The 143,150-nt window shown below is 42.3% G+C and overlaps 2 protein-coding genes across 2 annotated transcripts; both read left to right on the top strand.

Annotated features, from left to right (window-relative positions):
- Window positions 1–53,073: 53,073 nt before the first annotated feature.
- LOC147617728 (pentatricopeptide repeat-containing protein At5g27110-like) lies at window positions 53,074–112,379 on the top strand. The gene is made up of 2 exons (XM_086775979.1): window positions 53,074–53,840; window positions 109,546–112,379. Exon 2 carries the CDS (start codon window positions 109,805–109,807, stop codon window positions 112,376–112,378), a length of 2,574 nt encoding a protein of 857 aa, XP_086632105.1. The 5' UTR covers window positions 53,074–53,840; window positions 109,546–109,804; the 3' UTR covers window position 112,379.
- Window positions 112,380–130,975: 18,596 nt separating this feature from the next.
- Window positions 130,976–137,149, top strand: LOC147617729 (glutathione S-transferase L1-like). The gene is made up of 11 exons (XM_086775498.1): window positions 130,976–131,005; window positions 131,744–131,797; window positions 132,081–132,149; window positions 132,491–132,551; window positions 132,953–133,036; window positions 133,143–133,241; window positions 133,984–134,104; window positions 135,195–135,274; window positions 136,522–136,629; window positions 136,972–137,049; window positions 137,141–137,149. The coding sequence occupies exons 2-11, from the start codon at window positions 131,763–131,765 to the stop codon at window positions 137,147–137,149; spliced, it is 744 nt and encodes a 247-aa protein (XP_086631624.1). The 5' UTR covers window positions 130,976–131,005; window positions 131,744–131,762.
- Window positions 137,150–143,150: the final 6,001 nt, after the last annotated feature.

Genomic DNA, 143,150 nt, shown 5'->3' on the forward strand with positions numbered 1-143,150 from the left:
TACCAAAGCATATTTTTGTGATTCACAAGGTAGACACATGGATTACTTTCTATCATACATTGATGGCATACATTGATAGTCTACATCCATAATACCCTAATAAAGTGATTGGATGCCCTTACAATCATGTATGTGAGACCATTTTCTCAATAGGGAATGGACTTTTTTGGACCCTTTAGCCCTACAGCAAAAAAAAGCACACAAGCATGATATATTATTGTGGCTATGGACTTGTAACCAAATGGGCCAAGGTTAAGGACATAGTCAAGGATGACGCTAAGAATGACTATCAATTTTCTCTATAAGAATGTCATCATAAGGTTTGAATGTCTCCTAGACCTCATAAGTGATCAAGGAACTCATTTTTTCTTAATTGATATAGTGGATTTTCTATTAGAAGGATGTATGGTTATCGACTATAAATCTTCCTCTTATTATCTGCAAACAATGGCTATCCACTATAAGTCTTCCTCTTATTATTTGCAAACAAATGGATAAACTAAGCAAAAATAAGGTCTTATGTATAGTGATATCAAAAATAGTTGAAACTTCTAGGATAGACTAGGAACAAAAACTTTCATTAATATTATGGGTATATCGAATTGTAATAAATGGACAAGCTGAGCAAGAAAATGGTCTTATCTGCAGTGCTTTCAAAAATAGTTAAAGACTAGGAACAAAAACTTTCATCAACAATATGGGCATATCAAACCGCCTATAAAACATCAACAAAAAGAAGGATGTATGGGCATATCGAACTAGATGCAACTCTCCCCATAGAATTCATGATCCCAAATTTGAGGGTAGCCAAAGAAATGGAATGAGCTGGCCATGAGTTGTTTGAATGAACTTAAAAAACTAGATAAGGCTAGGTACACTCATTGGTGGGCATGTATGCTAAAAAGAACAAAAGAAAAAGATGGTTTGATTTGAACATCAAGACTAATAGTTTAAAGCTAGGGGACTTGGTCCCACTTTATAACCTCAAGAAAAACAAACGAAAACTTAATATTAGAGGAATGGGTCCTTCTAGGATCTATGAACTGACTTGGGGAGTAGCTGCCCGCTTAGAAACATTGGATGGAGTCCAAATGGAAGGATTCCTCTTCAAGAGTAAACTTAGAAAATTCTATGGACCTCTCTTCTATGAGTAACCTGAAGCCATCCACCTGGATCAGGATACAAAAACCTAGGAAATAGAAATTTAAAAACAAACTCGACGAGAAGCCAAAGCTCACTCGAGGAGAAAGCTAAATAGCGAAGAGGTATTTCACCTGCCCACATGACTATATTATTGAAAATGATAATGGAGAAGAAGATGTGAAGAGCCCACAAGGCTTTTCTTGGACTTCCCCCACCACCATAAAGGGTATAGCCAAACTTTCTCTACTAGATATTAGAATAGGAAGAAAATGTCCTATGAGACATGGATCTCGTTATACAAAAACTACTCCTTGAGCCTACAAAGGCCTTAGTGCAAATTGTTTTAGGACTAGAAAATGAATGTGAAGGTGCTATAAAGCTTAAATTTCACATAAACTCTTCGCATTTACATGACTACAAAGGACTATGCCAGAAGAAATCATCCGTAGAAGAGGATGGATTGCCAAACATGACTATAGAATTGAGTGGAGGACTAGAATGGTAACCATAAAATTTGAGCAATGAATGTTCTTCTTGTAGAAGGAGAACTAAGATAAGTCTCCTTGAAAATCCAAAAATTTATCACTTGATATATGATCGAGTTGGTAAGCTTAATTACTCCAAGCCTCATTGAAATAACCCAAAGCCACAACCCTTCCCAAACTCTATCACAAATAGGGGCTTATAAGCCAAAGGTAGAGAAGCCCAAGCCAAAATCGAGGAGGAACCACACAAGAAAGAGAAAAACAACCAAGGACATAATAATCCATATTGTCTCCACTTCACCACCACTACTAATGCTAAGGTATGGGTACCAAAAGTCTCAATTATGCCAACTAATGTACCTCATGCTTCTTCAAATGCCAAGGTCAAGCAATTAAAGAGAGAAAGTGTGGATCCAAAATTCAATAAATCGAACCTGGAAATGAACATCATGTGAAAAGATCTGGTGGTATAAGTCTAAAAGAGATGGAGAAACACTAAACCAACAACATGCGGCAAGATTTGGTATAGATCCAAAGGAGAGGGAGAAACAATGATAACCATAGAATGCTCTTGCAATAGACAACTTGACTTGATAGTTATACTTGTCTCTCCAACATGATCATAATTGTCATGTTAAGTTTCCTATATGAGATGTGGCAGGCATAATGGCCAAGTTCGAGTCAAGGTTAATGGAGTGAAGAAGTAAGTTCCACTCATGCACTAATCACAGACTACACTTAATTAAAACCTCGGCTCCACTTAGAGCCTCTCAGGTACATTCCTAGGATGGGGAGGCACTAGCAAAAGGATGGAAGTGAAACCTTGCTCTGCTTGGCCTAGTGTACAACCCATCGCCTGATAATTCCATGATAAAATCCTCTCTTCCACTATGGTAAAATATCTAAGGTAAAACCGTCAACATCAATAGACCCCCAAAGGGGTTTTTATTGGGAAGAGTAAATGCACAATCGATGCCCACCTATGACAAATCATATGTTGCACATGATGATGATGATGAGATGCATGATGGAAACGATGCTTCAAACATTTGTGAAACCCATTATGCAAGAGCTTAGGGGCCTTCATGATGACATGAAGAGCATGGATGAAAATAAGTGTGCACCATCTCACAATGTTCGGCAAGCTCATGTTGAAGACAGAGAATCATCACCCAAGTTTTTATTCTATTTATGGTGTTATGCGTAACCCAATGTTTTCATACACACCCAATGAAGCCAAAGGCAAGGGTCATGCATCTCCAAATGAAGGCTCAAGATTCCCAAGGAGTGATGTTCATATTCCATTCAAGGGGAATACTCATCAAGATTCCCAAGGAGCGATGTTCATATTCCATTCATCAAGGTGGTGTTTCAAGAGCTCATGTTGAGGAAGATCTTGATGATGAGTTTGAGCATAACAATGGTCAAATGCCTTCTTCTTCACAATCCATGGATGGAGGAAAGCAATGTGTTAAGTCCTATGGTAGAGCCACTACTAGGAAAGGCAAGAAAAGGTCGATCAATGCATGTGAAGGCAAGAAAAGGTCGATCAATGTATGTGAATTCTTGGTACCATTTCTTGGTTTACCTCTTACTTTGAGGGGGAATGGAAGAGATATTATACATTCTATTTTAAAAGAGGTTGACTTTACTAAGGACAAACGAGGACTTCCACTCACAATCACATTTTGCCATCGCATAGAGTATGACTGTGGATCTTTATGCACACATTGTGGGTGTTGAAGTGGATGAGACGCTTGTTATAATTTTTGGACAACGAGTAAATGAGGAGATCTCGATGCCGGTTCTCTCTCGACAAGACATCACCAATGTGTTTGTGGTCAATGGGAATACACAAGTTCATAATGAAAATGCTTGGATTACTTCCATAAGTGCTTTGATTGATACATTTTCAGGATGCCATGAGATCATGAAGACGTGATCATTGATACATTTTCAGGATGCCATGAGATCGTGAAGACGTGATCATTGAGGATATTTGGATGTGCATGCAATTGTGGTTGACACAAGGGATGCTAACTCATGTGATGATTTACATGCCTATGAGGATGAATTTGACATAGGCCTTGCACATGAGGATGAGAATTACACACACGGTGGAGACACATGCATTGTTGGTCACGGTGACATGAGGCATCTTGATGATGATGCTTATGTAGGTGTCAATGACTCATCTACCATAATTACTAGTGTTGAGGAGAGCATCTATGTTTAATGATGGTAGTGAGCATACACATGCTATGTATGATGAGGATGAGTTCTATGATGCTAGTGAGCATGTGGATGACATCACTGATGTGGATGACATTGATGATATGGATGACATCGATGATGAGGCTACTCATGCATTTAGTAGTGAGCAGCTATTGGGTACCTCATGGAGAATTTATGGAAATCTAGTCTATGACCCTCTCTTGAGAGATGAGTGGAGAGTCTATGATTGTGACCTCTATGAGGGTTATGCGGACAGTGATGAGATGCTTTGGTACATATGGATCATGTGCTCAGGTAGTCACTTTTGATGTGGATCATGCCTATGGACATATGCATGGTGATGGATGAAGTGAGGATATGGATTCACATTTGATGGAGCATGTTATGGAGTATGAGGCATTCTCTTTTGATGCTCATGGATGCTTATGCAACATTGACACAAACATAGTCTATCACGCATTCACTTTTGGACATGATGTATTCACATATGATCTGAGTGGGTGGTTCTATATGGACTGTCATTTACCCAGAGAATTTTATGCATGGGTGCATTATCCTTTTAACCCAAGGGGACATTAGATGTAACTTATTGATGGATGTGGTGCATTACAACATCCATTTGATCTAGGAGGAGGCAGGATCAATACGGTCATGGGTCATGCATAGCTTGGATTTCCATTCGATCTAGGCATCATTATCATTAGCCTCACCATCGGCAGCGACACCCTCCTATCCTTTCCATTCGATCGGACTGGGCATTATGGACATGTTTTTTATCGCAAATATATCTAGGCCATGAGTGCATTTTTGGCTTTTGTATATAGCCTCTTTTATATGTTTTGTGCACAACCACCCTTCGATTTCAAGGATGAAATCATTGTAGGAGGGGATGGTTTGTAAATGAAGTAGATTTGGTGGCACATGCACATGGGGGATGGGGCCTAGGCACTTGGGCTAAGGGTCATTTACATGTGTACTGTGACGTGAAAAATTGATATCTTTCATTGTCAATTTTGTGCATATTTTGATGGTTTCTCAATGGTAATAAGGTGGAAGCTTGTCCAAGAAGATTGCGGCGCCCACAATGGAATAACGGCGTGATGATGCGGCGGCTTGGCGGCTACCCCGATAACAGCATTGTATCTTCAAATATAATGGTTTTACTTGATTTAGGGTGCACACATTGTAAATGCCACAAGTATTTACTTTGGTATGGTAGATAGGCTAGTGATGTGGAAAATAAAAGTGGGCCTTCATGCTCACATGGATTTTAATTGTATTATTAATATGGTATTCACCATAAGGCTACAAGTTGGGGAGTGTGGAAGGCATGTGGAGGAGTGTGTGTAGGTGCATAATTGGGAAAAGATTCTTCTAGAATGCCTACATGGAAGAGGAGAATTCTGCCATGTGTAAGTGGGATCTCCACCTACATGCCACTTAGACTTGGCTATTATCTCATAACACTCTCAAAGTCAAAAAGTCTTCAATTTAATAATCAATAGAAGACAACCTAAGAGGACAATTGATGGTGACATCTACCCTTATGTCACTGAAGGGTTGAAGATTTTTATGTTGTAATTTGTAACAATGGAAGAGAGGGTGATTCTCTACCTATAAAAGGAGCCCTCCTCTCCCTTTCAAATCAATGGAATGAGCCTCCTCAATTGAGCATTTTGTGTCATTGCCATTCTCTTATCTTTCAAACCCCTATTCAAACACTCTCTTTACATGTGAATGTCTCATTTAGCATTAGCTCCTCATGCTTAACCCAATTTTGGACCTCTTTGATGATTCATGATAAGTGGGATAAGGAGTTATTATCTTGGTGGGCCTGTGACTTCTCAAGGTAGCCCTTGCCTTATTGCCGCCCTCCTTTAGAGGTACCAATGGTTTTAGCGATAATGAGCATGCAGAAAGACTTTGGGGACCATAGGTAAATCTTTACGATTGTCCGCTGAGCAATGTTAACCCTTACCCTCTAGCTTGAATCATGAAGGAGATGAAAGGCAAGAGGCTATGTAAAAATTGAGGTTTCATGCAAAGAGAGGGAAGTGCAGTTTTTGTGGTCCAATACTACCCAATTTTCAACTGGTAATTACTCATCACTCGAGTGTTGGTTTCTTAAATTGATTATATGGCTAGGAAGCTCTTTCCACTCATGTAACTAATTTCTTAATCCCTCACTTCATTGATGATCAGAATTTCTCCCAAAGTTGCTAACTTTTAGGTGAATTTTGGCAGTTTTATAGTCTTGTAGTAAAATGCTCGCTCGGTTGCCCGTTTTTGAAAGTTTTTATATAGACGCGAAGCTCTCTTCAAGCTCTACGCATCTATCTAATCCTCTCTTGCACAGCCTTTATGGATTTAAAACTGCAATTCTCTGTGTATCTCTGTTTTTATAGAATTTTGGCAGTTTTATAGTCTTGTAGTAAAATGCTCATAACTTTTCGCTCGGTTGCCCGTTTTTGAAAGTTTTTATATAGACGCGAAGCTCTCTTCAAGCTCTACGCATCTATATAATCCTCTCTTGCATAGACTTTATGGATTTAAAACTGCAATTCCCTGTGTATCTCTGTTTTTATAGACTTTTGGCCATTCTTTCTTCTTAATCATGATTAATTCCTTCTAATCTCTTATCAAAAGGCAAACCCCATGTGTCTTATCCTCTTGTAAGTGATTGCTATATTCATTTTCTTTAATATGTTCCGTCCAAATCGCCCAATTCGAACGGATGAACCTTACCAATATTCCCTTGTATGTTTCCGTTCACATAATCCTGAGTCGGAAGATTTTCTTCCAACAAAGAATCGCCCTCTTGTTTGGAGCTGCAAGACTGGCAGAAATTCTTGCTTCTTCGAAGCCTTTCATCTTCCCTTCTATGAATTATGATCTCACCTTTGATGTGTATATCTTTATCTTAACCTAGGGAGAGAAAGGGAGGTGAGGAGGCTGTGAGGTTTCATACAAGTGTGTTTTGATTCTAAGAAGTGACCGAAGTCCAAACCCCAACTTCGTGTCACATCTTTTGGTGGAGTTGACGGGCAGGTTCTACTTAGAATTCTTCTATTTTAACCTCAAGGTCCCGCATGATTAAAGAAAAGTTATTTTGAAACAAGTAAATTTCCCTTGTTGCTACTCATCTTTTGGTGCAAGATGTTCAACATTCCGGTGTTCCAAGGATCGGAAGGAGAAGACCCGGGGAGTTATCTCTGAGAGTTTAACCTAGCATGCCACTTGACGGGTTGGTCTATGAAGGAGAGGGCAGAAATACTTCCAGATTTCTTGGAGGGTGTGGCCTTAACTTGGCATGAGGCTTTGCCAGAGGAGTCCAAGAATGATTGGGAAAGGTTGACTAAAGCAATGAAGGAGAGATTTGGGACAGTGGAGTCGCCAAATGCTTTACTATTGCAATTGGATCAAATTTTCCAAAAGGAAGGAGAGTCAGTTTCTGCCTTTTCAGTGAGGTATGAAGCCTTATTCATTAAATATCAACAAGCTGCTTTACATGTTGTTGCTTCTTCTTCTTCACCTTCTATGGAAGATTCAAAGAGTTCTTTAGCAATGGAGCACCTTAAGATGAGCAAGTTTATCAGGGCTTTGGATCCCCGCTTGCATGGAAAAGTTCTTAGCAAAGATCCCACTAGTTTTAAAGAGGCCCTTCGTATTGCTTTGAAGAAGAAGGCCACTCTTCATATTGAGTCCACATTCCAATCTTCTCCAAGTGTGGTAGAGGTTAAAGGGGATTCACAATTGGTCATCCGACAAATGAAAGGAGAATATAAGGCGAGGAGTCCTAATCTCCAAGAATTGTATAAAAGGGCAATGGAGTTGAAAGAAGCTTTTGAGTTTTGTAAATTGTGCATGTTAATAGGAAGGATAATCAAAAGGCTGATGAATTGGCTACTAAAACCTTGGCTTCTTTCAAAGTAGCTACTCTTGCATTAATGGATACAGGTTGGCCTGAGCTCCAAGATGTTCAACACTATTTAGATACAGGATACTTCCCTCCTGGATTGAATCCTCAACAGAAGCAAAGGCTTACCAGGAAATTATGGAATTATGTCATGAATGTTCAGGTCACTTTGCCTCAGCCAGCACAACTCGGAGGATCCTTAACACAGGGTATTATTGGCCTCGACTCAGCAAAGATGTCCATGAGTGGTGCAAAAGCTGCGAAGTATGCCAGGCATATGGGCATAAGCAATTGGTTCCTGGACCCTTAAACCCTATCCCAGCATATGGTCCATTTGAAAGGTGGGGATTAGATTTTGTAGGCCCACTTCCTCGTTCCTCACATGGAAAGTATTACATATTGGTGGCCACAGATTATGCAACAAGGTGGGCAGAAGCAAAGGCAATGGTCAATAATAAAGCAGTGGCTGTGGCATCCTTTCTCAGGGAATACATATGTGCCCGATTTGGGTGTCCATTCGAAATCCTTACGGATGGGGGGAGGTCTTTCAGGAATAACTTGATTGAAGCTTTGGTGCAGAAATTAAAAATAAAGCATGCTATGTCAACTCCCTATTATCCCCAATGTAATGGTTTAGTAGAAAAAAACTAATGGACTGCTTTGTGGATCTTTGTCTAAGCTAGTGGATACTATGAAGAGAAAGTGGGATGTGCATTTGCGAGAGGTCCTATGGGCCTATAGGACAACTCACAAACTCTCTCTTGGTTTCACACCTTTTCAGTTAGTTTATGGAATGGAGGCTATTTTGCCAATAGAATTGGAAATCACAAGCCTTCGCACATCTTTTGCACGCTTGAATAATGAAGAAGAAACACATGCCCAACGCCTAGCACAACTGGAGATCTTGGATGAGAGGCAACTTCAGGCACTTCAAAATTTGGAGGCTGCACAACAATGGCGCAAGGCAAGGCATGACACTCTCACAAAGAAGAAGAAGAAGCCAAAACTCAAGCAACGAAGCTTAGTCATGAGGTATGATGGCCGTGTGGAGAAACGGCTAGATAAGAAGCTTCTTCAACGATGGGAAGGACCCTTCAGGATAAAGCAAAAGTTCAAAAATAACACCTATCTTCTAGAGGATGCAAGTGGCCACCAGGAGGTTCCAGGACATGCCAATGAGTACCGGCTAAAGATATTCTACCCTCGAGCACCATGGCTAGCAGACCCCCTAGACAAGCATGGAGGATCTGCTGGGGGGGGAAAGATGTGACGTGAAAAATTGATATCTTTCATTGTCAATTTTGTGCATATTTTGATGGTTTCTCAATGGTAATAAGGTGGAAGCTTGTCCAAGAAGATTGCGGCGCCCACAATGGAATAACGGCGTGATGATGTGACGGCTTGGCGGCTACCTCGATAACAGCATTGTATCTTCAAATATAATGGTTTTACTTGATTTAGGGTGCACACATTGTAAATGCCACAAGTATGCTTGATAAATACTTTGGTATAGTAGATAGGCTAGTGATGTGGAAAATAAAAGTGGGCCTTCATGCTCACATGGATTTTAATTGTATTATTAATATGGTATTCACCATAAGGCTACAAGTTGGGGAGTGTGGAAGGCATGTGGAGGAGTGTGTGTAGGTGCATAATTGGGAAAGATTCTTCTAGAATGCCTACATGGAAGAGGAGAATTCTGCCATGTGTAAGTGGGATCTCCACCTACATGCCACTTAGACTTGGCTATTATCTCATAACACTCTCAAAGTCAAAAAGTCTTCAATTTAATAATCAATAGAAAACTTAGCCTAAGAGGACAATTGATGGTGACATCTACCCTTATGTCACTGAAGGGTTGAAGATTTTTATGTTGTAATTTGTAACAATGGAAGAGAGGGTGATTCTCTACCTATAAAAGGAGCCCTCCTCTCCCTTTCAAATCAATGGAATGAGCCTCCTCAATTGAGCATTTTGTGTCATTGCCATTCTCTTATCTTTCAAACCCCTATTCAAACACTCTCTTTACATGTGAATGTCTCATTTAGCATTAGCTCCTCATGCTTAACCCAATTTTGGACCTCTTTGATGATTCATGATAAGTGGGATAAGGAGTTATTATCTTGGTGGGCCTGTGACTTCTCAAGGTAGCCCTTGCCTTATTGCCGCCCTCCTTTGGAGGTACCAATGGTTTTAGCGGTCATGAGCATGCGGAAAGACTTTGGGGACCATAGGTAAATCTTTACGATTGTCCGCACTGAGCAATGTTAACTCTTACCCTCTAGCTTGAATCCTGAAGGAGATAAAAGGCAAGAGGCTATGTAAAAATTGAGGTTTCATGCAAAGAGAGGGAAGTGCAGTTTTTGTGGTCCAATACCCAATTTTCAACCGGTAATTACTCATCACTCGGGTGTTGGTTTCTTAAATTGATTATATGGCTAGGAAGCTCTTTATATGCTCTTTCCACTCATGTAATTAATTTCTTAATCCCTCACTTCATTGATGATCAGAATTTCTCCCAAAGTTGCTAACTTTTAGGCGAATTTTGACAGTTTTATAGTCTTGTAGTAAAATGCTCATAACTTTTCGCTCGGTTGCCCGTTTTTGAAAGTTTTTATATAGACACGAAGCTCTCTTCAAGCTCTACGCATCTATCTAATCCTCTCTTGCACAGCCTATATGAATTTAAAACTGCAATTCTCTGTGTATCTCTATTTTTATAGAATTTTGGCAGTTTTATAGTCTTGTAGTAAAATGCTCATAACTTTTCGCTCGATTGCCTGTTTTTGAAAGTTTTTATATAGACGCGAAGCTCTCTTCAAGCTCTACGTATCTATATAATCCTCTCTTGCACAGCCTTTATAGATTTAAAACTACAATTCCCTGTGTATCTCTGTTTTTATAGACTTTTGGCCATTCTTTCTTCTTAATCATGATTAATTCCTCCTAATCTCTTATCAAGAGGCAAACCCCATGTATCTTATCCTCTTGTAAGTGATTGCTATATTCATTTTCTTTAATATGTTCCGTCCAAATCACCCAATTCGAATGGATGAACCTTACCAATATTCCCCGTATGTTTCCGTTCACATAATCCTGAGTCGGAAGATTTTCTTCCAACAAAGAATCGCCCTCTTGTTTGGAGCTACAAGACTGACAGAAATTCTTGCTTCTCCGGAGCCTTTCATCTTCCCTTCCATGAATTATGATCTCACCTTTGATGTGTATATCTTTATCTTAACCTAGGGAGAGAAAGGGAGGTGAGGAGGCTGTGAGGTTTCATACAAGTGTGCTTTGATTCTAAGAAGTGACCGAAGTCCAAACCCCAACTTCGTGTCACAGTACCTTTGGGCCTTGGGCTATATGATACATAAAGCTCATGGGCATTGTACAACCTTTTGATGATTTTGACTATTACCTTTCTTGGAGCTCTTATGCCCAAGGTTCTATGGAATTCTTCTCCCTTAGAGATGAATTTGGTGACTACACCCATGTTATCTACTCCATATCTTGAGTGGGTCATTTGCTTTCTTGCAACATTCATGATCTTATCCTCTCTTTTGAGGTAAATGTTACATTTCTTTGAAAACTTTCAAAGCATTAAGTCAACATTTGGGGGTTTTTAAGATCATTAATCCTTTTCATCATCATCATAATCTTAGTTCAACAACACTAATGATCCATTAAGTCAAATTCATGAGCATTATTGATCATATCCATTATCTCTTGTAATTTGGGACATAATAAACCTTAATAGACATCAAGCAGCATTGGGAAGCATACAAGGCAAGTTCTTGAAGTTTTACCATTGGCAAATAACGATTTGGAGTTCACCTTGCAAGCTTCTTCACCAACATTAAAATCTTGACAATGTATTAAGATTGAGTGTATTGGCATACAACCATGAATGCCTATGTTATAAGTGAACTCTCTCAAATACTTTATTTCAAGCTCTTGGTTATGTTCAAATTCTAATTCCACAATGCTTGTAGAATCTAGTATGTTGAGAGGGTACCTTTAGCATTGATGTGAAGAGGCCAAAGGGAAGCATGGCTTGAACCTTTCGTGTTGTGATTATCTTGGTATAAAGGGGATTAGGCACATTGGATGTGAATACATGGCCCTAACTCTTGCCCTCGAATTCTAAACCTTGGTAAGGGGATGGGAAGACTTGGCTGGGAGATCGGTAAGTAGTGCTCCATCAACATATATTAACAATTGGTTTTGGCATTGGTATCATTTAGCAAATAATATGTAAGGTAATACAATTGGAATATCATGGTTGGTTTCATTGAAATTTTGTAATTGATGCCCAAAGTTCATTCTAAAATTTGTGCAAAATTTGCTTATAATCACTTGATGGGTAGTGATTGATGCATTCTTGATCAATGGATTGTTGCCACAGATAATGGGATGCTTCGGACGCATCATTTTAGGGTTTTGGTAGTTTTCAGAGTAGAAGAAAAAACCCTAATTCAGTAGAAGAGGTTTTGGATTGAGGAAAAAGTGGATATATGGTCATCCCTTAAGCTCTAATTCTAGCCCTTAACCTCTCCATTTGGGCACTCGAGTAACTGGCTAGGTCATACTTTGCACTAGTTGCCCTGTGTTTTATAGTTTTGATCCACCTTGATTGAACCAAAATTTACTTCATAGCTAGATAGTACATTATTAGACCATCTTATAGAGCCGAAGAACTCCCAAATTGGATACTGTCTCGGGGGTCAAAAGGATAAATTACTATCGGTTGAATTTTTACAAAAAAGTTAAAATAGAGAGTACTACAAGTTTGACCAGGTGACCACATACTTGGATAGTAGGCATTATAAGATTTCTATACAACTAAAGACATCCAAAATTGGACATCATTTTAGGATTCAACCATTTGGATTCGGTTTTCAGCCATGCTGAAGGAAGACCGAGAAAGTTTGTAGAGGTAGTGCAAGATGCCAATGAGGATCAAGTTAATGAAGAGTAGGGCAATGAAGATGCATTAGTTGAGAAAGATACCCAAGTGGATTTGGGTTAAGGAATTCAAAGACATAGAAGAAACGCATTCACGTTTTATACACATCCTTAAATACATACATAGAAGCAAAGCATTCACATTTGTATAGGTATCCCTTAATACAAGTTCATACCTAGAAGCATACACATTTATACAAGGAAGCGTGCACAATCAGATATGCTTATGTTGGAATGTTGTAATGGAGTGGAAAAAGTATATGGAATCAATTCTTATGAGGAGATGCTAGCATGAGTGCATGCCTAAGTGCAAGCGCTTTATCTCTTATGATGTAACTTTTATTGAAATTTACATTGTAATCAATTCTTATGAGGAGATGCTAGCATGAGTGCATGCCTAAGTGCAAGCGCTTTATCTCTTATGATGTAACTTTTATTGAAATTTACATTGTAATCAATTCTTATGAGGAGATGCTAGCATGAGTGCATGCCTAAGTGCAAGCGCTTTATCTCTTATGATGTAACTTTTATTGAAATTTACATTGTAATCAACTCTCTTTCTTTCTTAAAAATATAGAAAGGGAAGAGGGTACCTTTGGCATTTACAGTAGAGGCCAAGGGGGAGTGCATCTTGAATCCACCTTATCGTGAGTTCCATGGGAAAGTAATAAGGTGGAGGATTAGGTACCCAAAATTGAAGAAATCACCCTAACCTTTGCCTTAGATTTTCAAACTTGGTAAAGGGGTGGGAAGGGTTGGCTGGGAGATTGACAATAACAAATCTCTTCATACGAATTCTCTCAAATGATACCATGGCAATGTTTTCCATTGGATACTTGGTTGCACATGCAAATTTGGTAGTAGCCAATTGATACAAAAACACACACAACATATAATCTTGCACAAACATACATATACACATGCATTCATAGAAGCATATATATACATATAAGTACCCATAAATACACATGCATACATAGAAGAGTACACAATTATATTGGAATATACTAACACATGCATACACACATATGTATATACATATATAAGCATGCAAGCATACATAAACATACACATGCATAAAAGCCTACACATACACATATATAAGCATACATACAAATTCACATACACATAAAGCATACAAGCGAACCATATGCACACACACACACATATGGATACACATACATAAGCATGCTAGCATACACACACACACACATACACATACACATATAAGCAAACCAATACATACTCTAAAAAGCATACACAATCATCCACACATGCAACATACACATACATATACACACTCACACATGAAAGCATACATATGTATATAAGGATCCCTAAATATAGGTTCATACACATGTATAAGCCATACACATTTATACATAGAAGCATACACACTCTAATAGGAACATACTAACACACAAGTAGACACACACTAATATATAGTCAAATATACACTCATATTTTCATATATATATATAGATATATATGGTATGGAAGTATATATATATAAGTACATATAGGAAATTAAGATTATATATATGGTATTAAAGTTTATATATATATAAGTACATATACTAACACACAAACAGACACACACTTATATATTCATATATAATCTCATATTTTCTTATATAAATATGCAATATATATGGTATAGAAGTATATATGGTATGGAAATATATATGTACATTTGGAAGTATATATATAAGTACAAATAGGAACTGAAGATTTGGGAAGTTACATTTCAGTACGTGTGTGTGTGTGTGTGTGTGTGTGTGTGTGTGTGTGTGTGTGTGTGTGTGTGTGTGTGTGTGTGTGTTGTTGCATTGGATCAGGATGGCAAGGGGTAAGAAGACAATAAACGCATCTGAAAGAGGTGCTTCCTCTAACAGAGGAAGACTAGATATGGAAACAAGAGGGAGAGAAAAGGGAAAGAAAGTGGAAGCATCTTCAAATAGTGAGAACGAGGTAGCTAGCTTGGTTGGCAATGAAATTATTCCATTTCATGCTCAAGGGGAAACAAACTCAGATATTAAGAATGATCTCCACAAGAAGAGGAACAAAGAGTAGATCTTGACCAAGTGGAAAAAGAACTAGATCAAGTTATGCTAGCAGTAATTTCAGGTGGTCTTGCTGTCGAGCTCCTTGTGGGAGGCTCTCTATGTTTGGTGATCAGACAAACATACCACCACTAATTGATGTGCCCTTATGTAGATACATCAACACAAAGTTGGGACCTTTGAGACAAGATCTCAATGATCTCAAGGCAGCCTTTATAGGAGAGGGTTATTTGAAAGAAAAAAGAATCCTTATTCTATGAGTAATTTTATCTTCAATAGACATTACACAAGACATGAAAGCAACATGGGATCCAATATGGAATGAAATCAATGAGGAGTTTGAAAGACAACTTAAGAGTAAGTAAGCCTAAATTGCATGGTTTGAGGAATAATATGTTCTATGTATGGGAAGGGAACCATCGTACCAAGGCATGGTTGCAGGTGATTAATGAGGAGTTTAGGCATGGTTTGCAGGTGATTAATGAGGAGTTTAGGCATGACAGATCTCATCATCCCCCATGGTTTTTCTACCTTCAACCCAATATTGAAACAGAGATTTCATTGGTTCTTAGAGTAGTCATCTTGACTACAGGAGAGAAGATCTCTTCAAAGTCAATTCCATGTTCTTGCTTGTACCCCTTTGCAACCAATCATGCTTGTACCCCTTTGCAACCAATCGTGCTTTGTACTTTGGCGAGGAACCAGAAGTGACCTTCATCTTGCAAACCCACTTGCATGGAAGGATTTTTTACCCTTTAGGCAGCTGCACCAAGTCCCAAGTACCATTCTTTTCAAGTGGTTCCATTTCCTACAGCATGGCCTTAAACCACTTCTTACTATCCAGTCTAGTCATTGCTTCCTAGAAGCATGACGGCTCACCACAGTCAGTAACCCATGACATAATCAGCAGCACACTGCGAACAAACCTGTCAGGTGGCCTTGATGGTTAGGTGGTCGACCTACGGAGCAAATGCTCAGCATTTGTAGGCTGTGGAACTTGCAATCTTGCATTTTCAGCTTGCTCTCCTGAAATTTCAGCATGCTATCCAGCCCCTGTGCTGGCTGTCCTAACTGCATATTTTCTTGCTACTACAACTATGGAGCATCATGGGCAATACCTTGCTGGTCATTTCCAACACCATTCCCTGCATTTTCAGGACTTTGGTTCCAGTTTGCTGCGTTCTTCTTTTCGTATGTGCACAAAAGCCTCGCAGTAGCGAAAAACTCTCAAATGAGCATAAGAAGGTGGCTTGCCCGACCACTCTTCCTGAGGGACTCTCCCCCCAAAGACCTATCGGTGACCTATTGATCAAATGAATGGCTGTCATAAACAGCCTCTGCCCAAAAGCCATGGGGTAATGCAGCATGAGACAGTATCGTACGGACCTTATCCTATATGGTCCGATTCATGCGCTCTCTGCAACTCCGTTTTGGGGTGGATTATGAGGGGCAGTGAGCTCCCTCTTTATCCCCTTACTGTCACAAAATGCCTGAAAGGCTTTGGACACATACTCCCCACCATTGTCAGAGCGAAGACACGAATTCCTAGTGATATTCTTCGATGGTTTTGCTCCCCTAATTTAGCTCTAAGAATTCATTCATTTTGGTTTCTAAAAACTCGAGGGGATAAAATCTCTTCCTCAAATAGGTTTTAAGATCGTTCCAGGACTGAGTATTCATGTCCAGATGGTTGGTGTCACTCTTCCATAGCTTCGACCCATTTCTCCACAGCCTTGCCTAGGTTCTCCCCTTCACCTTTGAAGGGTCCTGGTTGAGTTCTGTGAAGAGCCTTGCGAACATCGGGATCAAGCTCTTCTTCTTCAAAGAGAGGGTCTGGCTGACGGCCACAGTTTCCTCGCCTCATCATGATTCTGCCAAAAATGATATACTATTAAATTTTTATTTTGATATCATCCGCGAGATCCTAAGACTTAAGAGGTTCAAAAATTAATTTCTTAAACAAGATAAATGATCTTATTGGAGATCTATGACATATGTCTGGTAACAAATTTTTCTTTATCAGTTCGTCCATAAACAATCACTTATACAACAGGGAATTTTTCCACAAAACATTTCTTTATTTATAGAAAGGTTGCAATATGTACATAGAGCAACTCTACTCTAGAAGTCAAAATCTCCTCAGGAGACCCATAAGACGACGGTACTAGGCTATAGACATGCCCTGATACAAATGTTCCCTTACTGCCAAGGGAGCTACTATCTTCTCCTTAGGAATAAAACGACTAAGGAGCCTGTAGATTTGGCATGAAAGTCTGAAATTCCAAGGCGTTGAGTGATATAAAATAACACCATGTATCAATTTCAGCTTCATCAGAATCATGGTCAATGAGAGATTCAGCCTCAGCATCGCACGCTGGTCGCAAGAGGCATGGACATACTACCCTATAAACCACTTGTGCTGCCATCTCTCCGCTGGGTCAGGAAAATATAGATCCTCGAAATGGCTTGCGAGTCTGGCTCGGCTCGTTCGAGTTGTAGCAGAAGAGATAAGATGCTCGATGGCAAACACAGTCATGCCTTGTGACTCGATGAGGTCGAGAACACCAGATAAGTGTGGAACTTCCATCTATAAAATCAAATTCTTTGATTAAAAATCTACATTATTGAGGCTTACGGAATGAAAATACAATATGTAAATGCTTTTTCTGAGTTTTCTTTCTTTCAATTTTTGATAAGAATTCATTTCTCCTTATTAGCTTTCAACAAAGCTCTGATACCAGCTGTGAGATCCCCCCTCCGGGGTTCCGATGGTGGCGGAAGCGACGTCAGCCTCCTCCGTAGGGCGAGGATCAACACTCGGGGCCTCGCCCGTGGATGTTCAGACGAGAGACTAGCCCGGGCGGTTCCTCCGAAACCGAGCCTAGAAAAACTCCCCTCGCCCGGAAGGCACGGGCGATTCCGCCATGGGAAAATCTTCTAATGGGGCAACTACTCTAACGAGTCAAAGTCTTAACTAGTTAAACTGATCTGACCGAACTTGAAGTCACATGGTCAGATCACGAAGAGACTTGCCTGGGTGGTTCCTCCGAAACCGAGCCTAGAAAAACTCCCCTCCCCCGAAAGGCACAGGTGATTCCGCCATGGGAAAATCTTCTAACGGGGTAACTACTCTAACGAGTCAAAGTTTTAACTAGTTAAACTGATCTGACCGAACTTGAAGTCACATGGTCAAATCACGAAGAGACTTGCACTTGATCCATGGAATCATCGCGTTTTTCCTCCTTTAACGAGGCACAGCCCTGATCTCTTCCCACAGAACAAGGTCTTCTCAGGACTTAATCTAACTAACGTAACTAATCGCATCTGAATTGTTTCGCACGAATCCTCCGATCTAGCGGCCCATAGGTTAGCCAACCACCCCATGGGTTAGCCAACCACCCGACCACTGTATTGGTGGGATTCCTTTATAAAGATTTGATTGTGTTTTGCCTAGGTACCGACGAGGAAAAGAGTTCCCAGGCCCCCTAGCCGGCAATTCATGCAAAAATTAAGGTAGGCATACCACGTACACACCCAATATGAAATTGCCATTTATAACAGATTCAGCTGGCTTTAAAACAATCCTTCAATAGAAATCGTAATATTATTGATCATCGTCCTCCAAAGTTCTGAGTCCATTGTATTACAAAATGTGTCCTCCTCTGGACTCTCCGTTGAAGACCAGCTGGCCAACCAACGAGATCCAGTATCAAAATTTGATTCACAAAAATCTTTCCCTTTAGTCCATCCGAATCTTCCTCAACGCACGCATGGGTGTCCTAGCAACCGCGAGCCCGTGCATCGCCTGGTCAGAACCCTCTAGGATCCTCCTTACGTGTCCTAGTACTTCACTCACGGACCGCTTCATCGGTCCTCGCCCATCGTACTCTGGAAGTGCACCATTTTAACCGTGTCGAGGCTGGTCAAGACCTCGGCAAGCTTTGCCGTGAGCAACGTCCCTCGACGACTCCCTGCCAGCTGTTGCAAACGAACCTCCTATTAGTAAAACACATGCCAAATGCTTCCTCCAGCATTGTAGCGTAAAACAGTCCTTTCAATGAAAAATAGAGGTTCCAATGCAAGTAAAATTCCTAGTTTGAGATTGGTTCCACAAAACCCCTTTTTCCATAATTCCCGATTTTATAATGAGAATCCTTGATCTCTCATCAGGGTAATCTACCCATCACTTGACTGATTGTCCAACTAGATTCTTGGTGATTTCGGTCAAAGGAAAACTAGTTTAGCTCAACGGTAGTCTATTCTTTGTATTTAGGAACTAGAATTGGTCACGAAGTTTTTGCTTGATTCAGATCGAGAGATGGACAAGTAGGTTTACTATCCGTCCCTCTCGACGTCTAACCAAATTCATTCGGTTTAGTTCTAACAAGGACTCCTTCAGATAAACATCTAGTTTTGGGTAAATACCAATTTAGTGATTTAACTAATTAAAATATCTAAAGATATTCTTTCTGCCACTTAATTTCTCGACCTTAATTCCCTAGGTAGAATTATGGTGGAAATTCATCTTTTGACACTAAAAATTAATTCAAATCCTTCTTTTCTTAAATATCATAAAAATTCTTCTTTTAACTAAATACCAATATCTATTTTTGAATAATCTTGAAATCCCTCTTTTTCTCATTTGATAAATGCAATCCAAATATCATGGGAATTTCTCTTTTACCATAAATGAAATCTATCTAAAAATCCTCTTTAAATTAAATAAATCTTCTTTAAATTAAATAAAATTATTCCATATTCCAGTTATACCAAGAATTCTCTTTTTCCATTTAAATGATTGAATTCCAAATATGTTGGGAATTCCTCTTTTATCATTTAAATTTTTTCTATGCATAAAAATAAATTTAACTAAAATTTCTCTTAAAATTGAATAAAAATATCCATTAATCCAAATATGATAAAAATTCTACTTTTCTCATTTAAATGATTGAGTTCCAAATATGGTGGAAATTTCTCTTTTATCATTTAAATTAATTTATGTATAAAAATAAATTTAACTAAAATTCTTCTTTAAATTTAAATAAAATATCCATTATTTTAGTATTCCAATTTTTTTCTCTTTCTCCATTGGAATACATGGATTTTCATTGTCATGGAAATTTCTCTTTAATCATCAAAATAAAATTACTAGAAATTTCTCTTTTTTCTTAATTAACTATTTATGCATAAACATTAAAAATTAAATTTTTCATGGTTATGATGAGAATTATTCAATTAACCTAAGATGACTAATCCTAGAATATGGTAGGAAGTTCTCTTTTCATATTATGCATGGAAATGATTTATGTGTAAATTTTTTAGAAATTTTACCATAGCTCCACTACTATTACTGATAATTTTTAATAAATTTGAAAAGCATAAGGTTTAGTTAATACAATATAATAGAATAACTATCATTTGGATCAATATCCAATTTATGGATTTAATCCCTAAGTTTATCATAAATTAAGTAACATAAAAGCATTAAAAGCCCACTTCTTTGGCCTCTAATTTGACTAGCATAGAGTTTACTTTTAGAATTAAGAATTGCTCCATGAGAAGCATCATTTGAATATAGAATTGGTCATAGGAATGACCATTCTTTGGGGGAGAGAGAGATATGCTTAAAAAATATTTTAATTTAAGCATAAATGTAAACTTTATGTGATTAATCACTAAATTTCATTAGAGAGCTTCATTTGCATTAAAGAACCATTCAATTGAATACTTCTCAAGCTTGAGAGGGGTTGAGAAGTGAAAAACATTTAGAAGAAGAAAAAAAAATCATAAAGTCACACTTTACCTCTTGTTTTTCTTGATTCTCTAGTCTTAGTAGAGGCCCCCCAACCAATCAATTGGTTAGTATGTTGAGGAAAGCTCCAAAGAAGGTTGAAGAGAGAGAGAGAAGCTCCAATCTCTCTAAATTGTAGAGAATTCTTAGAGGATAATAGAAAATATTCTTATTTTAGAGTAATACTGGCATGGTCTAGTTCACAGATGACAATACAAAATAATGAGGGTCTATTTATAGGTGAGGGAGGCCACTAACTGAGTCCAACTAAGTTCTAGAATTTTCTAGCTTCAGTTTGGCTGAATTTGGACAAGATTTGGACTAGTTTGGCTCCCTTTTTGATTTGGTTTGATCCAGGAGAGAGGAGAGATAAAAATATCTTAATATTTTTGAGTTTAAAACTCCTTCACATATGTGAAATGGGCGCCTCCTTGAAGGCTCCCCCTTTCCTTACCAAGGTGTCAAAATGGTACGATTACTCCAAAATATCTCATTTTTTAGTAATATTTCATAATTTTTAACTAATAAATCTTGTACTCAGACTTGGATTAATCTTATTGGTCCATATAGGAACCTTAATTAGACCATAATCCAAAATTTTTAGAAAATCTTGACCCTTACACTAAGGTCTTTTAAATCATTTTTTAATTAATTCCAATTGTACCTTGGAAAATTAATTTTAATTTTCTATTTCAAGGAAACATATTTTTTATATTTGTAGAATTTATATATCTAAAAATATCTCAATATTGAATTACCATCTCACTAGGCAAAAACAAGGAAAAATAATATTTTCTTGTATTCAAAAATAGGGAATGATTACAGGGGATTAAAGTAAAGGCTTATTCATTATTCATGTTGAGGAGGAATCTTACACTACATATTATAAAGCAAATGCCCCTAAGGGGGAGGTAATGAGCACAAGTGAGGATAAGATCTCGAATGGTGAACAACCTTTTTTATGGTTGATTATAGCTTTACAATGTAGTGTATCTCCTTCGGCAGATAACATGATGGAAGTTAATATGGTATCCCAGAAAAGTTATGCGAAACAAATAGGGTTAGGGAATACGAAGTAGGAAGGTTAGTGGCCCTTCAAAGTTTAGAAGCTATGCAAAAATAGCAGAAAGAATGGCATGATCATACTATCAAAGTAAGGGAGTTTAAGAAAGGAGATCTTATGCTAGTTTATGATAGTCCGGATAAGTTACATATTAGATGGTTGGGACCTCTTAAGGTTTTAGAAGTTTTTGATAACGGTTCTCTAAAATTATACAAGATTTGTAAGGAGAGAATGAACCATTTCAAGTTAATGGCTTGAGAGTCAAAATATTATCTAGCGTAAAATTAGAAAAGGTGAAGTTAGTTGGCTACTATAGGGTAGATTAAGCACTTAAATATTTTTAATGTTTTACCTCATAAATGTTCAAAATAAGTGGGTCAAAGTTGTTTGAAAGATTATGTTTTACCTCATAAATGTTCAGAATAAATGGGTCAAAGTTGTTAGTAAAATTATGTTGAAGAAAGTAAAAGTAGATAATTATGAAGATAAAATGTGCAAGAGTGATAAAATGAAGGTTGCAACATTGTGAGATCAGATATTTTTGATGGACTTTATGTGGAGCAATACGAGTGCACCATGATTGGATGGAGGAGTGTCATTAGGGAATTTTTGAGATTCCTCCTTTTCAGACCCATTCACGGTATTTATATGCATTTAGGGGTGTAGTAATGTGGTGAGTTGTTTGTGCATTTGTTTTTATTATTGCAATTTCATCTTGTTAGATTGTGTGATCTATGTGAGAGGAGAATGTTAATTGTTGTTTCATATTTGTGTTGGTAGTATTGAAGGACATAATGTAGATGTTATGGTGATAGTTTGATTAAATGTATGGTAGGAGCGACCCCTTAAAGGCATGATGTAGAGAGTATCTAGGTTTTGATATCTGAGGATTGAGGGACATGAGCGAGATATGAAGCAGTTGAGGATTGCATGAGCTTATGAAGCTTACATCGTCTTTTGATGAGATTCTTGTATCTCATGTATGTTTGTTTTGGGAGAGCGTGATAGGATTAGATAGTAAAGGTGATGCTAGAGTTTTCAGATTTGCCTATAATTATCCTACCTTTTCATAGTTTAGTCGCATCAATGGCTCTTACATTATGGGATAGAGTTTATGCTTTAGATGAAGAGGCATGGCAATTAGTGGAAGCCTCCATTTGGACAAACTTATTTCTAGTTTTTAATGATGATTCTGATTATGGTTTATTGAGGGGGAGCTGGTGAGGTGATGTTGGTAGAGCAGGTGAGAGTGTGTGAGTTGTTTTGTTGATATATAGATTTTCTTTGTTAAAGACCAATTGAAAAAGGGAAATTTAAAAAAATCAAAAAATCAAAAAAGTAGGACTACGCTATTTGGTGTAGTTGTGGTGTTATGAACAAGTTTGAATTTGAGAAGTATGAAGAATGTTGTGGATAAGGAGAGTTGTAGATGTGGACACGAGAAAGTGACAATCAAGAAACGAAGTTTTGCGAGACAATGTGAATTAACAGGTGTATTCGAACCTTAATTTTGATGATGTTAGCTATGGTGTTAATGTGTGTTTTTTTTTAATGAATTAATTGAAATGGTTAAAGAGTGTGTGAGTGAAAGTAAAAAAGTAAAAACATGTGAGTGGGAGTAAGTGAGGATAATTGTTGAGAAGGGCATAATTAGTTTACATTCCATGTTAGTTTGCTCGTTAGATGAATTCTAAAACTTGACCCTTCTTAGGAACTGGGTAGTTCTAGTTATAGTTAGATTCTATTTGAGACATGGAGCCTTGATGATTCGCCTCACCTTGAAGAGCATCGCGCCAAGATGGCTGCTGGACGGCGCTTTTATTGTGACTCCAAGTGATAACGCTTAATGAATGCATGCTTTAATTAGATGTTTTCAATTTTGGTTTTATTTTGCAATTTATTAGTGATAGTTTGGTAGGTTTGATGGAGCAGAGAAACATTGCAAAGCAATCGGTTCGAGGTGAAGATACTCACAAGGATGCTTCAAAATTAAGTGTAGGGGGAATGTTAACCCCTAATAATGGGGCTAATTTTAGCTTCTTTTAAGCAAATAAGGCCATAATTTACCAACTTTAGCTATTTTTAGCATTAAATTTTAGAAAAAAAAAATATTTTTAGCCACAAAAATCTAGGGTTTTACATGAAATTTTCCATTTTTGGATTTTAGGATATTTTTCCCTATTTTTAGGATATGTGGCTCATTTTTCACCTAAACTAATGTATTTAACATTTTTTCGTCAGAAAATAATAAAGCGACATGGAGTTGGATTGGTGTGGCTAAGCCTTGGGGAAGGTGGGAATCCATTAGAGTATGCCGTAAACAGCAAGAGATGGCTATTCAGGGGTTAAATTTGGTCGAAGAATATCATTTAAGGGTGGCCGAACATCCAAGATATGAAGGGTTGAACATATGTGTGTGGAGACGGGCATGAATGTGAACAAGGAGGCGATGGTTAAGCAAGAAGAGGGCACCAACTAGAAGTAGAGGGGGATGATTATGGGATTTAGCAGAGAATTGGAGGCAATTGGAGTGAGTCTTTTGGCATTGATACATGGGAAAATGGTTTGCAATGCTCACTTTTTGATTTCCCTCTCCTTTTCTTGCATTTCTAGGGTTTGGGATTAGTGCATGATTAAAGATTTGAAGCTTCAGGTTGTATGATTTGGGGGAGATTATGAGATTCTCAGAGTTGGAGTGTGCAAATGATCAAATTGCAAATAATTTCTCATCATTTCCCTCTATCAATTTTTCTTGATTCAATGCATGATTAGTGGTATAATTAGTGAGGGTATTAGAGAAGGAAAAGGGCTTAATTGAAGATTGATAATGAAAAGGGCTTAACTGAAGTATTAAATGGGGCAAAGAGGAGTGGATGTTGATAATGAATGAAGCTACATACTTCCTAAGGCTTGGCAATACCAATTGGACAACTCAAAATCAATTAAGTGATTGAAATCAAGGAGTTAGTGTACTTTGTTTCATAATACTGAAATGATAATTAGTAGGTATTAAAGAAATTTAAGAATATTTAATAAGTGGTTATAAAAAGCAGAGAAAGAACATGATTTTTGTATTAAATTATTGTATAACATATAACCGTTTCAAAATACAACAGGGCGTGAGGTGTAGTTTTGGTCCCTCCAAAAAAACACCTAAAATCGCCTAAAAATGTGAAAAAACCTAATAATTTATGTGGAAAAAAATTAGTAACCTTATTTTAGACAGTTTTAGTGACATTTTTGTTTCAAATGGCTCAGACACTTTTTTAAGTTCCAAACTCCATTCAAAATTGGTCACTTTCATGATAAATATTAATTTTCATCTTAAAAAAGCTTACAAATTTGGTCTAAAACAATCATTTGTTATTACCAATCAATGGAGAGTTCAATTTAAATCAAAATTTTAGGAATTAAAATGATTGTTATTTTTTAAAAATTAAAAAACAAAGATGTTCACATCTTCGTTAGATATAAATACTACAAAAACATTGTTATAACAAAAAAATATCTTTAGATAATGTAGGACAGGGGGTGAACGTCATCAATTATACTTTTCACCACGTGTTTTTTTATTTATGACCGCTTTTGACAAGATCTATGATAAATTTATATTAGAGAAGAGATTTTCATCACAAAAACAATCGTGCTTTCCAAAAAGTAAAAAGTGCTTTTCAAAAAGCAAATGTGCTTTCTTTGCTTTTCTCTAAGAGGACGAGATCCTAATGAAGAATCTATTTTCAGATAAGAAATTTGACTTTGTTAAGTGATTGCTTTCCACAATTAAAGATTTACATATTTTTTGGTTATTTATAGCATACCATGCCAAATTAAGCATGGTTGCTTTTCTACATGCTAAAAATAACTAAAAAGCATGCAAATCACTAATTATGGAAAGCAAGCACTAAACACAATGAGATTTCTTATTTTATCTCATCCTCTTCGAGAAAATCATGAAAAGCACATTTACTTTTTGGAAAGATCAGTTGCTTTTGTGATGAATATATCTTTTGTAATATAAATTTATGAACTCATTAAAAATCAAAGTCTTGCCTACTCCCCACCACACCAACCCTCCCCCCTGCGCTCCCTCCGCCCACCCCACATCACCCCCACCACCCTACCCCCTCCTCCACAATCCACACTGCACCTCCTCTCCCCCTGCGCCCCCCCAACTGCTCCTTGTACCCCCCTTTGCCCCCGGCCTGCTCCCCTCTCACACGGCTCCCTCCCAGCACTACACTGCCTCCCCTCCCCTCCCCCCCCACAAACTCCGCACCCCCGCATTCCCACCCTACCCCGCCCCGCCCGACCCTTCGCTCCCCCACTTGTCCCACCCTCTCCATTCCCCACCCCTCCCCCCCCAACTTAACCCACCTCCCTCCCTCCCCCACCACCTCCCACCGTGCCCTGCCATCCCCCCCCCAACTTGCTCCACCCCCTCCATTCCCTGCCCCTTCCGCCCACACCCCCCACCCCTCCCATTTATGGCCTGTACCTCCATTCCCCCTGCCCCCCCAACAAAAAAGCATCCCCACACCTCCTCCCCCCTCCCCCTCCCCTTTTCCCTCTCAAATGTGCCATTAACCACCCATTTCCTCTCAAATGTGCCACCAACCACCCATCTCCCCCCAAACGTGCCACCAACCACCCATCTCCTCCTTGCTCCTCCTCTAAATTTTAGGAGGTGCAGGGCAAAGTTGTATTCCAGAATACAGCCCTCCCCTAGAGCTCGAAAAAATGCAAGATTTGGAGTCACTAACTCATTTTGAGTTCCGGAAGCCGCCTCCTTCCTGTATTCTGAAATACGAGCTCTAAAGGGTTGTATTCTGGAATACAGGAAGGAGGCGGCTTCCGGAACTCAAAATGAGATAGTGACTCCAAATCTTGCATTTTTTCGAGCTCAAGGGGAGGGCTGTATTCTGGAATACAACTCTGCCCTGCACCTCCTAAAATTTAGAGGAGGAGCAAGGAGGAGATGGGTGGTTGGTGGCACGTTTGGGAGGAGATGGGTGGTTGGTGGCACATTTGGGAGGAAATGGGTGATTAATGGCACATTTTGGAGGGAAAAAGGGGGGGATGCAAGGCCCCGGGGGTTGGGCGAGGGGGGGGAGGGCCTCTATCCTAGAATACAACTCTTCCCTAGACCTTCTCAATTTAGAGGAGGAGATGGGTAGTTGGTGACACATGTGGCACTTTTGGGAGGAAAGAGATGGTTAGTAACATATTTGGGAGGGAAAAAAGGGGTGCAGGGGGGGGAGACTATGATCATTTAATGATTGCTTTTGATGAGACACGTGATGAACTTATATTATAAAAGACATCTTCATCACAAAAGGAATCACGCTTTTCAAAAAGCAAATGTGTTTTTTGTGCTTTTCTCAAAGAGGATGAGATCATAAAAGAAATCTCACTACTTACGTGCTTGTTTTTCACAATTAAAGATTTGTATTTTTTTTTTGTTATTTAAAGCATGTAAGAAAGCAACCATGCTTAATTTGGTCAAATTAAGCATTGTTGCTTTCCTTCATTCTTTAAATAACCAAAAAACATGCAAATCACCAAATTGTGAAAAGCAAAAAACCACATTTAGTTTTTGGAAAGCATGGTTATTTGTGTGATGGAAATGTCTTCATTACTATAAATTCATCATAAATCTCATCAAAAGCAATCAAGAATCATAAAAAGGACATGGTGAAAAGTATAATTAATGACATTTAGTCCCCCCGCATTATTTTAAGAGATTTTTTTGTTATAATATTTTTTTTAGTATTCAATTCAAATTTAGAGAAGTTATCTTAAGAATTTGATTTAAAGATGTGAAAATCTTTGTTTTTAAAAAATAATCATTTTTATTTATGAAATTTTGATGTAAATTGAAGTCTCCATTGATTTGGTAGTAACAAATGATGGTTTTACAACAAATTTTTAAGATTTTTTAAGGTGAAATTTATTTTGTCATGAAAGTGTAAAATTTTGAGTGGATTTTGGAACTTGAAAAATGTGTCAGAGCAATTTGAAATAAAAATATTAGCAGCATTTCTTTGGCATGTGCATCACTGAGCTATCGAAGAAGAGAGAATAATCTCTAGAATTAATTGAAGAGCTAGAGAGACTTATGTATGGAGAGACTCAAGAAGCTTATATTGGTGTAAGAAAAACAAGCAAATGACTCCAATAAGAGAACAAAATGTGGAAAGAAAATGTTAATCAGCTCACAATGGGGATTATAATTATTGTCTTAGCAGAAAATGATGAGAGTGGATATCCCTTTTGATTCACAAAGATCATCAAAATTCAAGAAGAGAATCAAAGGGTATAGTCAATTGATGTTCACTAGTTCAAAACAAGCGGAGATGATGCACTAACAAGAAAGTATACCTAGAGATAATTAAGGCAAGCCCAAAGAAGGGAAAGAAAAGAGAGGACAATCACCATGACACATAATATCAATCAAGATGATGTGAAAATTCTTATTTATGGCTTCACTCGAAAGAAATCTAGTTACCTTCGACAACAAACCATACAAATTTTATGGGAGAAAGTGAAGGATCTTTTGAACAAGGAATGCTAGATCTTTAGATGTCACTTTTTGATAATGTATTTTATTTTCAATAAAAATGATGGTTTTATACGTCCAAATTTGCATGACTTTTTGAAGTTCAAAAAGTTAATTTTGAGTATTTAAGTATGAAATTTTAGTTTTTTTTGTATTTTTTAAGAGGTTCATTCTAAATTTTACTTTTTTTGGGCAAAAAACTAGCATTTTTGGAGTTTTTTTGGTAGAATAAAAAATGAGGTGTAGTTTTGGCGGTTTAGGTGTACTTTCAAATGACCGACTGTTGTATGTGATTAGTAGTTAACTAAGAATTATTTAATTATGATGACTACAATGTGCTTAATGAAGAAAGTACTTAATTAAGAAATTTTGAGTAGAAAGTGAGTTGAAATAGAGTTCATACACAACAACAAAAACTTATTCTAAAATTTTAGGAATTATTGGATGATTATTGAATCAATTTCCAAAATAGGCTATAGAACACTAATTATTTACAATGAAGGGGTTAATGATGGAATCTATCTTAGTGTGGTTTATCAAAGGTGTAGTTTGTATTGATGAAACTATGAAAAAAAAAATTAATGAAAAATAATTAGGTTCATTAATGATAATTATGAAAACACTTAATATTTTAAGAGGCTAAAAATTAGATATTTGAATTTTAATAAATAGTAAATGAATTTTTTTAATGACCAAAATATTATATTATTTTTGGGGGTAAGGTAAGATGTTTGAGAGGTGAAGAATCAAGGAAATATTTTTTTGAATTAAAAAATATCTATTTTTTTATATTTCTAATCTATTTATTTAAAAAATAATATCTCGCACATTTAAAGGAATTTGGAGAAAAGTTTAAATAAGGCTTATGTTATTTTTGAAAAAGTTATATTGTGCAAAAGGGTTTTTACAAAAAATGAGTATAATTTATAGATGCTTTGTAGTAAAGAGACTCTGTTAGGGTAAATTTTAGAGGATTAATATTTCTAGATACATAAATACTTTGGGTATACTTAATAAAGAAACAATGATTCTTTCTATCTTTTCTAAGATCCTATTAAGTTTTATGGAATTTTTATTCATCTATATAGTACTTCCTTTGTAAATTAGCTTAATTGTTGATTTAAAGGAGGATAAGTATTAGAGAATCTGTAATGAATTTAGAGGGTAAGTAAAAAATAATATTTTCTAGTAAGTAATATGTCTATGAATTTTTCATATTTACATTTTTTTGGTTTGGAAGTAGTTCTTTTGTATGCCGATTTATTGGAGAGTGATGAATAAATGGGAATCTAGGAAGAATTTGGGGGTAGAGCAAAAAGATAAATTTGTTATTTTTTAAAGTAAAACCAACTTAGAGATTTTAAGGTTCAAAGTAGGTTATTTGAATATACTCTTTTTGTTAATGGATGCTTAGAATAAGGTTAAATGAGGGTTTCGAGAGTGTGTTAGAATGGAAATATTTAGAGTCTTACTTGGATATTTGTAAGACCAGAGTGTGATTAACTTTTAGAAGGATGAATAAGTAATTTGGAAGGAAACGGTACAGTTTAGGACTACATAAAAGAGAGAGTAATGGAAGGCAATGTTGAGTAGTAAAATATATGACAATTTAATATGTGCATGATTAATAATTAATACATAAAGTAATAGACTGATACTTGGCTAGCTAGGAATCCATTAAAAGAGGTATTAAAAAGAGGATTATTAGAGGGTCAATGATGGGTTGAGTTTTAGTGCCTGGGTTGGACTGTTAGAGGCACTAATAAGTGAGGGTGATGGATTACATTTTAGTGCCTGGGTTGGACTATTAAAGGCAGTAATAAGTGAGGGTGATGGGTTGAGTTTTAATGCCTAAGTGGACTATGGGTTGGATTGTTAGAGGCACTAATATAAGTTAGGTGTGTTTTCATTGCTTGTTTCTTCTTGAATCATTAGTTTCCCATTATCCAAGCCTATGCAACGAAAACAAACTTTATTTTGAACACTTGTAAAAGTGTTAATGTGGGTTTTATGATTTTATGGGAAGATTCTCATGTGGATACTTCAGAGTTTGTGTTTAGCCTTTACCTCTTTTGACGTTGGGTCTATTTTACATGCCTCTTTCCCATGAGGTGGCTTAAGCCTGTCAGTTTATGTATCTTTAGTTCTTTTCGGTTTAGGAGTATGTGAGCCATATTTAAGTTTCTATTTTAAGACATTATCCCCACCCCATTGCTGTGTAAAGTCATTTATTATAGGATTTTTTGCTTTTTCTCACACCTTGACACATTCAAAGGGACTATGGGTAGCTATCCATTCTACACACTTAAGATATTAAGTGTAGACAACTGTCATTCTACATACTTAAGATAATGAATGTTGAGTATTGTAAGGTAGCTTCTAATAAAACATCTCTCCTTAAGTAGTCTATTATAAGTTGTCAAGAACTACAAGTTTTGAAGTACTCCAAGTAGGCCAAGTCTATCACCTTATGTAGTCCAGGATAGTAGAAGCATTTTAATGTTTGTCTACCTACTTCCTTAGTAGTAGTTTTGTTCAAGTCAAGAGCTTACCTTAGTCTTGTCAAAGCATGTATTGTTGGGCTTTACCTTAGTCTTGTCAAAGCATGTATTGTTGGGCTTTACCTTAGAGTTCCAATTGTAACTTCTCAATGTGGGTGTGCTAGCTCGTCCCACCATCACATTCTCACTTTATTGTCACACTGGAATGCTCCTTGCCAATGGGGTAAAGGGAGAGCTCTCTTTGCCTGGATAGAGGTCAATAGAGATTTCCCTTTACAATTATTCTCTCTCACAAAAGGTGGTGGAAGAAGAAGAAGCTAATGTAAAAGGGAATCCTATAAGAAAACATATTCAAGAAAGCATCCATCTAGCTACAAGCAAAAGGGAATCCTATAACCAAACATATTCAAGAAAGCATCCATCTAGCATACAAGAAAAAGGGAATCCTATAAGCAAACATATTCAAGAAAGCATCCACCTAGAATGAATACATGAATCAAATAGCATACAAGTAAGAAAGAGTAGAGAAGAGATAAGGGCTCACAAGTATTGTAGGGGAATGATTGTGTATTGCTTAGTGTCAAAAATGACTTATATACAAGTGACTAGTTCTCACACTAGGCCGACCAAACTAAAAAATGGTCCAACCTCTATTACTAGTCTTAAGAAGCAAGTATGTATACGAAGCCCTTAGACTTTCACTATTTGATAGTAAGCTCAAGTTAAGGTTTCTTTCTATATTCTACCACTGCCTTACAAAAGATAAGTACCTATTCGAGTAGGTAAGATGGCAACGTACCTTATGATATGATAGTATTGAGAAATATGGTGCCGTGGAGCACAAGAAAGGTAGGGAGTGATTGCAAGGGCAAGTTTCCACATGGGCAACTTGGAATTATGCCATATGAGCTAACAAGGCCAAGATGTACCCACTTCATATAAAAGGGGTCACTTTCAAGTAATCAAATCAAACAAGCTCTTAAGTCTTTCTATGAGTATAAGCCTCAATCTTGTAACCTAACTAAGCTTGAGTCTAATCTTTATTAGTGTTAATCCTTCATCATTATGAATGTACTTAGGCTTCATCCACCTTAACTTAGTGTTTTTCACTATCACATTTGCTCACTACTCCATAGCCATCTTACTTGAGATACTCATGATTTTTAACTTTGTATATAGAGCCTGGCTAATAGCTCTTATTAGTTCTCTTAGCTTCCATCACACAAATCTCAAGTTTATCATCACTAATCACCTCATTAAGGGTACTTATTTGTTATATCCACTATAGCCACCATCATAGCACAAGAGAGCCTGGAGCTCACCACCCAACCATAGAGGGTAGTGTGGATAACACCACACTCCCAAGCACTTGTAGGGGCCTGCCCGCCCATAATCTGCTTGACCACCCAAGTGCTCCGATTTGGGTGTCCTCACCCCTAGATCCGGATGCACTCGCCATTTGCACTTCAACATTTGGGATCCATATTTGGTCAAGCTCCCATGTGCCATTACAAGCTACGTGACATTACCCCTCCCCTTAAGAATATTTTTCGTCCCCATAAAAACAAACTAGGAAAAGCTTTTTGGGGTAAGCGTATTTAATTCTTCTAACGTTTAGGCCTCCATCCTTCCAGTTAACCATTGCCTACAGTACACAGTGTGCCTTGTGCTCCTCTCTGGCTCAAATGGAAGTGATCGTAACTGTAAGGACATAACTAGAACTTCAAGGCAAACTACGTTGCTTGGGTGATACGCTATTTTCACATGCCGCTGACATGAAAAACTAAATGTACTCAAGAGATCTCCGGCAACTCAAGTTTGTAGACTATGCTACCAACGTGTTGAATGTTCTCCTTATATATCTCTATGACCATAGGAGATCTAGACTAGAATTCATGCATCAACCTGAATGGAGTGAATCTAGTCTGTGAATATTTATCTTTATTAGATTACTTTCTATTCATATATGCACAAGCATATGCTCTAGAACTTGGTTTCCTTTTCGATTTGACCAACCATCAAACTCCAGATGATTGGTCATACTCATATTTAAAATAATATCCAACTTGTTGAAGATTCATATATGCACAAGCATATGAGTACGACCAACCATCAAACTCCATATGGTTGGTCGTACTCATATTTAGAATAATATCCAACTTGTTGAAGATTTTCCTTAAAAGTAACTATCAAACTTCATATCTCCATCCAACACTATATATGTAGGTAGGCCATATAGTTTGTAGAGATGTTTGATAAAGAGCCTAGCAAGCTCAAATGTTTTCATATCTTTTAGTTGGAATAAATTTTGCCATATTGGTCAACCTCACCCCTTTTTTTAGAAGCATTTTGTCTACAAAGTAATCAAAAAACTATAAACAAGTCTCCTTGTGTGCAGATCGTATGGTCGTTTTTTCCTGTAACTTTCTTAAGTATAACGGCAAGGAAAATGGGACACATGTCATGTTAGAAAATATGATCCATTCTTATTGTGATATCTTTAGTGATATCCTTAGTGATACCTTAGAGTGTCTTGTTCTAAGGTTAGATGGCTCATTTACTAGAGTAACTGAGTGTAGGTCTAGTAGATACTTGTTGGAATTGTAGGAAGAGAGATATACTCCACGCTATGCTCACATGCCCGTTGGATGACCCTTCATGTGAGCGATATTTGAGTGCGCAAAAGTTTAGAATGTACTTGAGGAAAGAATGGTATTAGGGAAATCTTTTGAAACAATGCCTCAAAATGAAAGGAAAATTGGTGGCAGAGCTGCCATAGGGCTTTGAAACATGGTTCTCTAACCAAAGAAGAGACCAAGTTGACAATGCTTTTTCTAAGTTATGGGACCACATGAATACCAAAGAATTAGATGAGAAGATTTTGGAGCTTTCAGAGTCTTCCAAGAGAGTATTTTATAGGTATTCATACTACATTATCTCATTCTTTATCATTATGTGCCTTGAATTAGAGAACCTAAGTTACATGTGACATACTAATAATATGTTGAAAGTTAATGATTATTCCACTTTAATAGATGGATTGTTAAGCTTCATGATGAACATGCAATTGAGGAGATGCCAGCGTTTGTGGATGAGTGGATAGATCTCTTTGGGCATGGCTCCATGTTTCCTCTTTGGATGAAGGAGCGTGGTCTTAGTGAATGTGAGGTGCAACACTATCCATGGTGGCTTGACTACCCCATTGGAGAGTATCCAAGGCATGAGGGAGATCATTACAAGGGTATTCTTTTACTACCTTTCTTTGGCTAAACTATTTCTATTATTTTGCTATGTTATCTTCTACATGAAAATAAACATTCATTTATTATAGAGCATGCAAATGAGAGGCCAATTGGTGAAATGGAGGAGGTTTGTTCAGCTTCCAAGAAAGCCATCTCTCCCCCAAAGAAAGAAGCTAATACCCCAGAGCCCTCCGACTCAACTGTGTCTTTGATAAAGAAATGGTTAGAGTACATGCAAAGCAATCCTCCAAAGAAAGCAAGCAAGCAATCCTCCAAGAGGACTAAGGAAGACAAGGAACCTTCATAACCTATAGGTATAGGCTAAAATAAGATGTGTGTTTAAGTATATTTCTCAAAGTATACTATTTTTTACATTAATATTTTATGAATAGATGGTAAGCTCACAAATTGTGACATATTCATTGTGGCCACCTTGCTTAGTGTCTTGGCGGTTTCTCCTAAGGAGGAGGCAAGGTAGGGGATGAACTTTCATGAAATCTTCATGTACACGGCACATGTTGAAAATTAGTTCTTAAACATCATTATCAGCAGGATTGTGCACTTCTTGCGTAAGGTGGATCTCAAAGGAAAATTTCTAGATGGTGAGGAGAGCACAATAGTCATGTCTCTTTTCTTTGTAGACTTCCCGACAGGTTGTTTGGTTGAAAAAATTTCTATGCACGTGGTAGACATAATTAATTTCTTTTAGATTGATATAATCTTGGAATTTGCGTTTCTTTTGACAAGAAAGATATGTAATGTATAGGTAGGTGCCTACATGGAATGAGTTCTCTCAAAAAGTAAGCAAAAGGGTGGCTGCATTGGCCTCTTTGTTTGTGGCCAACGATGGATGGTATATTACCTTGTGCTCTACAGATCATTTTGGCATTGTTTGTGGTCATGCCACTATGGCGGGATTTAAGTTAAAGCAAACAATTCTCATTTTGATTCCACAAGGGTACGTGTGCAAAAGCACACATGAGCGGATATGTTCAAAACTCTATGCATTGGAACCGCCTTTTGCAACTATAATATGTTTGTGCACATTGTTTGTGCACATTGGAACCACCTTTTGCAACTATAATATGCAAGAAAAGGTTATGCTAAAAAGGGGTTGTAGGTGGAAGTCCTTCTCTTGGGCATGTTTTATCTCGAAAGGGAAATCGGCCCATGTATGATAGGCAAGAGGGGGACACCATAGACAAGAAAGCCTTCGATGCCAAATCGGGATTCTAGTGGATCGAGATGATGGCGAGCTAGTCGGTCAGGGTGCATTACGAGGTGTTGCGGAGAGGAGCGTAGACTTCTACAGGTGTGTTATAAGACGTAAAAGTACATGTGGATTATGATGGTGGAATGTCTCGTTGACTTTGCTGTCACATAATCAATTTCTGTGAAAAATAAATGATGGTCGAATGTCTCAGTGTTTGGGTGGTTGGTGTTGACTTTCACGCTAGAGCAAACTGCGGTGATTGATATTTTTGTAAGCTGCGGGGTGGACTTGGAGTCATATGTGCCGAGCTACATCGGCAATGCTTGTGTATTGACAGTGAGTGATACACAAGTTTATGAGTGCCATCTTAGGTGGTTTGGGGATATAGAGTTATCTCCTTTAGCAGGACGTGACATTGCGGCAAGGGATGACACAGATTGGGACCAATATGAGCCAGGGTCCCAATGTCCTTGATTTTGATAGTTTTTTTTTGGGCATTGAGTATTGGTGGACTTTTTTTGTACCCACATGCACTATGTCACTATGTGATTGGTGGACTTTTTTTTACCCACATGCACTATGTCATTGTTGTTTTGAGTGCATAATTTTTTCTAGGGATTTGATTTGGATTGTTGAAGGCATGTTATTGTATGGTTTGTACATGATTGTTTTGTTTGGTATATGGTATTTTCTTGCCTGTGTGTGCATGCATATCGAGTGCATAGACTACCAACTTGAATCTTTTAGCATAAAAGTGTTAACACTACTTTGACTTTATCTAATTTTGTGTAAAGTGTAAAGTGTAATTGCATATGTTACGATGTGTTGGCTTCTTTTTAATTCATTATGTTCATGGAAAAGTTTGCTTATGTTTAATTGAGGGTGCTTTACATTTAACCCATGCTGCTTTTTTTTAATAGTCCATGGCATCCCCTTCTCTTCAAGAGAACATTCTTAAAAACAATGGAGATGGCTCTAACAGAGCTATTTAAAAAGTTAACTGCTGTTCAAGATAGAAATGCAAGGCTACCTAGAAATGCTGATCAAGAAAGTGCAGAGGATTTAGATGAAGCAAAAAGGTACACCTTTCATGGAATGCAGCTCTTGTCCAACTTGGTGCAATCTGGGGAGTTCATGAGCTAGCAAACATTGACATGCTAGAGATGGTACTCCCTCAAGTCATTGGATATTGGAGAACCTTTAAGATCATATTTGAAGAAGATAAGCAGATGCTTCGTAATCTGGCAGATGAGATTATGGCCTTCTACAAGCCATAACAATGATTTCAATGGTTTTTTTATTATTGGTGGACTATTTGAAAGGATCCATTATGCTTTGCTACATTATGACAATGCTATGTTATTGACTGAACTGTGTTTATCTTGTTGTGTTCTTGACTCCTTCTGTTCAAATCAAGGGTTTTTTTTTCTTATTAACTCCATTATGGTGTAAATGCTCGTGTATGGTTATACACGAGCATTTACACCATTATGGTGTAAATGCTCGTGTATGGTTATACACCTTGGTAGGACTCTCTCTCTAGCCCCCTATCTAAATTTCTCTCTCTTCTCTCACTCGCTTTCTCTCTCACTCTCTTTCTCTCTCTTTCACTCACTCACTCTCTCTCTCTCTCCAAACATATCTCTCTCCCCTATCTTGCTTCATGACTTGTTTTCTAGCTCTATGGCAAAGCTTGTTTTTCAAGTAAACATATAAGCTCCATTGCATGGTTACTTATAGATAAATTACTTAGTGTGTATATGTGAAGCTTCCTAACTTGCTAGCCTTATGTCTAAACATGCTCTAGGTCTAAAATGAGAAGCTTCATAGCTATTCTTACTTCATGGCATGCTTACTTTATGTGTATTCCTTAGAAAAAATTGCTTGTGCTTAAACTTTAGGGATTGACAAGGTTATGGACTAGGTGAGAGGATGCTTAACCTAAGAATAATGAGTGATAAAAGAAAGTTGAAACTAATTGAATGCCTTTTTTTTCTTTGTCTTTCTCTCTTAAACTATTTTTCTTGCTCTCTGACTCTCTCCCTACAAACATATCTCTCTCTTCCTCTCTCTACTGATGAAAGGAGGGACAATTGATTACATCATGGCCATGTGTTGAAAAAGCTCTATATTTTTATTGATTTGTTGACAAAGCTCTAAATGAAAAGCTCCCTAAATAATTACACTCCTATATGTATAGGCTCGTTTGTTATCCTTAGTTCATCATTGAGTTCATTGTGTTCAAGTAGTCTTGTGTACAAGACATCCTCTGTCCAAAATCTGTCTAGATTATCATCAAAGCTCCTTACCCAACACAGTTTGTGATCAAGTTTTTTGCAAGCAGTAATAGTGTTTACTCTCTGTTTCTTTCTATAATTCAATTTTTTTACAAGCAGTAATATTGTTTACTCTTCGCTTCTTTCTACAATTTAATGTTTTATATTGTTTTGATCCAGCTTTCACTTTTATGTATTCTTACATGGTATCAGATCATAGGTCCAAGCAAAGCTTATTTTTGGCAGTTTGATATTTGAAGGTAGATTTGGAGAGATGGCCCAACCTGTAAATAATGCAGTCGCTCATGCTTGCCATCCAAATTTTGGTGATAGGAAGTTGGATGGGACAAATTACACTCTTTTAGAAGTTCAAGATTAGGTCCATTCTTGATTCGTATGAGTTGTGGGAGATTGCAATAAGGGCTAATACCAAGCCGGATCCTACTTTGAATCCAACAGATCCAATATAGACCATACCGCCATATCTTGTTCTCATTTTGTTGTGGAGGTGAAGGAATGTAGATACACTATGTTCCATCGTCCACCAATGTCACTGATTTAGCACCCCCATCCTTGAAGCATGGCAAGTATGAGACAAGGAATCAGATAACGATTTGAAGCCTTGAGAATCAGCTTACAGCAGCAAAAAGGAATTCTAATGGAGAAGCATCAGAGAAATTAATATCACAAATAAATAATCTGCAAGAGTAGATGGTGGTGATGAGGATAACTAAGACCAGTGAGAGGAGGATTTGGCACATAGGTGCATCAGAGTGTTGCTCCCATTGAGTGACCTCATTGAACACGTACCATACATTGTGATTTGGCCGTATGCTGTGACTGCAGAATCACGTCGCTCATACACTATGATTCAACCATATGTCATGTGACTGCAGAATCGCGTTGATTTTTCACTGTGATTTAGTTGTACGCCCGTGACTGCAGAATCACGTCACTCATGCACTGTGATTTAGTTGTATGCCATGACTCAAAATCACGTCCATGACTCAGAATCACGTCGCTCCTCGTACACTATCTCTACATTTAGTTGTACGTTGTCGTGACGTGGGCGGTGTTGCTGGGAAAGCGCGGGACTTTTGGCTGTGAGAGTAGCTTCCAAAATCCCAGCAAGGAAACAAAATAGATAGCTCCTCAAGGAGCATAAGACATCACCATTTTTGTTGACATGTACATGTGCTTTCACTTCAATTCTCGAAGCTTTGAAATTAGTATCATTCTCCCTTTCTCTTCCTTGGTTACAAGTTCATCATCACACATGCACTCCCAAAATCACACACACAATTACCATCATAATCATAACACACATACTAGCAGAGAACAACCGAGCTCCGGATCAAGAGGTAGAAATCAGCTCAACAACAAATGCACAGCCTATTGGAGCATACCCCAAAGAAACACCAACATACTAGATACTGGTAGCTCGAGGCTGGTCATGAGCACCATAGCACCATTGGGAAGGCCACGACTCCTGGATCTTAAAGCTTCAATCACAATTAATATTTCGAGGATGCTTGAGCTCTTTGTACACTCTATGGGCTCACACCATAGCTTCCGAGGCTTAGCCAATAGCAGCGCCCTCCAAAATATTGCCAACGGATGCTACACAAATTACCACAGCAGCAAATTCACTTGAGCTCGTTTTCAGTCCATGGGCAATGAGGGCCTTATCACCAGAGTGTCCAACGAGTCGCCCTTCGCATGAATTCAACAGCAGTCACCTTCATTTTTTAGAAGTTTCAGGAGGCGTATCACTAGATGCAGCTTGATTTCCTCTGTAATTCGAAACCCTACATGGCATGAACAGAAGATATCCTCCACTTTTTTGAATCTCTGGTTCATCTGCTCTCTGGTCCTGAATTTTTTTTTAACACTCCTCTCCGTTTCTGCATAATCCCCCCCCTCTGCGCGGCGGTTTCTGGTTTTTTCTTTCATTTCCCATTTCTTTCCCACCAGAAAATCGGGCTTGCTTCGCTTTTGCAGCCCAAAAATCGCATTTTCCCTATTTAAAAAATACGCTTGCGCCTCCTTATTATTTGGATATTCCCCTAAAAAAAATCCATCGTTTTTTTTCTTCCACGCAAGCCGCCACCTTTATCACCCTTCTTTACATTTCCCATCTTAGGAGCCCGAATACTTGACAGATTCACCCTACGCTCCGCAGATGGACTTCCAAAAGGCACAGCATCATCAGCCACCATGATACAGTCTCCATTGATAACCTCTATAACTCTGCCTTTGAAGTTGTCATTACGAATAGCAGTTGAGTTTGATGGGGGAGGAACATAATTCATCCACAAACGCAGCCTCTCCTTGTTTGCCAATAATTTTGCATTCTTTAAAGCCTGTCTTGAATCTTCATCCAACAGCTTTGCACTCCATTCAACTACTTTAGCTAGGCCATTCTTTGAAAGCTCAAGGGCCAAATCCACTGCAACATCACCATTCGGGTAATGCAGTGAGCCTGTTAGATTACTGAACTTATCTGCCCCTTCCAAAACAATGCGCACATCTCTATGCAATGCTCGCACTTCAGTAAAATGCTTCGCCTCCCTTGCATAAGGGTCTGGAGGAACCTCCACACCAGCTGCTGATGTAGCCAACCTTTGTGCAGTAGTCAAGGTAGCTCCTGGGCGATGAGCTGCTCAAACTACTACCATCTATAGGCTCAGCCTCACCCTGACGAGTATCGGTGAGGCGAACATCTCCTGCAACCTCTTGTGCTATGATGCCAGCAGCCAGCAGCCACTAGAGAGTCTGTTAATGTAGATTTACCGTGATCCACATGAGCAATCACAGACATATTTCTAATATTATGCTTCTTGTCCTCCATAATGCGCCTCAGCTCATCGATGGTAAACTTCACCATTTTCGCTAGCTTGATACGAACTCAAAAGGCTGATTAACAGAGCTTCACTTCCCCTGGATAGACACTGGAGAGGGGCACCGCACCAGCAATGCAGCTTTAGAAAGAGGTACTAAGTTTGAACTCCCCCTGACTTGAAATCTTCTGGCATCAACCTTCCAGTAGCATCAGTTTAAAAAAAAATCCAAAGCATTCTGATTATATCGATTTTGAGCAAGCACAGAAATCATGGCATTCCAAGACACGATATCTCAAAAAGGGCATTCTTTCAAAGCCAATCCTTACATCATACATACTCTCACATTTCCATACATGTTGAGAAGGGCGTTCCCTACTACAAGGTCTACCATAAGCATAAAACTCCATAATTCACACCACACTCATGTACAGAGGCTTCGAGACCTGGCTCAGCCTCAGCTCGTCTTATTGAACCTCATTTACAATATGAACATATGTACTCAGGCATCATATAATGACTCAAGTCATGGCACTTAATCCCATGCATCTGGATTTGCATTTGATGGCCTCATATGGGTGGTTTCACACCATAGACGTGCCATGGCATGACATCCACCCCCTCTAAACCTGCACATCCTCTGGTATGTGCCAAATCATCATCAAGATCCACATATATCTGGATGTCGTCTTCATCTTCTACATTATCAGGGAAATCATCCTCTTCCTCTTCAGCCATATCCATGCTATCACTATCAAGCCTCTCATCCTGAGTCTCCTGTGAATCAAAAGGATCACTGTCAAGCCTTCTTTTAAACATCTTGATCCTTTTGCCTGCTACAAGATTTTTTATCTCTATTCCATCAAGCTCACACAGGGTATACGTGGCATTTCCATGCACATGCTTGACAATGTAAGGGCCAAACCATCTTTTTGCAAATTTTCTTTGAACAGTGAATTGGTTGTCAAGGCTACTATCATACATTAGGACCCAATCACCTTCTTCAATAGGTTTTGGCCGGAGTCTGTGTCTTCTATCAAATCTTTCTTTATTTTTCAACCTTGCATCTTTCAAACGAGCTTTAGCAAGCTCTACATCTTCAGGCCTCCTCTCCAGCTGCCTTATTCGCAATGCAAGGAGGTCTTCCCTGTTCAATTCTTCCACCCAGGGTAACACATTCCAAGTTGGAACTACTTCTTCAACTGGCATTACTGGCTTCTGACCATACATTAATTCTGCAGGCATATATCTGTCACACTGAGCTATGGTTGTACGGTCAGCCCACAAGGCATATGGTAGCAACCTTGGCCACTCTCGTACTCTTCCTTTGCATGCCTTAGCCAAAGCTTTAATGATTGGAGGATGTCCTCGCTCACTTTTACCATTGCCCTCAGGGTTGTAAGCACATGTTAGGGCCAATTTGATGCCAATTCTAGAGAAGAATTCTCTTGCCTCTTCAACATCTAGCTCACCCCTATCAGCTGTTATTTTCCCAACACAACCATAGTGGCAAATCACATCTTCCAAGAGAAATTTGCATACTGTTTCCGTACTCTTTGTTCTAAGAGCACGCCCTTCCACCTGATTTGTCAAATCTTCTCTTGCAAGTGCTATGTATCGCATCTGCCAAATTCCCAAAGGCATTGTAACTAGATCCACTACCCATTTGTAGTGTATGGCAGGTGGGTAAGTTGGTTGCAAGCCATCACGATGTCGCACATTTGAGTACATTTGACATACCATGCATGTTTCTACATATTGGGAAATATCCTTGTACATTCCTTTCCACCAATATCTTTCCTTTATTTTGGTAAAGGTGGCCCACACACTTCGATGTCCAACCCAGAGACTCTCATGGAATTCTTTCATGAGCTTCCCTTGAGTCTCTTTATCACATATGACTCTCTGTGGCATAGCATTCCTCTGCTTAGGATGCTTCCAGAGGTACCCATCCTTTAGAAAATAGCCATATGCTTTTCTGCGGATCCTCTTAAATTCTGAGTCAGATCAATTTTCCTGTCTTGTCAAAGTACTCAAGTATTGACCAATAAGCAACCAATCTCCTTCATACATTTCCTCAGTAAAAGACTCAAGTGCATTTGATAGGCAAGTATGGTCCCTTTTTGCATATGCAGTAGTGTAGAACTTTGTACCTACATCATCAATGTCACTAATCATCCCTTCTTCATCTTCATACCTGGCTCTTGATAACATATGTGCAATTGGGTTATCTTTTCCTGCAATATGCTCAAACTCAGGATTTAGTGACTTGATATAGGCAATCCACCTAAGCATAGCAATATCTGGAGTGGTGCAGCTTGCAATCATCCCAAGGAGTGGCAAGCAATCAGTTTCTACAAGTACAGATGCCCCAATAAGATATTCTTTTTTACATTTTAGAGCAGTGACTATTCCCCATAACTCCCTCTTGATCTGCGGATATTTTCGCTGACAAATGCTTAATACCTTTGCTCCAAATCTGATTACATACCTGTGATCATCCTCATCATCTTGTCCTACTGCCCAACCTATCCCAGTAGGACTATTATCAACTGTAACAATCACAGGCCTGCCACACTCATAATCTGCCTTTCTTAGAGTAGGTGATGATTGGAGCAAACATTTTAGCTTCCACATAGCTTTAATATGTACTGCACTCCACAAAAATTTTTGATTTTTCCTCAAAAGTTGATAAAGAGGATCTGCTACATGTGCATAATGTGGGATCCAAATAACATAAAAGACACATGCACCAAGAAATCTCCTCAGCTCTGTAACATTAATGCATATCTCTTTCATTCTTTGTATTGCATCTATCTTGGCTGGACAAGGTCGGCATCCATTAGTACTACAAAGATGCCCCACTATTAGCACCTCACCAACCCCAAACACTGATTTCGATCCAGACAAAGTAAGATTCACCTCTTCAAGCCTGGATAGAATCATATCACAATCTTTTATATGATTTGCCACAAACTTGCGGCACCCCCTCGAATCCAAATCCTCATCTTTATTTTTCTCATCACAGCCCTTTATTGGCACATCATCCAGAAAAGGCATAGTTATTTGTGGTATGAAGTCTCGCAAGACTTTATTCATTCCATTCATCATATGTGCCACTGAGTTGGTGGCTCCCTGTGGTAAGTCACACATTCTTACCAATCCCAAAAGAGTTTGCATTGTGGTCAAGTCCCTGCTTTGTATATCCAGCTGGAACTGATCATATCCCGAATACAGATCACCCATAGAGTATATAGCTTTCCCTGCAAATGCTTCTGCAAACTCATCCACAATCGGACCTGCTCCCATATTCCTGATTGTGACTTTGTTTACAGGTTGCATGTCTTGAATGAAGCGCAATGTTCCATTTTTCTTTGGCACGGTAAACCATCTGTTGGAATATGGAGCGCATGATGGCTCCAAAATTCCCATCCTGATCTTTTCTTTTAGTAATTCCATCAGCTTTGGCAAGAGAGCCTTTGGTACTGGAATCGGCCGTAGGTTCCAGGGCACATGTGGAACAGTGAAGATCACCATTGGTGCTATTATGCTTGGATCAACACAGCCTATCTCATGCGGCTGAAAAGCAAAGGCCTTCCCATGTTTTACAAGCATATCCTCAAAGCATTCCCTTTCAACTAGCAAAGAAAATCCTTTTCACCAATCTTCAGCTCTTTTAGGGTTTCCTGTGTAAACTTATGCCCAATTTTCTTCGGATCTCTGAGATTCGGTTGCATAGAGGCTTCATCTAATTTCTCCTTGCTTCCTGGTGGCAAGGGCAAGGCAACTGGTTTCACCTTCTTTGCAATCGTTTTATACTTTGTATCAACATGAGCATCCATCTCACAATTCATGTTTTTACATTCCATCCCCTTAAATTCCCGGATTATATCATATATCCCCATAGATGACACCTCTATCATCTCATTTCCACCCTGTAAGCATGCTCTTCCCATAGCAAAAAGCACATCCATAGTATCCACAAATGACACCCCATCAAGCACTCCTGAAATAAACTCATTCTTCTCCAAAAGACCACACTGCTCAAGACTTTTTTGTTCATTTTGTACATGTCGACGCATACCACGCTTCAAGTCCTTGCTTTTTACAAAGACCAGTGACCCATAGCTAGAAAATCCTTGAAAATTTGCTGAAAAGTTATTTACATTGATTGAGTCCTGCGAGAACTCATTTTCCCTTGTACCATTGGAATCCCGCTTTACAATGGCACCTGGCCAAAATCCCTCATCTCCCTGTAGTTCACGAATTCTCTGTTTATCTTTGGGAGTGACTGTGCTCGAAGAGACTCAGGGTTCCTTTCATGGTTAATGCAAACTGTCAAGAACTGAACAGCTTTCTTACCATCTTTACTCCTTATTCTTGCATATGCCGAGCCATCATCCAAAACCTTTGTTTCCATCCTCACAACTATAATGTAGGGTTACCCAAGGATGAGGGGATACGATGACATCTCCTGAACAAAAAAGTTCTGATCATCTTTCACATCCCCTATAGTTACCCTTACATTTGGACAAGCTGCATAGAGCTCTCCAGATGAGTTGTTAGCTACTTTAATCATCCACCCATGATCTACATCCATTGGCCACTTACATTTGTTGTAGAGATTTTTAGCCATAAGATTTATCTCAGACCCATGGTCGATTAGAGCGACATACGGCTCTTCCAAGTCACCTATCTTGACAAGGGTTTCAGTGGTTGCTCTTGCCCAATGGCTCCTGGAGTAATGACTCTTTGTAAGAACTTCTTTTTCATCATCCTCATCCACAAAGCGCACTTGTCGTGCCCCTTCAGCAGAGTGATTACATTCTACCACATTTTCTCTCTCTTCCCTTTGCTGTACCTGTACTCCATGAGTCTTGGAAGTGCTTGCCTCCCCTTGTGATGGAATAGATTCAATTATGGACTGCCTTTTCCTTCGTATAATATCAATTATCTCATCATGGAATTCTTTCTTTGCAATCCCCAAGACTTCCCCTAGTGTAAATTCCACCCTGCTGTTTAAAATTCTCTCTTCAAGCACCTTTTTGAGATCTGTTGCGGCTTCAATATCAGATTGAAGCTTGTAGAGTGGACTTTTCCCTTTACCCTTCTCCTTCTCATGCTTCATTTTTGCTGGCACTTCTTCCATTGATACTTCCTGTGGAGGTCTGCTATGCGGTGGAGGCATATGTGATGGCCTAGGATCCTTCTTTTCACTACCACGAGTGACCCTTTTTGATGGCCCTCCTTCCTCATTTTCCCTCTTACGCTTTTCCTCTACCTGTGCCTCATTATTCTGGCATTTTGCAATGTAGGCATGTACAGATAAAGAATCCACAGGCTCCTCCCAGCCAGTCTCAAGACGTATACAATCACTTGTCTCATGCAAAGCTTGCTTAGACACCTTCTTTGACGCAATTAATTCCATTGTAATCTTCATTCTCATAATCTTCATCATTCTCAGATCCCTGCCTTGATTGACCAGCCTTTAACCCATAGGTTGCTGCCTCAACCATAGAGATGGCATGACTAGAAGCCATATACTCAACCAGCTTTTTCATCCCTCCTTTCCCAAAGTTTGTGCTTAATGGAAGACCAGTCTCTGTAAGGTGGATTTTCCCATCTTTGAAAAACACAAGTTGATTTCTGAGGGCTTCTTTATAGCTAGCACAGTCTTTCTTTGCATGTTCTGGGTCATCACACCATATACATCTGAATGTAAACCCTTCTTTGCTTTGAGGCCTTTGCATAGAAGCCTGCCCTAATGGTAGCCCTTTTTCTTCAATCCTGGACATCTTCAATTTTAGGTCTCGCATACCCTTAATAAGCTCATCCATCGGCCCTTCTACCTTTGGGATTGCAGCAGCTGGTTTTGGTAGATACTCAGGGATAACAGCAGTTATAGGAGTTGCCGAGCTCATCACCATTTTATCCCTCCTTCGATGCCGCTTTGCTAGCATGGTGACCGCATCCTCGACATCATTCCAATCATTCTTTAGCCCCTGCTCTGTATCCTTATCCTCAAGGAGAATTTCCACTTTTTCTTGGAGATCTTTCCCAGCTGCTTGTAAGAAGAGCTCTGTTTTTTCCCTGTCCAAGGTTGTGCGCTCAATCCTTGACAGCTGGGCATAGCGCTTCTCAAACTCTCTTAGCAACTCTGTGGCAGAAATTCCCATTTTGGGTTTTGTGACCCATTCCAAGAAAGTTCGTTTGGTCACCCGCTCGGAATCCTCCATGAAATATTCATCCTTTAAAGCAAGCTTGAACTCCTCCCAATTTCAGCCACCATGTGCTGTCTGTAATCCTCTTATGCGCTCTCTTATTTCAGGAACACATACCAGCTCAAAGCTTTGAACCATATCCTCCTCAGTCACCCTGTTTAGCTCCATTTCCTTTGTGTAATTGCGCAGGTACTTTGTGATGTCCTTTTACCATCAAATTGATCCACCTTTTTCACAATTGACTGCAGTGCTTTGGTCGTGGAAATTTGTCCCCTCTCAGCAGCTTGCTGCTGTTGCATATACATAGTAAACATCTGAAACATTTGCATAACTCCGGGGTCAAAATGAACCCCCTGACCCTCAGGATTCTCAGCCATAGCTTCCCTGTGTATTTCACCACACTCTCACCCCAGCAGTTTCACGTCGGGTTCACCAAAAAGCTGTCGTGACGTGGGCGGTGTTGCTGGGAAAGCGCCGGACTTCTGGCTGTGAGAGTAGCTTCCAAAATCCCAGCAAGGAAACAAAATAGATAGCTCCTCAAGGAGCATAAGACATCACCATTTTTGTTGACATGTACATGTGCCAATTCACTTCAATTCTCGAAGCTTTGAAATTAGTATCATTCTCCCTTTCTCTTCCTTGGTTACAAGTTCATCATCACACATGCACTCCCAAAATCACACACACAATTACCATCATAATCATAACACACATACTAGCAGAGAACAACCGAGCTTCCGGATCAAGAGGTAGAAATCAGCTCAACAACAAATGCACAGCCTATTGGAGCATACCCCAAAGAAACACCAACATACTAGATACTGGTAGCTCGAGGCTGGTCATGAGCACCATAGCACGATTGGGAAGGCCACGACTCCTGGATCTTAAAGCTTCAATCACAATTAATATTTCGAGGATGCTTGAGCTCTTTGTACACTCTATGGGCTCACACCATAGCTTCCGAGGCTCAGCCAACAGCAGCGCCCTCCAAAATATTGCCAACGGATGCTACACAAATTACCACAGCAGCAAATTCACTTGAGCTCGTTTTCAGTCCATGGGCAATGAGGGCCTTATCACCAGAGTGTCCAACGAGTCGCCCTTCGCATGAATTCAACAGCAGTCACCTTCATTTTTCGGAAGTTTCAGGAGGCGTATCACTAGATGCAGCTTGATTTCCTCTGTAATTCGAAACCCTACATGGCATGAACAGAAGATATCCTCCACTTTTTTGAATCTCTGGTTCATCTGCTCTCTGGTCCTGAATTTTTTTTAACACTCCTCCCCGTTTCTGCATAATCCCCCCCTCTGCGCGGCGGTTTCTGGTTTTTTCTTTCATTTCCCATTTCTTTCCCACCAAAAAATCGGGCTTGCTTCGCTTTTGCAGCCCAAAAATTGCATTTTCCCTATTTAAAAAATATGCTTGCGCCTCCTTATTATTTGGATATTCCCCTTAAAAAAATCCATCGTTTTTTTTCTTCCACGCAAGCCGCCACCTTTATCACCCTTCTTTACATTTCCCATCTTAGGAGCCCGAATACTTGACAGATTCACCCTACGCTCCGCAGATGGACTTCCAAAAGGCACAGCATCATCAGCCACCATGATACAGTCTCCACTGATAACCTCTATAACTGTGCCTTTGAAGTTGTCATTACGAATAGCAGTTGAGTTTGATGGGGGAGGAACATAATTTATCCACAAACGCAGCCTCTCCTTGTTTGCCAATAATTCTGCATTCTTTAAAGCCTGTCTTGAATCTTCATCCAACAGCTTTGCACTCCATTCAACTACTTTAGCTAGGCCATTCTTTGAAAGCTCAAGGGCCAAATCCAATGCAACATCACCATTCGGGTAATGCAGTGAGCCTGTTAGATTACTGAACTTATCTGCCCCTTCCAAAACAATGCGCACATCTCTATGCAATGCTCGCACTTCAGTAAAATGCTTCGCCTCCCTTGCATAAGGGTCTGGAGGAACCTCCACACCAGCTGCTGATGCAGCCAACCTTTGTGCAGTAGTCAAGGTAGCTCTTGGGTGATGAGCTGCTCAAACTACTACCATCTATAGGCTCAGCCTCACCCTGACGGGTATCGGTGAGGCGAACATCTCCTGCAACCTCTTGTGCTATGATGCCAGCAGCCAGCAGCCACCAGAGAGTCTGTTAATGTAGATTTACCGTGATCCACATGAGGAATCACAGACATATTTCTAATATTATGCTTCTTGTCCATAATGCGTCTCAGCTCATCGATGGTAAACTTCACCATTTTCGCTAGCTTGATACGAACTCAAAAGGCTGATTAACAGAGCTTCACTTCCCCTGGATAGACACTGGAGAGGGGCGCCGCACCAGCAATGCAGCTTTAGAAAGAGGTAATAAGTTTGAACTCCCCTTGACTTGAAATCTTCTGGCATCAACCTTCCAGTAGCATCAGTAAAAAAATAAAATCCAAAGCATTCTGATTATATCGATTTTGAGCAAGCACAGAAATCATGGCATTCCAAGACACGATATCTCAAAAAGGGCATTCTTTCAAAGCCAATCCTTACATCATACATACTCTCACATTTCCATACATGTTGAGAAGGGCGTTCCCTACTACAAGGTCTACCATAAGCATAAAACTCCATAATTCACACCACACTCATGTACAGAGGCTTCGAGACCTGGCTCAGCCTCAGCTCGTCTTATTGAACCTCATTTACAATATGAACATATGTACTCAGGCATCATATAATGACTCAAGTCATGGCACTTAATCCCATGCATCTGGATTTGCATTTGATGGCCTCATATGGGTGGTTTCACACCATAGACGTGCCATGGCACGACAACGTTGTGACTATGTAACATTATATGGTAGTGATGTGTGTGAACACACTTAGGACCGCCGTCGCACTTTTTCCCTCACTAGGAGGTTTTTTCCCCTGTGCGTATGTACACCCTCTTATCTACTCATTTTGGGGTGTGTACTTATCTTTTGCATTTGTTCATTCTGATCCAGTGAGTTTGTGTGCTCTCGAGCTTCTCTATCTTGTGTTGCATTGTTGTAACCCTAAACCTAATTCCAACAATTGGTATCAGAGCTAGCTTCCTTGACACTTGATCTAGTAGTCTGCCTCCCTCCTCACACGACCTTATTTTTTTTGTCTCCGATTGAGATACCCTCTTAGGAGAAGAAGGTGTATACTGTAGTGTTTTGTATACAAAGTATACTTACTTTTCGAGGTTCGCGATACGATTCGGGCACGTTTTGAGCACCGCAAGGTTTTTGCAGGCGTTATGGAGAGGCGTCATTTTGGATTGATTCTGCTTGATTTTGGCTGTTTGGGCTGTGTAGCGGCAAAGATTTGGTGTGCAGCAGCATCTACAGTGTCTTCAACAACATCGAGCATCATACTTTCGCCAGTAACACTCTATTCTCTACTCTGTGTTAATTTTTCATACAGTTTATAGGTAATTCAGTCAGTTGGCAGCCATCCAAGGTTGCATTCAGTGAATACTGAGTACTTGCAGTGTGTTGAAAGATTTTGCATTTGGTAGAAAGTCATGGCTAGCAGTAGTGATGTATTCAACATGTTGTCTGCTGAGGACAAACTTGATAGGACTAACTACCCATTGTGGTCCTATATGATGAGGCATGTATTGGTTGCTAAAGGCCTTTGGAATGTGGTCAGTGGTAGTGAAACTCGTCTTGTTTCACAACTACCAGTGCAACCAAGTGCAATAGGTACATTTAAAGTAGAATCTAATACAGATGTGGCTCCTCCACGTGCACCACCAGTACCTCCAACTGCTCCTTAAATGAGATGGGATGGAAGAGATTCATAGGCACATGCATTGCGTGCACTTTCTGTGAAGCGAAGCATTATTCCTCATATTTGGTCATGTAAGACTTCAAAACAGGCATGGGATGCACTTGCTGCATTATACCAGGTGCGCAATGAAGCACATGTTGCATATTTGTGCAAACAGTTGGAGTCTGAGCACATGAATGAGGGAGACTCAATGGACAGCTTCTTGACCAAGATCATAGATTTTAAGGAGCAGCTTGCTAGTGTGGATGAGATATATCTTGATAGTACATTGGTGCCCACAATTCTCAATGCATTGCCGAATTCTTATGAGAGTTTTGCCTCTACCCTTAGACTCATGATGAAGGGAAATCCAAATGCCTTTACATTTGATGAGCTGGTTTCAGTACTCTTGCAAGAAGAGCAGTCTAGGTAAAGCAGATCTAATATGCGAGTTGGTGACCAAGCTTTTGTTTTACCAATCAGAAAGGCAAAGGTAAAGCTTCTTCGCATGGTGGCTATAAGCCAAAAATAGAATCCTCAGGTAAGGATGCAGAGAAGAAGTAGGTTTTACCCAAAAACATGATTTTGAAAGAAATTTGAAATTAGTTTTTTTCCATGGGTCTAGCGTTCCGCCCCCACCACTGGACCTTTAGAGCGCAACTTGCCTCTTACTTTGGAGTTCGGTGCAATACTGGTGGAGGAGGAGATGCGCCAGAGACGACATTAGATTGTTCAAGTGGCCACTATGCAATTAGGGTTGGGAAACTCATTTTTGGGTCTTCTCTGGCCAAATCAACCAAATCAGACTATCCTACCAAAAACCACTATACAATTAGGTTAGGAAACTCATTTTTGGGCCTTATCCTCCTAGGCATCCTCCTCATTTAAGTGTCTATTTTTTTAAAAAAAAAATAGTCCAACGGGTTTGAACAATACAAGTATCCCATAGATGACCCCATAGTTAGTATCCTACATGCCATTATGTCAGAAGTCACTTTGGCAAGCATATTTGATTATTTTGGCACTAAGTTGATTTTTTTCCAGTGCCTCACCCACAAATAGATGGCTAGATGAGATTTACAATTAATTGGAATTCAATGTGCTAAAGTCTTATGTCCACAACCATCAAGGTAAGTGGGAGTTATTTCTACCTTTGGTTTAGGTTATACTAAATGATTTGTTTTCGTCATATATTAGTAGGATCGCATGCGAAGTTTCTTTTGGGAGATCCTTTAAGTCTCTTTTTATTAGGACCATGTCTCAGATACCAACTACACCAAGAGAGTTTGTAATTTGTCAAATATCACTTGGCTAAAAAGCGCATTAGGTCTACACAACGTAGGCCAATAAAAGACCAAAGAGTTGTGTAGTTTTGAGACTTGGTGATTAAGTCTTTCTATGAATCAAGTGGGCAAGCGATGCCCAAAGTTATCTTTTAGTTTTTTTGGACCGTTTCTCAATCATCCAAAAAATCTGTTAAGCTTTTAGCTTAATTAAACATGATTAAAATATCTCAATACTTAAATACTTGAGTAAACATGAGGCAAAGAGCGGAAAGCTGTGTTGTTTGCATTGAGACAGAAGGCCTTGTTAAATAGGGCCTGAAGAGGTATAAATGAAGAGGCACATCCCTGCTGATGAAAGGGTGTAACTGAAATGAATAGTTATTTCCTTTAGACGTAGAGATGTGTCCTTTGATCAATAGATGTGTCCCTTTGAAGAGATGTTTCCTTTGGTGATGACAGGTTGTGACCCTTCACACTGGTGTCCTTTTAAGGATTAAGAGTAATTAGGATAATTAAGGATTATTAAGAGAGATTAAGTCACAATCGTGACATTCCCTCCCACTTAAAATAAGACTCCATCTAAATAAGATACTTCTGTTGAAGATCTTTGTCATTAGGCCATTTATGGTTGTAGTGAAGCTTGCACTGAGAAATATTGAAAAAGTTTCCTCTATTGTCTTGCTTTTGCACTTTATATGCTAAATTCCAAGTTATAGCATCATTCCTTAATATCTTCTTCTTTTTTAACGTCCAAATGTTGGGCTTTCTTGAACATTAAAGTGCCACATTGTCCTGGCTATTGTTTGTGCTGTATTTGACATTTTTGTTTAAATGATGAAAACAGCAAGGTATATGGGCTGATCACACTTGACTATCTTGGTGTACTGAAGCATAAGAACCACTTGCATGGTTAAATACAACACATATTGGAGATATGCACAGAGCACCTAGAGAACCTAGGAGAAAAGCAACATCATGAGACGGAGGAGAGAGGAGGGCTGATGCGACCGTTTTTTTTCAAAGGTGACAAACTGTTTTAGTTTTTTTAAAAAAAACTTTTGCATTGGGCTGGCTACGTTTGCATTACTGGAGTTTTTTCTTTCTTTCTTCTCTCTGGGCTAGCCGGGGTCGTTTTGCTACAAAGGCCCCCCCCCCCCCCCCCCCCCCCCCCCCCCCCCTCTTTTTTTTAAGGTCGGTGCCTAGCTTGGGCACTCGTTTGCTCTTCTTTTTGTTGGGATTGGGCGCCTGTTTTTTTTCGTTTTTTTGTTTTTTGTTTTTTGCTGGTCGGTGGGTGCTGGCTGGGAAGGCTTTTTAAAGCCTTAAACTATAAGGCTTTAAAGTGTTTAAAGTTTTTTTTTTTTTTTTTTTTGTGTAAAAACTTTTAATATTTTGCCATATGGTTACAGAGAAGGGGGGTGGCCGTTTCAGCCCTAGAGGGCCCGAAGGCTAACGCGTGGGAGTACAAAAAGGGTCCAGCACTAGTTAGGCAAAGCCAAAGTACCCGGTGAGGCTTACAGCTAGCCATCGTTTTATTTAAAAGAAGAGGCTTACTGCATATTTAGGGGAAATCACAAATTAGGCAAAACTGAGCATTTTGGGAAAAATTAAAAGGGGCATTCTCTCTTGCTCTTCTATACAACTCTTGCTATACCTAATTCTAAGGTTAATTTGTTGGTTTAAGGTTAATTCTAAGGGGCCTTTTATGCTGGCTGCACACAATTGTTTGTTGGTTGTGGACATCCTACAGGTTGGAGTTTGTTTGCTCTGATACCAGCAAACAAACAAACAATTGTGTGCAGCCAGCATAAAAGGCCACTCCAAGGGAAGCCATCTTTTCTTGCACACTGAAGGCCATTTTCATTTTCTGTGTTCCAAGGATTTGGGCAAGCTTACATCTCTGCTAGTATTGAAAAAGAAGAAGATGAAGAAAAAAACAAGGTTTGTCACATGGTTTTGTCCTTGGGAACGCAGCTATTGGTGAAGGAGGAGATACAGTTTGGGCCTACAGGCCAGAAAACACAAAGTGCAAGGTGGGAAAAGCTAGGCGATCTGCTGTGTGTGAAAAACGCAGACTGTTGGTGTCTATATAAATCAATGCAAGCATTAGAAGTGCTGTCCAGACCAAAGAGTGTGTGCACGAACTGTTCCATTTAGTTTCAGGGCACAATTCAACCTCACAGGTCAAGAAAAAGAAAGCAAATATACCTTCAGGGTGGGGGTCCTTTAGAGGGATCCAATCCAGTGTACTCCTCTCTCTCTCATTCTTTCTCTCTTGTAAATTCTGGTTTATGGACTGCTCTAATCAAGTACACGAATCCTACTCCAAGCTTTCGCATGTGTCAGTCAAACCTTGCCACCTTTGAAAACTTTGTGAAGATGTTTAAAGACTTTTGTTTCTACCCTAGTGTGGTGTTGTGTTATCTAATTTTCATTTGGTGTCTTTGTGGTGTTTAACTCGAAGTCCCAGAAGCTTGTATTTGTGGGATATAACTCTCTTTCCAAAAGCTACAGGTTGTATGACCCAAAGCGGAACGAGGTTGTTGTCAGCAAGGATGTTGTCTTTGATGAGCATGTTCCAGCTTCCATTGTTGATGAGCCACCACTTCTTGGAGAATGATTCCTAGGCTATTGTTCCAGTTAGCCAGCCTCGGTCAGTTGTAGAGGTTGAGTTCAAGATTGGAGATGAGTCCCAGTAGTAGCAGGCGGCTCCACGTTCTGTTTGAGTACCAAAGTGGTTGTTGGACACCATTCGGGAGTCAAGTGTTACAGAGTATCCATCTGAGTGGACCATAGAGGATGAACCTCGAAGATCACAAGAGTTCGTGATAAAAGTCAATCAGAGGAGTTATTACAGGTGAACTAGGCTTTGAAAGCCATGCAAGTGGAACTTGAAGCCATTGAGAAGAATAACACTTGGGAGTTGGTGCCGCGGCCGTCAAAACGGTTAGTCATTGGTGTCAAGTGGGTCTATATAAGACTAAGTATACGTCTGATGGGTTGGTGGACAAGCACAAGGACCAGACTTGTGGATTATCCTTTATGTGGATGATCTGATTCTCACTGGAGGTCATGTGGAGCACATGGCTGTGACGAAGGCTGCCTTATCAAAGGAGTTTGAGATAACGGATTTAGGCTTACTTCATTTCTTTTTGGGATTGGAGATTTGGCAGACCCAGAGGGGGTTCTTTGTTTCTCAGCAGCGGTATGTTTATGAGTTGCTTGAGGCCTTTGGGATGGAGAACTGCAAGTCTATTTCTTCACCGATGGACCCGAATACCAAACTTACAGTTAATGATTCTTGTGAGCAGGTTGATGCCTCCTTGTATCGGAAGCTTGTTGGTTCATTGATTTGGTTGCTGAACACCAGATTGGACTTGAGTTTTCTAGTGGGGCTGTTGAGCTCTTTCATGCAAACACCTTTGAAGATTCATTGGGACACAGGATTGTGGATCTTGCAGTATCTGTAGGGTACAAGGGATCTTGGACTCTTCTATGTTACTGGAGGGGAAACGAAGAATCGAGTTAGACTCCGGGGTTGGAGTGACTCAGATTGGGGAGGAGATCCAGACATGAGATTTACATCAGGCTACGGATTTACCCCTTGGCTCAAGAGCTATTTCTTGGAGCAGCAAGATGCAACCAACTATTGCCTTGTCTTCTGCAGAGGCAGAGTATCGGGTTGGTTGTGGTGCTGCTTGCGAGGTTGTGTGGCTGCGGAGGTTACTTGGCAAGATTGGGTTTCCATAGAAGGAACCCACGGTCATCTTGTGCGATAACCAGAGCTGTATAGCTATTGCTCGGAACCCGGTCTTCCATGCCCGGACCAAGCACATAGAGATACAATATCACTTTGTTCGTGAGAAGATTTTGGTTGGTGACATCTTGCTTATCTATTGTTCGACGGAGGACAATGTAGCGGGTCTCTTCAAGAAGTCTTTACCTCAAGCGATGCTCTGTCAGCACTCCAGCTCACTAGGGTTGGTTTGACATCCAGGAGCTGAGAGGGGGTGTTAGTAGTCATCTCCTATCTGTACCATATTACTCAGTAGGGAGTGAGGGACTATGTTGTGGGTGTGCCCGCCCAATTACGAGTAGTCTCCATTTTTTCTCATTTTCCATGTTGTTTTCCCAGTTTTGCTATTCGTGGGGGGGACTATTTCAGCTGGTCGACTGGTTCTGTGTTGGCCGACTTTGCTTGCTTCTGGCCGATTGGACTGTTTGCTGGCCGATTGATGATTATTCAGTCGTGGGCATTTTTTGCTGCTGTCAGCCTGTTTTAGGCTGGCCGACCAGCAGCACAGAATGGTGTATATACCACCCTTGCCCCCGCTATCAACCACGGTTATGAACAACACATTAGAAGAGGAATATTGCAGGAAAGTGCATGCCTTACATGTACGAGTGATTGGACTCAAGGAGACAGAGAGCCCAGAGAATGATGCTAAGGAGTAACAAGTTATGTAAAACAATGGGCATTGAGGCAACCAAGCATAATGCAGCTTGGCGAGTTGGCAAGAAAGTCATGCCAAACAGTGTAGCACAAGAGGAGGGACAAGACGGGATAAACAGGAAAGTATGGGATCGAGCACTCATTATGCGATTCCCTAACATAGAAGCAAGGAAAGAATTCTTGGCTAAAAGGCCTACACTCAAAGGGAAGGGGGTTTTCCTTGGCGATGACCTCACCCTCAACCAACTAGCACACATGAAGGAATGCATGCTCAAGATCCAAGAAGCAAGAAAGGAAGGGAAGCTTGCATACTGTAGAGAGGGGCGTGTATTTATTACAGAAAGACGCGCTAAATGACAGTGTGAGAGCCATGGGACCAGCCTTAGTGTTGCAGTATGGAATTGTAATGGAGCTCTGAGGCTTGATGCAGGTTTGTTTGAGGAGACATTCAAAGGGAGGGATGTTATTTTCTACACAGAGACACATCAATGTTAAAACGGGTACCTTACCTATGGTTACATGATATAGATGGGAGTCTGCTTATCGTCCATGCCAATGGTCAGCGGGTAGCACTAGAGGAACGGGAGGGGTTGCAGTTCTGTTCAGGAGTGAACTAGGACATATTATCCAGATAGTATGCCACGATGATGAGGCTCGTTTCATGTGGATTAGAGTCAGGGCAGAGGAAGCGAGAGATGTATACATTGCCATATGTTATTTTGCTCCATCCACCTCTAGGTTTGCCACCAGGGACAGCCCCCCTACTATGCATTGTATGAGGACGTTATGGAGTTCTCAGGGTTGGGGGAGGTTTTGCTAGTTGGAGACTTTAATGCTAGGACAGCCAATCGACAGACACTCTTTTTTGATAGCACATATGACATGTTCAGAGAGATGGAGGTGGAGCATCTTAACATCGAGAGAGTCTCACAGGACAGCCGCATGTACGGAATACGGAGAGTATTGTTTGGCTTTAGGAGGAGCGCATGGCTTGGCTGTATTTAATGGTCTTTCCAGATGGCCTCTTTCAGGAGATTTCATGTGCTATCCTATGCAACATGGTGCCAACATAGTAGCCTATGTACTAGCTCCTCTATCTCTGATACCTCATGTACAGAATCTTACAGTCTCGGCTTGCCCTATTGGAGTAGCTGCAGATCATGCATACCTCTCTTTCTCCCTGGACTGTCACTACTCCACGCAGCCTGTCAGACATAAGAGATCGAGGCATCCTAGATACCACTTCACTAGGGAGACTGCCCACATCTATACTTCCCAGGTATTTCTTGCTACAGCTGATTTAGACCCGCATGTGCCCATGGAGGATCTCACTATGCAGATTGCAGTTGCCTTGCACTCATCCGCCACTACATCCTTTCCTCATTCTAGTACCAGATCCAGGCTACATTGGGGGCCAGTCCTCAGAATAGATGGTATGACGAGGAGTGCCGCGAGGTGAGAGCCCGCTTACAGAGGGAAGTGCCTTTGGGAGTCACTACTCATAGGCAGTCGCGCATTGTCTTTCGTCGACTCATACGGCGAAAGAAGAGAGCATTCTTAGCTCAGCTTGAGCAGGACTTGTATCAGCTATTCCTGGGGCACGATTCTAGAGATGCATGGAGACTTTTTCGAGAACAACGCCCACCTATCCCCATTACCTCGCCAACCATTTGGGGTCAGTTTGCCACTGCTCTTTACCAGGTGCCTGACCAGCCTAACCTCCCAGATCCACCGGAGCCTCGGCCACAGGCCTCCTTTTTCTTTCAGTTGAGCATGGTATATGATGCTATTGACAGGATGAAATCAGGGAAAGGTCAGGACCATGATGGCCTGCCTAGTTGCGGAGCATTTTATATATGCGAGAGATTTGTTGGCACCCTTGTTGACTCATATGTTCAACAGGGTTTTGTGTGAGGGCTTTCCGGCTAGTTGGAGAGATAACACCATTGTGCCCATATTGAAGTCTGGAGATCCCACAGATCCCAGCAACTACCGTACCATTATGGTCGGCCACACCTTGCCAAACTATATGCATCTATTATCGAGCATGAGTTGAGTATTTGGGCAGGGACTCAGGGATTGCGAGCTCCAGGCCAGGTAGGTTTTAGCATTGTTTGACAATTGTGGGACTAAAGTTGCAGCGGTCCAGGGCATTTTATCCACAAACACATGGCCAAATAGAAATATACAATCAATTGGCATTTCACGTTCTCAAATCATACTGCCATGACCTGCAATCGAATGGGAACAATACCTTCCGGTAATCCTAAACGATACTCACTCATCGGGTATTGGCTGGATGCCGTATGAGGCAGCATTTGGTCATCGGTTCTCATCTCTTTTGATGAGACAGGTGTCACCATCCCTTGAGACCAATAAAACCACTGAGACATTCTCGAAAATCAGGAGTCTAACTGTGAAGTCCATCCCATAAAGGAAGTGCTTCCAATGCTTAAGAGTGGTCATCACCCCCAAAAGCTCTTTGTCATACATTGAATAGTTCTTTTCGGTGTTATTTAACTTGCGGCTGTAATAAGCCACTGACCTACCATCTTGTTGTAAAATAGCTCCAATGGCAAGGTTACTGGCATCGGTAATCACCTCGAAAGGATCATCCCATGATGCCAACTTCAAAACTGGTGACTCAACTTTCTTCATTGCATGGAATGCCTCCTCTAGAGCCTTGCCCGCCGTGACGGACACTTTCTGATGAGGAGTCTTCACGCTCTTGAGCAAGTCAGTGAGAGGTGCTGCAAGGTTAGAAAACTTGTCCATGTGTGTGCTGTAGTACTGACAAAGACCCACAAATGAGCGGATTTCCTAGTCTGTAGTGGGAACATCCCAATTGAGAATGGCATGTACCTTTTCAGGATTGAGGCTAATACCTGATGAACTGATGATGTATCCCAAGTAATGGATTTCCAGTACTCCAAACTCACTCTTCTTGGCATTGATAAACAACTCATTGTCCTGCAAGAGTTGCAAAACCTGTGCCACATCTCACTCATGCTGCTCTGCAGTCCCTGAGAAGATAAGGATGTTATCTAAGAAGATGAAGACGCATTTGCCAATGAGATCCCGAAAAACCCGAGACAACATTTTGTTGAACGTCGCTGGTGTGTTGGTGAGTCCAAAAGGCATCACCACAAATTCGTAGTGGCCGCGCTTGGTCCTAAAGGCAGTTTTTGGAATGTTGGCCTCGAAGATCCGAACCTGATGGTGGTTACTCTTAAGATCTATCTTAGAGAAAATTTTTGCACCATTGAGTCGTTCTAGGATGTACTCTATTCTGGGCATGGGAAATCTATTCTTAATTGTTAGCTTATTGAACGCCCTATAATCCACACATAAGCATGCGGACTTATCCTTCTTTTGGACAAACAGAATGGGAGTGGCAAAAGGGGAGGATGACGGTCGGATAAATCTAGACCGGAGTAGCTGGGCTAATTGCTACTCTAGCTCGCTCTCCAATGCCTTAAAAAGGCGGTAGGGGAACTTACTTGGAGGTTCTAAACTAGGAACCAACTCTATGCGATGGTCCTCAGGTCTATTGGGTGGGAGGTCGTCTCACAGCATGGTGTTGTATTCAGACAAAAGACCAGCCATCCGGCTGCTCCATTGCGGGTGCTATTTGAATTGCATTAGACTGAGAGCGGAGTAACGCACGCTCTACTCATTTTCTAATGGCCCGTTGGGCCTGAATGTGGGAAATGAGTGGAATTCCAGGAATGCTCCGATCCCTGCGAATCATGATGAGCTTAGGTAGCCTCGAATCAGGAATGGGTGCATACTGTCTAAATCATTGGATCGCGAGGATCATGTCACACCCTAAAAGAGGGGAGACAATGAAATCCCGCTGGAATGTTGCCCACTGAACTTGAAACTCAAACTCTTGAGCTTTATGAGAAATATGTGTACGTAGACCAAGGGTAAACCCGTCCACATCTAGATGATAAGGAACCAAGATATAGCTCATCTTGTTTGCCAACTGTGGAGAGATTGCATCCTCAAAACTACCCTTGTCAAATAGGACAATGAATTGCTGTCCTCTTGCAGTGCCATAGGCACGAATGAGAGCCTTTGTCTGTCCCTCGGCCTCACCCTCCTGCTTATCATCAAATACCACTGGTGGCATTGAATTCAAAGCGGGCAAAAGCTGAATAATGGCATTAGAGGCCAATGGGGGAGGTGTGGATGGGGTTGCTACGGTTGCTATTGTGGAAGTGGATGCCTTAGCAGACTTTTCAGCCGGAAACTTAGTGTAATCTCTCTTCCCGTGTCCCATAGCTTGACAGAAGAAACAACGGTTCTCTGTCCTGTACCGTCAGTGATGCCCTCCTTAGCTTTTTCCTCGAGAGTCTTCTTGGGCATAGAATCCTTCTTATTGTCAGATTGACCATGAGAGTTTTTTCTTTTGGTCCTTTTAGTCTTTGCTGTTTTGAGCCACCTTACCCTAGGTAGATGACTGTTGGGTAGATGACTACTGTTGGGGCTTAGGGGTAGATTGTACCTGCTATGGCTTACCTCCGTTCAGCATCAGTTCTTGATTTTGAGCGAGTGTCAGTGCCCGTGCATAAGTCTGAGGCTCAAAATTCCTAATTGGGTACCTAATGTTAGTGTCTAAACCTCGAATGAACTGCTTGAGCTTATCTCCTTCCAATATGCCCAACTGCTGGGCCATTGTAATAACCTTGTTGAAATAAGTTAAGACAGGGGAACCACCCTGAGTGATTTTGTAAAACTCATCCTCAAGATTGGTCATGTAGTGTGGTGGAAGAAAACGGGCTTTGAGTTCAGCCACAAAGGTAGTCCATTGAAATTGGAATTGGCCTCTGATGGGGTTTGTCTGAAGTTGTGACCAATGCTACCACCAAGTAACCGCCTCCCCAGTGAGTTGGGGTGCTGCCACATGGACTTTGTCTTGTGGATCTGTAATTTTAGCTAAAGGAAAATGTGCTTCGAATTGATGAATAAATTGAGTAACAGCCGCATGATCACACTTACTATCATATTTACTAAAATTTGGAGAGGTTCGTATGACAGTGGTGGTAGGGGCGGTGGAGGACGAGGAATTCGGAGCCGGTTGGGGGAGGGATGCTAGAATCCGTGCCATTGTCTACTAATGCTGAATTTGCATAGCCTCTCGGTCAGCAATTTCTCGACGGCGGTAGTCTTCCTCATATTTGCGTATGGCTTCCTTATCTCGTTGTTCCTCCACACGTCTTAGTTCTTTTTGTTCTTCATCCTTTCTTTTTGCTTCTCCATGTCTTTCGTCGTCTTTTCTTTTTGCTTCTTCACGTCTATCTTTGTTTTTTCTTCTTTGTTCCTCCTTAGTGAAGAGGATATGTGCTAGATCTGAGATGCCTTCTTTGGGCTTCTCTTTTTTTGCTGCTGCAAGCTGCATCTTTAGATAATTTATTTGCTCCATCATTATTCTTAGGAGCTCTTGTGTGCTTGGCAGAAGCGTACTTTCTGTTGGTGTGTTGTGTTGGAAGCTTTGTGCCTCCAATACTTCTTGCTGGCTTTCTTCTTGATGTGATTTCTCTCCCGACATGGTGGAGGCCTGGGTGTTTTTTGCGGACTGCAGTATTACCATCCACCGGATGCTCTCACTTCGCTAGGTAGCCGAGTTGGGTCACCAACCTGATGCTCTAATACCAGTGTTACATGCACTGGGGTTGATCGTGATAACGCACAATAGGGCCGCCTTTATACCTTTATATGGTGAGAATCTTTAGCATCCAATTCAGAGATTAGAGAGAGAAGAGAATGAGAGAGTGAAGTAGATGACACCTTATTGGGTCCCAAACGCCCAGTGAAGGGCCCACCCTGCAAGCAGGAGTATTTGCATATATTATTCTTTGGAGAATGCTGTACAATGCTTGAGTAAGCAAGCGATCTGAATGCCCAACGCAAGGACGAGGAAGACTGTACGTCGGTGGAGTATCCACCAATCCAAGGCTCTGCCGAAGACTCTTCGGGCCACTGATGCAAGTCCAGATAGCTGGAGGACTGTACATGCTGGCTGAATGTTGAAGAGGATCTTCCTTGATAGCCTGGAGATGATTGGATGATTTGCTGCTGCTTGATCTGATGTTGAACTTTGCTGAATGATGAATGATGGAATGGGACTGATGCGCTTGCTTTTATATGCCTTCAGGCTGCAAGTCGGTTGCATCATCTATTGTCGGCCTGTTTATGGGACAAGAAAATGCCTTTTTTCAAGGCGCATAATCTCAATATTACCCTTTGCTGCTGGCCGACTAGTAGTGCTACCTGACTGCATGCTGAGTAACATTTTATACTGGCCGACCAATGCTTGTAAGCATTGATGATGTTAGCCGACTGTATATTTGCAAGATCTTTATGCTTGGCCGCCTGTTATACAAGCTGCCGACCTGTGTTCTTGCTCTCCATGAAGCCTAGAAGCTGGCCGACATTGGCTGAATAGGCTAGCTGGGCTAGCTATGTTGGCCGACATGCCTAGGAGAGATGGCATAGGGTCCTTAGATCCATATGCAAGGCAGCCCCCATGATGGGGTGCCTTATGGCCTAAAATGCCTGCTAATGCAATGCCCAATGCTAGGGTTGACTCTACATGCACTATCTGATGAATTCTTTAAGTGGGTTGAGAGGACTAACTGACCTCCAAGGCTTAGAGGCTGACATATGTAGCTTGTGTCTGGCTGTCCCTGGTCTAAGGGCTCACATACAAAATGTTGCACTGATGTTCATGCCAATGCGTCACTGCGTACCCCAGTGCAGGGTGCACGTGACACTGAGGTGCCACTATGATCTGGTGATAGCCACTTTTAAGATCGATTTGTCTAAAATAAGCAGCTCCTCCCAGTTTATCCAAAATATCATCGATGTGTGGAATAGGAAACCTGTTCTTGATGGTGATCTTATTTAAGGCACAATAATCCACACGCATGTGATATGTGTAAGCCCAGCGGGGCGTGCAGTGACAGACTCAACCATGTGTCCAAGAGATAAAGATATAGAGAGGGGAGATAAAGATATATAGAGAGAGAGAGGGGAGAGAGAGAAGAGAATAGGGATCTTGCACAATACACCACACTGAGCGGGGAATAGGACCCACCCCCTTTTAGGAATTTATTAAGGAACAATGCACGAGCACGCTGGCCAGGATCAATACAAACAATGAATACAAAACAAACAGATATGCCGATGTAGGATATCCAAGTCGATGTCGAGGCACAAGATCTCTGATGCCGAGCACAACACGGGGATGACCCACAAGTATCTCTCACCGGGCTTGTACCAGATCCAAATCCAATGAATCCAAGTCCAAGTCCCAATCCAATCTCCAAGTCCAAGTTCATATCTAAGTCAAGTCTAAGTTCTAGATCCAAATCCAAGTCCAAGTCCAAGTTCATATCTTGGGGCGATAACCTCCAAAACTTTTTGGCCCGGCTCAGTCTCTTCTTTCCAATGGTGCCCTTGGCTCATGGTCAACCCTGTTTGACTTTTTGCTTTTTCTTGCTTTTTGACCAAGAATGGTTCTTTTTCTTGCTTTTTGACCAAGAATGGTGCTTTTTCTTGTGCCAACTTCATGAACCCTGGTTCCATGCTTTCATCAATCTGTCCATGTGTCCGGGCATGTGTTCCATCATGTGAAAAGGAGCTAGGAGGGACAAATAGTTACAATACAAACCTTCCTTCTTCTGTACCAATAAAACTGGCGAACAATAGGGAGAAGAGTTAGGGCGTATGAGCCCTTTCTCAAGCAAGTTGTTAACTTGTGTCATAATCTCCTCTTGTTGACTGGCACTTACCCTATAAGGTGGCCTATTAGGAGGAGAGCTATCCTCAGCAGCATCTTCCAAAATCTCGCCACATAAGTCTGCACAGACTCACCCTCTTCCTGCTTAAGCCAATCCCATTTCTTCTTCACATTCTTAGCAAAGTTTGGCGGCAAAAACTGTGCATAAAACTTCCTCTTAAAATCAGAAAATGAAAGAGCTGCAGTGCCATTCAAGAATTTAGCCATCCACCAATCCTTGGGCGTGTCCTTCAAGTGCATGCCCACATGTCTCAACTTAGACCTCTCTGTGAAATCTCCATCACAAAAGGCTATGTCAAATTGCCTGACAAATGCAAGAGCCTTTGGAGTATCCATTTTTCCATGGAAATTTTGAAACTTAACATCCTTATCTCTCGATTTGAATTCTCGGGTCTTCTTCCTACTGCGTGACCTGTCAGGAGAATCAAATTTGTCTCTCTTATTCCTAGAATGAGAAGAGCCTTCATGCTTGGAATATCCTCTTTTGCGAGAAGCATAATGAGAATGAGAGGTGGCTGTCACGTGCACACCCATCAGGTGTACAAGTGACATGGCATCATCAAGCATCCATAAACATCAAGCAAGACATGTAAGCATTATTCAGGCATTTTTTAGCATATGCAAACATGTGTTTGGGTCTGTTTAGCACCAACATCAGCACATTAGGCATCATCAGCATTTAGAGTAGTTATAACATCAGGTCGGGGCTGTTAGCACCAGCCGACAGCAATTTAACAGTAGCCGACAGCCTTTAAATGCATTTATTGCAAGTCGTGAGGTTGTTGAAGGCAGCCGACTGCAGTTAGCTACCTGACCAGCAGTAGTCACCCATATATAAGCAATCACATCACTTCAGCAGGCATCATCTAAATCTCTTCAGCGTTTTCCTTCCTAGGAGACAAGGGGTACAGTATAGCATACAGGCAGATCTCATTTCTCCTCAGCTTTTTCCATCCATGGAGCTAGAGAGAAGCAGATCAGCAGTATAGACAGCATAATCAGCATTCAGTCCGTCTCCTACCTCCTGCATAGAGGGAAGCCAGCATTCAAGTGGTGAACCTCAACATTGGAGCAAGGAACATTCAGTCCTCATCATCAGCATTTAGCCTATCCCTCTCATCCCGAGAAGGATCTTCATCTAGGACAGCATCATAGATCTATTTAGATCTCATTGTAACCCATTCATCTAATATAGCTGCATTGCATTGCATTGACACTAATTGTCTATCTCTTAAGCATCATTAAGTGAAGTTCAGCTTAGCCTAACGTTGATTATTATGATCTATCCTCGCATGTCATAGCAGCATCCTTAGACTCCCCAGAGTTTGCATAAGTGGCATGATGAGAAACATTCTTCTTCACCTCTCCTTTGTCCTGCAAATAAGACATAGCCAATTCCTTGGGGTCCTAGTATCCCAATTGGGTAGCTATGGTCTCAAAAGCCTCACCATCTGCAGTTCTCTTGTTCTTAGATTGCAAGAGCCTCTGTACATCAAGATCTTCCTGTATGGCCCACAGTGCTGTAGTCTTATCACGATAACGCCCAACCTGGCGTTCCAGAGTCTCCAACTCAGACAATACATCGGGGTGTGTTATGTACTTTCCTATGCACCTCATCTTGCATCTGCATCTGCTTGTCGAGTGTATTTATCACATGCTCATCATTACTCTCATGCTTAGTCATGATTGTAGACCACAAATATCTGCCAACACAATAGTTGCGCCCAGAACGCTCTATTTGCTACCCTCGATGATAGTGTCTAGACTGCAGGGTACAACAGTGCCCCTAGTGTCAGGAAGGATCTTAAAGTCTTTCCACATGCTCACACCTGCCAAAACCGAAGGTACCTCCTTTTGGAGTGCGACAATAAGACGAGGGCTACCTCAGACCTTCGTGGATAATGACTCTTGTACAGCCATATCCAGTATCATAAAAGGATTTATCCCACAGACCAGAGAACCGAAGTTCTGATACCACTGTCACAATACAGAAACGTGTGCACAGAAAAACTTAACCCACACATATCATCATGGAAAAATACATAGGCATCTGGCAACACATGAACATGCTTTAAAACCATTGAAAAGAGAGATAAAAGTTTGAACAAGACACAACACTCCCTCACACCCTTTCTCCACCCCCCCTTAACCCCCCCCCCCCCCCCCCCCCCCCCCGCCCCCGCCCCCGCCCCCGCCCCGAGGTATCTTTATTATTCCTGTACAAGAAAACGGGTGCTCGAGAGTAAGCACTTTGCTAGGGCTGGCACCAGATACATCCAGAATATCATGAAAACAAGTAAAGCATATGCTTGAGACTTCAGTCTCAAGCCTTCCAAGAGTCCTCCGGGCACATCCATACTCTAGTACGTCATCGCACCCGCTAGCAGTAGAGCTGTCATGAATAACCAGCCATGAAAACCTTAGCTCTGGCCACCAGCACTCCAGAAATTGCGAGAAATTGCCCAGATTAGCAACTCGTGGAAGCTAATCTTGGATGTAGAATGCCCATGCTTGAGTAATGGCCAAGTTTCATTAAAATTTTGGTCCAACTGATGTGAACACTCAAAAAGCTGTCTGCCCAAATTTAAATGTATGTGAACGCCTGCACTCATAAACCTTAGTATAATAAAATATAAGCTGTAAATTGAGTTTGGGGTCACTTACCACCTGCAAAACACTTAAGGTCACTGCCTCGGTCCCAAACAGGTGTGCACACATGTGTCCACAGGGTTTCCAGGTGTCCCCGGAGTCCATGGACAATCACATGCAGAAATACCAGACATTGTCCAGGCAACTAAAACAAGTCATTCATGCATGTCACAAATGCTTTATGAACAATATTCTGGATTCCATCTCCCAACTTATTCATCTTGTATCGAACCTGTCTCGGGCACCGCCCATACAGGTACGAGAAATGGTCAGCAGGGTGTCCACCCTTCCATGAGACTTCATCACCATGCCAGGAACTCTCACCAGGGTAGCTACCCTTCCATGAAGCCCTTCCACATGTACCAAGCCATGCCAGGAACTCACACTAGGATATCAATCCTTCCATGGAGTCCTTCCACATGTAATAAACCATGCCAGGACTCACACCAAGGTATCAACCCTTCCACGGAGTCCTTCCACATGTACTAAACCATGCCTGGAACACACACCAAGGTCTATGCCTACCCTTCCATGGTGTTCCTCCACATGTGTATAGTCAAGAATATGACAGCACACGTCCAAGTAGAGTAACAGAGCTAGGGTATAAATCCCATGGGGCTGGTCAGTGTCAGCAAAACCCAAGGGAATGGCAGCCGCGTGAGGGTTAGATGCCATTGGCGCATACCAAGGAAGGCGCTTGGGAAAACGGTTTTCAGGGGGTAGAGCAAGGATGCCATGATCAACTTTGGGAAGGAGACCATTGTAGTGTTAAGAAACAGAGCATGAAGGCAAGGAGACAAAGCGGAACAGATGCACAAGTCTCACCACTAGATCTGGAGTGGAGTCAGAGACATGGCAAGGTTTTCAATACAAAGGTTGCTAGGAAGGAAGAATGACAAATTTGGGAGTCCAAGAGGAGACAAAGGGATGATGAGAGTGATGCAAGGTCAAAGGTTGGAATCCCATCATCAAGTTTAATAGGAGGTCATATGCACACATGGACATGGTTGTTTTTCAGGCTTAATCCTGATAAACAAAGGTTTAGCATAGTAACCAGGCCTTGATATGCATCGGAAGGTATTCTTTGGGACAGGGACCATGTCGGCCAAGCTTATGAGGTGTTGACATCATTGATAGATTTATTTTTCCCATGGACTGCCGACTAGCACAATCGGCCAGTTGGGAAAGGCTTCCAAGAGCTTAAAAAAGATTTGACATTACTCATTTGTAAACCATTTGACCCCCTTTTGGAGCAAGTTAAGAATTAGGCTTTCTAGGTCTTTATATTTCATCTTTTGCAAGGCCAGAGGCCCTAGGGTTTGTGCAGCCCTATGGAGAGTTTTGTGTACTCTATAATATACTAAAAATACAACCATCTTCTCTCTCTTCTCTTTGTCTTTGTTGGTGATTTGCATCGAGATTCCTATTCAGTTGCTTAGGGCTAAAAGAAGACACAGAGCTTCCGCGCACTTGTCAAGATGGTTGGCTTTTCTACAAAAGTCGATGTTGTCTCGAAGCAATTTAGGGCAACTATTCCCCATGATGCCCATGATGCCATCAGTGGTGGACATAGAAACATGAACTCACCGTTGGAGAAAATCAAGAGGCAAATCTACTGGCACAGAATGAGGCGGGATGTGTTCACATATGTGCAACATTGTTCAATTTGTCTAAAGGTGAAAGCATCGCATGGGAAGAAAGTGGGTTTGTTACAACCATAGTTGTTTCTCGTACCGGTACGAACCCATTCGTACTGCACGGTTCGTACGGTACAAGTTTTTTTTTTTCACCCCCGCAACCCCAACCCCCCCCCCCCCCCCCCACCTTGAGAAAAAAAATCCAAATGCTAAAAAAATATAGAAATCTTGCTTAACAAAGATCCCAAATGTCCGCAATACTTCGCAACTTTCGTGTCCACTTAGTATTCCATATGGGGTTGCTGAGAGACCTAAAAAATCTGGCAAGGTAGACTGGTAGTGTACACATGATTGGTAGGATGAGAGAATCTTGCTACATCACTTGGAGATCCTTGGTATAAGTAGGCTAGACAGTCAGATCCTCAAGTTATGTACGAGGGAGAAGATTTGGACATGGCCATTTTGATCTAGAGAGGAGTCCCTAAACCTATCACCCTAGATGCACTGCTCGTATTTGTGCAAGGACAGTCCCTTAGTCATAAATGCTACACTGGGAGACCTTTGGTATTGCATTACCCATGCAGGTTCTTTTTTGGAGACAATTGGGAGATCCAATTGGGAGAGACACATCTCCATGTTCTGGTTCCTAAAGCACTGTAGACTCCTCCCCCCCCCCCCCCCCCCCCCCCCAAACCTTCCCTCACATTCAAGCTTGAAGCTCCATAGTTTGTAAGTGTAAAAAAAAAAACCGTATTTTATCATACGGTATCCGAAAATTTCATATCGTACCAAAAATTCCCGTACGGTATTGTATTTTCGTACCATGACAACTATGGTTACAATCATTGACCATTCTCCTGATGACCCTTTCTAGGATATCTCTATGGATTGTGACAAATTTACCTCCCAATCCAGGTAAGTGTAACACATAGTGTTGAAGGTTGTTGATTGTTTCAGCAAGTTTGTTATGCTTATTCCCTACAGGGCTAGTGTGGTTTGGAGGGCGTTGTTTGATAATTTTGGTACTAAGCTTAATTTTTCCAGTGTGTTCTACCCATAGACGAACGACCAGACAAAAATTTACAATCAATTGGCATTTGATGGCTGAAGTGCTATGTCCATGATCAACAGAGTAAGTGGGTATAATTTTTGCCTTTGGTTCAAGGTGTCTTGAATAATTCTTTTTCTTCAGCTATTGGTAGGACTCAATATGAGGCAGTGTTTGGAAGACTATTCGAGTCTTTATTAACCGGTACATCATTTGCCTGACGCTAACCGCACAAGGGAGACGTACTAGGAGATTTTGGAGTGTGTGAAAGACAGGTTGGCCAAAGCTCATGAGGCCTATTTTCTGCAGGCCAACAAGGATAGAAGAATGTGAAATTGTTGGAAGGGGATGGGGTTTATCTTAGGATCATGAAACAAAGGTTGAAATAGGTGGGTAAACGATGCCCAAAGTTACCGTTTTGGAGTTTCGGACCTTTTTCCATTTTGAAGAAGATCAACGAGGTATTCATGAAGTTCTTCCAGTTGGACCATGCATGATGTGTTTCATGTTGCTTGGTTTGTCGGACCTCTTCCCAGAGATGTCTGGGTCGTCGACGAAGCCGAAGTGATGGTTCCAGAACAGATCCCTTTGCACCACTTTAGGCATTGCTCTAGCTACTGTAAAGAGCATCAATTCCTAATGATGGGATGCATGAAGGAGTTTGGCTTGACAAGAACTTCTTTGAAGAATATTGTCACATGTGGAAGCTCTAGGAGTCTTCTTTCATCCCTAAACACCTTTCCAGGAACACCATGATGCAAAACGCACACATAAGATGGAGAGAAGAGACAGAGATAGCTGAGTTTTCAGTATATTCAATATAGTACAAAAAGGTACAATCCTTCCTAGCAAGCCCTAGGCTGCCCTTGAAAAAGGTTCTTGACTCCAAAAAGTCCTATCTTATTGATCCAATCCCTAGAGGAATGAATAGTTAAAAGAACTTGTGGCTGAGCCTTTTATATGCTGGCAGACTGCTATTAGCCAGCTTTAATGTACACCAAAATCCACTAAAAGCTGCCGACCAGCCTAGAGGGTTCCCACTCGTAGCCGACCAAGTTCAATCCCTGGGGATCTCTTCTATTGTCCTCTTGTGATGTGCTCCAGCCCTAGATGATCTGTTTTATTTGCTGCCTTTCCAAGATTAGCTCTGGGATGAGCATGTCCATGTACATGCACATGACAACCATCTAGCATTATTGATAGAGTATTTGGAGGCTATGTAGCTTCCGTCAAGTTAAGCAAAGAAGAATGTCACGTGCATCCCGCACTTGGATGCCAAGTGGCCATATCTATACAACAGGTGCAAGTCTTAGAGTGGTAACTGGCCTCTGTGAGCCCCTGTCTGGGACAAGTTAGTAGGGATCCACTCTAAAGGGTCACGGTCAGGTGTGCATGTTATGCACATGACGTCAGTGCATGTTTCACCAGGGTTAGGTTAGGAGATGGGCTCTGTGGGAGTCTGTCTCTAGGACAGCCATGGAAGGGCTGTCCTAGAGCTACCTAGGCCTTAGGCCAGCCCATTAAACACTTGGGATAGGTTGTGTCAGGTCCAGAAGCCCAGTCAGCAAGCAGCAAAAGCTCACACATGTGAAAGGTGTCTCATTAAATGCAGAATTCACTAGCTGTGAGCAAGGCGACAGCTGTTAGGCAGACCGACTAGCATGTTTGGGCACTATATGAGCAAGGGGCAGCCTAGAGCATAAAACATCTCATATCTCTGCAAGTGATGAAGTTCAAAGCTCAAGAAGGGGCCAAGCAAGGTGGAAAGTGTGGATCAAGGGATTAATCTTCAAGTTATAAGCTATCTCAGCCAAGGGAAGACATCCAAGTCAATTCAGTCCTGGCTATTTACAGCCATAAATCTGTCATTCTACTCATTCAATAAAGCAAATACACCATACGTGGTGGGGGCCCTTCAGAGGGTATTTGGGACCCAATGCTGTGTATTTGTCTCTCCTCTCTCTTTGCACTTTTATCTTCTCTACATTGTGCTACTTACTGTCAAGAACCAAGGGCTGAAAGTATTTATCAAAGTATAATCCTCGCCTATAAGCTTCCACATGTTACAGGAAGTTGCTTCACAATCTCAAATTGATCAAGGTTTCCTTACATTGTCAGATTTGGTCAAGAGCATCGTAGCATGCAATAGGTTGATCGTCATAATGCGCACCAAAGCCTTCTTTATACCCGTGAGTCTGTGGAATTCCATTTTGAGAGAGGAGAGAAGAGAGAAGAGCGAAAGAAGATAGTAGTAGTCGACACTGTATTGGGTCCCAATTTACCCACTCCCTTTGCAAAGCAGGAGTTATTGCTTATATTTCTTTGGAGAACTTTTACAACGAATATGAATGATGACCGAGGACTGCCAAACTCAAGTATGAAGTAGACCGAACGCAGGCTGATCCAAATGTGTTCCAAGTTCCTTTGAATTGATCTTCAATGACCACTAAGCAATCCCAAAACTGAGGGATGCACATATGCTGGCTGAATGCTGAAGATACTCTCCGTGGAAGCCTTGGGAATGCTGCTGAAAGTATGCACCAGGGAGCCGGTGGCTGTAGGCACTCTTGGACTGCTTGTATCTGCTGTAGGACTAAATTGATTGATGGATGATTAATGCTGAATGTAGAGCGCTGCTTATATATGGTGTATGTATGCTGGTTGGTCCAATCACTAAGCCGATGCTCCAGGCATATGGGCCATTTCTTGCCCATATTTGGCACATGCAGCGAGGGTCTTTTAGACCCTTGTGCCAGGCAACCCCCATGTTGGGGTGCCTTATGGGCTGGCTCATAAGCTGGCTCGTGTGCAATTGTCCTTTATGTTTGCTAATGCATGACCTATGCTATGTATCTGACTTTTACGTTCCCTATCTGATGAATTCTCCAAGTGGGTAAGAGGACTGACACATGCAGACTCACTATGGCTGTGGAGACTGATACGTAGCTCCTGCCTGACATGTCCTGGACTGGGGCTCACAACATATGAGAACTATTCCTAAAAGGTAAAATCCTACTGTTGAATGTGTCAGAATATGCAGCGGAAATGATATCCAAACTTGGGTAGACAAGAGCAAGTAGACTGCAGAAAATAATCAGCACAAGAAACACAGAGAGATGTGTGTAAACTCTTCTCTATACACAAGATCCCGGAGATAACTGAATGAGAAAGTGGAGGAGGATGGGGGGCAATATATACAAGCCCATGAGGGCAGTCGGCCTGCTCTAAAAGAGGCCCACGACTGACTAAATGTCCATGACTGCTGAAAAACAGCAGTCGGCCAGCATCTGGTGCCCCACGTCTGCACAGAACAAGTCGGCCAGCACTCAGATAGCCCACGACTGCTACAGATGCAGTCGGCCAGCCTCAGAGTGGTCCTGGCATCACCTGGCAGCCCTCCAGCCACTAGGAAAAAATGGGAAAAATAGGGAAAAAATACGGGGAGTGTGGAAAAATGATATACGGGTGGGCACACCCACAACAGAGGCCCTGGTGTATACAAATAGACAGGAGATGACTTCTAACACCCCCTCTCAGCTCCTGGCTGTGTAACCAACCCCAGGGAGCTGGAGTGCCGCCTGAGCGTAGCCTGAGGTAGAGACTTCGTGAAGAGGTCCGCCGCATTGTCCTCCGTCGAACAATAAAGTAGCAAGATGTCACCCGCCAAGATCTTCTCACGAACAAAGTGATACTGTATCTCTATATGCTTGGTCCGGGCATGGAAAACCGGGTTCCGAGCAATAGCTATACAACTCTGGTTATCACACTGGATGACTGTGGGCTCCCTCTGTGGAAACCCCATCTCGCCAAGCAGCCTCCGCAGCCATACAACCTCACAAGCAGCACCACAAGCAGCCCGATACTCTGCCTCTGTCGAAGAAAGGGCAATAGTCGGCTGCTTCTTGCTGCTCCAAGAAACCGCTCCTGAGCCGAGGGTAAAAGTGTATCCTGAAGTAGATCTCCTCGTGTCTGGATCTCCTCCCCAATCTGAGTCACTCCAACCTTGGAGCTTGACTCCATTCCCTCCTGTGTAAAAGAGTCCCAGATCCTTCGTACTTTGTAGATACCGCAAGATCCGCAATCCTGCGTCCCAATGAGTCTTCAATGGCGTCTGCATAAAAGAGCTCAACAGCCCCACGGAGAAGCTCAAGTCCAATCTGGTGTTCAGCAACCAGATCAATGAACCAACCAGCTTCCGGTACTGCGAGGCATCAACTGGCTCACAAGGATCTGTAACGGTTAACTTTGTGTTCGGGTCCATCGGCGAAGTAATAGGCTTGCAGTTCTCCATCCCAAAGGCCTCAAGCAACTCATGAACATACCGCTGTTGAGAGAGGAAAAACCCCCTCTGGGTCTGCCAGATCTCCAATCCCAAGAAGAAGTGGAGTAAGCCTAAGTCGGTCATCTCAAAACTCCTTTGACAAGGCAGCCTTCGTCACTCCAATGTGCTCCACATGACCGCCGGTGAGAATGAGATCATCCACATAAAGGATGATGAGTGTGACCATGCCGCGTTCCCGAAAGAGATACAAGTTCGGATCTGCAACCGATCTCTGGAATCCAGTCCGAATAAAGAAGGAATCAATCTTCTGATTCCAAGCCCGCGGAGCCTGCTTAAGACCATACAAGGCCTTACGTAACCTGTAAACCATCCCTTCCGATCTTGGACCAATGAAGCCTGGAGGCTGCTCTACGTACACCTCCTCCTGCAGGTCACCATTAACGAACGCCGATTTTACATCCATCTGGTACACGGGCCACCTCTGAGAAGAAGCAAGGGCTAGAACGGTCCGAATCGTGGTCATCCGCGCTGTCGGTGCAAAGGTATCCTCGTAGTCGATGCCTGGCCGCTGAGCATAACCCTTAGCCACGAGCCTGGCTTTGTGTTTGTCCACCGACCCATCAGCCGCGTACTTGGTCTTAAAGACCCATTTGACACCAATGACTGACCGCTTCGACGGCCTTGGTACCAACTCCCAAGTGTTGTTCTTCTCGATGGCGTCAAGTTCCACCTGCATGGCTTCCCTCCAAGTATCCTGTGAAAGGGCTTCCTTTACGGAAGTGGGCTCTTTATCCCGCATGATACGAGACATAAGAGCATAGTTCACCTGAAGAAGCTCCGCCGTGTTGCTTTTATCTCGAACTCGATGTGATCTTCGAGGGCCGTCCTCTGTGGTCCATTCGGAGGGTAGCTCCGTGACACCTGACTCCCGAAGGGTGTCCATCAACCACCTAGGTACTCGAACAGATCGTGGAGCCTCCTGTGGTCGCGGGGGCTCAACTCCAGCTGCGGGCTCAACCTCCTGTGATGACTGAGGTGGATCAACTGGAGTGGTAGACTGGGAATCATCATCAGACTCTGGATCTCCAAGAAGTGGCGGCTCCTCGACAGTGGATGCTGGAACATGCTCGTCAAAGACCACATCCCGGCTGACAACAATCTCGTTCCTCTCTGGATCATACAACCTGCATCCCTTGGAAAGAGAGTTATACCCCACAAATACCAGCTTGCGGGACTTGGAGTCAAGCTTCCCCCTCTGCTTCTTCGGAATATGTACATACGCGTCACTCCCAAAGACACGGAAGTGCGAGACATCGGGTTTCCTGCCAAAATATGCCTCAAATGGAGTCATATGGGGTACAGAAGTCTTCGGAGAGCGGTTAATGGTATGGACAGCTGTCGCCACAGCCTCACCCCAAAGTGGACGAGGAAGATCTCGATGCTCCAGCATGGTCCTCGCCATCTCCACCACAGTCCTGTTCTTACGTTCAACAACTCCATTCTCCGAAGGCGATCCGGTATTGGCCAATTCCCTCTTGATGCCATGATCTGCACAAAACCGAAAGAATACAGTCGAGGAGAATTCCCCTCCTTTGTCAGCCCTGAGAGTCTTGACCTGAAATCCAGACTCTTTCTCCACCATCACGTGCCAATCCTTGAACCGAGCAAAAGCCTGGTCCTTCTGTGAAAGAAAGTAGACCCACGTGAATCTGGTACAATCATCAACAAGCAGCATGAAGTAGAGAGATCCTCCCAAGGATGGTATCTGTTGTGGTCCACACAAGTCAGTGTGAATCAACTCCAAAGGTTTCGAAGCCCGCCTGGAAGCCTGCTTCGGAAAGGATTCCCTGTGCTGCTTACCACGTATGCAAGAACTGCAGCGTCCTTGCCTACTACCAACATCTGGCAAGCCAACCACCATCTGGTCCCGGAAGGCGCGCCGCAAAGCATCCACATTTAAGTGGCCAAAACGAAAGTGCCACAAATCTCCGACCTGAGAGCCTGTCAGTGAGGAGAGTGCAGAGAGTTTGTAGATACCGTTCTCCACACCGCCTTCCCAAACAACTTTGCCTGTCTCACGGTCCCTTAGAGCAACTGAATGCTCCTCAAATTCCACCCGAAAGCCAGTCTTGCATACCTCATGCACTGACAAAAGATGAAAGCCCAGAGCAGGGACATAAAGAACACGGGAAGCATGCTTGCCCCCCTTGCCGTCGGGAATGATCTCCATCCGGCCCTCACTATGAATCGGAATAGTGGAGTTATCACCAATAAAGATACGACCTGACTGCCGCTTCAGATCCAGGAAGAAGTCACGGGATGGAGTCATGTGCCTGGAAGCACCACTGTCGAGAATCCATTCCCGAGTATCCTTTGCGGTGAAGCCAACTGCCTCCTCGCTCGAAGACGATGAATCATCGGAGTCCACCATCTCCAAGTGCACAAATGCCGGAGTCTTCGCAGCTGAGGCTGAGGACTCAGCACTCTTCCCTGTCCGCTTAGGGCACTTCCTCCAGTAGTGGCCTTTCTCGCCACAATCATTACAAGATCTTTCGGCCTTCAGCTTCTCTCGTTCTGGATCAGGCTTCTTCTCGGAAGACTTATCTGGTGAAGCCTTCCCTTTGCCCTTGTTGGTATTACGGCCTTTCGACCGTTGGCCAGTTAAGGCCTCCGAACCTCCGCCGTGAGGAGGGTTCGTGAAACGTTCCTCCTGGTCCAAGACCATTGGCACAAGCTCCTCCCAAGTAATGGTGCTGAGCCTGCCACTAGTGATCAACGAGGAATAGAAGGCGGAATACTGACCAGGCAAGTGGGAAAGTAACGTGATGGCCATATCTTCGGACGATATCTCTTTCCCAGCTTGAAGGACTTCCTGCTGAAGGGCATGCAGCTTGTTAATGTGTTCCCGCATCGTCGAAGACTTTGCAGGGTTCATAACCCGCATCTGCACTTCCAAGGATATCCGCTTCATGGGTGACACCCTGTTGTACAAAGAAGCCAAGTGCTCCCATATGCCTCTCGCCAGCGTCATGTGCTTCACATGGTTGATCACCTGTGGTGTGCAATTGAGGAATATAAATGACCGGACCCTGGCGTTGACACGGTCCCACATTTGTGCCTGTGCCTCTCGGTCCTTCCTCATCGATAAAACCTCCCCTTCCTCAGCTTCCGGCCTTGGCACCCCTTTGATAATAAAATCAGCAAGATCATATGACTCCAGAACTGACTCCATCATGACCTTCCAGATGCCATAATTGGACCCGTCCAACTGCCGATCCACTGGGAACGTGGGGAGAGTCGGAATCTTCACGTGCTTCTCAGCCATCTCGAGTAAATCCGCCATCTCGGAGAGTAACCTGAAAGGGTGGGTGGGTGGGAAAAATCTGAAAATCAGAATATATGCAAGTGGCTGTCCAGCCCCTCTGCCCGCCTTCCTCTTGCACCTTCACTTCCCGCTCAGCCCGAAACAGTCCACCGATCAGCAACCTGTTGCTCCCCCTCTTGCTCAGAAAAACGCCCAAGATCTCCTAGAGCCTAGGGCTCTGATACCATGTCAGAATATGCAGCGGAAATGATATCCAAACTTGGGTAGACAAGAGCAAGTAGACTGCAGAAAATAATCAGCACAAGAAACACAGAGAGATGTGTGTAAACTCTTCTCTATACACAAGATCCCGGAGATAACTGAATGAGAAAGTGGAGGAGGATGGGGGGCAATATATACAAGCCCATGAGGGCAGTCGGCCTGCTCTAAAAGAGGCCCACGACTGACTAAATGTCCACGACTGCTGAAAAACAGCAGTCGGCCAGCATCTGGTGCCCCACGTCTGCACAGAACAAGTCGGCCAGCACTCAGATAGCCCACGACTGCTACAGATGCAGTCGGCCAGCCTCAGAGTGGTCCTGGCATCACCTGGCAGCCCTCCAGCCACTAGGAAAAAATGGGAAAAATAGGGAAAAAATACGGGGAGTGTGGAAAAATGATATACGGGCGGGCACACCCACAACAGAGGCCCTGGTGTATACAAATAGACAGGAGATGACTTCTAACAGAATGTTGCAATGATGTAGAGCTAGTGTGTCACATAGCACTCCAGTGCAGGTGCATGTGACAAGCATGAATCCCAAGCCTCTGAACTTGCCTTGGCCTATCTTATCAAAAGAGGTGATGTAGAGACAGGGGATCTTACCCTTGTGAAGCCTCCCAAGTTGAATCCAATGGGGGCTGCCAGCCAGACAGTCCATGCAACTAGACAATCCATGCAACTGCAAGAATCCACGCTAATGCTGTGTTAGTGGCATTCACCTTCTTCCTGCCCACCTGCTGCGTCAAAACCCCTCTTTGTAACCCATAATGGTTCTATGGAAACTGCTGATGAAGAATCTCAGCCATATGTGCATGCAAATAGCCCAATGCTGGCCGCTATTTCGAGGATGCCCGTGTAGCATAAAGGGCAAGTTGCCCATGGATGCTTTGGACAGCAGTAAGAGGAAGGCTACAGAAGCATATATTGGGCCAATGATTGGCAACAAAGGGAAGAGAAAGATGCCCATGCTTGATGAAAAATTCAGCTTGAGGAGCTTCACCATTCTCCCAAGAAACTCATGGAGTTTAAAACGGGGGACAAGCAAGTGAAGTTTGATGATTACCATGGGGATTCGCATATGAACAAAGCATTGTTCTTCATCTCTCAGTTTGAGGCAGTCTTCTTGGAAGAAGACTACACAAGAAGTCAAAGTTTAGATAGGCGGGCCATCATCTTCAAGGCACCACTAGCTCTCGGTGGTTGGCTGAGATGCTTACTCGCTGAGCTCTTAAGACGGGAAGAATTCAAGGTAGCGTCCATAAGCACTTTCTTCCGCGATTCTCGAAGAGTGGGAAGTGTTTGCCAAAAGGAACATGAGAAAGTGGAGGCAAAACATGCATGGTTTTGGAAAAGCTACTTGAAGGTTTCTGGGGCTCTCGGTTGGCTAGCCCAGACCTGCGTGTTGATGAGAGCATGCTTGCACGAGGTGGCCCATCTGGCGACACACAAAACATTGCCTGGGTAGTCTTGAAAACTCTTCCCGCTTTAGGAAAATGGAGCCATCGACATGGGAGTTTGTGACATGGCGAGGAAGTCTCTATGGGGGGGCTATGAGTACTTGAATTGATTGGAGTCCAGCCGCCCTTGCCATGGTGGTTGCCGTGGGGGAAGGGGTTTTTTTCGGGGGGGGGGGGGGGGGGGGGGGATGGTTACGCGCTTGAGGACATGAGCGCACAATCATTGGAAGGAGAGCATGATACTCTTAGGGAGGCCAGGGAAGCAGACAGAGACCGGGAAGCCCGTGACACCGACAGGGTCCAAGTTTGATGAGAAGCCATGTCTCCACTAGGTGAGGTAAACATGTTGGGAGCTCCACACTATTAGCGAGCTTGACACCCAAGGCCATGGGCCACCTCGTGCAAGCATGCCCTCATCAGCAGGCAAGTTTGGGCTAGTCTCAAAAACTCTTCCCGATTTAGGAAAATGGAGCCGTTGACATGGGAGATTGTGATGTGGCGAGGAAGTCTCTATGGGGAGGCTATGAGTACTCGAATTTACTGGAGCCCAGCTGCCCTCACCATGGCGGTTGCCGCAGGGCCGGGGGTGCGGGGGGTTTTGGGGGGGCGGGTGGAGGGTTGTGCGCTTCAGGACATGAGCGCACAATCAGTGGAAGGAGAGCATGTACTCCTTAGGGGGGCCCGGAAAGCAGACAGACCGGGAAACCCGTGATGCCAACGACAGGGTCCAAGTTGGGGGAGAAGCCATGTCTCCACTAGGTGAGGTAAACCTGTTGGGAGCTCCGCACGGCCCAAGGCCTTCGCAGCCAAGGTGGGAAAGTCGAACGTGAGCCGAATGTAGCCATTGCACTGAGGAAGAGGACGTTTACGATATGCCCTTGCTCACTGATGAGCGCAACTTGTAAGAGATCACAGATCTGTCCACGGGCAACCGACAAATTTGTAGAACAGAGGAGTAGCCTCAGGTTTATATAGTTTGCGGACAATGGCTTTATAAGATAGAGGGGATGTCACCATTTGGTCCCTTCACAAGTCTTGATCAATGTTTCGCACACTGAGCGGAACCAAGGTGTGAACGGAGATTTTTCACAGAAGAAAGCTGCAGCATTTGTTGGCAAAGTTTGACCTGAAAGATGGCTATAGCCTATGCAATATGAGCACCATGGGATTTTTATCATTAAAGCGACTTATAATGTTTATAAGTCAGTGTTTTCACATATCATTAATGTAACTCGCGGCGGTGCCTAGGGACTAGGGCCTTTGACACACTTGTTGATACCATCAATGCATATTAAAACACTTAAACATGGCCACAGCCTTAACACATATCCATCATCACTTTGCATAAAACATAAAAGCTGGACAAAACATCCACAAATGCTGAAAATGGAGCTTGCACGTGTGACACTGCATAGAGGCCGGAATGGGCCGACCCCCCCCTTGGAGTATTTTATTACCCAAGGAGAATAATATCATGTACAAGCTTTGAGGGCCTTACTCTCCCCACGGGAGATGCCGGATTATCCATATACAAATACCTTAACATAGCCCAACACGAGGCAACTGAGCCGGAACATAGGCTGTAGAAATGCCGAGCCAACAACATAATCCATATACCTCCGTGTGTGTATTGATTTTTCCCCAAAAACCACGGGTCTTCATGCAATAGAGCTGGTACAACAAGTAAAACTCTCCATTCAGCCGGTACAGCTGGTACGGTACAATGGTTGGTACAACCGGTACAGTGGTTGGTATAGCAAGTACAAATGCTGGTACAGCATGTACAATGACTAGTACAGCAGGTACAGTGGCTGGTATAGCAAGTACAGAAGCTGGTACAGTCGATACAATGGGTGGTACAGCAAATACAACAAGTACAAGGACTGGTACAACCAGTACAATCATAGTAGCAGGGGAACCCCGTTTCCCTCCATTGGAAACGGTGGAACGCGTTCCCCCATGGCCAGCATGAAGGGAACGATGGAAACGGGGGTCAGGAACGACGAGGTGGTGGAATGTCCGTGGAACGCCGGTGGAACGCGGGATGGAACGTTGGGTTGCCGTTCCCCCACGTGGGAACGATGACGTGGATTTTTTTTTAAAAAAAAAATAGAAGCGTGACGCCCGTACTGTTGTCGCCTTTCGCTCGTCGCTTTTCGAAAGTTCACTGCCCAATGTCCGTACTGTAGTCGCCGACCTGCAGCCTGCCCGTCACCTGTGGGCCGTGGCCTTGTAGGCTGTATTGCTGTCGCTTGCAGGCCTGCCTGCGTGCCTGCCCGTACTGTTCTGTACCAGGCAGTACAGTCGCCCCAGCCTCCAGGCCCCAGCCCTTGCCGTGTACATACTACAGTGTACACTAGTGACTACATTCTACTACAGTGTACATAGTACAAGTCCACAACAGTAGTACACTCAAACACTGTGCGTGGTACCAACCTGCAAGCAGCAACAGTGCAACTTGCCTGGGCCCTGTGCACAATAGAGTGATCAAGACTCAAGTTCAACAGTTTACATCTTTAGAAGGCAAGGCAACAAGCTTTTCTCTTTCTTCTCTCTCTCTTTCTTTGTTTGAACTTTTGGTGTTTTAAAAATTACCTATGTCAATCTGGACTGCACAGTCTCTCCCCATTAAACAATAGACAAAAAAGGACTCATTTCTCTGTAATGGTTAACTTTGAAAGTCTATTCAACTTTTTGCCCGAATTTGCAGAAATCATGGCTTACTCGGGTTTAAAGCGATCGGCTTCGAATGCTACTTGGTGTGACAAGGTTGAAAGGCTAGAAAGGTATTCATCTAAGGGAGGTGCAACATGATGGAAATGCAAGCAATGTAACAAAGAGAAGTCAGGAGGAGCAAACCGTGTGAGAGCACATCTATGCCATGTAAACAATGAAAAAGCACAAGTGAACAAATGCCCAGGGACAACACCTGAAATGCGTAGAGAGCTTTTGGCAAAGTACCCAAGTGAAGAGGAGAAAGCATGTGCACGAAAGAAACCGGCAATTGATGCATCTTACTTCGAGAGACATGGGGAAGATGTACACTTGGGAGATGGACAATAGTATGGAGGACTTGGGAGCTTTGCATTTTCCCAAGATTCGCAGTCTATGGGTGCAAGTTCTGGCAATCAGCAAACCTTGGGAGCAGCTTGGTATCCCTGCAAGAAAGAGAGGGTAGATGCAGCTGTTGCAAGGTTCTTTTATCATGATCATGTAGCATTCAATGTTGCCAGGTCTCCATATTTCATTGAAATGGTCTAGGAGATTGCACGGTATGGCCCAACATACAAGCCTCCTTCGTATGAGACACTACGCACCACCTTGTTGCAAAAGGAGAAAGCTGCAATTGAATGTGCTTTAGAGTCTGTGCATGAAAGTTGGGCAAAGAATGGTGTGTCACTTATTGCAGATGGTTGGAGTGACACTCGAAAAAGGTCCATTCATGGCATGGTTGCTTATTCTCGAGGAAGAATGCAATTCATTTCCTCACATGATGCTTCTGGGACTGGAAAAACTGCAGATCAGCTTGTGGAAGAGTGGGCCGAAGGTATTGAGAAAGTTGGACCAGAGAATGTTATTCAGTTCTTAGCTGATGGTGAGGCAACAAATAGAGCAGCTGGTCTTAAGCTTGAAGACAGGTATCCGCATATCACATTTAGTCCATGCTTTGCTCATTGTTTGAGCAACTTATTGAAGGATGTTGGCAGCTTGCCATGGGTTGATCCACACATTCAAAAAGGCAAGGAGATAATAAGCTTCATTCAAAACGATCAGTTTATTTTGAATGAATTCGGCAAGAGATCGCCCAAAAAGGATCTCTTGAAGTACTCAGAGACACGCTTTGGTTATAACTTTCTCATGATGAAGAGGTTATCCAAAGTGCAATTGCCTTTGAAGCAGTTGGTTGTATGCAATGAGTGGATGGGATGGGCTCTTTCTCGGTCAAGAGCCGGCATAGAGGTTGCAAGAACCATACAAGACTTCACATTTTGGGATGAAGTCAACACTATCAATGCTATGATGAAGCCGATCATGCGCTTGATGCGGATTGCAGATGGACGGGAGCCATGCATTGGCAAGGTTTATGAGGGGACTGACCGAATGATCGAGAAAATAGGGAAAATGGGCTTGTCTAATGAGAAATATGCAGAGGTTCAAGAATTATGTGAAGCATGATGGAATGGTTATCATTCTCCTATGCATGCTGTTGCGTATGTCTTGGATCCTGAGTTCCAAGGATGTGGACAAGAGGCCGATGATGAGGTGATGGATGGTTGGAAGACAGTGCTTTCTAGGCAGGTTCGTGATGCAGATAAACAAAGGTTGGTGAAAGACCAACTTGGATTTTATCGCAGCAAGTTGAGAAGGTTTGGATCGGCTGATGCACAGAGAGATAGGTTTAAGATAGGGGCTGCTTTTTGACAGTCCCCAACAGTCGGTATTCTTCATGGGCAGCCTTCAAGAGAGAGAGAAAGAGAGTAGCTATCATTAGGGAAGCCTGTAACGGTGGTAGAGGCTAGTGTGTAGCAAGAGAGCCTCCATTAATGAAGAGAGAGGACTCCAATTTATAGATTTGGGCCTCCCATGAGCTAAAATGCAAGAGAGGCTACAATGACAAGTGGAGAGCCACACAATAGCTGAAGTGACAAGTGTGAGGCCACTTGTCTCACTTTGATCCACTTTCTAACAAGTGTCAGGCCACTTGTCTCACTTTGGTCCACTTTCTTGCCACATGTCCCAATCTAAGAGATGGGTCCTTCCATAAACTTTATCTCTTAAAATATCCCAACAGGTAGACATTCTGTCATAGGCACTTTGCCAACTCTTGGTATCTGCTCAATTCCAGATGTAATGACGCGAACAGAATTTCCATCGGAGTCGGGCCAAAAATAGCAACTCTCCTAAATTTTAGGAGTGTGGTCCCTTTGTATTCTAGGATAATCCCCCATTCCCAAAGCTTGTACTTTCCAAATATTTAGACATCTTGGAGTCCACCAGACCCCTTTCATACTGGGAAATGTCCAGGCTGGTGACAATTAATGAAGGACTGAACATATTATTATTTTGGGCATGTGTGGGGACAGAAGGAGGCGCCTAGAGCAAACTTAGGCCACAAGCCTGGGAAAAGCACAAAAGTTGATATTTTGGGCTGAAAATTGGGCATCAAGCCAAGAAAAGCATAAAGTTGATATTTTTAGACAAGTTTAGCTATTTTGTGCTAAAAGGAAAAGCACAGCTATTATTGAGCTAGTCGATCTATTTAAGCAAGGCCTGGGGGCTGTTTTTGATATGTGCATCCATCCTCAGCCTATTGGATTTTTCTCTCTTCTCTGCTGGCTGACTGCAGCCTTCTCCCTCACTGGCTGTACAGCAGATTCTGGTGTTGTTCTCTCTTGATGCGCTGGCCGTACAGCAGCAGAGATCCATCTCTTCTCTTCTGGCCTTGTTAGAGGCAGATTTGGGCCTGTTTCTGGGGCTGTTTTGGAGGAATTCGGGACAGTTTTGAGAGCTCTTCTGGGGCTGATTTGAGGCTCTGTTTTGGGACTGTTTTGGCGTGGAGTTGGGGGCTGTTTTTGGCTCTGTACCGGGCTGATTCATGGACTGTTTGTGAACTGATTCATGGGACCATTTCGAGACAGTTTTGGATGGCTTTTGGTGCTGTGTTTGTGTCTTGGCATTGGATGGATATTTGGGCAAGAGATTTGATGATGCTTTATGGAAAATCCGGTGCTATATGCACTCGCACCTTGATTTATTGTAAAAGCTTCTCTCAATAAAGAAGTTCCTATGGGGGGCCGGCCATTCTGGCTCAGTGTGGTGATTTTGTATTGTTTATGTTTCTTCCGTTGTGTCCTCATGCTCTGTTTGGTATTTAAAGTGTTGGTCTATTTCTGTTCCGGGTCCCCGATTTCGGGGATAGGCATCATGGGATGACCCTTTTGAGTTTATCACTGACACTGGTAACCTTGCCTGTTGGGTATTTCGGAGCCTCTTGTGTCCACCTCGTATACGTGTATGTATCCATCTACATGTGTTTGTATAGGTGTGAACACCCCATGTATGCGTAAGTGTGCCTATATGTGTGTGAACACTCTCTTATTTGGATAAGATAAGTGTGTGACATGTGTCATGTGCCCATATGTGTGTGATTGTGTTGAGTCAAAAGATAAGGTTTGCAACCTATAAAAGCATGCACTTGGTGTACTTCAAATCACATCAATCAAATCAATCCTCATTGAGTGGTGCAAACATTAGAGCTTTGTCCTTTTCTTCTTTTCCTCTCTCTCTCCAAACCCTTAAGTGGTATTAGAGCCGCTGGCTTGCCGCTTTGTGGACCTCGTGCACCACGCCTCCTCTGGATTTTATTTGGGCAAGAGATTTGATGATGCTTTATGGAAAATCCGGTGCTATATGCACTCGCACCTTGATTTATTGTAAAAGCTTCTCTCAATAAAGAAGTTCCTATGGGGGGCCGGCCATTCTGGCTCAGTGTGGTGATTTTGTATTGTTTATGTTTCTTCCGTTGTGTCCTCATGCTCTGTTTGGTATTTAAAGTGTTGGTCTATTTCTGTTCCGGGTCCCCGATTTCGGGGATAGGCATCATGGGATGACCCTTTTGAGTTTATCACTGACACTGGTAACCTTGCCTGTTGGGTATTTCGGAGCCTCTTGTGTCCACCTCGTATACGTGTATGTATCCATCTACATGTGTTTGTATAGGTGTGAACACCCCATGTATGCGTAAGTGTGCCTATATGTGTGTGAACACTCTCTTATTTGGATAAGATAAGTGTGTGACATGTGTCATGTGCCCATATGTGTGTGATTGTGTTGAGTCAAAAGATAAGGTTTGCAACCTATAAAAGCATGCACTTGGTGTACTTCAAATCACATCAATCAAATCAATCCTCATTGAGTGGTGCAAACATTAGAGCTTTGTCCTTTTCTTCTTTTCCTCTCTCTCTCCAAACCCTTAGTGGTATTAGAGCCGCTGGCTTGCCGCTTTGTGGACCTCGTGCACCACGCCTCCTCTGGATTTTGTTGTCTTCGCCTGCGCTGTCCATTCCGCCAGTGGCTCTTTCCGTTTGCGCCGCCCGCCTGGCGGACCCCATGATAGGGTGCTGGTCGGGATGATAGGGTGCCGGTTGGGCTGAGCTAAGCGCCACCACCTAGCCGGCTGGGCGGACCGGGGGGGAGGGGGGGGCAAAGACCCTAGCTGAGCCACCCGTTCCAACAGGCGGAGCTGGGCATCGTGACGCCTGACCGGGCTTGGGCCGTTATCGCCTCATCCGCGTGTTATTTCCCTTTCACTGTTCCGCCGACCCACCTGTTTCGCCTTGCCATCGCCGTCTCCAACCACATAGTTTCACATCACCGACGCTTCTCTCTCGCCCGGTCTTGCACGCCTGCCCGTGCTTTCACACCCGCTGTGCCCTCTTCATCAACGCCTTCACACCCGCTGCGCCGTCTTCGTGCTTGATGGCCAGATTTGTAACTACTGCTCGGAACCATCGACTGTAGCATTAGTCTCTATCATCATCATCACTATAAACCCTAATTGCTGAAAACCCTAATTTTTGAAATAAGGGATTTTCAAAATTAGGTACTAAATTGCTTAATTTAAGTCTAAAACATTCACTAAAAATTTGGGGTTTTTAATTTGAAGGCCAAATTCATCAAATTGGAGCTCCTCAAGCACATTGTTTTGGGGGTTTTCCCTAAATCAGCCAAAATCAGCAAAGTAGGAGCCATCTTCATTCCATTGAAGCCGTCATACACAAGATCTTTTGGTTGACTCATCATGGATTTGCCTAGGTCAGTCATCACCTTCCAAAATTTTTCTGGGAAAAATTTTCCACTCGTGCTGTTGCACAAGACGACGCATGGAACACAAAAGATATCTTGCGGCTTTAGATGCAAGAATGATACCAACGGCTTCCTCAAGTTATTTTCCACCCAGACGGTGGCTAGTGCCTCAGAGAAGTACGAGGCTCTCCATGAAAAATTCCAGAAGATTTTTCTTCGGAATAATCTCCCTCCCCAACTTTTCCTATCTAGACCGGAGAACCACAAGATAGACCTCCTCCCAGGCGCGGATACCCTGAGCAAGTTTCCATACTGCTTGCCCAAGGAAATGGAATTGGAGTTGGACCGTCAACTCCAAGAACTATTGCAATTCATACGTTCCATTGTGCAGTGTCACCATTTGCAGCACCGATCTGATTCGTCAGGAAGAAAGATGGTTCTTCTCGATTGTGTGTAGACTATCGTGCACTCAATAAGCTGACTATCAAGAGTAAGTTCTTGATGCCTCAAATAGATTATATTCTCGAGAGGCTGAATGGGACCAAGGTGTTCTCGAAACTAGACTTAAAGAGTGGGTACCACCAGGTGAGGATTGTTGAGGAGGACATCTCCAAGACAGCCTTCCGTACGAAGCGGGCTCACTATGAATTTGTGGTCATGCCTTTTGGCTTGATGAACGCCCCAACCACATTCAACCGCATGATGATGTGTGTTTTCAGGAACTTGATTGGACAGTGTGTGTTCATATTTTTGGATGACATACTGGTATTTTCAGCTACGGTTGAGTAACATGACATTGATGTGGAGAAAGTGTCGAAGTTGCTCGAAAGCAACGAGCTCTACATCAATGAGAAGAAGTCATAATTTTTTTTGTTCGAGGTTCACTACCTTGGATACATAATCAATGCTGAGGGCATCCGACTTGATCCGGCCAAGGTGGCCGAGATTGTCAATTGGGAAATACCATCATAGACCACATATGACATTAGATTCTTTGTGGGTATATGCCAGGCATACGCCACCCACATAGACAGATTCTCTGACCTCTCGGCGGATCTTACCGATTTGCTAAAGGGTGTTAAAACTAGACGGCAGGGGATTCGAATGACTCCATCAACGTTGGAGGCATTCAAGAACCTGAAGGTGGCTTTGTCATAAGTGCCTTGCCTAGCGCTTGCCTCGTGGAACGAGCCTTTCCAAGTAACCACTAATGCGAGTAACATCGCGATTGGAGGTGTTACAACAGAATGGCCATCTAGTAGCTTACATGTCTTGTAAGTTATTGCTTGTAGAAAAGAATTACTCGGTCTACGATCGGGAACTCCTGGCTGTTATTCAGGCCTTGAAACATTGGAAGCATTTTCTTTATGGCCGTGAATTTGAGGTTCACATTGACCATCAGACATTACGCTGGATTCAGATGATGCCGAGTGCACAGTGGAGTGACCATCAGCACCGTTGGAGCCAGATCTTCTAGCAATTTGGTGGTATGATCGAGTACCTTCTAGGAAAGGCCAACCCACTGGGCTGATGCTTTGAGCAGGAAGAGAAGAGTGACATTGATTCAGACCACTAGACTCGACCTTGTTGGTACGGGACTAGATGACATGAAGCACACGTACGCAGATTCCGAGGAATTCGGTACACATTGGGAGCAAGCATTGGATGCCATAGGACCATGCTACTTTTTGATACAAGATGGTTTGCTTTTACAAAGGCCGACTTTGTGTCATGAAGTCGTTTAGGGCAGCTCTTCTCCATGATGCCCATGACGCCATCACTGGTGGTCACCGGGACATGAATTCGACTTTGGATAAGCTAGAGTAATGCTAGTTCGTATTGTGAGCCTTTTCGCCCCTGCCCGCCTATTCGCTCTGCGCCCCCCATCTCTCTCTCGCTGTTCCTCTGCCCGCCTTTTCCCACCCACCCTTCCTCAGGCCCCCAAGGCAGCAACATAACTCTCTCTGTTGAATCTCTTCTCTCTTCTCTCTTCTCTCTTTCCCCTACATGGCTTGAACCCCCCCCCCCCTCTCTCTCCCTGCTGCTGCTGTTTCGCGCTTGTGTCATGGATTAATTTCCAATCCATTGGCATTGGCATTGGCTATGGGAAATTTTGCAAAAAGTCATGGCCAAGACCGGGTTTAAAGAGGAGCTCATGAAAGTGGAGGACAAGCTCGGCACAATTATCAAAGAAAACAAGAAGATGGTCGACTCTTCCATTACCGTCATAAACCGCCTCTCCAAACTCGAGAAGGGATTTGACAAAATCCAAGAGCTCGAGTTGAGAACATCCAAGCAAGAGGCTGAGATTTCAGCCTTAAAGGAGGAACTAGTGGAGGCCACACTGCATGCTAAAAGTCAAGCGGCTGAAATCTCAGCCCTCAAAAAGGAGTTGGAAGCCACTTCAAAAAGCAAGCTTGAGGATGGAGAATTTCAGCCCTCCTTTATTGAAGAGCTGAATACCATCAAGGAACAAATGAGGATCATTCGAGAGGAGGAGGAGCAACATAAAGAGAAGACATCTTCATGGGTGGAGGTGATCACAAAGACACAAAAGAAGATGGACGAGGCCGAGAAATGGATCGAGGTTGCCAAGAAAGGGAAAGGTAAAGAATCGCCACCCATCCCCACTCCCACCATCATCAACATGACCCTTGAAGAGGAGCAAAGGAGGAAGACCCGAGCCTTACATGTACGAGTGTCCGGTCTAAAAGACTGTGATGATGCGGAAGGGGAAACCAAGGAGCTCTTCTCTATGATGGGCATTGAAGCCACGCACACAACGGCATGGAGAGTGGGAAAGAAGAGAGAAGGTAGTGGCGAATCTTCTAAGGAGAGAGCACTTATCATTCGTTTCCCCTCCATGGAAGCGAAGGACTTCTTGAAGAGACGTCCTACACTCAAGAAGACGGGAATATTTCTTGGAGATGACCTCACACTCTCGCAACTTGCCCACATGAAAGAAGTTATGCCCGAGATAAGGGCAGCCCGAGAGAAAGGGAAAGTGGCCTTCTATAGAGATGGTAGAGTGGTGATTATGGAGAGGCGCTCTTCATGACGGCGCGAGACCTATGGTACTACACTCAAAGTTGCTACTTGGAATTGTAATGGATCTCTACGCCTTGATGTAGGGGCTTTTGAGGATAGTTTCATTGGGAGGGACATCATCTTCTACTGTGAGATGCATCAGGCTCCTGGACAGTCCATGCCACATGTTAGTGGATACCGATGGGAGACAGCTTGTAGACAGGAGACTCATTCAGAGCATAGATGACGGTGCTCAGGAGGAGTGGCAGTATTGTTTAGAGAGGAGCTACAGCCACTGATACATATAGTCCGCAGAGATGAGCAGGCTAGGTACATGTGGGTTAGACTGAGGGCAGAGACGGGCAGATATCTCTACATTGCTATATGCTATTTTGCTCCTAGTACATCAGTGTATGCATCACCTAGCGGGCAGTCTCCCTTTTCTATTTTGGATGATGACATTTGGGAGTTCTCCAGGGATGGTGACATCATTCTCTTGGGGGACTTCAATGCCAGGACCGCCCATAACCAGACAGTATTTTATGATACCTCAGAGGAGATGTTGAGGGAGCTTGATGTTAGGGATATGGGCCTATCTAGACTCTCACAGGATGAGGAACATACAGTGTATGGGCGGTATTTGATAGACATGGGGACTGCACATGGATTGGCCATCCTGAATGGCCTACAGAGATTCCCGACATCGGGCGGTTTCACTAGCTTTCCACATCGGCATGGTGCTATTACAGTGGACTATGTTATGGCTCAGCCCAGTCTCATTCCCTCTTTTCAGGATTTTATGGTAGGCACTAGGCCGGTTGGAATAGCAGTGGATCATGCTATCTTGTCCTTCACTCTCGCATTTCAGTTCAGCACCGCTCCATTGGGACAGGTCTCCACACACACTCGTTATACCTTTACGAGGGAGACTGACACCGTGTACACGGATGAGATATACAGACGCTTATGTGCCGAGGAGCCGGGACGGCCATTAGATGAGCTCACTCAGATATTGATAGAGACGCTTCATGCTGCAGCATCAGAGGCATATCCCCATAGTCAGCCTACACGGAGACGATTTGGGAACATGCTCCAGAATAGTTGGTGTGATGAGGAGTGCAGAGAGAGATGAGGATCAGATTACAGAGAGAGGTGCTCATAGGTGTTACCACTCACAGACAGTCACGGATTACCTTTCGGCACCTAGTGCGACGGAAGAGGAGGGCTTATCTTGCTCAGTTAGAGAGGGATTTGTACCAGTTATTTATGAGTCAGGACTCAGGCGAGGCATGGAGACTATTCCATGAGCATTCACCATCACCAGCCATTACCTCCACAGAGATTTGGGGTGAGTATGCAGCATCCCTGTACACAGCAGCAGGACAGCCGCCCCTGCCAGACCCATCGGAGCCATGCCCAGAGACATGTGCTTTCTTTACTGCTGAGATGGTAAGGAAAGCTATTGACAGGATGAGGACTGGGAGAGCATATGATCATGATGGTTTGGTAGCAGAGCACTTTATTCATGCCAGAGATATGCTTGCAGAGCTTATTGCTATGATGTTGAACCGAGCCATGTGTGAGGGTTTTCCTGAGACTTGGAATATGTCCACGATTGTGCCTATCTTCAAGTCAGGGGATCCCATGCTTCCTGGGAATTATCGTACCATCATGATTGGTCACACATTGGCTAGATTATATGCATCTATTCTTGAGCAGGAGTTGAGTAGATGGGCAGAGAGAGAGGGCATACGTGCATCAGGGCAGGCAGGGTTCACGAGAGGTTTCTCCACTCTTGACCATATCTTGACACTCAGAGCTATTATTGAGGACTTATATGGCAAGAGGATTTATTGTTGCTTTGTGGATTTCCGCAAAGCTTTTGACACAGTACCGAGAGCCAAACTGATGCGCAGACTACAGGAGATGGGAGTGCCCACAGAGCTGATTTGGGGAATCATGGCTTTATACAGGACAGTTGTGGGGCAGGTACGTACTACTCAGGGTATATCTGAGATGGTTCACTCCACTATTGGGGTGAAACAGGGCTGCCCCCTTTCTCCCACCTTATTTGGGATGTATGTGGATGAGGTTTCGGACTATGTAGAGCGGGAGGGTGACAGAGGAGCACAGCTAGCATGGACATGGATTCCGCTGTTATTGTATGCTGATGATATTGTGCTGATCTCAGATTCTCCAGAGGGGATGCAGCGTCATTTGGATGCATTGCACACGTTTGCAGAGGACAATGGATTGTTAACCTTGGTAAAACCAAGGTGATGGTATTTAACACCACAGCACAGTGGGTTAGGAGGTCAATACCCACCTTTACATATGGTCAGGAGACAATGGAGTATACAGATGCATATACTTACCTTGGTGTGGTTTTTAGTGGCCCACTATTTTCCTTGAGGAGAGCAGCGGAGACCAGATTGACCAGAGCTTATGCAGCATTGGGGAGACTAGAGAGGATGTGTTCGCAGGTTCAGTTTCAGGAACCTCGAACAAAGCTCTGGCTCTTTGACACTTTGGTTACTTCAGCCATGCTATATGGAGTGGAGATATGGGGACCCTCAGTGGACCACCACAGCCGAGCTGGTAGCACTGATGGATGGAGACGTATGGAGAGGTCCTTGGTTTCTATGATTTCCCGGATGATTAGGGCCAAGGCGTCCGTACCACATGATATTATCCGTGCAGAGATGGCTGCCCCCCCATTGGTAGTAGAGGCACTCACTCGATTAGTCTCCTTTATACATAACACTTGGGCTCTCCCTAGAGACAGATATGCTCGCTTAGCCCTGGAGTCTTCACGACAGTTGGCATCACAGGGAGACGGATCATGTTGGTATGCACAGATGACAGCTTGGTTCCAACTGCATGGCTTTAGTATGGACAAGCTACCTCCATTTCAGTACTCCCTGGATGCACCCTCCCTCTCTCTCACACGGGCAGAGATTACCAGAATTATCAGGCAAGACTTGACTCAGCTGGACACTAGGAGGACATGGATACAGCCGACACACGAGCTTGGTACGAAGATGGCTTTCTATAGAGATCATCTTCTCTAGCTCATGGAGGATGGGTTTGTGATTAGACCCAGCTACATAAATACTCATCTTTCTCATGGGGTACGGTGTGCTATTGGTCAGATGCGCACATCCTCACACCAACTAGAGATTGAGACTGGCAGATTCAGAGGAGTACCAGCTGAGGCCAGGATTTGTCAGCTGTGCCAGATGGAGCCAGAGACAGAGTTACATTACATATGTCACTGTCCAGTATATTATGAGATACGAGGCCGTTTTCACTGCCTGTTCAGAGAGGGCTTCGAAGCACTTTCTAGAGTCATGAGATACCAGGATCAGAGATGCCTCGGATTGTACTTGCTGGAGCTGCGTAGACATAGAGAGGGTCTCCTGAGAGGGAGTGGATCAGAGAGGGAGAGACACCTACAGAGGCAGATTACAGACTTCTTTCGACCAGAGATTGAGCAGTCAGGCCAGCAGGCATTGCAGCTAGCCCCAGAGTACAGCCGCACCAGAGGTACATTGATTGATCGGGCTATAGAGCTGGGGCGGTCTAGGCGCCCCAAGATGAGAGGCCCATCTCGACACCGCGGAGACTACAACAGAGGATCAGGACCATACTAGCACGGCATGGGAGACGTCTAGTCAGAGTACTCACCATGGAGGACATTGAGGATATCCGCCATCGACCAATGAGAGACATCTTTGGATAGTGATGTGTATGATGTTTACCTTTGTTGTTGGAGTTTTCCTCCCAGATGTTATCCATTAGGAGCTCCTAGTACCGTACTTTTCCTCATAGTTGTTTCAGTTTCAGTTAGTTGTTTAGTTGTTTTTAGCTTTCCTTACACAGACATTGTATCAGATCCACCAATTGTTGTAACCTTTTTGGTCTCATAGGTCATTTTGGCCTTCTGAAGACGTTAATATATCATTTCATTTCATTTCATTTCATTTCTCTCTCTCTCTCTCTCTCTCTCTCTCTCTCTCTCTCTCTCGCTTCTTCCATGGCTTCCCCCTTGCGCAACCCGATGAAGGCGACCTTTATGGTCACAAACAAGAGGATAACAAATGTGGAAAAGGAGATGAAGGAATGGAAGGCGGAGATGGAGGGATGGTGGAAGGAGAAAGCCAACTTTCTCCAAATGGTATTCAATGAGGGTACGCGGTGGAAAGAGGAGAAGAAGGACCTCATAGTAGAAGTCAAAGACCTTCACGGGGAAGTCAACACGCTCAAAGGAGTAATTTCAGCTCTTCAGAGGGAGCTTGGAGAGGCTAAGGCAAATGGTGGACTTGAAGAAGGTAAAATTCAGCCATCCATGATAGAAAGCTCAAGGTTATCAAGGAACAAGTACGGGCAATTAAGGAAGAAGAGAAGCAACACGAAGCAAAGACTTCCTCATGGGTGGAAGTCATCACCAAGACTCAAAGGAAGATGGATGAAGCGGAGAAGTGGATAGAGGTCGCCAAGAAGGGTAAAAGTAAGGAGATAACAACCCCTACACCTACAATCATTAACATGACTTTGGAAGAGGAACAACGAAGACGTACACGTGCTTTGCATGTGAGGATTACCGGTCTTAAAGACGGGGATAAAGTTGAAGAGGAGGTGAAAGAGCTTATGGTGTTGATGGGGATTGACAGTCCGGCACACGCAAAAGCCTGGAGAGTGGGCAAAAAAAGCGGAGGCAACGGGGAAACATCAAAGGAAAGAGCTCTCATACTTTGCTTTCCCTCTGTTGAGGCGAAGGAGTAGTTCTTGAAGAGGCGACCCACTCTAAAGAATACATTTTTCTTGGTGACGATCTTACTCTTTCACAGCTTATATGAAGGAAGTCATGCCAGAGATTAGGGCGGCAAGAGAAAAGGGAAAGATAGCATTTTATAGAGAAGGGAGGGTGGTCATCGTGGAGCGACGCTCTACATGACGGTGCGAGACCTATGGGACCAAATTAAAGCTGGCAGCCTGGAACTGCAATGGATCCCTTAGACTTGATGTAGGCACCATTGAGGACAGCTTTAGAGATAGAGATATAGTCTTCTACTCGGAGACTCACCAGGCCCCTAGTCGTCAGATGATGCCATAGGTGAAAGGATACAGATGGGAGACAGCTTGCAGAGCAGGGACGAGATCGGTACACAGTAGTAGAGGATCAGGGGGGGTGGCAGTTCTTTTCAAAGGAGCTGCTGCAACCGCTTCTACACATCGTTCGGAGAGATGATCAGGCCAGATATATGTGGGTGAGACTGAGGGCCGACACAGGCAGATTCCTGTATATTGCCATATGCTATTTTGCTCCTAGTACATCGACATATGCAGCACCTAGAGGGCAGTCTCCTTTCTCTGTGCTAGATGATGACATATGAGAGTTCTCTAGGGATGGAGACATCATCCTGTTAGGGGACTTCAATGCCCGGACGGGCAACCGCGAGACAGCCTTTTATGATACCTCAGAGGAGATGCTGAGAGAGCTGGACACTCTGGATATGGGATTAGACAGACGCTCACAGGATGTGGAGTGCACAGGGTATGGGAGATATTTGGTAGATATGGGGACTGCACATGGGTTGGCCATACTTAATGGCTTGCAGAGGTTTCCGTCAACAGCTGGATTTACTTGCTTTCCACATAGACATGGTGTTAGCACAGTGGATTATGTTATGGCTTTGCCGAGCTTTGTTTCATGTATTGAGGACTTCACAGTTGGATCTCGGCCCATTGGGGTAGTAGTGGATCATGCATTGTTGACATTGACCATCTCTTTTCACTTTACCACAGCTCAGAGGACACGAGGGGCAGATCACACTCGATATACTTTTACTTCAGAGACTAATGCTGTCTACAGAGATGGGATTTATAGACGTCTGTACACAAAGGAGCCAGGGAGACCTTTGGAGGAGCTGACCCATATACTGACAGAGACTTTACAGAATGCAGCGAGAGAGGCATATCCACATACTCAGCCTGGACAGAGACAGCGTTCTGGGTGTATGCCCCAGAACAGCTGGTATGATGAGGAGTGCAGAGAGACAAGAGCCCGACTGCAGCGGGAGGTTGCTTGGGAGTCACTACTCACCGACAGTCACGTATTGCCTTCCGGCGCCTTGTGCGAAGGAAGAAGCGGGCCTTCCTTGCTCAGCTAGAGCAGGAATTATACCAGTTGTTCTTGAGCCAGGATTCGAGAGAGGCTTGGCGTTTGTTTCATGAGTCCTCCCATGCTTTGGCCATCACTTCTACAGAGGGTTGGGGTAGTTATGCAGCATCTCTATATACAGTTCCTGGACAGACACCTTTTCCTGACCCGCCAGCACCATGCCCACAGACATGTACTTTCTTTACTGCAGAGATGGTAAGGAAGGCCATTGATAGGATGAAGACTGGGAGAGCATATGATTCCAGAGTCATGGGGTACCAGGACCAGAGGTGTTTGGGATTGTTCTTGCTTGAGCTCCGAGATATAGAGATAGCCTGCTTAGGCGCACAGAGAGCGATACTCAGAGACACATTACAAACTTCTTTAGTCCAGCCATCACTGCGCCAGATGGACCACAGCAGCAGCAGGACATGGATACCGCCCACACCAGCGGTACACTGATTGATCGTGTGATTGAGCTTGGGTGGTCCAGACGCCCACGACTACGGAGGAGGGCATCCCAGCATAGACGGAGGTTGCAGCGGCGGATTCAGATTATTCTTGCGAGACATGCGGGACACCCAGTTAGGGTGCTGACCACAGAGGATATTGAGGAGATCTGCTAGCGTCCGATGCGGCACATATTATGAGATGGAGGCACCTCCATAGTGTACCCCCCGTCCCACATGATATTGTATCCCCTCACTGTACTCCACTCACCTCCATAGTGTACCCCCCCCCCCCCCCCCCCCCCCTCACTATATTCACACCCTATAAGGGTTTCTGTTTACCTTCCAGTTCCAGTTTCATTTTCTAGGTGCAAGTAGTATCATCTTTATTTTTCATTTTCTGGTTTTTTTATCCAGACATTGTATCAGATCCCACCGTGATGTAACTTTTTGGTCTCATAGGTCATTATGGCCTTTTGAAGATGTTAATATAACATTTCATTTCATTTCATTTCTCTCTCTCTCTCTCTCTCTCTCTCTCTCTCTCTCTATTTTCTACACATCTTCTTCTATGTTGTGCGTTATATTTGTGGTGAATGATTGTTGAATTCTGAGCATTGAAGTTATTGATTCTTCCACTGAGTTTCTACATGTTACAATATAAAGGTTCGAATCTGCATGAGAGCGGCATAGGCCAAGATTTTGAAAGAACTCATCAATCCCTTGGTACCAAGCCCATGAAGCCTGCTTCAGACCGTACAGGACTTTCTTCAGCCGATACACCTGGTCTTGTCTTCCTGGAAGCTCGAATCTAAGTGGCTCTTCAACATACACCAAGCTCTCCATTTAGGAAAGCCGATTTGACGTCCATTTGGAATACAGGCCATCTATGATGTCTTGCAAGAGCAAGACAGTGCAAATGGTAGTCATCCGAGCCGTTGGAGCGAAGGTCTCATCAAAGTCGACCCCAGGGTGCTGAGCATAGCCCTTTGGCAACCGACCTCACCTTGTGCTTGTCCAAGCTACCATTAGCTTTATACTTTGTTTTGAAGATCCACCGCACACCAATCACCTTACGCTGGCCTAGGCACCAAAATCCAAGTGCCATTTCGTTCTATAGAATCCAACTTTGCTTGCATAGCACGATGCCAAGCCTCATGTGAAGGAGCCTCAACCACAGAAGTGGGATCAGAAGGACCATGAATAATAGAGGACATAAGAGCATAGTTAACAAACAAGTTTCCCTCATGAATTTGTCTCCCTGCAAGTTTGGAAGATCGCCTAAGCGTACCAAGCAGAGTAGCAGAAGGAAGCTCTCTGAACCCAGAATCACGAATTGTCTAGGCACTGGTTTGCTCGAGCTTTCTGGAGGAGGAGCAGAATCATCATCATTCATTCGGAGGATCCACAGGGGAAATCTGTGCTGGAGGTGTAATAGGAGTAGGGGTAAGAGAAAAGGAGGCAGAGAAAGAAGCTCATCACCCCCCCTCTGGAGATGCAGGAGTCTTGTCAACACCACATCTCGGCTCAGAACAACTTTGCCAGCGTGCTGATCATAAAGGCAATATGCTTTGGACATAGAACTATATCCAAGAAAAGTCATACGTTGAGACTTCGATTCCAACTTAGAGCAATGCTCCTTAGGCACATGTACATACGCTGAACAACCAAATACCCACAAATGAACAACAAACTTGAAAGCCTCATATGGAGTTTTATCTGGAAGAGCAGCTGTAGGAGACCTGTTTTGAATATAGCTAGCAGTAGAAGCTACCTCAGCCCAGAAACGTCGAGGTAAAGAGGAGTGCTCCATGATAGCCCGATTCTTCCTCTCTGCAACTCTATTCTATGATGGAGAGTATGCCATGGTTAGCTGTCTCCGAATTCCCTGATCCTTGCAATACTACTGAAACTCTTGGGATGTAAACTCATCCCCTCTGTCAGTCCTGAGAGCCTTGACCGAAGAACCGGTTGCTTTCTCCACCTTAGTCCTCCAATCACGAAAGTGCTGAAAGACCTCATCTTTGGTCTTCAAGAAGAAAACCCAAGCAAATCTGGAGAAGTCATCCACCATCACAAGCATGTGCAATGCCTTACTCAAAGACGCGGTACTCATCGGACCACACAAGTCTGCATAAACAAGAGCAAGTGATGTCCAAGATCTGAGTCGCCTCTTTTGGAAAGGCGGTTGGGTGTTTCTTTCCTTGTAAGCAAGAGGAACAGAGCCTTGATGGTTGAGAAGTTGATAGCTCAAATGGCCAAACCGAGCATGCCAAAGAGCTGAAGAAGAATTGTGAGAGATCAAAGTGGTCAATTTGTATAAGCCACTATCCTGGACTCCCTAGCCAAGATATTACCAATCTCCTTTTTACGAATAATAATTGACCGTCGAGAGAAGACCACCTCTGTAGCCTGAGTTGTAAGGGCACTCATTGACAGAAGGTTAAATGCTGAATTCGGAATGGACATGGCACGCTCCTCTTGTCGTCAGAGGAGCGTGCCATGTCCATGAACTGGTACGGAAGAAGAATCATCCAAGGTGATAGTGCCTGACATGGCAGTAAAGTCCTCGAACCAATCCCAATGGCGTGTCATGTGAGTAGTAGCTGCCAACCACAATCCAAGAGAAGCCACAAGCGCCAGTGCACTAGAAGTACTGGCTAATAGGAGAATACCATCATCCTTCTTGGACTGGGACACCGCTATAGAGATAAAGTCCTTTCTTTCTTCATCCCGCTTCTTGTAACATTGGGGCTGTTTATGACCCTTCTTGCCATAGTAGTGACACTCTACGTCCTTGTTTTTAGAAGATTTGTCGTTTTCTCTGTCTTTATCGTTGTCGTTGTCCTTGGAGCTCTTGTCAGAAACTCCCTTTCCCTTTCTATTGATTCTGACTCTTCCCTTAATCTCGAGCAGCCAAAGCTCCATCAGAACCACCAGAGGTGCTGGTCTGCTTCTCAAAGCGAGACTCAATTTGCATAATGGAGGGAAGTACTTCCTCCCAAGTAACTGGTGTCACAATTGTGACTTATCCTCTCTTAATTATCCTTAATTATCCTTAATTACTCTTAATCATTGAAAGGACACCAGTGAAGGGTCACACCTTGTCACATGGGTCATCACCAAAAGACATGTCTCTTCAAAGGGACACATCTATTGACTAAAGGACACATCTGTACGTCCAAAGGACATAACTATTCATTCAAGAGTCACATCCTTTCGTCAGGGATGTGCCTCTTCATTTGTACCTCTTCAGGCCCTATTTAACAAGGCCTTGTGTCTCAATGCAACAACACACAGCTTTCCGCTAAAAAAAAAGAGTGATATTTCCGTGTTCAAGAAACCCGGCATTTCAAAAAAAAAAAGGTAGTATTTCGGTATTCAAGAAACCCGGCATTTCATTCTTCTCCGGGCATAGCATTCTTCGGGAGCCAACATTACCTTCTATGGGCTGAAGACACCCACTCACAGTTACTGGACATACTTCACCATTTTCCAGTAAATCTCCATTATTGCAGTAGCTTATAGTGGACGAAGGAAGTTACGAGCTCAATTACATTCAAGACTCTCCTTGGGCACCTTCTCCGGCGACACCTCTAGTGTCTTCTCCCATACTTGACTCCCCACCCCGCATCTTTCGAGTACAGGTAGCTACACCTACCCCAGAGCCTTGCCAGTACGACGTGTCGATCTTTGTGGTTACAACTCTGGAGGAATACGTGCACCATTATACCTTTCTTTTGGAGCAATGCCCATACGTGGGACTCTCCATTCCGGTGTGCCGAATCCTCTTGCACGAGCTTGGTCTCTACCCAGAGGGACTACCTTCTTTGTTTACGTTAAGTGTTGCCTCACCTGACTATTCTCCTCGGACACCTACACCAGCACCCCAGAGTCCTAGCTTGATCACGTACCTGCTGATCCTCCCGCTACACTGGGTGGTCTATTCCTGCTCCCCCCTTGACAATCTAGCTCCGACCTTTCTCCATGGCATCGACTCGCGCTCCAAGGGATGGTTCTCACTAGGGCACAAAAGCTCCAACAGGAGATACAACAGCGCAATCCAGTTCCATCTCTTACCATGGCGGATGAACCAATCGTTGAGGACGAACCTGTTCTCAACTGATGGCAGCAAGAGATGCAGACCCAGATGGCGGCCATGCAAAGTCGATTCTAGAAGACTTTGGAGACTCTCACGTTGCAAATGCAGCAGATGGAGTCTCGACATTCTTAACCTGTAAGTTCTACGGCTTCAATCGACGTACCAGTTCCAGACACCGTCATGGTACCCCTCCTCCGAGGTAGAAGCTGATGACCTAAAAGTTATTTATCGCTTGTTACAAGCATCAAAAACTAAGAAATTGGACATTAAACCTCCTGAGTCCTTTTTCGGCCAACGCAATAAGTGAACACTTGATCAATGGCTGTTCAAGCTCCGCTTGTACTTTGAGTCCTTACTGATGCAAAAAAGATTACCTTCGCCGCGTCTTTGCTGAAAGACAATGTATTCTTATGGTGGCAACGACGACTGTCTGATGGAAAGATTGTCAGCATGTGGGAAAAATTCGAGCGCGTCTTTCGTAAGCAATTCATACCTGCCATGCAGATTTTCAAGCACGATCTTGCTTACGCCATTTGATCCAAACCTGATCATTGACGTCTTATATCTCACAGTTTATCAGCTTGGTACTGGAGATTCCAATATCGTCCCCAGAAGACAAGCTACATGCTTTTGTCCAGGGAGTTGCCCACTCATCTTCACAAATATGACTGAGTCGACCTCACAGTTGCTATTCGCTATGCTGAACGCATAGCTGATATCCTAGTCACACCACGGGGATCTTCGTCGCTCTTCTAATTTCGGCAACGGTAATACATTCATTCGTGATGGTTTCAAATCTTTTGGCGGTTCTCAACCTCGATCCACTTCTCTGCAGCAGTCATTCTAGCAATTGCGCCAAGAGGACAAGTCATCTTTTAATCATTCTGAGCGTCAGCAGTTCTTTCAACCACGTGCATCTGATCGTAGACGAGACTTTGGACGTGACCAGTCTCGCACTCATCATCCTGCAATAGCTTCGCCTTCTTGTGAACAAGAAAAGACAGGATTGTGCACAATTTAAAATGGCAACCATAGATGGTTTGAATGCCCTAAATGACCCAATGCTCCTCAAAACCGTAATGTGGAATCTTTGACTTCAGAAGATTGCTCTGATAAAAGGAAAACATGCAGTAGCTCATGCACTTCATGTTAGTTCTAACCTTGGGACAACCATGACATACTTTATTGAGTCATCGAGGATTCTTCCAGCATAACTTCAGAAGAATAACAAGATGATATTAAAAAGTCCTTGAATTCTTTATCTCAACATGATGAGTCACCAATGATGGACTTCTTTGAAGACAGAGATTACAAAAGCGGATATAACACTTGTTTCAACCTTACCCACATGGGATGCCGCAGTTGATATCAAGCAAGAGGATAATGTTTTCAACATTGCAGAGAATTTCACACATTCTTCTAACAACTTGGATGAGTACTTTACTACTATGAAGCGGAACGCTTCAACAGATACTATTCAGGTATTATTGAGAGAATTCATGGTTGAATCTTCATATTCTTTGCAACATAGCCAAGTTAACTTCAAGCCTAACATTTGGAAGTAGACAAAGAAGAAGACATTAAAGAATGATGCTACAACTTGGGACAATAGAGGAAACTTGTTTAATATTTCTTAGTGCAAGCTTTGCTACAAGCATAAATGGCCTAATGACAAAGAAGTTCAACAACATCAGAAGTCATTTATATAACCGCGGATCTTATTTTAAGTGGGAGGGAATGTCACGGTTGTGACTTATCCTCTCGTAATTACCCTTAATTATCCTTAATTACTCTTAATCATTGAAAGGACACTAGTGAAGGGTCACACCTTGTCACATGGGTCATCACCAAAGGACACGTCTCTTCAAAGGGATATCTATTGATTAAAGGACACATCTCTACGTCCAAAGGACATAACTACTCATTCAAGAGTCACACCCTTTCATCACGGATGTGCCTCTTCATTTGTACCTCTTCAGGCCCTATTTAACAAGGCCTTGTGTCTCAATGCAACAACACATAGCTTTCCGTAAGCATCTTACTTTTCAGTGTTAAGTCTTTTTAATCATGTCTTTAATCACTAATAGATTGAGAAGTCCTCACAAACTGAAACAACCTGAGGAGAAGAAGCAAGAGACTAAAATTACGCATCAAACCTCTCTGGAAGCTTGGAGAGAAGGTGACTAACCGCCCAAGAACTGAAGATGCTGTTGAAAGAAGACGAAAGGGACGACGGAGCCGGAGAAACGAGATAAACAGAGAAGCTACGGATGAGAGCGAGGAGGGGGGGGGGCAGGCTGAGTGCAGGCGAGCAGAGGGGGGGACGGGCGCAAGCAAAAAGAGCAGCAGGGGGGAGAGAGGGGGCCCTGTAGGGACAAGGGCACGTGCAGGGCGAGGGGGCAGCTGGGGCGAAAGAGCAACAAGGGGGGGATGGAAGGAGGGGTGCTAGCGAGGACAATGCGGGGAGGGGGAGCACGTGCAAGCAACGTAGTAGGGGGGAGCGCTCTCCCCATTAGGAGAACAAATAAGAAGCTTCAAAGGAGACACCACCGGAAAAGAAAGTGTCCATGAAGATACCACTGCAAAAGAAAGTGTCCAAGAAGACACTAAAAAAAAAGAAGAAATGCTCCCGCAAAGCACTTAAGTTTTCCTTCAAGAGCTGACAGAACAAAGCAGGCTACTAAAGTTAGGCGAAGGAAGTAGCAAAGCCTAAAGAGCACCCTAAAGAACAGCCTAAAGAGTAGGGTCCCCCAAATTTTGAATGCATGCTTCTTCTAATGGAGCAACAAAGATGACGCTAACTTTGAGGAACTAAAGGATGCAGGAAGCCAAACGCAGGGATGATGAAGACCAACACTAGGTAGAACGCGCGGCCCTGGAGCCTCAACATAAGCTTGATCAAGAAGCCCTACCTCTAGCATCAGTAGACACTAGCAGCCTTACAGCCAATTTGATGGCATAGTCTGATGGCAACACTTCCCAAACTGGCATCTGGGCCAGTTCCTTCACCAACCCATCCACCACCGTCATCCAAGCTCAACCAAACTTTAGTAAGTATGATGGTAAGTGTGATCATTCTACAGTCACTCACTTTATACATGAATTGGTTGCATTTTTTTTGCTGGCTAAGATTGCATATTCTCAAGATAAAGTCTATCTAGCGGCTCCACCCCTCACTGGGAAAGCGTTATTGCTTGGTGGCAGCATTGGTCGGGTCTTCGTACAAGATCCAACCACTAGCACAACTCAGTACGTAGGATACTTTTGTGTCCGGCCTCAAAGCTAGGTTTCTTCCACCCCAGTACGTGACCAATTTGGAGAATAAGTTTTACAGACTCTCCTAGAATGGATCTCCAGAGCTGATCTATTCCAACAAGGTCATAACCATGGCACAACAGTTTGGGAAGTTGAAAGAAGAGAAGCTGAAATAGTTTCTCAAGGGGCTGGATACAAACATCTGTACGGAATTTGAGCCTCAGTTGTTAGCATTTCATCCTTGTATGCTGCCCGTATTTGTTCCCTTTTCATGGCCCTTGATTGTGGGCTGGCCATCCCTATTTTTCCCTATTTTTCTAGCATTTTTCTAGGTCAGGTCTTTCATGACCGGTCGGCCAGCCCTCTACATATAGTTGGGCTGGCCTCTCTCATTCACATGTTCATTAGTAGTTGTTGTGTGTGGTTCATGTGTTGACACACTTGCCTCCTTCCATATCCTTCACTTATGAGCCTATTAGGTCTCTTGCTCAGGATTGTATTCATTCCAGTATATTCAGCCTTTTTGGCTTCATATCTCTCTCTCTCTTGCACTCTCAGTTCAGCACAATCTAGTGCTTCCTTTGCTTCCACTCTATGCACACTCTAAACATGGTATCATTGCTCTAGGCTTCTGCGTTTTTTCACCTCATCTTCAGCCCCTCCTTTCTGTGTTTTTTTTCTCTTTGATCTGCTGCTATCGGTCGAATTTCCTCTTCCTTGCACTTCATCGTTGAGGCAACAAGACAGCAGCCCCTTCTTGGCTGCATTTTCCTCTTTAGTGGACACATCATTTGCAAAGGGGGTTTGGTGTGGCTGGTTGCTTTGAGGCATCTTGGTACCTGTGTGGTGGACACTTGTTTTTCTTTGAAGTTGTGCATTTTTTCTGAGGATTGAGCTCGAGTACAGTGATGGCTGCTTCGACTGTGCTTCGTATGTTTTTTGAGTCTGCGAAGTTGGATGGTTCCAACTATACCTTGTGGAAGGTGAAGGTGAAGTCGGCTTTGCGTGGAGTGGAACTTTGGGACTGGCTAGTCACAGCTGCCAATGCCATCACCCCCGCCCTCTTTGTCGCCTCCCCTACCTCCTCACTCCCCACTCCCCCCTTCCTCCCCCTCCCTCCCCTCCTCCTCCTCCTCCTCCTCCATCCTCGCCTCAGACTCTTCCCGCAGCAATCCCCACAGCCCCGTCCTCTTCCTCTGAGCCCGCACTCCCCCCTCCTCTCCAGAGCACTTTCGTTGCCCTCTTGCAGCACCCGACCTGGACTGGAGACTGCCGGCGAGCTCCGTCGGTCGCTTGATCCATCAATTCTCGAAGTCGGTAGAGATGACCATCGTCGCTTCCCTGGTGAGGGTTCCCCCGCTAGAGTCCCTAGGTGGGGCCCCTAGGATCTTGGGGATGCTTGTGGATTATAGTTTCTTCCGATGTCTTTCGGTGGAAGGAGTTGATATTTTTGAGGAGACAATGGCTTCCATTCGGATCTGTGTGGTGTTTCATCATTCCAGATCTTCAACACCAAAGAGTGGCGTGATGATCTCCTTTCCCTTGAGTGTAGCCCCAAGGATGGAGTGGGATTCAGAGTCAGTGGATGCCACCATCCAGGGGCAGGCAATAGAGCTCTCACACCATCTCCATGATCATCTATGCATCACCGATGTGCACCCACCTCTGGCCCCTAGCTAGAATGGAGCTGGGAGGCTCATGCCATAGATATCAGACGGGGAGGTGGTGTCCTCCAGCCTGGAGGTGCTGCTCTTTGTATTCCTTCATATCTTAGTTGTAGTACCCCTCCCCACCTCTTATAGATACCTCCACTGTGATCGATGGAGCTTAGAGTATGCCTACTCTCGTGCTCGGATAGAGTAGTGACACATGGAGGACAGGATCCACATCCACTTGGCGCGCCTTCGCCCCAGGATTGATTGCGATTATTCCCCATCAAAACCCACGCCCAAGTATCTTCGAGTGAAGGAAAGTTCCGATAGTCCCGCCTCCCACAGAGATTGATATGCAGATAGTCTCATGGAACATTCAGGGTTTAGGGGAGCCTCAGTGTTTTTAGAGGCGAGGCATCCTCAGAGGAGAGCTTCACAAATCTACAGTTGAGGGACCCATCGACATTCTTTTCCTCCAGGAGGAGCACCATCTTCCCGAGGGGCATACCCGTTGCTGCGAGAAGATTTTACCAGGTAGGAGCCACACTTTTTGGTCTCTCTTTTGGCCCCTCGGGGACGTAGGGAGGAGTTTGCATTTCTGTCAGCAGCGAGAAGCTCTTGCCGGAAGGTCTCTTTTGGCCCCTCGGGGACGTAGGGAGGAGTTTGCATTTCTGTCAGCAGCGAGAAGCTCTTGCCGGAAGGTCTCATAGTCTCTGGGTGAGCGCAGTGGGTTACCATTGGGATTGGAGAGGATTGCGTGGGCTTCCTCAATGTTTATGCCTTGAACGTCGCAGCAGTTAGAGCCACCTTCTGGAGTACCATCCGTTAGTCCCTTCCTCAGGTTGACTTTTGGTGCATGGGTGGAGACTTCAACATGATTGAGTCAGCAGAGGAAAGACTCGAAGGAGGAATGGCTACAATCTCAGGCGCAGAGGACTTTGCTTGGGAGGAGTTAACCCTGGCACTTAAGGGACAGGACCCTTGGCACTTGCCAGAGTTTGGGCATAGCCCTGGGAGGTTGTGCTTCTCGTGTTTCGATAGGAGCAACAGTGGCCCCAACCTCTCTCAGCTTGATAGATTCTATGTGGATGAGTGGGCTTGTGGTCGCGGAGGTATGGTTGGTATCTTGGCGCACACCGCCTTCTCTGACCATGCTCTGGTTATTCTGTTCTTGGAGGACCCTGGGAGGTAAGGACAGGCATGTGAGCACTTAGGATCCCGGACAGCCTCTTTCAGGACCCAGAGATTTGCAACAGGATAGCGAAAATATGGGAGGGATTGGATTTTATCTCAGGCTCTGCCGCACATACCTTGGATGTCGGCCTTTGGAAGATTACCAGTTTTTTGCAAGAGGCAGCACAAAGCAAATTGGTGGGATTTCGCAAGCAAGAGAGGAGCATTCGGAGGGGTCTTGCTTCTCTCCAACGTCTTAAGGAGAGTTTCCCCGACAGTCCATGGATTGAGGGTCAGCTTGCTGCCGCCTGTACAGAGCTTAGATCCATCGAAGAGAGGAGGGTGGAGTACAAAAACCATGCCAAAGCCTCCTTCTGGACCTAGGCTGGAGATAGAGTCACTGGGGACTTCTTTGAGATTGCAAGCCCTCGAAGGCGGAGAGATGGTTTTCGCACATTGTGTGGCCAAGATGGAGCTATCGTCTCTCTCCCCCCCCCCCCCCCCCCCAATGTGAGGGCTATCACCACAGACTTTTCAGATCCCTCCTCACAGGTGCCCCATTATCCCCTTAGGTGGTGGACATGCGAGAGCGAGTCTAGCGGCACACAAGAGAGGTGGTTTCCCCTGCTCTTAGCTTTAGCTAGTCGAGTGGTGGTGGCGAACTAGGTCCTTGCCACCATGTGGTACATTACTTCCTGGTGGGCCTACTCTTGAGCATGCATTGGTGAGGTACATCGGTTGATCCGGAACTTCTTGTGGGCCGGCAATGAAGGGAGGCAAGTTGCCCAGGCCAAGGTGGCTTGTAGAGTGATCATTCAACCACAATGCAGAGGGGGCCTAGGCATCATTGAGCCCTCCATTCAGAGCCGCGCCCTGTTGGGCAAACTGATTGTTAGAGGACTCCTTCCCGGTGGTGAGCCTTGGAAGGACTTCCTCTTGGCCCGGAGTCTAGGAGGCCCCTGGCCGCAGAGCATCAGATGGATCTTCGCTGACATGCGGGCCCACGGATTTAGCCTAGCGTTTGAGGACAGATTTGCAGCCAGCCCATTACTTGCTTGGGATCACCTCAGGCCGCGGCCCTTAGGCAGCTAGCTCCGGTAGCTGAAGAGGAGCGTCTTCGGTGGCCCCTGATCTAGAACCCCTTGATTCGTTTACCTAGTGGCCATGTTGGGGGCCCGACCTCAAGTATTATGGGGAGCATTGAGCATAGGACCCACCAGATCCCTTGGGGATTGGCTTGCACATAGGAAGCTGCCCCTAGAGGCTTAGGAGAGAGGCCTGGCAGGGATCAGGGGTAGAGACAAACTCAGCCTCGACATCGACTCTGCTACTCCTCAGAAGTGGCTGACACCTATTCCAGACCCAGTCCCCCCACAGTGGCTAGGCGTGTTTACTAGGCATGATATTCTCTTGGCAGTCCATGGCAGAGATGAGAGTTATGGTTTGCTCACTTTTTCTATTGGTTCTCATGATAGATTAGAGAGATCAGAGTCCTTGTTGAAGGATTTCAGTGGCTGCACCTTACAGAGGGTGAGGGTGGTTGGATTTCAGGCTCGTGAGTGACACATAGACCCCCCATCGGCCAAGGTGGCCATGGAGAGACTCTGGCAATTATGGATTTGGGAGAGCCGGCCCCTCACACGCCTCCAGTGGGACCTGGGGGAGTGGACTTGGCATGATCCTGTAGATCGGGAGGAGACTCTGGATACCCCCTTTCTTGCATACACAGTACGGCTAGATCCCGCACCCCGACAGCAGCAGCACATTGGTAGTCACACGGCCTCTCATAGCGTTTTCTCTTAGATTTTTGGAAGAGGCTCGGGGACAGTTTTCGGCCTCACCCTCTTTCTTTGGCTGGCCGCACACAGAAGCTTGGCGGTTGGCACGTGGTTGGCCATTGCTGGTTAACTAGCAGCTTGTCCGAGGTTCAGCCACCCTTAGGAGTCTTAGCGACATTGCCTTTGGGATTGCCCGAGCATCTTCCCGATGGACATGACCTCGACCCGTATCATTACATGGGGCACTGTCGCTTGGGCCACAGAGGCTGAGGTTGCCAAGGATTGCGAGGAGGAAGGTGGGGGGCTAGCCCTTCAGGTCTCTCACCTTCGTATTTCGTCAGTAGTGGTCCCAGTCCCATCTACACATCACTGGGGACCGGGCTCATGCCAGAGATGGGAGATTTGTAATAGCATTGCAGCCTGGCATATATGGAGAGCTAGATGCAACGAAGCCATAGAGGGTACCCACACTCCGCTTGCGGAGTCCATCAGGAGCATTTGGCTTGACATCATCCATACCCTCTGCGGTCAGTGGGGGAAGTTGCAAGGTGGCTGAGACTGCATGCGGAAGCGGCAGGAAGCTTTCTTGAGGCTCTGGTGGCCTGGCCCTTTTCTCACCGATAGAGGAGGCGATCCCACTTGGCATTACAGACCACCTGTGTGAGATAGCCTTCTCCTCATAGAGTGGCCAGCTGGAGGGGAAGTGCATCTTTCTCCACCCTTTTGATTATTTGCGAGTTTGTATCTAGCCCTTCGTGGCTATTTTTCATTAACTAATAGAAGGATCGTTTTCCCGGGGAAAAAAAAAGATGCTAATCCATTTAAGAAATGGACTACTCTCAATGGAGTTGATACATAAGAAACAAGCACAAAAGAGAAGCCCAACACGAGATATGATTTGAACCGGGAATGAAGGAATAAAAAAGTCCAAGCTCATTGAAAGAGCTACCTAATTATCCAAATGTCACTATATGCATGATCCCATGGATCTCAGCAAATGAGATAATTCAGTGGCCCAAATGATGAAAATAACTAACAAAACGGTATCTGAAATGGTTGAAATAAAAACGTTTCATTACCAAGAATCTACAAAACACGCGGTCAAAAAACAGCAAAATTTGTAGGGGAACAATAACATAGAGAACAATGAAATTGGATGGCTCATTTGAAAATGTTGAAAAAGAAAACGAGTCCTGACTCCTCTCCGCCCTCCCTTTTAACTGAATTGGGGTCCTTTTTTCACCTTCACAACAAAACACCGTTTCAGTCGAAACATTTGAGAGGTCTCATCTGAAACGTTTTTGAACAGACTGAAACGTGTTTCAGTGCCACACTGAACTATATGTCCTATGACCACCTAATAGACTATGGTGTACTAAGTGCAATATGCAGGGCCCTAGGCCTCCCTAGCATGTGCACATAGAAACGTATCAACAAAGAACACTGTCAATGAATGTGATGAAGATCATGCGAATGGATCATGCTGATGAAGAATACACCATGGGAATATAAGGAATCTTGAGGGAATCTGTGGAACATATATTTGGAAATTCTCTTTGTTGAGTTGTTTTGCATTGTTTTTTTGTGGTAAATGCTCTGACATACCATTGAGCCTTTTCTGCGCAGGGGCAGCTTGAGAACAAGGGCATGGCAGGGCTTTATAGCTGGCAATTTGAGCCTTATGATATCTCACATTTGTTGGCGTGCACATGCATTTAACTAGTGCGTCATATCCTTGCACTTTGGGTTGGGCTTGATTCAAAACAGTTCCCCTGTTTTGTATCTAGCCTCCCTGTTGGCACGTCTATCCTAATCCGTTGCTATACTTGATCTAGATGTGGTTGTTAAGAGTGTCCTTGTTGATTTGTACAACAAAGGTGGGAACATGGAGTTGGCATCTAAGGCCTTTGAGTGTCTGCCGAATAGAAATGTGGTGTCATGGGGGGCAATAATATCTGGATATGCTCAGCATGGGCAGGGTGCAACTGCTCTTGATTTTTTTGAGAAAATGCAAGATGAGGGCATACAGCCAGACAGAATCATCTTCACCTGTGTCTTGAAAGTGTGTGGCAGCATTGTAGCCATTAGAGGGGGCATGAAAGCACATGGTCAAATCATTGAGAATGGGTTTCATACAGATGTTAATATTGGAAGCAGCCTTATTGACATGTATGCTAAGTGTGGTCGTCTAAAGGAGGCATGTAAAGTGTTCAATAGTATGTCGAATCGGAATATTGTGGCTTGGGGTGCCATGATGACAGGATACACCCAGCATGGGTTTGGCCTGCAAGCTCTTGAACTTTACCAAAAAATGCAGCAGCATGGTACAAAGCCTGATAGAGTTGCATTTTTGTGCCTTTTGAAAGCATGTAGCAGCATAGAAGCCATAGAGCAAGGTAAGCTGCTACATGATGAGGTTATCAGAGCTGGTTTGGAGTCTGATGTGGCTGTTGGGAGCACTCTTTTAGATTTGTATGCAAAATCCACAAATCTAAAGGAGGCTCAAGATGTGTTTGATGGACTGCCCAGGAAAAATGTGGTGCCGTGGAATGCATTAATGGCGGGATATGTCCAGCATGGGAATGGTTTTATTGCCCTTGATCTTTTTGAGAAAATGCAACAGGAGGGTATAAGGCCAACCAGGGTGACATTTTTGTGCATCATAAAAGCATGTGGTAGCATCAGAGCCATTGGGCAAGGAAGGCAGATACACAATCAGCTTTTGATTAGTGGGTTTGAAATAGATCTGGCCATTGGGAATACACTTATTGACATGTATGCAAAGTGTCAGAACTTAGAGGAAGCTCGTAATGTGTTTGATGTGATGGCTATACGAGATCATGTGTCATGGGGTGCCATGATTGCGGGGTATGTTCAGCATGGGCATGGCCTATTGGCTCTTGAGCTTTTTGAGGACATGCAAAGGCATGGCATCAAGCCAGATAAAGTCTTGTTTTCATCTATTTTGAAAGCATGTGGCACCACGGGGGCTATCGAGCAGGGGAAAATGATACACGACCAGGTCAAGAAAAGTGGGTATGAGTATGATGTGATCATTGGGAATACCCTTATTGACATGTATGCAAAATGCGGATGTCTAACGGAGGCACGTGAAGCGTTTAACAAATTGCCTACTCGAACTGAGGTTTCTTGGGGTGCCATGATTGCAGGGTATACCCTGCACGGGCTTGGTCTTCCTGCTCTTGAAGTTTTTGATAGAATGCAACGGGAGGGCATAACACCAGGCAATGCCATTTTCCCTTGTGCATTAAAAGCATGTGGCAGCATACAAGCTCTTGAATGTGGCACACAAATACATGATCATCTTATCAGAAGGGGGATCAAGTTGGATGTTATTGTTGGCAATGCTTTGGTTGACATGTATATAAAATGTGAGAGCCTTGAGGATGCCCGTAAGGTGTTTGATGAACTGCTGGTTCGAGATGTGGTGTCGTGGAGCACAATGATGGCAGGGTATGTGCAGGATGGGCAAGGACTTCCTGCCCTTAATCTGTACAGGCAATTGCAAATGGAGGGTATAATGCCAGACAAAGTTCTGATTTTGTGTGTTTTGAAAGCATGTGGCAGCGTAGGGGCACTAGAGATGGGCAAGCTGATGCATGATAGGGTGATCGAAAAGGTTCTTGAATCTGATTTGGCAATCGGGAACACCATTCTAGACATGTATGTGAAATGCAAGAGCCTTGAGGAGGCACAGAACGTATTCAACAAGTTGAGAGACAAGAATGTGGTGTCTTGGAATGCAATGATTGCAGGATATGCGCAGCATGGCTACTGCAAGTTGGCTCTGCAATGCTTTGATGATATGTTGTGCCAGAGTGTGAGGCCGGACAGTTGGACCTTCAGTAGTATTCTCACTGCATGCAGTGAGGCAGCTCTAGTGCAGAAAGGGTATCAGTATTTTAAGGCTATGAAAGAGGACCATGGCATCACACCTAGTATCGAGCACTTCAATTGCATGGTTGATCTCCTTGGCCGTGCCGGACGTTTGCCGGAAGCAAAAAAGCTACTTGAAACTATGCCTGTTCTGCCTGATATTACTACTTGGATGTCTTTGCTGACTGCCTGTCGGATATATGGCAATGTGGAGCTGGGAAGGCAATGCTTTAATGAAGTTACTCGGCTTGAACCTGACACTGCAGCTGTATACACCTTGTTGTCACACATGTATGCAGATTTTGACATGCATGAGGATGCCCAGAGGGTCCAAGAGCTGAAAAAATGTTCTAGTGCGTGGAAGAAACCTGGTAGGGCATGCATTGAGACTGGGCACATAGTGCAAGAGTTCACTGTGGGAGAAAAAACTGCTCTTAACAGTAGTAGCATGTATCAGAAGTCTCAGAGACTAGCAAGGCATTTAAAGGAACAAGGGTATGCTCCTAAGCTGGAGTTGATTTTTGAGTCTATGGAAAGTGAGAGCAGTATATTTCCACTCTAAATGTTTACTGTATTTTTGTCCCATTTCTCCCTATGCCTTTCAGTAAACTGAGGGGCGCTTCGCTAGCGTCTGTGGACAAGTGCCTGGACGCTCCAACAACCAATCATGAAGCTCCTTTTCTTGTGTCTAGGCAGCTGTGACTTAGCACGACGATAAACTGGCCGGTGGTCTGGTCCCTGCTGGCATGCCTAGTCACCGCCTCACCAGACTGCGGCTAGGGTGCAATGCCTCCCTCCAATCCGTGCTGAGCTATTGAGGTTGGTGGGTGGCCGTTTGCTTCGTCGAATGCGTAAAAGAGCCTGCTTATATAGACTCATGAGGAGGAGGCACCTAGAGGCCTAGAATCACTCCACCTTCCCTAAGATCTCTCACCTGACTCACCTAAAAGATGATGACTAGAATCAGGGAGTCACCTACTTGATCTCCACACAAGAATGAAGTAAAAAGAAGAGTCTTCTAACCTTAGATCACTTATTCTAACGTACCACTAAGGATTTCCCACAAAGGTTTACACTAAGGATGGATGCTAGATCACACAGATTCTAACACCCTTTGTCATGACCCTGTGAAAATGGAACAGCACAAGTGTGGGCATGGTGGTTGCTGAGCAAAAATATTAAACGATTCACATTTGGGGTGCCCGGACAGAGAGAATGATGTATGGACATCTCTAGGTATGAAGGGGGGAACTAGAACATTAATATTTTAATGTTTTATTTATGGTTGCCCCTAGGCCTTAGTGGCCCCTAGGGAACTTTAATGTTTATTAAAGTTGGGGCCCTAGGACATTTTTTTTTTGGAGAGGGGCCACTCCACTTTTGGAGTTGCATGCCTCTCTCATCTCTCTCTCTCTCTAGCTTTTTGGGAGGCGTGTAACCTACGTGCAAGCTCTCAAGCGTGGAGAAGAGGAGAAGCAACGTCGACTGTTGTGGCTGCTGTTTTTGACTGCTGTTTTCTGTGCTAAACTGGCCGTACAGTCCACTTGTAGCAAGCCGTACAGCCCAGGTGGAGTTTGCCTGTACAGAATTGCTGCTGCAGGTATAGCCGGCTTGTGCAGGTACAAGCGGCGCAGGACAAGCAGTTGCTGCTCTGTTGCTGGCTGGTGTAGTTGAAGCCATCAGAGAACTGTACAGCAGGTACAGGTGGCTGTTCGACTGCTGACACAGGCGGCTGACTGCAGGCGCTGGTACAGTCAGGTACAGCAGGCGCATAGGTAGACTCAGGCGACAGCAGCACAGTCTTTACAGTTCTGTACGGACAGATTCAGTTAGGTGTGCAGAGGCTGTACGGACAAGTACAGTGGAGAAGTACTGACCTGTATGGACAGGTACAGCATCTCCAGTTGCAAGTAGAGCTTTTCCAGAGCTTGGTTGGTGCAATAGTCAAGTGGTTGTTGCAGGGGAAAGAGTACAGACAGTCGTTGTCAAGTGCAGACTGGTACAAACTGTTCCACGGGTGCAGAATCACGCACTGACTAGGTAAGCTCTGAACTAGTCCATCTATCTTTCTTTCCATTGGCTTATGTCTGCTCTGCAGAGTTGTGCTATCTGGCCCCTTGTGAGAGGAGGGGTATGGCAGATTGAAAGGGTGGAAATAGAGATTGGGCAGTGGATGTATGTTTGTGCTGAGTTGTGGAACCATGTACATGAGATATGCCAGATGTGTGCTCAAGGCTGTCCTGCTGAATGGTCTTGGCTGATCAGAGGGAAGCACAGAGTGTTGCTTTTGTGGGACACAGATTTGTGTGAGAATCCTCTATGCTAAGAGGTCTTGTGGGCTGCCAGATTGGACATATAGGTGTATTCTCCTGGTTGGTCTTGTTGTACTCAGCTTTACATCTTTTTGAAATTGAATAAAGAAATACCGAAAGGGGCGCCAAGCTTTGGGGCCAACAGGTGTCGTTCTCTTTTCAGATTTGGGGCATTCTAGCTCCAATCACTTTTGTTTTTATATCTGGACTACAAGTGGAAGGGTGACTGCTAGTCTACCGCACTTTGGTTTCTACCAGAGGCCGGTTGCAAGGTTCCGTTAAGGGGGTGAGCTCATGGTTGACTCGAGGAAAGTCATCGCTGAAAAATTCAGCAACATGTCTGATACAGAAGACGAGTACTTTTATCATGAAGAGGAAGAGCAAGAGACCTCTCCCGAGAGAAATGAATCTGAGGATATTCTTGCAGGAGAACAGGCTGCAGATGATGAGCATTATGAGGATGTAACACAGCTAGAAGATGTGCCTAGTAAAGAGGAAGATGATGCTCAGTTTAAAAATCGTTTGGCTGGTGTTATGGATGTGTTTATGCAGCTCACACAAAGTGAGAAGTTTGCTGAATTTATGAGATCCCGTACAGAGCCCGAAAAGAAGAAGAAGAAGGTGCGTTCTAAGAACCTTCCTCAGGGTCATAGTGGTGCCTTCCCACAGGATCCATCTTTTGGACAGTTTCCGAACATGCAGCATGCTTATGGTGCTAACTCTCAGAGTTCCTTCTTTGGACAGCCATCTATTCCTCAGCAGACTATGCATCCAGGTTATTTTGGTGGTGGCTCGGTGTTCCAATCTATGATTGGGGGTTATCCTCAGGGAGGCATGGGTTTGCCAGGGCCTTTTGGAGCAAATTTTCAGCCTGGTATGCAGGGGAATATGTATGGTGGTATGCAGTCCGGAATGCAAGGAAACATGTTTGGGAGCATGCAACCTGGAATGCAAGCAAATATGTGTAGTGGCATGCAGCCTGGTATGTTTGGAAACATGGCTGGAATGTATGGTATGCCAGGTGTGGGAATGGGTAATGTTGACCCTATGATGGGCATGAATGTTGGGGGCAGCAATCTTGCGAAGCCACTTCCATATGATAATCTAACGCCTATGGGAAAGGCGAAGGATTATAAGGAAGGAGGAGCTGCTGTGAAATTTGATACATTCAGTGAAGCCAAAGATAAATTAAAAGCACTTACCTTTTTACAGCAGTTTGATGCTGCTTTTTCTGGTGGTAATTACACGGAATCCTCAAAGGTGAGAAAAGCTGCAACTTTTCTCAAAGGCAATGCATTGCAGTGGTGGTCTACTCTTCTTCTGCAGGGCATAGCACCAACTACTTGGATGCAATTTAAACAGGTGTTCTCTTCCGTATGGCTCACATCTACATTTGAGGTGGATGTTATGACTGCATGGCACAAGTTGGATGCTTCAGAGTGTGAAAATTTGGAAGATTATAACAAGAAGTTTTGGGAAGCTTTACTTCCAGTGACTTCTTACTGTGCAGTGCCTTGTCTGAGCAGGTAGAGAAGTATTGTTGTGGGCTGCCCAAAGAGGTGCGTGACTATTGTATCAAGACTCGAGTAACGAACATGTCACAGATGATAGAGAATGCTATGATAGCTAATGCGTTACTCACTGGAGGTTTATCTGGATTTAAAGGCAGTAAGAACTCGAGCAAGAAAGCTGAAAAATCTGGGCATGCTTCGCGTGATGCAAAAGGGTCCACAGAGACGCGGTATAAGAAGTTACCAATGCCCAAGAGAACTTCTGAGGAGAGACAGGCTTTGAGAGATGCTCGGAAATGTTTTTACTGTACAGAAGAGGGACATATGTCTTTTAATCGTCCCAAGAGAAAGTCCCAAAAGGACTCTGACAATAAAGGAGAGTCCAAGTCAAAGAAACCAAAACCTTTGCAGGGTTAGTTCTTGATCTTGTGGGGGAACAGCCAGGTGGTGAAGAGACAGAGTTGTGCAGGGCATGGGGCAAAGTGAGAGATCAAAATGCCTTGATATTCTTTGACACAGGTGCTAGAGCCAACTTTATTTCACCGGATTTGGCTGGCCGATTGGGAATTCGTGCAGAGGAGATGGGGCCGTTATATGAGGCTAACATGGCTTGTCCAGGGTATGCAGAACCCGTTACTCCTATCATTGGGAAGCTCGGGCTTCATTTGCAGGGTTATGTGGACAGCGAAGAGTTTTTCATCATGCCACTTGATGGATGTGATGTTTTGTTGGGTATGCCATGGTGCCACAGAGTACATGCGGTGGTGGATACATACAATAGGAAAATCACTCTGACTCATAGAGGGAAAGAACATGTTTTGGATGTAAAACTTAAAGGGAAATCTGTTCCTATTGTATCAGCTTCCGCAATTTCATCAGTAATGAAAAAGCATATTTCCGCGTACTTGATTTATGTAAAGGATGCACAAGATGATGAGTCTAAGTCTAATTTGTCTATGTTAGATAAGGACAGGACTGATTTCTTATGTGGGTTCCAAGATTGTTTTTCCGAGTCATTGCCAAGGGAACTTCCTCCGGAGAGGCCAGAAGATCATGCCATTGATCTAATTCCTGGAAGTACTCCACCAAATAGACCACCGTACCGTGTTAGTGCAGCTCAACAAGAAGAAATTATGAGTCAGGTACATGAGCTTTTGAATAAAGGGTTGATACAGCCTAGCTCATCACCCTTTTGCTCACTTGTACTCTTAGTGCAACAGAAGGATGGTTCTTGGCGCATGTGTATTGATTACAGGGCGCTGAACAAGAATACCATCAATAATCGATTTCCCATATCGAGGATCGATGACATTTTGGACCGCTTACAGGGCTCCACAGTCTTTAGTCGTATTGACTTGAAAAGCGGGTATCATCAGATATGTATTAGACCCGAGGATGTGCATAAGACAGCATTTCGAACCACGTTTGGATTGTATGAGTTCTTGGTTATGCCCTTTGGTTTGACAAATGCACGTGCCACATTTAACAGAATGATGGACAGGATTTTCAGGCCTCATAGAGCGTTTGTGGGCACATTCTTTGATGATATGATTGTGCATTCACAAACTGAGGAAGAGCATAGAAGGCATTTGGCCATTGTGTTTGCAGAACTGAGGAACCATAGGCTGGTTATTAATGGCAAGAAGAGTGAGTTTTTCTTGCAAGAGATTCACTCTTGGGGCATATTGTGTCTAAGCATGGAGTCCGTATGGATCCAGCAAAGGTGGAAGCAATTCTTAATTGGCTAGATTTGACAACCATGCATGATGTACGCAGCTTTCTAGGATTGTGTTCCTATTACAGGCGGTACATACGGTATTTTGCTGAAATTGCTTCGCCTCTTCATGCCTTAACAAAGAAGGCAACTCCGTTTAGATGGGCTGATCGGAAAATTACAGCCTTCAAAAAGCTTAAAGAAAAGCTTACTTCGGATCCAGTATTGGTGTTACCGGACCTCCGAAAGGCTTTTGTTGTCCAGTGTGATGCATGTGGAAGTAGCATTTGGGCAGTTCTCATGCAGGAGGGACATGTGATAGCCTATGAGAGTAGAATATTGCAAGATGCCGAGAAGCATTTACAGGTTTATGAGAAAGAGATGTTGGCTGTAATTCATGCTCTTTCTACATGGAAACACTATTTGCTTGGGGCTGATTTCACTGTGCAGATAGATCATCAGACCTTGCGTTATTTCCTCACGCAAACTAAGCTTTCAGAGAAGCATATGCGATGGGCAAACTTTTTGTCTATGTTTCACTTCCAGATTGTGCATGTGGAAGACAAAAAGATTGTAGTGGCAGATGCTTTGTCACGCAAGCCACAGGTCTCAGCAGTTTCACTTACTTATCATCATGAGCTTGATGAAATGAAAGAGCAGTATGCCCATGATGAGGACTTTGAAAGGTTGTATGATCAGATGTCTGAGGGTCAGCGGCATGAGCACTATACTCTCAGAGATGGGTTTTTATTGATGCATGGCAGACTGTGTGTTACCAGGCCATTGCGACTCAAGGTTATGATTGAAAGTCATGCTCCACCGTATGCAGGTCATAGAGGTATTGATGCCACGGTAAAAGCAGTGGAGACTTTCTTTTATTGGCCAACCTTGAGAAGCATTAGGAAAAATGGAAGCTCATTTTGGGGCCCTGTAAGAAATTCACTATTTTCTCTTTTCTCTCTCTACAAAAGCAAGAAAATATGGATACTTGCGTGAGAAATGTCAGTGTGAAAAGGAATAAATATATTCTTTCATATGCTTTACATTCAATGTTCATATAAGAGCAACACTTTTTTGTGCAGAATTTGGTGATTCTGACACCCCAGACGCGTCCGGAACGGCCCAAAACCCCAAAAACGGCACTGGAAACGCTGGAATCGGATATCCGGAGGCCCGAAAACGGCCAAAAAAGCCCCAAAAGTGAGATTTGCTGATAAACGCGATTTGGTACCTTCTTCCCGGGGCAACACTGGGGCACATTCAGGAGATCAGAAAACTGCTGGACAAGAAGAAGATTGATCACATATTTGCCATTTATCATGCCCTGCAGTCATTGGTAACTTGTGAAAAATATCAAAAAAAGTGGGCTTGATTCAGAATGGCTACATTTTCACTCTCCCATTCACTAACATTGATCATTGATGTCATGTTAGACATTTCCATACGTGGCTCAACCCTATTTAAATGAGGCTCACCCTGTGAGGGGCTAAACTAGTCCCAATCCATTCTGCATAAACCTTGAAAATTGAAAGGGACCGAGAAGAAGGTACCCAATCACGTTTATCAGCAAATCTCACTTTTGGAGCTTTTTTGGCCGTTTTCGGACCTCCGGATATCCGATTCCAGCGTTTCCAGTGCCGTTTTTGGGGTTTTGGACCGGGAAGAAGGTACCAAATCGCGTTTATCAGCAAATCTCACTTTTGGGGTTTTTTTGGCCATTTTCGGGCCTCCGGATATCCGATTCCAGCGTTTCCAGTGCCGTTTTTGGGATTTTGGGCCGTTCTGGACGCGTCTGCGGTGTCAGAATCACCAAATTCTGCACAGAAAATAATTTTTTTAAAGATTCAAATTGGATCACCTTATTAATGTGACACGCTTCTACAAACATAGAGTACTATTTCTTTTTCTTATTTTCATCTTCTTTTGTTGAATTTTCAACGTAACGTTGGCCCACTCCTGATTGGTCTCTCTCTTCTAAAAGGTCCCAAAATGAGCTCCCTTTTTTCCTAATGAGATGTTGATGCCTTTGTTAGGCAATGCATCGTATGTCAGAAGGTAAAGTTTGACCGTCAAAAGACACCAGGGTTACTACAACCTTTACCTATTCCAGATAGACCTTGGGAGAGCATTGCCATGGATTTTATATTTGATCTTCCACGGACACAAACGGGCAATGATGGCATTTGGACTATCATATGCAGGTTCAGTAAGCAGGCTCATTTCATTCCCGTGCGTAAGAGGATCAAAGTGGATCATATGGTGAAGTTCATGGCGAACATCTTCAAGTATCATGGCTTGCCTACGTCTATCATTAGTGATCGTGATCCATGGATGACGAGTTTATTCTGGAGAGGGTTGTTTGACAACATGGGTACAACTCTCAAGTTTTCATCGTCATTTCATCCACAAACAGATGGTTAGTCGAAAGAGGCTAACTCTACAGTGTTAGATCTTCTTAAGTGTTATGTGTCAGAGCACAAGCAACAATGGGAAAAGTATCTTCCTTTGGTGGAGTTTGCATATAACAACACTGTCCATACCTCGACGGGCAAGGCACCTTTTGAGATTGTGGAAGGAGGAAAGAAGGTACCACCCATTTTGCATACAAAGGATAAGATCTTTGAGGCTGATCAGTATGTGGAAAACATGGATGAAGCTTATCGGAGAGTTAAGTTGGCACTCCAAAAAACTCAGTAGAAGCAAATGAAAGCTGTAGACCGTCACAGACGTGTTTGAGTTTGCATTGGGTGATTGGGTTCTTTTGCGCTTTGAAAAGGCAAGACTCAAGAAGATGAAGGGTAAAGAGCGCTTATTCCCTAAGTTGAGCATGCGTTATTATGGGCCTTTTCAGGTATTGAAAAAGATTGGTGAGGTAGCCTATCGCTTGAAGCTACCAGATCATTGGAGGATTCACAATGCTTTTCACATGAGTCTCCTTAGACCTTTCCGTGGGGATGTGCCTGAGGATGTATCAGATGAGGCTCAGCTGGAGGTTGAGGAACTTGATGAGGTTCTTATTCCAGAGCAGATACTGGCACAAGGAAAGAAAGGTACGAGGTAAAAGTTCCCGTCGCTATCTTGTGAAGTTCAAGAACTATTCACCGATGGATGCGAAGTGGATGGAGGAAGGTGACTTAACAGATTCACCTCAGGTTTTGCAGCTTTATCTCGATGCCTTTGAGTTAGAGCCGACTCTTGTTGTGGCTCATTCAGGTGCAGCAGAGCATGGGTCTGGAGCATTGCCTGATGCTCAAGAGGGGGGTAGCACCTCCACTCCCTTGATACAGACAGGCTCAGATGACATCTAGAGGACGCTTGGTGCAGTTTTTATCTCACCCGAAGGTACTGATGGTTGACAGTACATCTGTTTATGGGACTTCTATGATATATGTGTACTAGTCACATTGGATGTTGTGGTTGTGTATGGTTCATAGTGGTATACAACTTGGACTACTACTACGCCATTGGTTTGCAGTGAATGATGTTACATGTGCATGGCTTAGAGAGGTTGGGACGCTGATCTTGCCATATTGTATATTTCACTTTGGATATTTTGCTGTATCACCAGAATGCAATCGAGGACGCTTGCCATTTTTCAAGAGGGGGGTATGTCATGACCCTGTGAAAATGGAACAGCACAAGTGTGGGCATGGTGGTTGCTGAGCAAAAATATTAAATGTTTCACATTTGGGGTGCCCGGACAGAGAGAATGATGTATGGACATCTCCAGGTGTGAAGGGGGGAACTAGAACATTAATATTTTAATGTTTTATTTATGGTTGCCCCTAGGCCTTAGTGGCCCCTAGGGAACTTTAATGTTTATTAAAGTTGGGGTCCTAGGACATTTTTGGAGAGAGGCCACTCCACTTTTGGAGTTGCATGCCTCTCTCATCTCTCTCTCTCTCTAGCTTTTTGGGAGGCGTGTAACCTACGTGCAAGCTCTCAAGCGTGGAGAAGAGGAGAAGCAACGTCGACTGCTGGCTGCTGTTTTTGACTGCTAAACTGGCCATACAGTCCACTTGTAGCAGGTCGTACAGCCCAGGTGGAGTTTGCCCGTACAGAACTGCTGTTGTAGGTACAGCCGGCTTCTGCAGGTACAAGCGGCACAAGACAGGGAGTTGCTGCTCTGTTGCTGGCTGGTGCAGTTGAAGCCATCAGAGAACTGTACAGCAGGTACAGGTGGCTGTACGACTGTTGACACAGGCGGCTGACTGCAGGCGCTGGTACAGTCAGGTACAGCAGGCGCATAGGTAGACTCAGGCGACAGCAGCACAGTCCGTACAGTTCTGTACGGACAGATTCAGTCAGGTGTGCAGAGGGTGTACGGACAGGTACAGTGGAGAATTACTGACCTGTACGGATAGGTACATCATCTCCAGTTGCAAGCAGAGCTTTTCCAGAGCTTAGTTGGTGCAATAGTCAAGTGGTTGCAAGGGAAAGAGTACAGACAGTCGTTGTCAAGTGCAGACTGGTACGAACTGTTTCACGGGTGCAGAATCATGCACTGACTTGGTAAGCTCTGAACTAGTCCATCTATCTTTCTTTCCATTGGCTTATGTCTGCTGCAGAGTTGTGCTATCTGGCCCCTTGTGAGAGGAGGGGTATGGCAGATTGAAAGGGTGGAAACAGAGATTGGGCAGTGGATGTATGTTTGTGCTGAGTTGTGGAACCATGTACATGAGATATGCCAGATGTGTGCTCAAGGCTGTCCTGCTGAATTGTCTTGGCTGATCAGAGGGAAGCATAGAGTGTTGCTTTTGTGGGACACAGATCTGTGTGAGAATCCTCTGTGCTAAAGAGTCTTGTGGGCTGCCAGATTGGACATACAGGTGTATTCTCCTGGTTGGTCTTGTTGTACTCAGCTTTACATCTTTTTGAAATTGAATAAAGAAATACCGAAAGGGGCGCCAAGCTTTGGGGCCAACAGGTGTCGTTCTCTTTTCAGATTTGGGGCATTCTAGCTCCAATCACTTTTGTTTTTATATCTGGACTACAAGTGGAAGGGTGACTGCTAGTCTACCGCACTTTGGTTTCTACCAGAGGCCGGTTTCACCCTTCCTTGATCAAGCATCCATACCACACAGGGTGTGCTTGGATCAAGCCTACTACTAAGATAAAACCACTAAGACATCACCCACGGGCTATAAAATGCCATACATAGCAACTGCTAGAGTAATGTCTCAGAAAAGTTAGACATCTCCTTCTCTAGCTGCTTTGTCTTGCCCTTCTCTCTCTCCTCTTCATTCTTCTTCTTGTTGAAGCAATCCTTGATGTGTCCCTTATTTTTGCAGTAGTAGCAAGACCGAGGAGTGTTGGTCTTCTTCTCTTTGTCCTTGACAGGCATGCTCTACTGAAACTTGCATTGAAGGAAATGAAGCCTTGGAATCCTCCATGCGGGCTTCCTCTAGAATGAGGACATAAGTCATTGAGGTAAGATTATGATTTGTTTGATTTTCTATCATTGAAACACATTGCTCATAACAAGGAGGCATGCTAGAAAGCAACACATAGATTGCCTCCTCTTCATCAATGGTAACACTTGTACCACTTAGTTGATCAATCATACATCTAATATCATTCACATGAGAAGCAACACTAGTTTTGTCATCCTTTTCTATCCTGTGAAGTTTCTTCCTAAGACCTTGGCAACAGCATTGGTTTTTCAAAAAATGGATTTGAACCTAAGCCACGCTTTATTAGAAGTCTTTGCTAAGCTCACCTAATGAATTTGGCTATCATCTAACCCACAAATGATGAGGGATAAAGTCTTGGAGTCTAGATTGGTCCATTTGGTGATAAGATATAGATGTCTATTTGGCCTCTTTTTAGTGCCATTGACCACTCCCCACATGTCTTTCTCTATAAGGCACATTTGTATCTTACATGTCTTTATAAGACACATTTGTATGTTGATGCATCAAGTGTGGTATTTGGATCCATCAAATTTATCTGTCTTATTAAACATTTTTCTCACCATATTTGCCATGATAACCTCACACACACAGTGTCTTCCAATTACACAAATAGGGGAAGTCCTTTATAGCTCTAGGACTTTACAATGGAGCCGGTTGTTTAAAAAATAGGAAACTTTACTCAAGAATCCCTTCACCAAAAAGATGAAGATGTGTGCACATGACTTTGACCACTCCAATAATTTGCAGTGATAGTAGTAAGCTGGCTTTGATGTATAGTTCACAATTTTCTAAGATGTTGTGCGAATGCAAGTTGGGCTTTGGTTTTAGTGTGTAAAGATTTTGGGCATTGTGACTAACACATAGGATACACACAAAGAGGGAAGCCCTTTATAATGCGGAGGGCTTTTACAGAGGTCGGTGTAATGCTCACAAAGTCACAAAGATACCTCATCCACACACACAGTGGGACATGCCCTTTATAAGTGAAGATAACAAGTGTTTTGAATTTGATTTGATCACAAAGATTTTAACTCACACAAGATATACTACTAAGGGTTAGCACCACAAAGGTTTAGTCAAGACTTTAACCAGGAAGGTTTTGAAATTTAAAAATTCTCCTTTTTTTTTCAAGGAGAAAAAGCAGCCATCTTCTTGAGGTGCTGCTGTTGAGGCCGCCCTTGAGTGATGGCAACTGTAGATGAGGCCAAGCACAGAGCTCACACTCAAGCTCTTTTTCACAAGGATTCATCACTTGTTTGCTCTGCAGCGTCGAGCTACCTCTAGCTTAGAGCTATGACTTATACAAAGGAACCTTGGTTCAGTTCTATTAGTTTGCTCACCACAAAGATTGAGATCACTCTCTCTTCTCTCACTTAGGACTGCAAAAATTTCTCTCACTCAGATTACACTCACAAAGACTTGCAATGCTCTCATACTCCCTCTCTTACTCTCTCGATGTGCCACTCACTAAGAGGATGAGAATGCCATCACAGATTTGTGAAAAATGCTCACAAAGAGTTTTATGGACTATTTTGTAACAGATTTTAAACTCTCTCTACTATGCTCCAAGGTGCCACTCAATGAAGCAAGTGAAGTTATAGGACTATTCCCCCCCCCCCCCCCCCCACCCCCCCCCCTTCTTCCAACTAGTCTGTGCCACCCACACCAATGCAATGAGAAGATTACACAAAGAGTGTTACACAAAGCAATGCTCACCAAGATGATGCTCACCAAACAACCAATGCTCACAATGGATCTCTCACCAAACTTCCACTTACTCATGAGAAAGAATGCTTGTGAACAAATCACATACACCCACAAACACAAAGATAAATCCTATCAACACGTGAAGGACCACAATCCCATGGAAAGGATCTATGATACCATGTTAAAAGAAATGATGAGAGCTTGATCACAAGGAGATAATATGCAATCCATTATGAGTGATTAACACAATCTTAAGCTATCATCAATGTGCTAAACACATAAACAAGCTACACGAGTATAAATGAATAAGACTCAAGAGCAATGGAATGTGCTCAAGAGTCACCACATAGGCATAAACATGAAAGCAATGGAAAATGGACACAATGCCATGCAAATTAGAGAGTATATTCCATAAAGGAGTATATTAAGCACTAAGCAAGTACACAAAGCATGCACTCTACTCTCTCCACTTAGCTAATGAATGAGTAGAAGGGATTGTTTATATAGACTCATGAGGAGGAGCCGCCTAGAGGCCTAGAATCACTCCACCTTCCCTAAGATCTCTCACCTGACTCACCTAAAAGGTGATGGTTAGAATCAGGGAGTCACCTACTTGACCTACACACAATCTTCTAACCTTAGACCTCTTATTCTAAGGTACCACTAAGGATTTCCCACAAAGATTTACACTAAGGATGTATGCTAGATCACATAGATTCTAACAGGAATCATGGGCAAGGAGGTGAGCTTAAGGCACACTTCATAAGTAGTTTCATTTTCTCATCGGGCTCATGTGGCTTGCGGCTCCTTCTTTTGTGTTAATAGTTGTTCTAACTTGCAACCCCTCCATCTTTTTTAGTAATAAGGGCCATGATGGCCACTTTGCATGTTTCTCTTGCTTGAAGTAAATCAGTATAGCTCTTATTGGAGACCCGGGCTCTGTTGCTTAAAGATACAGTTGTGCTTTTTGAAGGAGTCCCTCTTTGGTGTCAACTTTTGCTTTGCCATGATGGCCACTATGTGTTTCTCTTTCTTCAAGTAGATCGGCATAACTCCTGAGCTGCTCCTTAGAGCTCCAGTTGTGCTTTTTGAAGAAGGAGTTCATCTTTGGTATCAATTTTTGCTTTTGCCTCATTCAAAGTATTTGTGAGATGGTTGACCACATATTATTGACTAATTGGAGTTAATTCCATCTTCTCCTTACCCTTTTGTACTTCTTCACCATGGAGGGAGCGGAGTGCTTGTGCATGAACTTTTTATTGGGTTCTTCATGCTCACCTTCTAAGTGTGCTATTTGCTGCCTGAGGATGTCTTCACTCTTTTGTAAAACTTGGTTAGTTGCTTTGTGGCTTGCAGCTTCTTAAAGGCTTTGAGTTTTTCTTCTGATTTCCACAGTTTGACGTCTACTTCATTGAATTGCTATGTCTCTTACTGCAACCTTTTTTTGTATTCTACTATGTGTCTCTTGCTGGGTAACCGTGGCCTTCAGCTTTGTGGATTTCTCAGATTGTATTTTTAGTTCTCTTTGGTTTGTGAAATACTTGGAGGCTAACAAATCCATGTCAGCTCCCCCATGCAAGTTGTTATTCCTTGAGTGCCTACTTGGCCTTGCTTCTTTTATAGGCTAGTTAGTAGGGTTAATTCTCAACCTACCTTCTTCTTGGAGTTTTTTTTGGGTTAGTTAAAAGGTAATATACAATGAGTAGTCATATAAAATATTGTTACTGTGTGAAGAAGTTCTCTCTCTCTCTCTCTCACGACAATGGATAACACACACACAAAGATGGAAGGTTGAAAATTTCTTCTCCTTGTTTCTCTCAAAAGAGTTCTACAAAAGATAAGTGAAAACCAACATAAATACTAGGGTACTATGTACAAGTGATCCATAATGTGAACATGCTAAGTAGGTACGCTACGTAGGTGAGTTGTGGCAAGATAAGTATGCCATAACTTAATTAGACTAGGTAGGTGTATCTCTGTGATAGCCATATGCCCTCAAGCATCCTAATGATCTCAATGCCAAGAAAGTATCTCAACTCACCCAAATCCTTCATGTCAACATTCTTCTTGAGAAGATCCTTTGTGTTGTTAACTTCCTCTTCATTATCACCCCCAACAATCAAGTCACCCACATAGATGGTGATGACCACAATCCCCTTATCACTCTTTCACACATAGAGTGAATGATTAGCATTTGCCATATAAAAGCTAATCGTGATAAGATATTGTGCAATCTTATCATGCCATGCTTTTAGTGCCCGCTTTAAGCCATACAAGGATATAAGTAGCCTATACACAATCTGAGTGACTCAAATCCTTATAACCAAGTGGCTATTCCAAATATAATTCTTCTTGCAACTCACTGTGCAAGAACACATTCTTAACATTTGATGCAAAACCCAAGCTTTTGACAACTTGGGTCAATTGATCTGTGCTCCTGTGATGTGCAACAAAAGATCTCTATCGCCTCTGTAAATCTTTGAAGATTCCCCATATCTCCAGATAAATATGCTGCTGTGTCTACAAACTTGGAGTCTAGCAACTCCTCCTGAGTACGGATGGGAAGACGCACTCCCTGGATCCCAATCTCTTGAGTTGAAAGAAAATTGCTCATGGCCTCAATGATGAAAAGAAAGAGGTAGGGTGCTAGTGTGGGCAACTGTGTCTCGTCGAAACGAGCAAGAAGGGAAAGTCTTTCAATTTTGGCTCCCTTACATATAGTCTGTGTTCCCTTAAACCCCAAACCGTGTTTAAATAAGTTGTTTCTATACTATGTTATCCTTCTTTTAAGTGCAAGAATTCAAGAAATGGGTGCAAAAGATGACCATTGACAAAATCCATATTCTAAAATTTAAAACATTTTACATGACATTTTGATAAATCAATTTTATAAATAAATTATAGTAAGCCATGATATGAAAAAATATTTAAGAGTAAGCATATCATATTGATTTTAGAAATGTAGTTTGTATATTCTTCATAAAGTTATATCAACACTTAAGATTTATTTAACATTACTTGTATAAAAAGAAAGTACAAATACTTTTATCTTATTTTTTTTAAAATATGTTGCATGTAAAAAGCATAAACATGTTACAATCATGAATTTTTATGGTGTGTTGAAGCCTAAGAACCCTTTACAAACCATGACCTACTAGGATTATAAGTTCAAGGTGTAACATGAAATGGAAGAATCACTATCATAGGTTATTGGGTCTTTGAGGTCACATTAAGTTTCTTGAAAAGTCTCAACCCCATGGTAGGATTGTTACATGAAAATGAAGACATCATGAGAATGTCAAAACCCCATGGTAGGACTGTTACATGCACATGAAGACATCATGAGAATGCCTCTGTTTAATTTAATCATGAGAATACATCTTATTATTTAATTTAATCATGGTAGTACTGCTACATGCACATGAAGGCATTATGAGAATGCCCGTGCACATGCAGACATCATGAGAATGCCTCTTCATGTTTTGCCAAATCAATAATCTTAAGAATATAAATTTGTTTATAAGTAATCATTGGTAGCTAAAGAATTCTATAGTACCAAAAGGAAATGAGTTGGATGTTTTTATGGTAAGGTATAGTATCATAAAGGAGCAAGTGAAAGAGTAGAAACAATGAACATTAAAATTAAACTCTAGCCTTTATAAAGCATCAAATTTATATTTCTAATTGCATATTTTCTAAGACAACTTTGAGGAATAACATCATATAAAGTTTTTTGTTTCACAAATATACCTCACTAATTGAATCAAGGAAGTAAGGTCCTTCTACACTAAATCTTCCAAGTGAAAGCTCAAGGCGATCAAAAGTTGGACCTACCAAATTGGTATCAAAAAGCCTCAAAGTACATGTATGCTTTGATCTTTTATGATCCAATAAATATTATCATTTTAGTTAAAATAAAGAGACTAAAAAGATAAGAAATCTTAAATAATCGATAAATACACACATACACACACACATGCACACACGTGTGCTCATGCATGGATGCATTCACGTGCACACACATGCACCCACACATGCATACATACGCACACACACGTGCATGCACAAAACATCAATTAACAACCATGATAATAAAATTAAAGTCTTAAAAATAACAATAAGAGTCTTTGTTGCAAAAATGTGGAAGTGGTCATAGCACCACTATGGACACCACCTCAACAATATGAAATGGTTATTACAATTTATGCCTTGATAATGTTTTTCTAGAAACTTATTTCAATGTTGAAAAAGGTACTATCTTACTTAAATTTCTCATACTTAAGGTTTTCCTTGAATTGTGTGCATGCAAATTTAAAGAGATAGAGATACCAATTAACCATGCCAATAACAAAGTAGGAAAACACACTTTAAAAATCAATCTTAAAAAATAATATAGCTACATTTTATAATAGGAAAAGACACTTTAAAAATGAATCTTTTAGTGCATTTCTAAATTCTACATGACATGATTTGCTATAGGCATTAAATGAAGTGGATTCTTATACCAGCACCAAAGAAAATCCTAGAGTGGTTATAAATGATATGAAGAAGAACTTGTATTATGTAAGAACTTATTTTTATAGTTTTTATCACAATTTTTACTTGCAGAAAGGGAGAGGGGGGTGCAAAATCGAGAGAGAGAGAGAGAGAGAGAGAGAGAGAGAGAGAGAGAGAGAGCCAGTATAAGGTTATTTTTTAACAAAAAACTACATTTTAAAACAAAAAACCCCACCTCTCCCCAATCCCAAGTGGCAAACTTGTCATTTGGGATAGGAAGGGGTGGGTTTTTTTCTTTTTTTCAAATATGTTTTTCTTTCAAAAAAAATCTACATAGAGAGAGAGAGAGAGAGAGAGAGAGAGAGAGAGAGAGAGAGAGAGAGAGAGAGAGAGAGAGAGAGAGAAGTGAGTTCAAACTATTATTATTATCAACTAAAATTTAAAAAAAAACCCACCCTCTCCCCAGGTTAGTCATCATGACTCATGTGAAAGTGACAACCATGAGGGCTGAGGGTGCATGCCTTGTGGGTGCAGGTTTGCCAGAGTTGTCAGTGTCTAGCTCAATGGGGGTGGCTTAACATTGTATTTGGTTTGGAGCCTACGGTCGGAACCCTTATTGTTTTTGGTTACATTAGTTCATGTGATTTGGGTGTGCTTCTTGAGCTACCAAATGTGAGTTGTGGACCTTGGGCTGACACTAGTTCATGTGTGGTGTTGTCGATATTGGGTCGATATTGTTTGTGGTGGTTACATTGGTTCATGTGCAATGTTGTAGGGATTTGGGTGTGCTTCTTGAGCTATCAAATATGTGATTTATCGATTGTGGGTTAATATTGTTTGTGGTTACATTGGTTCATGTGCAATGTTGTAGGGATTTGGGTGTGCTTTCTAAGTTATCAAATGTGAGTTGTCGATATTGGGTGGACACACAGGTAGGCAGATTCTATGAGAATACACTATCTTGGGGTGTCTCAAGAGGAGTGATAACACAGTATCTTGTTTCCATGAATGTAGGTGCTAGACTATGGTTAAAGAATTTTCCAAAAGGGTCATTGATGGTGTCTATTATAATGTTGAGTAAAGAGGGAAGATAGAGATGTGTTTTATTTTTAATAGGAGTAGATATGCTCTAAAGACAAATATAAAGGATCATAAAAAGGCGTATGATAAGAACATATTGTTTCTCAAATCTACTTTAGTAGTATTCTTAAGAATGCAAGAAGTTCGAAAGAGGATGAGTTTGAAACATGGTGAAGGTGAAAGGCAAGGAAAATATATGATGATATAATGCACATTAATTCTATGGAAGAGGTGAAAAGGGAAGTATATGATACAATACGCATGGAAGAGGTGAAAAGCAAGGGAAGTATATAATATAATACATGTTGATTCTAGAGAGGTGTGAGTGTCGATGATATAATACACGTTGATTCTAGAGAGGTGTTCACTTCTATTATGTCAATGTTCTACACATGCTAATAGGATATTATGATTGACACAAAGAGTATAATGGTCTAATAAGTTAAACCATGACTTGAGTTGATGCAAGATTGAACTTTTATATCACAATAGTTTAGTATATAACTTATCATGAAAATGGAACACATTCTTACTGTCAAAATTATGGATTAGCTAGACATGGAATTCATGAAAGTAGTAGTAAGGCTTGTGCAAGTTAGGACCACATGATCGGAGGGTAGTGATGTGTTTAGCTTATGTGTCCATAATAGAATGCAAAAAGATATGAAGGATATAAGAATCTTGTAATAATATTATTGCCTAGGTGCTTTTGCAAAGTGTTTACATTTGGGTGCCAGGAAGGTGCATGAAAGTATGGACAAGAAGATTGGTTCAATGGAAAGGAAAGAAAAGGTGACAAGGGACATAAAAGGGTTAGGTGCAGGCTCGGCCAAGGAATGTATCTCCGAGCCAGTGAGGTTTGGTAATATCCCATAATGTATATAAATTCTATCATGGGTTGCTCTTACACTTACCATTCATTTCCTCCATTGAACCATAGAATTTGCACAAAAGGTTAGCATAAAAACTCCTATCTACAAATTACATTATCTTATACTCACCATTCACTTGATTATTGCTTTTAAGTCAAATCAATGCATTGATTTCATACAATAGTTTTAAATATAGTGGGTCATTTTATATAATGATCTAAGGCCCAATTATTAAAGTTATCTAAGGCCCAATCTCAATTTCTATAGTAATCTAGGGCCACTCTTAGAGTAATAATCTAGAGGCCCAATTTAAGTCTCAAGTTATAATCTAGGGTGGCCAATGCTTGCTTTTATATAGTGATTTAGGGCCTAATTTTTGAAGCTTGACTAGCAAAAGGTTCCTCTGCAAATAAAAAGAATTCTTATTTGTATGCTCTGCTAAATAAATTATGATCTCCTCTTAATTACGCAAGGGTTTGTTATTAATTGAGTTTTAATCTTATGTTAATTAGGCAGGGGTTAGCATAACCATTGCTTTTGAGTAACAAGTCTTATTCATCATTAATAAACACTATTTGGGGACGCAAAAAGTTTTTTTTTGACTCATTAGGGTCTGCATTAAAAAAATTAAAACAAGCATATTATTTTGTGATTATCTTTACAACGTGAATTTTCAATAATCAGCTTGTTTTTAGAAGTCCATTTGACGCTAATCCAATTCCATTAGCTTGTTTAATTAGGCAGCCGCACTTCCTGTTGTCAGAATAATATACAGTTTCATGATTATTCTTAATTGTTCTTTTGTTTCCTTGTTTAAAAGTGGATTCGACACTAATCAGATGGGCGAGTCAGAGATCATCGAGATCGGAGGCAGGTAGTTGGCCGTAATTATGATTTAATCATGTACAAATACACATGGGTTTATCACTAGTTATACAAATTTCCTTTAGCTTATGCAGCGATTACTGTGTGATTATTGCAATAAATTGCAGTAATTTAGATGCCTGGATCAATCATTCTGCACAAATACGAATTTACGCTCTGTGCAGCTGCCGATTATCGCCTAGCTTAATAATGCTAATCAGATGGATAATTAGCGACGATCAATGGCATTTGCTCTGCAATTATCATAATCTAATTACTGCAATTATTTACAGGTTCAAGCCCACCTTGACTCCATTGAACTCCAAGTCGCAGCCGCCAGCGTTGTTTAATGGAACACCCAGGTACATAATCCAGCTCATTTAGCTAATTACCACTAAACCATTAATTAATATCTAGCACAAAATTTCATTAGGGTTTACAAGAATTCAATAATATGGTTTTATATACTAGGTTGGCAGAAATTTCCATTAGGGTTTACAAGAATTTAATAATATGGTTTTATACTCGGTTGACAAAAAATTAACAATATGGATTAATACTTTAATGATGATAGAGTGTCCCCACGACTACTAATGTTCAATAGGGTGTCCATATTTATAATATGGAATAATTCTACTAGTTATAGTGTAGTGTGTCCATGATTAAATAAATTTTTAATCATTTTGCTAGCTGATTGGTGTAGGTTATACATCAGCTTAACTTGCCCATATGCACAAAGAGTATGGATTGCAAGGAATTTCAAGGTAATTTGAGCTGATTTATAAAATATGCTTAATTTGCACACTTTTTAAGTAAAATGTAAAATCATCACTCATTGATATGCAATTATAGTTGTTATTTATTTCTCATTAAATGCAATTATAGTTGTCATTTATTTCTCATTAAATGCAATTATAGTTGACAATTATTTCTCATTATATTTAATTATAGTAGTCAAACTATTTCTCATCATATTTAATTATAGTAGTCAAACTATTTCTCATCATATGCAATTATAGTAGTGAATTATTACTCATTAATATGCAATTATAGTTGTCAAATTATTTCTCATTATATGCAATTATAGTAGTGAATTATTACTCATTAATATGCAATTGCTCATTTATAAACATTGCTCATCAAACAATGCATTTGCATTAAACAGGGATTGGAAAATATAGAGCTCATACCCATCAACCTTGTTGATAAACCATCATGGTACACGGAAAGGATTTCTTCATCTGCCAAGGTTTAGTAAAAATTACTCAATTCAACGAAACTTTTTGAATCTCATTACTTAGTTCAAGCCTTAATACTTGATTGGTGAGATAATTCCACCTTCTTGTGGTGGTCAGGTTCCAGCATTAGAGCACAATGGAAAAGTGAAAGTGGAAAGCCTTGAAATGCTTCTATACATTGATAATAATTTCAACGGTCCTAAATTATTTCCATCGGTGTGTTTCCAACACAAAAAGATTAACTTTTTATTTTGATGAGCTACTCTATACACTTAATATTTATTTATTTACTATTATTATAATTTATTTTTTTTTGTGGGGGGGTTTGTGTATTTGTATGTAATACTGTATTATGTGTGATGTGTAAACTTATTGGGTGTGCTTTTAAGATAATTGTGTGTCTTGTCAATGGGTAATACTACATTGTATATAAAGCAAGATGTGCTTTTGCTTCATCTCCATGATTTTTTTAGTGCAAGCTAAACTTAATTACATTTAGAGTTTGACATGTTCACAATGTTAAGCTTGGAATGTTAATGTTCAACTATGTAGTTCAAGTTAGTGTTCAAGTAGCTGGTAGTCCAAGTACTAGGTAGTGTTCATGTGTAACTCTGTGCACCTCTTAAGAGGCTAGGAGGCTAGAGCTATGTTTGAAATGTTAATGTGTGCTCATGTGCAAGCCCCCATGCACCTTTTTTCCTCGTGTTGTACAGAAATCTTCTTTATTATTTACCTGTATAAAATTCATAGACAACTAAAAAGCAATCTTCTTGTGTGATGACAAATTTCATACCTATACATAATTCTTCTAAACCTATACATGTCATTATTTTATGTTTTTGTTTGTCAAGTTGTTAGGTCTTGTTCAATTGTGTGTTGAATTTCCACTAGAATTTAGCATTCATCATTAATAAGCCATTAACTAGGGGTATTATCAAGTTCACTCATTTACTTGTAGGACTCATTGAAAAGGGAGGCAACAAATGAACTTCTCAAAAACATAGAGGTGATGAACCAACAAGCCTTCCTTGCTCTCAAGACCAAATTTTCAAGCAAAGCTCAATTGGACAAGGCTATTGGTAGGGCTCTCGAGTTTCTTCACATGTGACATAAGCATATTATACCAAACTTAAGATGTAGTTATGCTACCATATGCTACCATTTTGATGTGTGCTACCATTTGATGCGTGTTGATGCTTGAAACCATATGCTACCATTTGATGCATGCTGATGCATGAAATATTTACAAATTATTTTCATCTTGCTGTGTAAAAATTTGGTTGTCTTTCATCATTGTGATTCATTGGTGAAAATTTAAGTGACCACACCATAAGAAGCTAGGGAGTTGCTAACCCTCATGCATATCACCAAAGTGAATCTTTGAGTAGACACTCTCAAAAGAAGACATGGAGGTTATAACCCTTTATAGAGAGTAAGCTAACACATAATATCAAACACGGAGCTAGTAACCCTTTATAGCGTGCACTAACACATAGTATCAAAGAACACAGACGCTCACATCATGGATGAAACTTGCTCAATACATAAATAGTGGAAATGATCTTTTAACATAGGTCCCTACCCTTATTCTAGCTTGATCTCATCCATTTTTGCACTAAGCATACAACCTCCTAAAGCCTCAAGAGAATCCATGGATGGTTAATTGGCACCTCTATCTCTTTAAAGTTGTATGCGCACAATTGAAGAACAACCTTAAGTATGAGAAATTTAGAGTGTTCATGATCATTAAGACAGTACCTTTTTTCAACCTTGAAATAAGTTTCTAGAAAAAACATTATCATATTGTTGAGGTGGTGTCGGTTTGGTTGGAACCATAGTGGTGCTATTACCACTTTCACATTTTTGCAACAAAGACTCTTATTATTATGGCTATCATTTTTAAGACATTAATTTTATTATCATGGTTGTTAATTGATGTTTTGTGCATGCACGTCTGTGTGTGTGCATGTATCCATTTGTGCATGCATGCATGCGCGTGCGTGTGTGTGTGTGCACGCATGTGCATGCATGCATGAAGATGTGTGTATTTATGGATATTTGAAATTTATTATCTTTTGTCTCTTTATTTTGACTAAATGATAGTATTTATTGGATCATGAAAGATCAAAGCATACATGTACTTTGAGGTTTTTGATACAAATTTGGCAGGTCCAACTTTTGATCGCCTTGAGCTATCACTTGGAAGATTCAGTGTAGAAGGACCTTACTTCCTTGGTTCAATTAGTGCGGTATATCTGTGAAACAAAAATGATGTTATTCAACAAAGTTGTCTTAGAAAATATGCAATTAGAGATATAACTTTGATTCTTTATTAAAAATGGAATTTAATTTTAATGTTCTCCTCTTTCACTTGCGTGACATACTTTTATATGCATTTCAAAAAGTTTGATATTCATACTATTATGTAAATAAAAATATAACAACCTAACAAAAACTTCTTTTTTTAAATAAAAGTATAAGGGATTTTTAAATAAAAATTTGTAGTCATGATAATTATTCACTAAAAAATGCATCAAAAGTATTATACAACTAATATATCTTTCAAGTTATACTTCAATTAGTTTTACCTTCTAAAGATTATTGATTCAACAAAAAATGAAGAGGCATTCTCATGATGTCTTCATGTGCACGTGAATTCTCATAATGCCTTCATGTGCACGTAGCAGTCCTACCATGATTAAATTAAACAATAAGATGCATTATTGGGATTAAATTAAACAGAGGCATTCTCATGATGTCTTCATGTTGTGCATGTAACCGTCCTACCATGGGGTTGAAACTCTTCAAGAAACCAATGTGACCTTAAAGACATAATAGACCTATGACAGTGATTCTTCCATCTCCTTGCTACACCTTGAACTTATAATCCTAGTAGTAGGTCATGGTTTGTAAATGGTTCTTAGGCTTCAACACACCATAAAAGTTCATGGATGTAACATGTTTATGATTTTTACATGCAACATATTTTAAAAAATAAGATAAAAGTATTTTTACTTTCTTTTTATATAAGTAATGTTAAATAAATCTTAAGTGCTGATATAACTTTATGAAGAATATACAAACTACATTTCTAAAATTCATATAATATGATTACTCTTTAATGTTTTATCTTCATATATCATGGCTTACTATATTTTATTTATAGACTTGATATAGCTCAAATTATGCACTTAGCTTGATACATTGCTCCCTTATGTAAACTTGATTTATCAAAATGTTCATGTAAAAAGTTTGAGTTTTAGAATATGTATTTTGTCAATGGTCACGTTTTGTACCCATTTCTTGAATTCTTGAACTTAAAAGAAGGATAACATAGTATAGAAACAACTTATTTAAACTATTGCTTAAACCCTCGACACTATTGAAATATCTAAGTCCACGCATTTATGAAAAAATAAATTTAATATACTTCTTTGGTGATATATATTTGACTTGTATGTTAAAATTTACATGATTTGATTATGCGATGTTACAGGTGGACTTTGCTTATGTGCCATTTATAGAGAGGTTTAACATTTTGTTCCAAGAACTATTTGGCTACCATATATTCGAGAAGCGACCTAGACTCTCTAGGTGGTTTGTGGTAAGTCACTTTAATTTGCTATGATGATATCATAGACATAGTTAGAAAACTTTAAAGATATTCACAAATAATGTCTTAATGTGTTTGTATGAGTTAAGTAAAAACTATGGATATTAAAAAATGGGTAGTAATGGATTATGAATATGGGCATAAAAATATCAAGTTTACAATCAAAAAAATATATTTTTGAAATAACAGAGTAGGAAAACACACTTTAAAAATTAATCTTATATAATGTAACTTGATTTTTAAAGTTACATTATATGATAATAGAAAATGACACTTTAAAAATGAATCTTTTAAATTACATTTCTAAATTCTACATCACATGATTTGCTACAGGCATTGAATGAAGTGGATGCTTACACCAGCACCAAAGCAAATCCTAGAGTGGTTATAAATGATATGAAGAAGAATTTGGTATTATCTAGGAACTTATTTTAATATTTTTGAACACTAATAGTTTTATCACAATTTATGCATTCATAATTATTCTTTTTTGTGTTTGTAGGGGAGATGAATCACACTAAACAATTTACACATAGATGATCTATCATGAACGTTTATCATGAAGAGATCATGTACTGGTTTTTGTCTTTATAGGGGAGATGAATCACTCAACATTAAACAGGTTTCTCAGGGGGTGTACTATGAAGAAATCCTATGTATCACATGCATTCAAGGAGTATTTAAAAAAACCCCTTACACCTACATACTTTTGTGAATAAAATGACCCCTTTTTCTTCATAAACTTACATTTTTTTTCAAAATTAGTTAATAAATTCCCTCTTGTAAATGTAATTCTGTAACTTTTTTAAATTAATATACCCCTTTTGATAAACACACGTGTTACAATTACATATTTTTATGTGAATCCCCCTGGTTTACACATAGAAGATCTATCATGAAGAGATCATGCACTACTTTTATAATAACATTCATAAGCTACAAAGTGTAGTATACAAGGTTTATAGGGGAGATAACACTAAACAATTTTACACATAGATGATCAATCATGAAGGTCTATCATGGAAAGATCATGTACAACTTTTATAGTAACATAAGCTACAAAGTGTAGTATACTTCTTATTTTTAAAAGGGAAAAATGATTCATATTAATATTAGATTATACACTTAAGCAAACGGACAATGAGGAATTATTAATGGTTATAGCAGAAAGAGATTAAACAAATACCTTTTTGTATATAATATTATAATCATGACAAAATAGCATCAAACTTTGAAAAGAATTAACTTACAAATGCTATACAAGTGGAAAACCTATGCCAATGACATGGGTGCTAAATCCCTAAAAGTGATAAAGAAATTTTTGGATTAAAGAAAGAAGATCTAATTGCTTAATCAAGAAACATCTCTATGTAGTTCTAAAAGCTATACAACCTTGAGAGCTTTAATCCAAAATTTATGGGGTTTAAGTTGATGTATAATCTATAAGTAGAAGATTCTGTGCAAGCTTGTCACACTTGAAAAGTTTAAAGTAGAAGATTCTATGCAAGGCTTATCACACTTGAAAAGTTTAAAGTAGAAGATTCTATGCAAGGCTTATCACACTTGAAAAGTTTAAAGTACAAGATAAAATAAGGGTATTACAATGGGTATGTCACATGATGTTATGGAAAAATCTATGGTTGATGATGAGTTTGACAGTGTATGTCCTTTTATTTTTGAAAGCAATGGTGTCCAAATCTCAAACTTGGACAGGCGCTTGCAAAGGTCCAATGGATAATTAATGGTATTTCTTGCTCCAAGAGTGTGTGGTATATGAGAAAGCAATGTATAAGTAATAGGCAAAATAGAAGCTTTGGGCACCTGCTCGGCCACGGTTTAAGTGTGTGTGAACACTTATGGCCATGTATATAAGACAATTTCTCTCATAATGCAAGGACATGCTCTCGTTGTGTAATTAAGCTTTTTCGCTTGCTAAATTCTCCCTAATAATACATGTTAGTGTGAGTGTGTGTGAGTGATTTGAGGTGAGAGACGGGAGTAGTGCCTATAGTGCAACACAAGACCGTGTGACAATGCTCATGCAGAAGAAGGTGAATGGTAAGCTACCCATGGTGGTGTTAAGCTTGGAGACCTCAAGGGTTACAAGCTCGGCCATCAAAAAGATCCCCATAACATATTGAGGTAAGTGACTAGAGGTGAGTGGTTCCCTCAAAGCTATCTCTTAACCTTAACATTTTGGTGCCACGTTATCAGGGAACAATCCCTTGGCTTTATCATTTATCTTTCTCTAATATATGGTTTAACCATTGTTACACTCTTGAATATCTCACTGCCATGAATGACAGTGAGATTTGATGGATATTTGTGTAAAAATGGAGTGATTTTTGCTTTCTTTTTGCTCTCGTTTACATGTTAACAAAGAGCTTAGATGCTTAATTCTTGCATGATAACTATGGATTTTGTCTTATGTGATTGCATTAGCATGTTAGCATTCATACTAGGTAGCTTAATCAACAAAAATAATAATTAGAAACAAAATAAAACTCTTGATTTTTGGTAATTTTCACTAATACACTAGTTTTTTTATTAGTGAGGTCAAGAGAAAAAAAACATGGGTTAGAGGTTTGATTAGGATCCATTAAACACACATTCATACTCTTCATGGTTAGAAGACCCATATTGGATAATTTGGTTGACCAAAAACATCAGAAACTTTTCAAAAATCGAATTTCAAATTTTCTACAAAATCACGTTTTTGGATTAAACTTGCAAAATCATGGCCGTGATTATTTAGCAATCATGCTCATGATTATCTTCCCAAGATTCACAACTAGTAATTTCTTGGATTAAGAGCCAAAAAAATTAAACCTTATCTTGATCAACATGATTTTGCAGTCACGATGAAATCAACGTGATTCTATAGGCACGGTGTACGAACAAATCACAATGTACAAAGCGACGAGATTTTACAATCATCACGAGAAAAAAATGGTGTGATTCTACGTCGTGATGTATAGGCTAATCATGATGTATGAGCAACGTGATTTCGTAGTCACGACCAAAAAACATGACGTATAACTAGAATCATAGTGTATGATCAAACCTATATAATCACGGCCGTGAAAACTTGACCTTCAAAATCACAGTGCAAAGTACAAGGTCAAAAGAAGGTAGATGGAGCCTAAAATAGAAAAAGGGAGTGGGAAGAAGATTTTGAGAATCTAGGATCTTGCACTTAAGCTCAAGAATCCCAACCTGTATGAAAGCTTCCACAAAGGCCCTGTTTTGCACCTAGAAGTCCCGTTTTTATCATCTAGGGGTCCAAATTGACCACCTCGATGAGTGCTACACTTCTAAATTTCTTGCAATTGTGTTTTCTATGAAATATTAATGTAAGTTTAAGTTTGAACCCTATTACTCGAAGGTATCTCAAAGTCATGTGTGACTTTCAAACTAAGGGGTCCCATATGCTAGAAACTTGAGAGAAAGGGGAGCTCCTTAGGCAAGAGACTTATGAGAACAAGATCAAAAGAGAAAATAATGGCTAGTCAAGGGGGTAAAAACTTATCCTCCCTACACATGAAAATGTTTGATTTAGACCTTGAATCCATCCTTAGGTAGCCATTGAGACCTATGCCACCGACCACCACCATTGAGGCTTCACACTTCTTGGGGATGTCAATATTGGACCAACACTGTACTCATGAGTGCTCCACTCCCAAGGTGAGACACTGGGTCTGACGAATCCCTGTTCTAACAGTTGTCTTAACTGGTCCTTAAGCTGCTCTTCTTTTCTCTTACTCTGAAGTACCTCCTTTCTGAGCTAAATGCATAGAACTTCTTGACCTCCTCCCTTCACATAGTAGAGAGAGCTCAATCATTGAGTATTTGAGCTCTCTTGGCCACCTTGAGGCTCTATTTCAAGCTTGCTACAGCTCACAGGATTGTTGCTGCTTGGAATGGAGTTCACATAGAGCTAGAACTCAACTTCACATAGAATTTCTTCACATAGTATAGCCTCACAAGTTATGAAGCTTCCCTCCCTTAAACTAATGTGTGCCACCCACACTAATGTAGTAATGAGGAAAGTGCACACAAGATGTCAATGCACAAAGCAATGCTCACCAAGAAGCTGAGATTGATGAATTTTCTCCTAGCTCTCCAAATGCTACTTAATGAAGCAAGGCTCAATCAACCAAAGGATATAATGAACTCCACACAAGTATGATGCTAGTGAACTAATCACTTAAACACCCACACACTCCTCACATCTACTTCGTGAGTCAGAGGCACCTCAGTCAGCTCTTCAGGGAACACATTTGCATACTCACTTAGCCACTCTAGTTCTTTAGCCTTGCATTTTATGTCTACCGGATTCATCTTAATGACATAAACATCTTGCCTCTTTCTACGCCCTTTTAACAATTTAGAAGCTTTGACCAATTGCAGTACTAGGAGATTCGGAATCAATCAAAAGCTTGAATTGCTTACCCTGGTACTCTACTGGAGTCTAGAGGACTGAAAATTGACGATTCTTCCCCTGATGCTCAATTGTGGCATAAATTTGTCCTTTTTCTTCCTCCACTTCCTCAGCCACAGTGACAGCTATAGCTACTGCAGTCTGAGGTGGAACTCTCTCTCTTTGGTTTCCCCAATTTTGGGAGGGAGTTGGGAGACTACTTTGCATGGAGGCTGCAGGCTGAGCTGGTACTCTTCTGGGGTTACCTCGATTTGGGCACGTGGGACCCTGATTGGACTGATACGAAGGAGTCTCTCTGAACTCTGGGACCCTGGCTTCCTTGGCCCACAGAAGGAGACGAAAAATCTTTGAGCTGGTGCCCAAACCCCTGACAACCAAAACACCTGTCATCACTTCGAAGCTCTTCCCTCTGCATTCTTGAAAGAGCCGGAGTTCCTAAGAAAGAGCTTCGAGGAAAAGGTCTTCCTTCATTCGTGAAACTTCCTGTCTCTCCAGATTCTGGACCTTGGTGTCTCTTTGGAGGCGGAAGGTTGGAAGAACTTCCTGGTAGCCCAACTGAATGCAAGCTTTCAACATAACTTCAGTAGTACACCCTCTAGGAGTTTCCTTTTCCAACACATCCCCTTTCTTAGACCATATTCTAACTGTAGACCTTGTCCCTACAGGATTTTCTATGAAGGCCACAAATGTGTGAGCATCTAGTCATTCAATGCTTTCATGTTCCACTACTCTTATTTGAGGGATACATCCCACCTACCCACCTCTTATTTCTTTATATTGTCATAGGTTGGGCATAATCTCTATTTTCATGGGTTCATCTACCAATCCCTCTAATAATACGACGTTTGCAAGCATCTTAATTAAAACGCTTTGCATCTTTCATGCACCTCAAAGAAAAAGAACCAAGATTCGATGCCCTTTTAGAGGCATGGAAAACATCCAAAGTGCAGGAGCTCTACAAGAAGCTCACAACAAAGAAGGTGGTAGACCTTGCAAAGGAGACAAGCACATGCTAGCGGTGAAAGCAGCAACAGCCACCATTGGCATGTGGAGAGCCTTTGGCATCATTAAAAAGGCAAAAGAGGCTCCTCTTCGAGGAGAATTTGCCACCTTCAAGTCAAAGTAGTCCAAGATGATGGTTGAGGTCCCACATTCTTTCATGTATCGTTGCTTGTGTTCAATATCACGTAGGTGTTTGTCATAATATGTTGTAGTCTTGTTATTTTGCTTTGGAATATAATGGAATTTTCATGTTTCTATGGTGTCTCTATAAATTAGCAATGATATTGTAGTACATTAAAAGAGAAAGATGATAGCTAAGTCTTAATAGTATTACAAGGTCTCCAATGCTTTCTTATATTGTTGCTTGTGCTCAACACCTTGTAGGTGGTGGTCGTAATATGCAAAAGACTTGGAGGCAAAGATTACTTGGCTACAGCCTTCTTTGCCACTACATAAGGATGGATAGAATAAATTGGATGTGCTGATATGGAGGCCACAACCAACTTGGCAGAGTTGCCTATTGTTCCCATTGGCCAATGTACATGTTAGATCCCAAGAACTTGAAGTGTTGTAGGTTAATGCATTTTTTGTGAGCCAATTTAGAGAACCTTGTCCAATCAAACCTTACCTCTTTCAAAGGCCAAAAAGTAGAGAACTGACATCCTCCCTTTGAACTATATTAGAATGGTGTGTTAGGCACACTTGTTAGAAACACACCTATGGTGAAAGATGAAATCTGGCATTTTCAATGTGCATATTTTGTATTGTAAGTTATTATACAAATTCATAACATCTTGCTCAAAATTTTTCTTAAGTCCCAAACCCAAATTCACCCTCATCCCATGATGTAAACTACGAAGTAAACTATGAAGATGAAATTTTCCCTGCTTTTTGTAGTTTACTCAGCATAGTTTACTTGCCCTAGTTTGCTTTATCCGATGGCCCAAACAAAGGCGTCGCAATTTTGACCAATGCTATCCATCGATGCCATCCGACAAGGGTCTTTAGACGTCGTGGGAGATAGTGTTGAGGGGTAGAGAGGCCATATTAGTGACATGTAATGCAAGCA

This window comes from Cibotium barometz, chromosome 36 (assembly GCF_041138505.1).
Source record: "Cibotium barometz isolate CiBa-2024 chromosome 36, ASM4113850v1, whole genome shotgun sequence".
Lineage (NCBI taxonomy): Eukaryota > Viridiplantae > Streptophyta > Polypodiopsida > Cyatheales > Cibotiaceae > Cibotium > Cibotium barometz.

Excerpts from the sequence above, each read along its gene's own strand:
- LOC147617728 (XM_086775979.1), top strand. The coding sequence starts at position 109,805 with ATGGAGTTGGCATCTAAGGCCTTTGAGTGTCTGCCGAATAGAAATGTG.
- LOC147617729 (XM_086775498.1), top strand. The coding sequence starts at position 131,763 with ATGGGCGAGTCAGAGATCATCGAGATCGGAGGCAG. Across the intron at positions 134,105-135,194 it reads TCAATTGGACAAGGCTATTG|GTCCAACTTTTGATCGCCTT; the intron begins GTAGGGCTCTCG and ends CAAATTTGGCAG. Across the intron at positions 135,275-136,521 it reads TCCTTGGTTCAATTAGTGCG|GTGGACTTTGCTTATGTGCC; the intron begins GTATATCTGTGA and ends GCGATGTTACAG.